The sequence below is a fragment of the Pseudophryne corroboree genome, chromosome 3 (assembly GCF_028390025.1).
Source record: "Pseudophryne corroboree isolate aPseCor3 chromosome 3, aPseCor3.hap2, whole genome shotgun sequence".
NCBI lineage: Eukaryota > Metazoa > Chordata > Amphibia > Anura > Myobatrachidae > Pseudophryne > Pseudophryne corroboree.
This window is the reverse complement of record NC_086446.1, coordinates 624,804,368-624,921,919: the sequence shown is the minus strand read 5'-3', so window position 1 is coordinate 624,921,919 and position 117,552 is coordinate 624,804,368. Positions and strand designations below refer to the sequence as shown.

General features: G+C 47.3%; 1 protein-coding gene across 4 annotated transcripts; it reads right to left on the bottom strand.

Moving 5' to 3' along the window:
• Positions 1–7,665: 7,665 nt before the first annotated feature.
• On the bottom strand, positions 7,666–96,892 carry PANK1 (pantothenate kinase 1). 4 transcript variants are annotated; one of them, XM_063961683.1, is made up of 7 exons: positions 96,427–96,892; positions 67,547–67,899; positions 57,799–58,052; positions 56,123–56,299; positions 51,986–52,109; positions 15,435–15,560; positions 7,666–11,205 (listed from the first exon to the last, which is right to left on the bottom strand). In XM_063961683.1, exons 1-7 carry the CDS (start codon positions 96,647–96,649, stop codon positions 11,149–11,151), a joined length of 1,314 nt encoding a protein of 437 aa, XP_063817753.1. In that variant the 5' UTR covers positions 96,650–96,892; the 3' UTR covers positions 7,666–11,148. The 4 variants fall into 4 exon arrangements, with proteins under 4 accessions (XP_063817753.1, XP_063817755.1, XP_063817754.1 ...); XM_063961685.1 differs by having other exon boundaries at positions 96,823–96,877; XM_063961684.1 differs by lacking the exon at positions 96,427–96,892 and adding an exon at positions 95,047–95,286.
• Between the last annotated feature and the right edge of the window lie 20,660 nt (positions 96,893–117,552).

Here is a 117,552-nt window from a genome sequence, read left to right as displayed (position 1 = left end):
TGTACTATGTATGCCTTGATGATGTCAGCAGCCTGAGCCCTGCTACACAGGAGAGAACAGAGAGCATTAACAATTAGGGGTGAGGCAGAGATTGCTAGGCAGCTTACTGCATACCTCCCAACTTATAACAGTACAAAGAGGGACCTTGGGACGCGCCATGCGCATCCGAAAATGGGGGGTGACCTATATGAAAGGGGCGTGGTCTAGTGGCAGAGCTGTGATCGCGAGTCACGCCTCTTTGTACCGCCACTGAGGGGGCATGCCCAGCACTCTCTGAGCAGCAGTGACAGGAGCCTCCCAACTGCGCCCCCCCCCCCCCCCCCACTGCGGGACACTGCGGCCCGTGGGTGGGACAGTCCCAAAAAAATGGGACTGTCCCGTGAAAAACGGGACAGTTGGGAGGTATGTTACTGGAACAGTTAAAGATGCAATTGTGTATAAAAACATAGCTCTGTCAGCCATGATTCCTGCAGTGCTGTGAGCTGTCCCCACCCTCTCCTTTTGTCCCCTTCTGACACCTCATCTTTCTGAGCCAAAAAAAGTCAATTTAAAATGACATCCATGGTGTTTTAATTGTTGACCCAGGTTGAGTTAAAAGGAGCCAACCCTGCAATAACCCGGGTTGAAAGTTTAGTGTGAAAGGGTCTGACCCGGATTCAAAATACCCTGAACCGGACCTGGGTTTGCGGTGTGAAAGGGCTATAAGAGACACAGGATTGGCTGGGAGTGTCTGCTGACACTCAGGCTGTATGGGATTGGTCAGAGACTGGGCATCTGATACTAAGCAAGATAGTGTTTTCCATGCTGCTGGGCTGGCAGGATCATCAAATACATAGGACCCAGCCCCAATTGCTGTGACTATTGCAGGCTTGCGAAGAGCACGCTGGACCCTCACAAGCGAACTGAGAGGTAGGAAACCTGGGCAGCATCGCCTAGGGCCGTGACACTGGAGAGGTAAGTCCAATGATATAGGTGCAGGGTGTGCATTGTGGGTGTTGGCACACTGCGATACTGAGGGGGTAGTCGGGTGGCTGGTAAACAAATTACTGCTCTGTCCGCATAGCCTGCACCCATTATAGGTACCCCAATAGGGCAAAATTAGTTACTGCTAAATCAGCCTAATTTAGCCACTATTCGTCTATAAATTCAATAGCACCAAAGTGTACTATTATTTATATGCAGGTACAGAGGCTCTGACAGTTGTCGTCAGTGGCGCCTTTGATACATAGCAGGGAGGATTACGGAAAGCGCAGCAGGGCATGTCATGTTGCTGGGGCACGCTGCCTTCCATTCCTGGTCATCTTGAGTTGAGAGAGAACTTGTTGACATACGTGTAACACAGGGCACTATGGGCTTACTTCAGACCTGATTGCTAGCACTGCTGCGATCAGATAGTCACCGCCTACACGGGGAGTGTATTGTAGCTGTGCAAGTGTGTGAACACATGTGTTGCAGAGCTGTACAAACAGATTTTGTGCAGTCACTGCACAGCCCAGGACTTACTCAGCCGCTGCGATCATATCAGCCTGTCTGGGACCGGAATAGACGTCAGGAACCCTCCCTGCAAACACATGGGCACTCCTGCATTTTTCCAGACACTCCCTGAAAACGGTCAGTTGACACCCACAAACGCCTTCTTCCTGCCAATCTCTTTGCGATCGCCCGTGCAAAAAGATCCGTCGCACAAGCCCATCGCTGAGCGGCGATCCGCTTTGTACCCATGCGATACACCTGCATACGTATACGCAGTTTGGACCTGATCGCCCGCTGTGCGAAAACACACAGCAACGATCAGGTCTGAATTACCCCCTAAATCCTCAACACTGCCTGCCGTACAGCTTATAACCCTCAGTTGGAGTCACATCACAGAACAGGGTCTGAAGGCATGCCATGCAGATGTGGTATCACAAGGATAAAATATGTAGCTGTGAGCAAAGTTTATCTGGTTATACGTAATGAAGGAAATCAGGTGAAACTTATACAAGGTAGCACACATTCACAGACAGTATTCCATACTGCATGCAGGTCCAATAGAGAGCAGACATCCTGCACTGGGAAGTGTTCAAGATTCTAATTGTTTCAAGATGCAGATATTCTCTACAACATAGGTCTTCACCTGTGGCCCTCCAGCTGCTTTGGAACTACACATCCCAGCACACCCTGCCTCAGCATGCCTTAATAGCAAAACTGTGACAGGGCATGCTGGGATGTGTAGTTCCAAAGCTGGAGGGCAGCAGTTTGAAGAGCCATGCTCTACATCGCATATCCAGTATTTCTCATAGGTTCTCAAACTCAGTCCTCCAAACAGTTCCTTTTTTCCAGGCCTCTTTACAGAATCACAAGCGAAATAATGAACGTGACCTGCTAGGTGACTGAGAAAACTGTTTGGGGTCCTGAGGACTGAGTTTGAGAACCTATGCTCTAAAAGGATATTTGAAAAACTGTTTTAGAGGTAGCACACAGCATTTACACAGGCTGCACTGCTTAGTGTGTGCCTGTGTTTCCTTCACTTGTCCTCCATTCTTCACCATCTCTTCTGTGTGGTTTTTCCTTACAGTCACAGGTTCCCTAGAGAACTTTAGTATAAGGTCCCCACTACTTCCCTGCCCACCCCTTCTCCCCATGTTTGTTCTATCCACTGTTTATCTGCCAACCCTCTGTGCCTGTCTCCATACTTGTGAGTGTCTCCAACCTGTATGTGTGCCAGTGTCTCTGTCCTCCCCTTTGTGTGTGTCTCCCATTGGCACCCACCCTCCAATCCCACCTGTCCTCCCTATCCTTTACTCCCATAACCCACTGTCCACTTGCACCACACCTTCTTATAGTTCACACGTACTAGAAATAGTTCATATGCGCTTAGGGGTCTGGTATGTAATACTGGTAGACAGGATGCCAGCTGTCAGTATACCAACAGCGGCATTCCGTCTGCTGGAATATTGGTAGCGAGTCTGCTTGCCACGCATCAGGCCCGATAGCGAGCTTTGTTCGCCACAGGTTCTATTCCCATTCGGTTGGTGTGTGGACCCACCGACCGAGTGGGAATTGCAACTGTCAGTATTTCACCCGCCTGTAAAATGCAGGCTGTCATGATTCCGGCGCCAGTCTTCTGAACGCTGGGATCCCGACAGCCGGCATTTTGACTGCATCTGGTGCTTACTACTGCTGTATTATAACCAGGGCCGCCATCAAGGGGGTGCCCTGTGCACAGTTGTCCTGGGCCCGGCCACTCTGACAGAGTGGAGGGCCCGGGCTGCTCAAACAGGCCAGCCGTGGATATTCGGGGACACTGACCGTGGCTGGCCGCCTGCTAGTGCTACTACCACATACTTACCTACCCTCCCGCATCCTGCGGGAGACTCACGGTTGCCTGCCAAGTCTCCTGCTGCCCCGAGGAAATTACACAAATCTACCGGATCCTGCACTGCCCCGTTGAAAATCCAGAGTCAGTCCAAGCCATCCGGATGTCCTGGATTCCCCACTGCTCCGGCGCTGATGTTACATCAGGAAACAAGGGGCCGGCCACTGCGGAGTTTAGAGTAGGAGTGGCCTTGCCCGGAAAACTGTACCCCTGCTCCTGTGCTGTGCCGTCACTATCTCCTCCACCATGCAACAACAGCGAGGGAAGGCCAGCTGGAGCCCGACACCAACAGCTGCCTTTCATCGGGGTGACGGAGCTGCGGCTGGGGTGACAGCGGGAGTGCAGCAGTGGATCTGGCACAGCATCAATGCATCCCAGCCGTGACAGGGGAAGTTAGCAAGAGAGAGGAGCAGTGTAACCTGGGCAGGAAGGAAACGGTAAGTGGCCAGTGTGTGTGTGTGTGTGTGTGTGTGTGCCCGGAGGCAGTCACCAGCATAACTCCTCTGCTGTCCTGACAGCCCGTCAGGCGCCAGTCACCCTCTGAAAGGTCCATAATAGCAAGTGTATATATGCCTGTACTACATGTCAAGTAACCTCTCTACCTGGCTACATGATTATTGCCAATCTACTGACTGTTATATATTTTCTCTGTAATAATGGCCTTTTGCCTCTCTGACTGCCCTATGCACTGACCACTGGCTACTGATAGGAGCAAAGTAATGGAATGGAGCAAAACAATTATGTTGAACTTGAAATATATTATAGTTTTCAACCTAAGTGTCGGTGAGCTCTGTAATTTATTTATGCACATAGCTGCGAACCTGAGCATAACAAAAAATGTGCACTTTTATGCCAGTCTGCTCATTACTTACATTGTAGTGCAATCACAATTGTAATGCTCTGATTGTGTAATACCCTGTGCACAACATCTATATAGCTTTAATGTTTCCATGTGTGTAAGTAATGTGTAGTAACAAGAGACACCCGTACACAAACAAACCTCCTCTGGCAGCATTCTGCGCATAAAACTTTGGGGCACACCCCTTTGTGGCATTAGACATGCCTGTAGGTGGAGCTAGGTGCACCCTTTGGGCAGAGCATGATCAGGGCCGGTTCTGGGGCTTTGCGCCCCCCGGGCGGCGTGGCTTCGTACAGGGGGCGTGGTCATTTACGCCCCCTGTACAGACTACTGTAGCGCTCTGAAATGTGCCCCCCACTGCCGCTGGCCGCTGTGAAGCCCTTCGTGGAGAGGTCCGTTAATGTGCGGTGCGCGATGATGTCACCGCACAATAAAGGACCTCTCCACGAAGGGAAACTCTAGTTTCCCTTCACAGCGGCCAGCGGCAGCGGGGGGCACAGCAGCAGCGGATCTTGCCCTGGTGCGGCGCCCTCTGGATGGCGCCGGCGCCCCGGGCAAAAGTCCTGCTTGCCCGTGGCAAGATCCGCTACTGAGCATGATACACCATCTCAGCGCAGCACGTTCTACTACAAAATCTCCCTGAAACTAGTTTTCAAAAGTAGGCAAGTATGTACTAGCATTTACACTGCTCTTCAGATCCCGGCGTCCGCTGTCACCGCTCCCCTTCTGCTGAGCTTGCACTGTCACTGTGCAGCTATCATCGCGGCGGGCTGCCTGCCTGCCCACCCACTGCCGCTGCCAGCCACCCGCGCTGCCAATTACAATCAGCAAGTAGCAGCGAGGAGGACGTGTGTGTGTGTGTGTGTGTGTGTGTGTGTGTGTGTGTGTGCGCCCTGCCTATTTTTTCAGTCCCGGGCCCCACAATTTCTGGTGGCAGCCCTGATTAGGACAAATGTAAAATTCATACTGTTGTGGTTTAAACTTCTTAAACATTAACTAAGGCCAGTGGGTGTTTCATGTGTGTTAAAAAATGAATTCACATTCACTAGTGAACAGACTTTTTACTGGTGTTCAGGAGGTCACTGGAGCTTAAGCACATGATATAAAGCCAGAAGGGTTAGGAAATGAATACTATGACAAAGCACCCAAAACACAAATCAGAATGCTAGCAAATGTATGTAATGTCATTTCAGTGGGTACAAGGCCTTGCACACCATATCAACTGAATATCATATATCAAATGCTCCAAAAAGGAAACAAAACAACAACATTCAACTGAGGCAGTTTTATTGGAAGCAGACACAATATTGGCAAGTATTAATAACCTCAAGGTAGAAATTATGATATGAAATATACAAGTACGTATGAACAAACGTCCAAAGAGTTTTTGACACAGTTTGACACACCAGTTAAGGAAAAATATGACGAAAATTCAGAAACAAATGTACTGTCAAGATAAACAAACTCAACACAATATGAAATATTACTCTTCTTCAGGCAACAGAAATATAATAAACTATGTTTATGAAACATTAGCAGTACATCTGTGATGAAAAACATTTAATTCCAGTTATTGGAAATCAATTTGGTTTCCAAACTATAAAAAAAATCTTTTATGACATTATTTATGTGATTTACAGAAATAAACTATACCAATTTCTGATTCACTTACATGAAAATAAAGAATTTAGTGACATTATACAACATATTTTTATACTTAAAATCTGCTGGTTTTAGAAAAAAAAGTCTATCATAGTAAAACAGTTTTTTTTCTCAGCAGTAACCCTACTTAGGGCCCGATTCAGACCTGATCGCTGCTGTGCATTTTCGCACAGGATTATCGATAGATTGCACATGCGTATGCACCGCAATGCGGACGCACGTCACCAAACAGGCATCGCCAAACAGTGACAGGCTGGTGCGAAAATTTAGATTGCACGGGCGTTCACAAGGTGATTGACAGGAAGAGGCCTTTTGTGGGTGGTAACTGACCGTTTACTGGGTGTGTACGGAAAAATGCAAGCGTTTTCGGGGAGGGTGTGTGATGTCAGCTCCAGTCCCGATCAGTCTGTTCTCATCGCACTGTAGGAGTAAGTCCTGGGCTGCGCACATACTGCACACACTGGTAAAATCATTCGATGGGGAGTGTGGTGCAAACGTATTTGCAGCTGTCCGCTGACTGAGGGACATTTGTAGCACGGCATACACATGCAAACGCACACTTGCACAGGCGAATTTACAATCTCCTTGGGCGATGATTATGTGAATGCAGGACAACAAATTAGCAGCCTCAGGTCTGAATCACCCCCTTAGTTAGTGTAGTAACTGACTTGGATATTGCTTTCCAGTCACTTTTCCATTACACATTATCACATTATCACATTGTTCATTTATATGTACCAAATTGTTAATATTTTTTCTTCTGCCTTCACCCTACAGCTAGAAAAGAATATCATACATCTCAATATTTACTGTAGCTCTCTGGATCAGGGAACACATGGGCAAGGCGACAAACCACACTGGGGAATGCTGGCATCACATGGGGTTGTGAAAGTGTTGGCTGTCCTTAAACTCTCCCCCTTCTCCCAAAATACTGCTCCATGCCACTGGTGCATCTTGCATATTAAGGACCCTTTATATTGCCATCCATGTGGGAGATATAGAATGTGAATAAAATGCACAACATAAAGTAATTAAACATCTGTTTACAAATGCTCCTTTACAAGGTGTTACATTGGCTTCATTAATATAGTGTAGTACAAACTGAATTAAAATCTAAAACTGGGCTTAGCTTTACAGTGGAACCCTCTTATTGTTAAAATGGTACTTAATGGCATATTTTAGAAATAAAGACACAGCACAGTTTCTTCATACCAAATGACTTTATCAGATGACCGTACAATAAAGAGGATTGCCACCTTCAGAACAACCCAAGTGCTAGGTGATGCACCCACTATGGTAAATGTGTATTTTGGGTGTGGGATTGAAAGTCGACAGTAACTAAGTCGACAATGTCTAGGTCGACCACTATTGGTCGACAGTAACTAGGTCGACAGGGTGTCTAGGTCGACAGGGTCTTTAGGTCGACATGTTCTAGGTCGACAGGTCAAAAGGTCGACATGAGTTTTTAATGTTATTTTGGTGTCGTTTTCTTCGTAGAGTGACCGGGAACCCCAATTAGTGCACCGCGTCCCCTCGCTTTGCTCGCCATGCTTCGGGCATGGTGCCTTCGCTCCGCTACCACTTCGCTCGGCACAGATTACCGTTCCAATCGTAGTCCACGTGGATCGTTAAGTATGAAAAGGTTAAAAAAAAGAAAAAATTTGTGAAAAACTCACGTCGACCTTTTGACCTGTCGACCTAGAACATGTCGACCTAAAGACCCTGTCGACCTAGACACCCTGTCGACCTAATTACTGTCGACCAATAGTGGTCGACCTAGACATTGTCGACCTAGTTACTGTCGACTTTCAGTCCGGATCCCGCCCATTTTAGCAATGGAGATGTTTAAGTCCTGGATGTAACACAATAAGGAGGTAAGTTCTAGGGCTGCCATGCCATCTGCTGGTGACACAAGGTTTTATAAAGGAACCTCTGCCTTACACAGACCACCTGGTGGGGCCAGGCACAGTAAATCTAAACACCAGTATATTAAACCATTCATACAGGTGGGCATGTCTCTGTAAGAGCTTCATCATACATGTTTGGAAATAGAATTAGAAATAAAATGTAGATGATACTGAAGAGACATCCAAAAAGCACACAAATAATTGATATGATATTGATATTTACAGGCATTTTGCACTGATACTTTTATGTAAATCTGGTATTTAAATAACAATAGATTTTATTTCATTTCATTGATTGCACTTATCTGACTGACAGACTGAACACACCTGTCCATAAGGACTAACTACAGTACTGTGTGACATATTGTAGCAAACATGCAGTTTGGCTGTTGGAGATATTGAGCATTGCTATTGCTACAAACACATGAATTAGAATGATACATCCTATATAACAATAATATCACTGCTCCTCACCTCTATGGGGGTAATTCAAGTGTTCTTCGCAGCGGAGGTCACTAGATGGCGCTTGACAGAGCAATTCAATTGTTGCTCCATTTGGGTGCGCATTGACATTACTGTTCTGTTGTTCTGTCATTTTGACGGGCTGGTAACTAGTGTCATACATTGTACGACAACAAATGTATTTAGGCAATAACAGAAGAAAAAAATTCTAGATTATTCAAAAGATATGTAAAAGCCAAGTCTCAGTGAACCACTGAACTTTACTCTTAACCAAGATGCAATATACACAATAGCCGACAATAAGGTGCAGTGAATTGAAGCAGCAGCAATATTATATTTTATCCTGTGGCTAATCCGCAGAAGTCCCCACTATTTGTAAGCCTAAAACGTGCTCCCTATAACAGACACATGCAACAAAAAACTTGGCTGAGAAAGAGAAGTTGCTACAATAAAGGAAGGTAGAAAAACACTTACTGTATGCTAATGAAACATCTGGTGCCACAACTGCATTTTAATACAGCGCCCTTTTGTAACTTTAACATGTGTTCCTGTATTCAATGCAACAAGAAGTGATTTGTCAACAATGTCAAATTAATGTGAAATCATTTTGTATCACTCTATGTGGGAATGAACAGTTTTTCTTATATAAAACATTTTTTATTGACAATTTTGCACAGAACAGAAAATTAGATTTTCTGCAATTAAATCTGCAGAGGTCACAGACAATGTGCAAAAGTACCATGGCACAATGCATAAGCATCTTCTGTGTGCAGGAATTCATGTTGAAAAGTGGCTGCTTTGCAGGTGGCAGCTGGACCGTGGGCAGATTGAATGCAGGATAGAGTCATTACTATTTGCGTGTTCTAAACTGGAGCTGCGAAAAATGAAGCCATCTCTGTAAGCAGTGTATTTCAATGAGCTATAGGGGTTATCAAAGTGTGCCCTCTGTTTGCAATTAACTAAACAACTTTCTTAGAGTTATAATTATAACAGGCTAGATCAGTGGTTCCCAAATGCAGTCCTCAAAACATCCCCACAGCACAGGTGACTTAGAGGGTCATTCAGATGGTAGCACAGCGGCTGCGCAGACACAGATATTGCGGTCGTATCCCCGATGGCATTTTTTTTGGGGGGGCAACACAGCGATGGGGAGACAGGGCGAAGGGGGGGGGGGGACCGTTTTCATGGTGGCTGAGTGATGTTACATGCAGCCACTCGGATACAAAAAAATGTCCGCTGACCGCCTGACAGCGCAGCTGGACTGCACTGCCAGGGGTCAACGTTAGATCCGATGCATTCGCAATTAGATTGCGGACGCATCGGGCGGCGGCCTCACACATACTGCCCAGCCCCCAGAATGTGCAGAGATGAACGCAGATCTGGCGTATGTTCATCTCTGAATAACCCCCTTAGTCAGTACCTCCGTCAGTTTTATCATCTGGGCACAAGCACACAAAACCTATTATGTTTGGGAACCACTGGGCTAGACACTTATTACTGCTCACAGGACATATAAACTCAGATTTTCACTACTTAAAGTGCAGGTAAATGGTACATAACAAAATGTAATCATAAATAGATGTCGCAGATCAGACAAACGTATAACACACAGCCCCCTTTACCATTGCTCCCTTCAGTTGTCTGAGTCCTGTAAGGGGGCTGCACCATTAGAACATAGGTAGTCAGTGCTATGCATGAGTCAGTACCTATTGTGCATGTGTCGCGTACATCTAACACAAGCAGAGCTTGGAGTTCCCAAAACTGAAAAGACAGTAAATTCTGGGCAAATTTAAGAATAACTACACCACAAATATAACATTTAGTTTTATGTGGGTGCTCCCAATCTGGTCCGAAGGCTCTAATGCTGCAGTTATTCTCTCTTCTATGTCACTAGGGTGGGCTTCTTATAAACACAAGTTGTCAATGCCCCTCCCCCATGAATTTATCATCTGTGGAAACAATCTATTAGCTTTAGTGATAAATAAAAAAACAAACAGAGTATGCAGGATATTGTGCGTTGTTGCAGTGTATTACTAAATTAGTTTATGGAGCCAAGTCCTTAACAGCCCATCCAAATGTATACACAGATTGCGTTTTGCTGGTTCTGTTTTTCATTTTCAGCAGCTATCTGCTTATTGTGGTGATGAGAAGCTGGGGGTAACTACCAGGATAGCCTGCATGGTAGCTGTGTACAATGTAATGAGGCTGTTCCACTGTTCTTTTTGCAGTGATAGCAATCAGAAACCAATGCCATGCCTCCAGGTGATGTGTAATTCTAGCTGGACTCCAAAGCACCTAATTCGGGAAAGAAGACCCAGTATTTCTCCACCAAAACTGGCTGCCACAAAAGGAAGGGGTGTGTCGGGTGTATAAATGATCTGAGGTGGGAAATAATATGTAAATGTCTTTTAGTACTAGGTTATAGGACTCCATGGGACATTATCCATAAAGCTTATGAAGCTGTATTTTCAAGCAAGAGGACATCTAAACCCTCCAACCCAAACCACGTTACTGAAGCTATCTTTTACAGATTAAACCCTCTTCAAACTATATTAAATGCCACAGAAGCATAAATCTGAGATCTCTATGTTTAAAACAGCAGCATCCCTGCACAATGACAGGCATAAAAGACTATATACATTAAACAAAAATTAAAATAAATACAAATAATTACTGCATTAAATTAGTTCTAAAATCACTACAGTACGTTTGGCCATGTTGCACAGTTTGTTTTTACAATAAAATATACATAGGTATATATACACTAACTCGGTGTCTTTACGAGACACAACATACAGGTGTGAAATGGCTTTGTATGCATCTCTTGGAACTTTGGAAGGGTCCTCTCTACAACAGATGTGAGGAGTGCAAATATATAGCGCTTCTTCTCTTAATGACTCTTATTCATCATGCATCTTCAGCAGCTCCAGGAAGGCTCCAACCGCTCCAAAGTAGCCCTAAAATATCAATTTCAAATAGATTAAAAGGAGATAGCAACATACTTTGTTAATAGGTTCCTTGTTTCCAAGCAAACTGTTGAAGTGATGATTCAATAGATACACATAACAGGAAGGCAACACCAGCTTCAGGGACTGATTGAGTTACACGGATCTCTGTGCACGGATGCCAATGGTGACATGCAAATATATGCATTTTTGCATATGTCTATCCTATTCTGAGCTGGATAGACATATGCTAGTGTTTCTAGGTGGGAACTGGGCAGTGACAAAGTGATTGCAAGGAACTACCCTAACCTGAGGGTGTGTCATGGGAGCGGTGGCTTAACTCCCAGAAACATTGGAGGACTGGCTGCCGGGCTCCAGCTGTCGGAGGGAGGAGAGGGGAGGGCTTGCAGGGGGAAAGACTGAGGGCACTGCTGAACTAGGACAGAGCTTTCTCTACTCATTTCATAGTGACTTGTTACAGTCACTGCTGACTGCTGTCCAGGTCACAACCCCCCTTTGCAGCTCCCTTCTGATGAAGAGTGTTGGAATGCGTATGACTGTGATAACAGATCAACACGCGTGTGTGTGTGTGTGTGTGTGTGTGTGTGTGTGTGTGTGTGTGTGTGTGTGTGTGTGTGTGTGTAGTGAGCTACAGCCCTGCTGTTGTGTCTTATATGAAGAAAGACAGGAGAGCAGGAGTTTTCAGGAAATGCACTAATTATTATAATAAAACTTTTAGGTGGCTATTTATCAGAGCTTGGAGAAAGATGAAATTGTAAGAGATAATGTACCAACCAATCGGCTCCTAACTGTCATGTTTCAAACACAGCCTGTAACATGGCAGACAGAAGCTGATTGGCTAGTACTTTATCTCACACAATTTTATCTCTCTTTGAGCTTTGATAAAACTTCCGCTCAGGGCTCTATTCATTAACATTTGTAGCCAGCACCTGAAAATTAAGATTTCTTATAGCCACAATTAGCGGCAATAAGGAATTTTTATTCTCCTAGATGTACTACTGACAAGTTGCTGGTACATCAACACGTGCAAGTTGTAGCCACTGGAGGGCACCACCTTCTATTTAATCTCCAGGCGCCTGGTATAAACTTACTTCCCTGACGGGAGTGCATCAAAAGCTCTGTACAATTCACAGCCTTGCGCACGGGGAAGAGAGGCCTGTTTCTGACAGATCTCTTGCACCTGGTGCAAGTGCAGATACTAATGGCGGTCAAAGTAAAGTCAATGGACGGCGTGGCTTTCCTCCTGTACACACAATCACCCGTATTAGTTGTACAGATACTTGCATTAGCATAAGGTAGTAAATCAAACTTCCGCGGCTGCCGACCACTAAATCACTTTGTGTGCGACTCACAATCTGCACCTTAATATTAAAGTATGAAAGAGTTTATTTTGGCTTTAATAAATCATTACTTTCAGAATTCCAGTCACATGTCCATATTAGAGCAAGCTGGACAAAGAGTGCAACTTTGGACTATGTCAAACTACAATGGAAGGCAAGTGCATGCTTACAAATTAAATTGGGTTTAAGGATGAGCCCTCACCTTCCTACAAAATATGTCTGGATTTTCAATATCTGTCTCCTGCCCTGGCAGTGCAAAATGGTTTTGTCATATTGCAAAATTGCACTTTCTACCTTATTTTCTCCTAACTCTAAATTAGGCTTTGTTGCTGCCTCTATTTTCTCACATCATCTTGTAAAAATAACATCAGAAGTAAGTGAATACACACTTGTGACCAGCCTGGATGGAGATTCTGCTTTCCCTGCTGCACTATAGTCACCTGGCTGTGTATGGTTAGACACCTCCCCCAGTCTATCATCTGGGAAAGTTTGATCACACTGGGTTGATGAAACGTATATGCGCACAAGTTGCTCAGCTCAGCCGTTCAGACCACTGAATCCCCCCCAATTTACCAATCTTCCCCATTCTCTTTCTCACAGCACTTCTTAAGAGGATCTAACATCATTTTTTCTAACCTTCTCTAGAGAATAAACTACACTCCCCAATTAACCCCTAGAGTTTTGTTGATTCCAGCATGCCCCTAGTCCATACTTGCCTACCTGACCCTCTCCATGAGGGAGAAAATGCTCTGTTCCTGGACTTTCCTGGTAATGTATGATTGCCATCACCTGTGGTGAAACACCTTTCTTATCAATAAACTAGCTCACCACAGGTGATGGCAATCATACATTACCAGGAAAGTCCAGGAGCAGAGCATTTTCTCCCTCATGGAGAGGGTCAGGTAGGCAAGTATGCCCTAGTCCCTTTTAAGTAGTATCAGATTCTTTTCAGTCATTACAGAACATCACAACTCCACTGGTCCTGTCTCCCAGCCTCTAAACAACACTGAAGTTGCTGTCAGAAAGGTCCTTACCATACAATGCAATTCTGTCAACTCACAAGGTCACACTATGGGAAACAAGATTTAGAACTGTATCACATGGTCACATAGTAAGGGAGCTCACGAAACAATGTCAACCTTGGGACACACTAAATAACTCTGTCATCAAATGCTTCTGACAGCAAGCTCCAGCCAATCAGATTTCCCTGCATGTGAAATGCACCCTTCTTACTGTACTGGTGTTCAGTAGTGGGCTGTGCACCTAAGCTGCAGCATGAGGATGTGGCAAGGGATTTTTCTGACTGCCATGAGACAGTATGTGGCGAGAATGAGGGTTCTGCACGGGCAGTACATGGCGGGCAACGCATAATATGATGGATAACTGTGTCTACTATGTGCCATATTTATTTTTAGGCCATGCCACACGTGCCTTTTGCTGCATTAAACATTAGTTTCATCTTACCACTCACTACGGATTTTGTGTGTTTCTCCATTCCATCAGCACAAGCCTTATATTTTGACCTATTTTTATTTTTGGAAACTTACAGGTATGCAGCAGTGGGGTTAATTAGATCAGCAGATCTGCAACAGAGCACAGGGTTGGAAATACTGGCAGAATGGAATTAGAAACACTTATGGGTCTATTTACTAAGCCTTGGATGGAGATAAAGTGGACGGAGATTTAGGGGTACATTTACTAAGCAGTGATAAGAGCGGAGAAGTGAGCCAGTGGAGAAATTTCCCCATCAACCAATCAGCAGCTCTGTATCATTTTATAGTATGCAAATTATAGATGTTACTTCAGTGCTGATTGGTTGCCATGGGCAACTTCTCCACTGGCTCATTTCTCTGCTCTTATCACTGCTTAGTAAATGTACCCCTAAGTACCGGCCAATCAGCTCCTAACTGCCATGTCACAGGCTGTGTTTGAAAAATAACAGTTAGGAGCTGATTGGCTGGTACTTTATCTCCATCCATGGCTTAGTCAATAGACCCCTTAAGGCCCGTATTCAAAGGCAGATGTGGGAGAGATGTGTGCTGAGCGAACTGCCCAGCACACATCTCTCCCACCACTCAGCACAGCGCAATGTGTGCTGAGCGTGCGGGGGGAGACAGGGGGGCGCTCATTTCACTCAGTGGGTGAAGGGAGCGACCTGCTAGATTGGCCTGCATGGCAGGCCAATCTAGCACCAGCAATAGCGATGCGCGGGGCTGCGCATCGCTATCGCTGTGAGGGGTAAAATCGAAGCAATCTAGTCAGATTGCTTAGATTATCGCTCCGTGAGTACTCCCCCTTTAGGTACTTATTTCCATATTGAGGTGTCTGAAGTTTTACAGTGACCCAGAGGTGCACAACTTATGGACCCCAGTTGGAATGTATTTATGGATTCCCCAGCTTGTACAATATGCAACATATTTATAACTCCGCAGATGCGTCCACCTCTGAATCAAACCCTGTGTCTGAGCTTAGCAGTGTAACCTAACTTGCTTGTGATCAGATTCCCAACCAGTACAAATTACTCTGTTACCATTGATAGGGCCCAAAAGTACTGTAAGTAACCAACTATGGCCCACCTTGGTCTGAAGGTGGCCTATTGACATTCAGTGTATGTGCACCACTGTAATGCCCACAACACTGTGCTAATGTTTACACATTACATTGGAAGCCACTTCTTCCTGGGCCCTAAAGCAATGACACTTAGGATCCTGAAACAATAACACACTAAAATCACGTTGTTATGTAGCTAAATGAATAATGTTGAGCACTACTTAGCTCAGCCTAGTGCTTGTACCCATATGGTATGGGAATTCTTTATTGTTTGCCTGGATAACAACAGACATTCACTACAAAACACTATATCGTTTTATCTCCCTTTACCTCATGTTCCAAAAAAAGGGCTTTTAGTTGTCCTTTTGACCAGTAATCCATGGCATAAGATAGCAGCTTCATTGAAACCATGTTGATTCGTAGAAAGTTCCCGACAAACAACACTCTGTCAATGTTCTAAAAGGAAAGTGACACACAAACAATGATGTACAGTGGTATTTCTTCACTACAGTCTTCAGCTCAATTAAAAAAAAGTCCAAGGAAAATGAACCGCTACAAAATACATTTAAAATACTCAAGCATTTGATTTTTAGTATAAAAGCAGTTGCATATATATATATATATATATATATATATATAAACGCTAACATTCTGGTATACTATGAGACTTTTCATAACCTATTGGAATGGCTTATTGAAGCACATCGGGCCAAATTCTGGGTATATCACAGCAACACGGCAGCTCCTGTGCAATACCGTACAACAAATCTCATAAATCTGTAGACAGCATCTGTGATCTGAGTGCTCATGATGGTCACTGACCCTGGCCAGTTTGTGTGAGCCAAGGCTTAATGAGAATAGCCGTCTGAACCCCTCTGCCGAGTTCCAGGGAGTTTGCATCAGACGTGTGTTGCCCCATTTTTGGAGAACAGTCCTGGTCATGGTATCCGGTCTCTAGGTCAACAAGACTTAGGTAAACAGTGTCTAGGTCGACCACTATTATTCAACAGTAGCTAGGTCGACAGGGTTTCTAGGTCGACAGATAAAAAGATCAACGAGTTTTTCAAATTTTTTTATTTTTTGGAACTTTTTCATACTTTACGATCCATGTGGACTACAATTGGGAGCGGTAACCTGTGAAGCATGGCGAGCGAAGCAAGCCATGCGAGGGGACACGGTGCACTAATTGGGGTTCCCGGTCACTGTACAGTGAAAACTACACAAATGTTTTTTTTAAAACTCATGTCGACCCAGACCATGTCAACCTAGAATCTCTGTCGACCTGGTTACTGTCGACCATTGGTGGTCGACCTTGCATACCACACCCCTGGTTGTAGCCCCGCTTCACCCCTTAAATGCTGCAGCATATCAATCATGCTGCAGATAAGGGTGGACTGTGAGAAATCTCACATGGCCCCAATCTGCACAGAAACAGAACAGGTCGTGAGTGGACCCTCAACAATTGGGTTTGTACTTCTAATTAAATATTATTAAAAGAAGACAACAAGCTGTAAGTACAAAATATAGTAAAACAAGTTTCTGAAATGTCCAGTGTTAATTCCAATGGGTGCTTTTTACAGTATTTAATAAAGTAGTGATAGGAAACCTGATACATTACCATTAATCCGTACTTGCCTACCTTTAAGGTCTCCTCTCTGGGAGAAGCCCAGAGAGGAGACGCTGCTTGCACCTCTGGGAGGTGGGGCCGGGCTGTCGGTTTCTAGGCCCTGCCACCAAAATTCTGTTATTTGTGGGTCTGCTAGGAGGGGCTAAATTATGTGAATTTGCCTGATTAAGCCACACCCACTGTAATGACAGGCGGCATAACACCAATCTCATTGGCTGCCAGTCTGCCTGTCCAGGAAAGGTGACTGCTGGGACTGTCCTCGATATGTGTGGAGAGCTCCAGCCTGCAGTGCTGGGTGCAAAAAGGTAGTAATAGGCTGGCATGGGCATATGCACTCTGGCATAGGCAGTGCAGCATTCAGGATCCGGGAGCTTCACCTACCATCCTTGGGGCAGCAGGAGATTTCCCATAGTTCCAGGAGTCTCCCGGACAATGTGGGAGGGTAGGCAACAATGCATAAATCTTAGTAATAAGTTATAGTGATACAATTATTCAAATAAAGATTCCTATCTGTAATACCGTTTCAGGAGGAAATTAAATAAGGCATAACAAACAAATCTGACAATACGAAAAGAAAAAGAAAAAGGCGCTAGTGGCAATAATACACTCCTCTATCATATGTATATATGATATCCCACTGTTTTAGAACTGCTGCTACCAGTCTGCATGCCATGATTCATTCCTGTTGGAACACTATAGTACTATAATGGGTCAATTTTGCCCGTCTTTCTGCAATAACAAAACAGTTGCTTTCAATGGGACCAACAAACTGGTTTTGCTTATTGTCATGACATTGTGGTGGACATACGGTATGTCTAAGGGGTTCATTTGGAAATGTTTTTGTAATAATATGCAGTGCAGATGATGAGTTGCTGTTATGTTATACTTATTTTTTATCATTACATTTTAATAAAATTTGATCTTGTATGTTCACTCCTTATTTTGAATTGCTAATTAAGGACCCGATTCAGTAAGGATCACAAATTCTGCTTCTTTTTAGCAGAATATGCAATCCTTTTGCTCGCATGCTGGTTGCCGCCCATCGCAGGGCAAGGCCGCCCAGCATGCTTCCCAACCGCCTCCCTCCTGCGACCACTCTGAAATTGCAGTCGCGCCGCAATTTCAGCGTGATCACAGAAAGTAGGGAAGCCTCCTGCAGACGCAGCCTGGCTGCGGCGGCAGAAGGCCCGTCGCCATCTTTTTGATCACAGCGGCTGCGTGTGGGGTCACGCAGCCGCCCCAATTACACCTATGCCACGCCCCCGTTCATCTGCCGCCGCCTCCGTTTCTTTGATGCCGCCCCTGCAATGCTCAGTCTCAGCCCAGGAAACGGAGCACTGCCTCCCCCCTCCCACCCAGCAAGCGCCTCTGCCTGAGTGACAGGCAGAGGCATTCTCATTTACTGCTGGGTGCCCGCAGAAAATGTGGATGCATGCGCAGGATGGGCGCTGCGCATGCACCCGCATAGTCTTTTTAATTTTTGCAGCTGGATCGCGTTTTGCGTTCCAGCCTGGATGAGGGCCTAAAATCTGATAATAAAGCAGACTGGAGCTTAGGGCCACAGTAGAAGGCAGGAGGCATGTTGTGTATAATGCTTAGAATATTCACTAGTAGGAAGCTTTGCCCTCACGCATTGTTTTTTTGTGTTTGTTTTTAAAACAAGATAAGGTCCTACAAAATATTTCAGGAAACTGAATCTATTCAATGACAGTACATCCGTTGGCGCATCAGGGTACATTTATAACGTGTAGTTCTGAAAATAAGCTCAAGGAGCCCATGGGCATTACATGTGAACTACATTTCAGTTGTAAATGATACAAATTAGCAGTAGTTCACATTGTTTGTATTCAAATATATTGCTATTTATTTATGATTGTGAGTCACAAAACAGGTTGGAAATGGCGGAACTACATGCACAATAAATGCAAGGGATTCTTAAGGATTTGGTAAACAACAACAAAAAACATAGCAGCATTATTGTTATTGTTCAAAATAAACAGAAACAGCATGCATAGCAGATAGTGCATAGAGAAAACAGGAGATGGGAGTTCTATTGCTCACAAGATTCTGCTGAAGTTCTCAATGCTTTGATAGCCCTGTACAATGCTGCTTGAACTCCATGCCACAAGGCAACACTGTAAAGAAGCTGAAAGCAGAAAGAGGAGGACACCAAGGTGCTTGCATTCGCATTTACGGGATTAGTACAGTATTCACCAGAACAGCTTTATAACGCAAACTGAAACTTATATATACAGCGGTACATATTAATATATCATATATACAAGTATCACAAACACATATATAGAAACATGATGCGCCTAATTGTAATATCTAATACTTCCTGTATTTTCACTAAATATGAGCCTATCTATATTAACTACCTAGAAGTATTTAGAGAGTTATCAGTAAATGCATTTTTTATGTGAAAAAATAAGATTTTACTCACCGGTAAATCTATTTCTCGTAGTCCGTAGTGGATGCTGGGGACTCCGTAAGGACCATGGGGAATAGCGGCTCCGCAGGAGACTGGGCACAGCTAAGAAAGAATTAGGACTACCTGGTGTGCACTGGCTCCTCCCACTATGACCCTCCTCCAGACTTCAGTAAGGATACTGTGCCCGGAAGAGCTGACACAATAAGGAAAGGATTTTGAATCCCGGGTAAGACTCATACCAGCCACACCAATCACACCGTATAACTCGTGATATTATACCCAGTTAACAGTATGAACATAACAGAGCCTCTCAACAGATGGCTCAACAATAACCCTTTTAGTTAACAATAACTATATACAAGTATTGCAGACAGTCCGCACTTGGGACGGGCGCCCAGCATCCACTACGGACTACGAGAAATAGATTTACCGGTGAGTAAAATCTTATTTTCTCTAACGTCCTAGTGGATGCTGGGGACTCCGTAAGGACCATGGGGATTATACCAAAGCTCCCAAACGGGCGGGAGAGTGCGGATGACTCTGCAGCACCGAATGAGAGAACTCAAGGTCCTCCTCAGCCAGGGTATCAAACTTGTAGAATTTTGCAAACGTGTTTGCCCCTGACCAAGTAGCAGCTCGGCAAAGTTGTAAAGCCGAGACCCCTCGGGCAGCCGCCCAAGAAGAGCCCACTTTCCTCGCGGAATGGGCTTTTACAGATTTAGGCTGCGGCAGGCCAGCCACAGAATGCGCAAGCTGAATTGTGCTACAAATCCAGCGAGCAATAGTCTGCTTTGAAGCAGAAGCACCCATCTTGTTTGGTGCATACAGGATAAATAGCGAGTCAGTCTTCCTGACTCCAGCCGTCCTGGAAACATACATTTTCAAGGCCCTGACTACGTCCAGTAACTTGGAGTCCTCCAAGTCCCTAGTAGCCGCAGGCACCACGATAGGTTGGTTCAAGTGAAAAGCTGATACCACCTTAGGAAGAAACTGGGGACTAGTCCTCAATTCTGCCCTATCCATATGGAAAATCAAATAGGGGCTTTTGCATGACAAAGCCGCCAATTCTACCACCCGCCTTGCCGAAGCCAAGGCCAAAAGCATGACCACTTTTCACGTGAGATATTTTAAATCCACGGTTTTGAGTGGCTCAAACCAATGTGACTTTAGGAAACCCAACACCACATTGAGGTCCCACGGTGCCCCTGGAGGCACAAAAGGAGGCTGAATATGCAGTACTCCCTTGACAAATGTCTGAACTTCAGGCAGTGAAGCCAGTTCCATTTTGGAAGAAAATCGATAGAGCCGAAATCTGGACCTTAATGGAACCCAATTGTAGGCCCATAGTCACCTCTGACTGTAGGAAGTGCAGAAATCGACCTAGCTGAAATTTCTCCTTTGGGGCCTTCCTGGCCTCACAGTACGCAACATATTTCCGCCATATGCGGTGATAATGGTTAGCGTTCACTTCTTTCCTAGCTTTAAATAGCGTAGGGATAACTTCCTCCGGAATTCCCTTTTCCTTCAGGATCCGGCGTTCAACTGCCATGCCGTCAACGCAGCCGTGGTACGTCTTGAAACAGACAGGCCTCCTGCTGCAGCAGGTCCTGTCTGAGCGGCAGAGGCCATATGTCCTCTGAGATCATTTCTTGGAGTTCTGGTTACCAAGCTCTTCTTGGCCAACCCGGAACAATGAGTATAGTTCTTACTCCTCTCCTTCTTATTATTCTCATTACCCTGGGTAAGAGAGGCAGAGAAGGGAACACATACACCGACTGGTACACCCACGATGTTACCAGAGCGTCCACAGCTATCGCCTGAGGGTCCTTGACCTGGCGCAATATCTTTGTAACTTTTAGTTGAGGCGGGACGCCATCATGTCCACCTGTGGCCTTTCCCAACGGTGTACAATCATTTGGAAGACTTCTGGATGAAGTCCCCACTCTCCCGGGTGGAGGTCGTGTCTTCTGAGAAAGTCTGCTTCTCAGTTGTCCACTCCGGGAATGAACACTGCTGACAGTGCTAACCCATGATTTTCCGCCCATCGGAGAATCCTTGTGGCTTCTGCCATCGCCATCCTGCTTCTTGTGCCGCCCTGTCGTGTACATGAGCGAGCGCCGTGATGTTGTCTGACTGGATCAGCACCGGCCGGTGTTGAAGCAGGGGTCTAGCCTGACTTAGGGCATTGTAAATGGCCCTTAGTTCCAGAATATTTATGTGTAAGGAAGTCTCCTGACTTTTCCATAGCCTTGGAAGTTTCTTCCCTGTGTGACTGCCCCCCAGCCTCGAAGGCTGGCATCCGTGGTCACCAGGACCCAGTCCTGTATGCCGAATCTGCGGCCCCCTAGAAGATGAGCACTCTGCAGCCACCACAACAACGACACCCTGGCCCTTGGAGACAGGGTTATCTGCCGATGCATCTGAAGATGCGACCCGGACCACCTGTCCAACAGATCCCACTGGAAAATCCTTGAATGGGACCTGGCGAATGGAATTTCTTCGTAAGAAGCTACCATCCTTCCCAGGGCTCGCGTGCATTGATGCACCGACACCTGTATACGTATTAGGAGGTCTCTGTCTAGAGACGACAACTCCTTGGACTTCTCCTCCGGGAGAAAACCTTTTTATCCTGTTCTGTGTCCAGAACCATACTCAGGAACAGTAGACGCGTCGTAGGAACCAGCTGCGACTTTGGAATATTCAGAATTCAGCCGTGCTGTTGTAGCACTTCCCGAGATAGTGCTACTCCGCCGAAAAACTGCTCCCTGGACCTCGCCTTTATAAGGAGATTGTCCAAGTACGGGATAATTATTTCGGCCATTACCTTGGTAAATACCTCGGTGCCGGGGACAGACCAGTGGCAACGTCTGGAATTGGTAATGACAATCCTGTACCACAATTTTGAGGTACTCCTGGTGAAAAGGGTAAATAGGGACATGCAGGTAAGCATCCTTGATGTCCAGTGATACCATCCAGGCTTGCAATAATCGCCCTGAGCGATTCCATTTCGAACTTGAACCTTCGTATATAAGTGTTCAAGGCTTTCAATTTTAGAATGGGTCTCACCGAACCGTCTGGTTTCGGTACCACAACATTTTGGAATAGTAACCCCGGCCTTGTTGAAGGAGGGGTACCTAGATTTCACCTGCTGGAAGTGCAGCTTGTGAATTGCCGCCAGTACTACCTTTCTCCGAGGGCAGCAGGCAAGGCTGAGGTGAGGTAACGGCGAGGGGGAGTCGCCTCGAACTCCAGCCTGTATCCCTGTGATACTATTGAAAATACGGTGCCTTCTTAGGCTGTGAGGAAACCTGAGGTAAAAAAAATTTTTTTTTCTTCCCAGCTGTTGCTGTGGATACGAGGTCCCAGAGACCATCCCCAACAATTCCTCACCTTTATAAGGCAGAATCTCCATGTGCCTTTTATAGGCAGCATCACCTGTCCACTGCCGGGTTTCTAATACCCTCCTGGCAGAATGGACATTGCATTAATTCTGGATGCCAGCCGGCACACATCCCTCTGTGCAGCCTTTATATATAAGAAAACGTCTTTAATATGCTCTATGTTAGCAAACTATTTTCCCTGTCTTAGAGTATTAATATTATCTGACAGGGTATCAGACCACGCTGCAGCAGCACTATTTATGCTGAGGTGATTGCAGGTCTCAGTATATAACCTGAGTGTGTATATACAGACTTCAGGATAGTCTCCTGCTTTTTATCAGCAGGCTCCTTAAAGGTGGCCGTATCCTAAGACGGCAGTGCCTTTTTTGACAAACGTGTGAGCGCCTTATCCACCCTAAGGGATATCTCCCAACGTGACCTATCCTCTGGCGGGAAAGGGTACGCCATCAGTAACTTTTTAGAAATTACCAGTTTCTTATTGGGGGAACCCACGCTACTTTACACACTTCATTCATTCATCTGATGGGGGAACAAAACACTGGCTGCTTTTTCTCCCCAAAAATAAAACCAATTTTATGTGGTACTTGGGTTCATGTCAGAAATGCGTAACACATTTTTTATTGCCGAGATCATGTAACGGATGTTCCTAGTGGATTGTGTATATGTCTCAATCTCGTCGACACTGGAGTCAGACTCCGTGTCGACATCTGTGTCTGCCATCTGAGGTAACGGGCGCTTTCTTGAGCCCCTGATGGCCTTTGAGACGCCTGGGCAGGCGCGGGCTGAGAAGCCGGCTGTCCCACAGCTGTTTTACGTCATCCAGCCTTGTAAGGAGTTGACATTGTCGTTTAATACCTTCCACCTATCCATCCACTCTGGTGTCGGCCCCACAGGGGACGACATCCCATTTATCGGCCTCTGCTCCACCTCCACGTAACCTTCCTCATCCCACATGTCGACACAGCCGTACCGACACACAGCACACACACAGGGAAGGCTCTGACTGAGGACAGGACCCCACAAAGTCCTTTGGGGAGACAGAGAGAGAGTATGCCAGCACACACCAGAGCGTTATATAATGCAGGGATTAACACTATAACTGAGCGATGATTTTTCCCCCAATAGCTGCTTGTATAAACAATATTGCACCTAAATTTTGTGCCCCCCCTCTCTTTTTAACCCTTTGAGCCTGAAAACTACAGGGGAGAGCCTGGGGAGCTGTCTTCCAGCTGCACTGTGAAGAGAAAATGGCGCCAGTGTGCTGAGAGAGATAGCTCCGCCCCTTTTTCGCGGACTTTTCTCCCGTTTTTTTTATGGATTCTGGCAGGGGTATTTATCACATATATAGCCTCTGGGGCTATATATTGTGATATATTTGCCAGCCAAGGTGTATTTATTGCTTCTCAGGGCACCCCCCCCCCCAGCGCCCTGCACCCTCAGTGACCGGAGTGTGAAGTGTGTATGAGGAGCAATGTGCGCTACCTTGGTGAAGACTGATGTCTTCTGCCGCCGATTTTCCGGATTTCTTCTTGCTTCTGGCTCTGTAAGGGGGCCGGTGGCGCGGCTCCGGGACCGAACACCAATGGCCGGTTCCATGCGGTCGATCCCTCTGGAGCTAATGGTGTCCAGTAGCCTAAGAAGCCCAAACTACCACCTGTTAGGTAGGTTCGCTTCTTCTCCCCTTAGTCCCTCGCTGCAGTGAGTCTGTTGCCAGCAGATCTCACTGTAAAATAAAAAACCTAACATATACTTTCTTTCTAGGAGCTCAGGAGAGCCCCTAGTGTGCATCCAGCTCGGCCGGGCACAGGATTCTAACTGAAGTCTGGAGGAGGGTCATAGTCAGAGCCGGCCCTAGCTATAGGCAGACTAGGCAATTGCCTAGGGCATCTGCCTTCACATAGTGGCCGGCTCTGTAACCATTGGTGGTCGTGGGGCACCCGAGGTTCGGCGCCCGCTGGCGGCCCTGCTCTTATGTGAGCAGAGCCGCCTGCGGTAGCTCCAGACAGTACCTGCAGTTACGGAGCTGTTGAAGGGCGCCCGCTGCCCCTAACAAAGATGGCCACCGCATCGGCAGGAGGGCTGCTGCGCATGCTCGGCAGCAGCAGCTCCTCCTCCCATGCTCCTTTGCGGAGTCAGGCTGACTCCGGGCACCGCTGCGCAACGAGTCAGCAACTGTGACTGAGCCACTGCTCTTCTAGACCACCAACGCAAAACAGAGCAGCAGCTTTAAAAGTGAAGGGGCGGCCAGTACTATATAAAAAAACAGTAAGGCAGTTTAATTAATTCGGTGTCAGTGTCTCTGTAATTTTGGTGGGCTGCGTAAGTGTGTGTATATATGTATGTGTATAGTGTGTATATATTATATATATATATATACATATATATATATATACCAGTGACGTGCGGTGGGGTGAGGCAGGTGAGGCAGAGCCTTTCCTGTCATACTTACGTTTAAACCAGAGTTTTGACTCAATAAAATATATGAAAAATGCTGATAATTTGTTTGAAATATCTTCTTTGCATTATTCTAATAATTTTTATAGCCCAAACTCTGGAGTAAAAAGTCTATGGCAGGTGAAGCAGTGCCTCGCCTGTGTATCCTTTCCACACATCTCTAATCAAAACTCACCAGATTTCCAGGAGTTTATACTGCTGCACCTGTGTATAATGCCCAAATGTACCCTATGGCTCATATATTGCATGTAAATCTGGTTCTGGGGTTAGCCAATGGCTCCTGAGCCATTTAGCTCACCGCACGTCCCTGATATATACACATACATACATACTCTCTCTCTCTGTATATATATATATCTATCTATTTATCTATCTATCTATCTATCTATATATATATATCAGTGACGTGCGGTGAAGTCTTTTTCAGGGGAGGCACATATATATATATATATATATATATATATATCTATCTGCCCCCCATCTCTCACCTGAGATGTCCCCAGAGTGTAGGCGCCGCTGCTGCTGACTGGGGGACAGAGGAGGAGGAACGAGAGGGGAGAGTGCTGGCCACCGCCGCCGCATACATTCCTGGTCTGGGCTTCCCGGGGCCGCTGCTGTAGTGACAGGAACTGCCGGGTCCTGCGCCGCTTCTCCCGCCGCGTATGTTTGATTGGGCCAGCGGATCCAGCACTGGATCCGCTGGCCCAATCACATGTGGCAGAAGCGTGCTTCCCCTGCCAGCGAGGCACTTGTATAAGTGCCGCATTCCCCTTTTTTCTAATGGGCTTTTACAGCCCAGCGCTTGGCCCCCCTGCTTTGTCCCCGTTCCTACCGTCTACGGGAGGCACTATCTATCAGTGCCTCCCAAACTAATTAAATGTTCTAAAAATGATTAGAATAATATAAAGAGTATACATATGACACTTAATATGTGTCTTATGTATCTTCTTTGTATTATTTTAATCATTAATGACAGGGGAGGCACTGCCTCCTACCTCCCCTGACTGCACGTCCCTGATATCCATGTAGTGAACTCGGCACTCACTTATAATAAAACTACAATCCTAACTAAAATCCTGCTGTGTGTGTAGTTTTCCTCTCTACCACTTCCCCTATGCTGTGGGTGCCCGCAGCATTATCTCCTCCATACCTCTATCCTGTCCCTGACCTCTCTGTCCTGTACCTGTCACCCCTCTCTCCTGTTCCCTCTGTCCTATCCCCCATATCTTGGTCCTATGACTTTTGTCCTGTCCCCTCTGTCCTGTCCTCACTGTATTGTCCCAGTCCCCACTGTCATATCCATGTCCCCTCTGTCCCAGCACTATCACTCCTCTCTCCTGTCCCTTCTGTCTTGTCCCTATTGTCAAAGTCAGAAAAATATCACGATGCACACTGCCATATTTGCACCTCATATGTGTCCCTGCTGCGCATGCGTGCGCTCTCCCGTGCGTGCGCATACTCGCTGTTGCGAGCACCCGCAGGCGCACGGTATGCGCATTTACGGTAGAGATTGTATGCGTCTAGCGGGCGACTCTTTTGTTACATATTTTCACCATATAATGTATTTTGTAGATTATGGTCCCTTTGATAGAATCTGAAAGTTTGGTTAATGTAGGATGTTCATGGACAGAGAAATCCCTCTTTGTTTGATACGAAGGGTCAGACAGGAGTAATACAGTGGTGTTTAGTATCCATCGGAAGAATATTTAATTAGCAATATTCCGGTGTTGGTTTGAAACAGATTAATCGCTCGTGCGAATAGTTATGGACATAAGAAGTTTATGTCCATTTACTATTATTTGCACTTACTTATCCATGCGGCGGGAAACCCAGTTTCCCACCCACCTGAGCAGTTGGAAATTGTCACAGCCCACCTGTATGAATCAACCTATGACCTTTTGTTATAATACGAAGAGGAATTCCTGTGTCCAATGAACAATGAGATTGTAGGGACCATTGAATTGTATTGTGTGTGAGGCATAAATAGACAAGCCGATCACATCCAGCTCACTCTTCAACGGTTCTCATTGCTGATAATCGGGAGCTGGATGTCCAGAGGCGCATGCGATCGTTCCCCTTTGTGCGTAAGTTTTTATCCGCAACCATATTGTCTTTGTTGTTATTGTGGGCCATATCTCTCTCTCTCTCTCTTCTCCTCTTTCTCTCGTACTCTCTTAAACGTAATAGTATTGTATTGTATTTCCTGTGTAGTTACCTGGTTAGTTAGTCTATGTTATATTGTAGTGTATGACTTGTACTGTATTATTCTTTTTGCAAGTATAACATATTCATAAGGCGTTAGACCCTAAGCCCGGTAGTTGTGTGTTCATTATAGTGTTAAGTATTCTCAGAGCGTCGGTGACGCTCGAACAGCTTTTAAGTTAATAAGGTTACACTGTGTTGCATCTACACCCTATCTCTACACTAAGGTTTTACTGCATATTACATTGTTTATGGTTTAGATATAAAGGTTTAACATTGTGAGCGTCTGCGCCGCTGGTGATCTCCTCGTGGTCCCGAGCGTCCGCTACGCTATAGCGAACCATTACGTTAGTCAGCAGCCAATAGCGTGCCTGCCTGTGATCTCTTGGCCGTGAGCGAACGTGACGCTTGAGCGTCTCGACCACGGCTAAGCGATTGTTACGCAACGTGCGTACCCTTACGGTACTCCATACGTCAATAGCGTACAGTGTTCTTAGGCCTCTTAAAGGGTTTTAAATAAGATAAATATTTAGCTTTATCACTATCTTCTCTGACCTTTCCCTGTCTCCTCTGTCCTGTTCCTGTCACTCCTCTCTCCTGTTCCCTCTGTTCTGTCTTGTCCTTGCTCAATCTGTCCTGGTCCTGACACTTGTGTTCTAGCCCGTTCATGCCAGCTCTATCCTGGCCCTATTACTTATGTACTGTCCCTGTCACTTCTGTCCTGCCTTGCCTTTTGTTCTGCCATCACTGTCCTGTCCCTGTCACCTGTCCTGGTCCTGTCCCCACTGTCATGTCCCTGTCACCACTTTCTCCTGTCCCTTCTATTCTGTCCAGTCCCTTTTCCCTCTGTTCTAACCCTCTCTCTGTCACCCAGTGTCTTCCTGCCACCCACTATCTCCCTGTCTCCCTTTCCCTCTCCAGTCACTCTTTATCTCCCTGCTACCCCTCCCTCCCCAGTCAATCACTATCTCTGTCACCCACTATCTCCCTGTCTTGGGGAAGAGGGGAGGGGGGGGGGGGCACCAGACATAATCTTGCCTAGGGCATCACATTGGCTAGGGCCGGCACTGGTCATAGTGGGAGGAGCCAGTGCACACCAGGTAGTCCTAATTCTTTCTTAGCTGTGCCCAGTCTCCTGCGGAGCCGCTATTCCCCATGGTCCTTACGGAGTCCCCAGCATCCACTAGGACGTTAGAGAAAAAATTATCTTTCTATATCTAGACCCAGAGGCGGATTTAGACCTCATGGGGCCCTAGGCCAGACACTAATTTGGGGCCCCCTTCCTCAAACAATCCATAGTACTATATCTTGTTATCACTGCTCCTGGCTGTTCCTGCTGTGTTTATACCCCTTCCCTCACCCTGTCCATGAGGCAGCAGCGCAGGTCCTACCTGCACACCTGCTGGCTTGGGGTGGGCACAACACGCTGGGCGGGTGGGTTGTCTGCCAGCCAGGCTAGGCTCATCAGGACCCGCTCTCCCTCTGGTACAATCTCTGGTCCTGCGATACGGAGGAGGAAGCAGCAGCAGGCTGCTCGGCCAAGATGCAGGCAACTAGAAACCAGCCTATGTTATGGTCAGGAATTTGTGGGGCTCGGCCACGGGCCCCTTGGGATCCGCCAGGTGCCTAGGTTGCCTTGTGGTAAATCCGGCCCTGATCCCAGACACTACACTACAGATACTTTACAAGGTAACACCAGGCACTACACTACAGATACTATACACCCCCATCTCTACAGTCACGTTACAGCTGCAGTACAAATGAGTTGGGGCTGAAATGCCGGCGGTCGGGATGCTGGCTGTCAGAATACCGACTGTGGCATTCCGATGGTTAGAACCTGACAAAGGCAGATAAGTATGCTAACCACCACCCTAACCCTCCATTCCTGTAGCCTAAACCTAACCCCCCCCCTCTCCCTCTTGGCAGCCTAGCCCTGACACTCCCCTGTGGTGCCTAAATCTAACCCCCCTTCAGGCACCCTAACCCACCCTGGGGGTGCCTAACCCTATCCCCTTTTCCCCGCAGCCTAACCCTCCCCTTCCCAGCCGCCTAACCTTAACCCACCATCTCCGCAGCCTACACCTAACTCCCCCTTCCCACAGCCTAACCCTAACCCTCAGCCTGCAGCCTAAACTTAACCTGTAACAAATCCGTTCACCTCACAGGCGCAGCAAGCTATCATTAGGTCAGATAACGTGTGTTTTTCATTTTGTATTTTATTTTTCAATAAAACTGTACTCTGTACATAATGAACCCTAGGACTCTACATAAAGGCCCTAATAATCATAATGTAGTAGTAATAAAGCAGTGCCCCCTCCCCACCACACTGTGCATGCGCGGTCTGGTGCTGCCTGTCGCTGGGCGCACGTACTCCCTACCCATCGGCGGCGGTGTGCTTTCTCCTTGTCCCCCGCTGTGGGATGGCTGTTGTTCGGGAGCAAGCAGCGTGGACCGGAACATCGTCATGATCCCCGGGGATCAGCGGAAAGATACAGGGGCAAACGCAGGATTTGCAAAGGGGAGTTACCAGGTATAATATACAGTGTATATATATATATATATATATATATATATATATAAAATAAGATTTTACTCACCGGTAAATCTATTTCTCGTAGTCCGTAGTGGATGCTGGGAACTCCGTAAGGACCATGGGGAATAGCGGCTCCGCAGGAGACTGGGCACAACTAAAGAAAGCTTTAGGACTACCTGGTGTGCACTGGCTCCTCCCTCTATGACCCTCCTCCAGACCTCAGTTAGGATACTGTGCCCGGAAGAGCTGACACAATAAGGAAAGGATTTTGAATCCCGGGTAAGACTCATACCAGCCACACCAATCACACCGTATAACTCGTGATACTATACCCAGTTAACAGTATGAAATATAACTGAGCCTCTCAACAGTTGTCTTAACAATAACCCTTTAGTTAAACAATAACTATATACAAGTATTGCAGACAATCCGCACTTGGGACGGGCGCCCAGCATCCACTACGGACTACGAGAAATAGATTTACCGGTGAGTAAAATCTTATTTTCTCTGACGTCCTAGTGGATGCTGAGAACTCCGTAAGGACCATGGGGATTATACCAAAGCTCCCAAACGGGCGGGAGAGTGCGGATGACTCTGCAGCACCGAATGAGCGAACTCTAGGTCCTCCTCAGCCAGGGTATCAAACTTGTAGAATTTAGCAAATGTGTTTGACCCCGACCAAGTAGCTGCTCGGCAAAGTTATAAAGCCGAGACCCCTCGGGCAGCCGCCCAAGAAGAGCCCATCTTCCTCGTGGAATGGGCCTCTACAGATTTAGGATGCGGCAGTCCCGCCGCAGAATGTGCAAGTTGAATCGTGCTACAGATCCAGCGAGCAATAGTCTGCTTTGAAGCAGGCGCACCCAACTTGTTGGGCGCATGCAGGATAAATAGCGAGTCAGTCTTCCTGACTCCAGCTGTCCTGGACACAGAGATTTTTAGGGCCCGGACTACGTCCAGCAACTTGGAGTCCTCCAAGTCACGAGTAGCCGCAGGCACCACAATAGGCTGGTTCAAATGAAACGCTGAAACCACCTTTGGGAGAAATTGGGGACGAGTCCTCAATTCCGCCCTATCCATATGGAAAATCAGATAAGGGCTTTTACAAGACAAAGCCGCCAATTCTGACACACGCCTGGCCGAAGCCAAGGCCAACAGCATGACCACTTTCCACGTGAGATATTTTAGTTCCACGGTTTTAAGTGGTTCACCAATGCGACTTTAGGAAATCCAACACCACGTTGAGATCCCAAGGTGCCACTGGGGGCACAAAAGGGGGCTGAATATGCAGCACTCCCTTAACAAATGTCTGAACTTCAGGTAGTGAAGCCAATTCTTTTTGGAAAAAAATCGATAGAGCCGAAATCTGGACCTTAATGGAACCCAATTTTAGGCCCATAGTCACCCCTGACTGTAGGAAGTGCAGACATCGACCTAGCTGAAATTCCTCCATTGGGGCCTTCCTGGCCTCACACCACGCAACATATTTCCGCCATATGCGGTGATAATGGTTTGCGGTCACTTCTTTCCTAGCTTTAATTAGCGTAGGGATAACTTCCTCCGGAATGCCCTTTTCCTTCAGGATCCGGCGTTCAACCGCCATGCCGTCAAACGCAGCCGCGGTAAGTCTTGGAACAGACAGGGCCCCTGCTGCAGCAGGTCCTGTCTGAGCGGCAGAGACCATGGGTCCTCTGAGATCATTTCTTGAAGTTCTGGGTACCAAGATCTTCTTGGCCAATCCGGAACCACGAGTATAGTTCTTACTCCTCTCCTTCTTATTATTCTCAGTACCTTGGGTATGAGAGCAGAGGAAGGAACACATACACCGACTGGTACACCCACGGTGTTACCAGAGCGTCCACAGCTATCGCCTGAGGGTCCCTTGACCTGGCGCAATAACATTTTAGCTTTTTGTTGAGGCGGGACGCCCTCATGTCCACCGGTGGCCTTTCCCACTGGTGTACAACCATTTGGAAGACTTCTGGATGAAGTCCCCACTCTCCCGTGAAGTCCCCACTCTCCTGAGAAAGTCTGCTTCCCAGTTGTCCACTCCGGGAATGAACACTGCTGACAGTGTTAACACATGATTTTCCGCCCATCGGAGAATCCTTGTGGCTTCTGCCATCGCCATCCTGCTTCTTGTGCCGCCCTGACGGTTTACATGGGCGACCGCCGTGATGTTGTCTGGCTGGATCAGCACCGGCTGGCGTTGAAGCAGGGGTCTTGCCTGACTTAGGGCATTGTAAATGGCCCTTAGTTCCAGAATATTTATGTGTAGGGAAGTCTCCTGACTTGTCCATAGTCCTTGGAAGTTTCTTCCCTGTGTGACTGTCCCCCAACCTCGAAGGCTGGCATCCGTGGTTACCAGGATCCAGTCCTGTATGCCGAATCTGCGGCCCTCTAGAAGATGAGCACTCTGCAGCCACCACAACAGCGACACCCTGGTTCTTGGAGACAGGGTTATCAGCCGATGCATCTGAAGATGCGATCTGGACCACTTGTCCAACAGATCCCACTGAAAGATCCTTGCATGGAACCTTCCGAATGGAATTGCTTCGTAAGAAGCCACCATCTTTCCCAGGACTCGCGTGCAGTGGTGCACCGACACCTGTTTTGGTTTTAGGAGGTCTCTGACTAGAGATGACAACTCCTTGGCCTTCTCCTCCGGGAGAAACACTTTTTACTGTTCTGTGTCCAGAACCATCCCCAGGAACAGTAGACGCGTTGTAGGAACCAGCTGTGACTTTGGAATATTCAGGATCCAGCCGTGCTGTTGTAGCACTTCCCGAGCTAGTGCTACACCGATCAACAACTGTTCCCTGGACCTCGCCTTTATAAGGAGATCGTCCAAGTACGGAATAATTAAAACTCCCTTTCTCCGAAGGAGTATCATCATTTCGGCCATTACCTTGGTAAATACCCGCGGTGCCGTGGACAGACCAAACGGCAACGTCTGGAATTGGTAATGACAAACCTGTACCACAAATCTGAGGTACTCCTGGTGAGGAGGGTAAATGGGGACATGCAGGTAAGCATCCTTGATGTCCAGTGATACCATGTAATCCCCCTTGTCCAGGCTTGCAATCACCGCCCTGAGCGATTCCATCTTGAACTTGAACCTACTTATATAAGTGTTCAAGGATTTTAAATTTAAAATGGGTCTCACCGATCCGTCCGGTTTCGGTACCACAAACATTGTGGAATAGTAACCCCGTCCTTGTTGAAGGAGGGGTACCTTGATTATCACCTGCTGAGAATACAGCTTGTGAATCGCCTCCAGCCCTGCCTCCCTGTCCGGGGGAGCTGTCGGCAAGGCAGATTTGAGGAAACGGCGAGGGGGAGACGTCTCGAATTCCAGCTTGTACCCCTGAGATACTACTTGTAGAATCCAGGGATCCACCCGTGAGCGAGCCCACTGGTCGCTGAAGTTCTTGAGACGGGCCCCCACCGTACCTGGCTCCGCCTGTGGAGCCCCAGCGTCATGCGGTGGACTTAGAGGAAGCGGGGGAGGACTTTTGTTCCTGGGAACTGGCTGTATGTTGTAGCTTTTTCCCTCTACCTCTGCCTCTGGGCAGAAAGGACGCGCCTCTAACCCGCTTGCCTTTCTGGGGCCGAAAGGACTGTACCTGATAATACGGTGCTTTCTTTGGCTGTGAGGGAACATGGGGTAAAAATGCTGACTTCCCAGCTGTCGCTGTGGAAACGAGGTCCGAGAGACCATCCCCAAACAACTCCTCACCCTTGTAAGGCAAAACCTCCATGTGCCTTTTAGAATCAGCATCACCTGTCCACTGCCGAGTTCCTGGCAGAAATGGACATTGCGTTTATTTTAGATGCCAGTCGGCAATTATCCCTCTGTGCATCTCTCATGTATAAGACTGCGTCTTTAATATGCTCTATGGTTAGCAATATAGTGTCCCTGTCTAAGGTACAGAGAATCTGACCACGCAGCTGCAGCACTGCACATTCATGCTGAAGCAATAGCTGGTCTCAGCATAATGCCTGAGTGTGTATATACAGACTTCAGGATAGCCTCCTGCATTCTATCTGCAGGCTGAGATGGTAGTGCCACCTTCTTTGACAGACGTGTAAGCGCTTTATCCACCCTAGGGGATGTCTCCCAACGTGACCTATCCTCTGGCGGGAAAGGGTACGCCATTAGTAACCTTTTAGAAATTACCAGTTTCTTATCGGGGGAAACTCACGCTTCTTCACACATTTAGTTCATCAGATGGGGGAAAAACCACTGGAAGCTTTTTTCTCCCCAAACATAATACCCTTTTTTGTGGTACCTGGGGTAATATCAGAAATGTGCAACACATTTTTTATTGCCGTAATCATGTAACGGGTGGCTCTATTGGAATGTACAGTAGTCTCATCGTCGTCGACACTGGAGTCAGTATCCGTGTCGACATCTGTGTCTGCCATCTGAGGTAGTGGGCGTTTTAGGGCCCCTGATGGCTTTTAAAACGCCTGGGCAGGCACGGGCTGAGAAGCCGGCTGTCCCACATCTGCTATGTCGTCAAACCTTTCATGTAAGGAGTTGACACTGTCACGTAATTCCTTCCACATGTCTATCCACTCAGGTGTCGACCCCGCAGGGGGTGACATCACATTTATCGGCATCTGCTCCGCCTCCACATAAGCCTCCTCATCAAACATGTCGACACAGCCTTCTGACACACCGCACACACACAGGGAATGCTCTGACTGAGGACAGGACCCCACAAAGTCCTTTGGGGAGACAGAGAGAGAGTATGCCAGCATACACCAGAGCGCTATATAATGCAGGGATTCACACTACCCACAGTGATTTTTCCCTTATAGTTGCTATAATACACAGATTTGCGCCTAAATTTAGTGCCCCCCCCCCTCTCTTTTTAACCCTTTGAGCCTGAAAACTACAGGGGAGAGCCTGGGGAGCTGTCTTCCAGCTGTACTGTGAAGAGAAAATGGCGCCAGTGTGCTGAGGGAGATAGCCCCGCCCCTTTTTCGGCGGACTTCTCCCGCTCTTATAATCATAATGTGGCAGGGGTATTTTACACATATATAGCTTATTAGGCTATATTATGTGTGATTTGCCACTCTTAAGGTACTCTAATTGCTGCCCAGGGCGCCCCCCCCCCCAGCGCCCTGCACCCATCAGTGACCGGAGTATGTGGTGTGCACAGGGAGCAATGGCGCACAGCTGCAGTGCTGTGCGCTACCTTAATGAAGACCGGAGTCTTCTGCCGCCGATTTCCTGGACGTTCTTCTTGCTTCTGGCTCTGCAAGGGGGACGGCGGCGCGGCTCCGGGACCGGACGACCGAGGCTGGGCCTGTGTTCGATCCCTCTGGAGCTAATGGTGTCCAGTAGCCTAAGAAGCCCAAGCTAGCTGCAAGCAGGTAGGTCCGCTTCTCTCCCCTAAGTCCCTCGTAGCAGTGAGTCTGTTGCCAGCAGATCTCACTGAAAATAAAAAACCTAAAATATACTTTCTTTTCTAGGAGCTCAGGAGAGCCCCTAGTGTGCATCCAGCTCAGCCGGGCATAAAATTCTAACTGAGGTCTGGAGGAGGGTCATAGAGGGAGGAGCCAGTGCACACCAGGTAGTCCTAAAGCTTTCTTTAGTTGTGCCCAGTCTCCTGCGGAGCCGCTATTCCCCATGGTCCTTACGGAGTTCCCAGCATCCACTAGGACGTCAGAGAAATATATATATATGTGTGGAAAACTGATCGTGGCTGAGTGCAGCTGTTAGCTCTAACAGAGCTGTGTCTGTCTCCCCCAAAAATAAATCTGACCGTCATGGGGGGTAGGTTTGGAGCTGAGAGCCAAGTGCAGTGGATCTCATGTCTGCAGCTGGTAGGCTCCCCCTGCTGGCGGGATTAGTATGAAATACCTACAATCAAAATCCCGATGATCAAAATAGCGACAACAATTGACCGATGGTCAAAATACCGACATTTAAAATGTCTTCAGGTCAAAAGTCGACTCAAGTTTTTCATAGTTTTTTTGGTGTGCATGTTGAAATAGGTCACATGGACACCGTATAAGCGTACCGCGTTCCCTCGCATGGCTCGCTGCGCTGACCATGCTGCGCTCGGCTTACTATTATATTCCCCCTCCAGGTCCACTGGGATGGTAAAGTATGAACAATTCAGTTTCAATAAAAAAATCATGCTTTGCCCCCCCTCCACTGTCGCTGCTCCCCTCTTTACACTTCCCCAAGGGCAGCATATATAAACATAGAATGTAATGGCATATAATAACCACTTGGCCCATTTAGTCTTTGGATTGTGGGAGGAAACCGGAGTACCCGGAGGAAACCCAAGCAAGCACATGGAGTACATACAAACGCCACAGTTACGGCCATAGTGGAAATCAAACCCATGACCTCTGTGCTGTGAGGCAGTAATGCTAACCATTACACCATCCGATCCTACAATAAACTAAATGGGGTGCAGATAGTGGCGTATCATTATAAAAACAGAATACTCAGGATTTACAGGTACATATTAAATAGAAAAACTGGCTTATCAGGGTGACACAGAGTCATGCAGGGCAAAGTGCTCTCACGTCTGGCTCCGTCGCTGGCCTAATCGTCGGGAGGTGGAGCCAGATGTGAGAGCACTATGCCCTGTATAACTGTGTCACCCTAATAAGCCAATGTTTGTAAATAGAAAAAGAGGGAGAGGAGCAGGGAAGGGAAGGGGGGGGGGGGGGGTGCTGGGGGTAGAAAGAGAGGGGGGAAGGAGAAGAGAGAGAAAGAAGGGGGAGGATTTATACAAAAGGCATCAGTGGAAGTTGAAATCTGCAAATAGCTACCACAAACCGTTCCAGGCCGCACAACACAACACACTGATACACAGTACCTGAGCCTTCCCAGTACTTCTGACTGGACCTCCAACCTTCTTCTGCCTCAGTGAAAGTTGGGCTGGGGTGCCTAGGTCATCCTGCTGCTCCCGACTGCTAAGTCCTGCAGCAGCCACCATGGTATCAACACCCCTATCCTCTTCTGCTTGACTTCTGCTATTCGTCCTCCTTGTTGATAATTAATGCCACTCCAGTCATATGTGGCTAGTCTGCCGTCCACCTTGCTGGTTGCTCCTCTTCTGGATGATACAGGGGGCGGGCACAAGGACAGTGCAAGGGTGTATGACGACCCCCTGCAAACGATACATTTGTGCCCTCCTACAAATATGGAGGCGAAACAGGGGTTGGTGCCCCCCACCTACACAAGCACACATTCATTACCAACACCCTAGCAGCACCCAGACACTCCCCTCATTCACCAACAAAGTACTAGAAGCAACCAAACAGGCTCTCGGGATCCCAGCAGCCGTAATACCGACACAGGGATCCCGACAGCCATCAGAACACAGCCGACGGTATCCTGAAAAGATCAGGATCCACACGACGGAATCCCGGCAGTCAGGATCCCGAAGGTAAGTATGAACAGCCAGGTTCATACTTACAGGTTAGGTTTAGGCTGCAGGACGGGGGTTAGGTTTAGGCACACACCGGGGTGGTGGGGGAGTTAGAGGTTAGTCTGCAGGGTGGGGGAGGTATGGGTTAGGCAACAGAGAGGGGGGTTTAGGGTTAGGCACCACCAGGGGGAGTGTTAGGTTAGGAACTAGGGGAGGGTTAGGTTCAGGCTGCAGGAAGGGGGAGGGGGTGGTTAGGTTTAGGCACCACCTGGGGGAGGTTAGGGTTAGGCTACGGACAGGGAGGGGGTATGGGAGGGAGGTTAGGGTACCTGATGCACTGCTGTCTGCATTGCCGCAATCCGGATTCTGGTGTCGGATACTGACCGCGGCATACAGACCACTGACTTTTCCTACTGAACCCACCCAAACACCCGGCCTTCATTCACTACCCTGCCCAGCCACACATTTACTAGTACCAACACCCCTGCAGTACTCCGGCAATCCCCCTTGGCAGCAACGACACCTCCCCCTCACACACTACAAAACCCAGACACCCCCCATACACTACAATATCCAGACATATGCGCAGATGCACTACAATGCCCAGATACACTGCAATCCTGTACAGTACAATGCCGACACCCCAACTCATACACTACAACACCCAGTCCCCCACCATACACTACAATGCTCAGTCACCCCCTCTCATACACTATAACAACCAACCCCCCCCATATTCCACAATACCCAGACACCCCCTCCCACACACTATAACACCCAGACCCCCCTCATATACCACAATACTCAGACACCCCCTCCCACACACACTATAACACCCAGACCCCCTCATATACCACAATACTCAGACACCCCCTCCCACACACTATAACACCCAGACCCCCCTCATATACCACAATACTCAGACACCCCCTCCCACACACTATAACACCCAGACCCTCCCTCTCATACACTATAACACCCAGACACCCTCCCTCATACACTACAATGCCCAGAACCCCCTTCATATATTATACCACCCAGACCCCCCCATACACTATAACTCCCAGACCACCCCTCTCATACACTACAATGCACAAACACCCCCTCCCACACACTATAACACCCAGACACCCTCCCTCATACACTACAATGCTCATACACCCCCTCTCATACACTATAACACCCAGACACCCTCCCTCATGTACTACAATGCCCAGACACCCCCTACCACACTATAACACCAAGACCCCCCCTCATACACTATAAAACCCAGACACCCTTCCTCATACACTACAATGCTCATACACCCCCTCTCATACACTATGACACTCAGACATCCCCCTTTATACAATACAATGCCCAGACCCCCCAATCATACAGTACATCACAACACCCGGCCATTCCCCTATACACTACAAAATTCAAACATCCCACTCCCCTCACAATCCACCAATTGAGACAGGCCTTCTGGTTGCAGTTTGCTGATCAGTGTAGTGGGTGCACACACAGCTTCCACCGTCCTCCAGTGCAGAGCGAGTAGCAGGTCCTCGTGTGTGAGAGGTTTGTGGCTGGGGGGGAGGAGCCAAGGAGAGAGCTGGGCTGTTCCAGTAACACAGGCAGCCTCAGAATTACATGTTTCACCAAGACTGGGGGGAGGAGGCTCTGTCCGGGACCCCGTCACTTCTGGAGCTAAACAACTGTGGCAGTGTGGCATGACTGTGGAAACTGGCGGCGAGCAAAGCGAGCCATGCGAGGGGACACGGTGCAATAATTGAGGTTCCCCATCACTTTACAAAGAAAATGACACCAAAAACAGTCAAAAAACTCATGGCGACCTTTTTCCAAGTCGATCTTGTACATGTCGACCTAATGAACCACACCCGTAGTATGTTATGCCGCCGGCATGCAGGCAGCGGGGTGAGCGCAAAAGAGCCCCTTGTGGGCTCGCTGCACTTGCCACGCGCCCCGCGCTATTTATTTCTCCCTCCAGGGGTGTCGTGGACACCTCAAGAGGGAGAATAGTTGTCGGTATGGCAGCTGTCGGAATTTCGGCGTCGGTATGGTGTGCACCGGGATCCGGAGAGCCGACATATCAAATGCCTCCCCCGAAAACACCACCTTCATTGGCCACTGGCTAGATCCACACCCAATCAGGGCTGCTGAGAGCAGCCATGGGCCCAGGTACTGGGAGGAGAAGTGTGACCATTGCATATGGGGACATTGTCTCCCTTAGCAGCTGCACAGGTTGGATTACGTTTGTTTCTTCAGCTGATGCTTAATAGATTCCCTACAATGTTTGTCTATGGTGCCTCAATACCAAAGGTGCACAACTACCGCCCTGCACTGCATAATGAAACCATACAGTAGCTTGCACCCAGAAGAAATAAGGGGATGCCTATTTGCAGCCTAGTGCTCGGAGCACTGCCATTTGTAGTCCATTTTTATGGCTGAAAAGTATGTGCTAAAATGACCTTTCTCTGACGTCCTAAGTGGATGCTGGGGACTCCGTCAGGACCATGGGGAATAGCGGCTCCGCAGCAGACAGGGCACAAAAGTAAAAGCTTTAGGATCAGGTGGTGTGCACTGGCTCCTCCCCCTATGACCCTCCTCCAAGCCTCAGTTAGTTAGATTTTTGTGCCCGGCCGAGAAGGGTGCAATCTAGGTGGCTCTCCTAAAGAGCTGCTTAGAGTAAAAGTTTTGTTAGGTTTTTTTATTTTCAGTGAGTCCTGCTGGCAACAGGCTCACTGCATCGAGGGACTTAAGGGAGAGGTGAACTCACCTGCGTGCAGGATGGATTGGCTTCTTAGGCTACTGGACACCATTAGCTCCAGAGGGAGTCGGAACACAGGTCTCACCCTGGGGTTCGTCCCGGAGCCGCGCCGCCGACCCCCTTGCAGATGCCGAAAAGTGAAGAGGTCCAGAAACCGGCGGCAGAAGACTTTTCAGTCTTCATAAGGTAGCGCACAGCACTGCAGCTGTGCGCCATTGTTGTCAGCACACTTCATAGCAGCGGTCACTGAGGGTGCAGGGCGCTGGGGGGGGCGCCCTGGGCAGCAATGATAGTACCTTATTCTGGCTAAAAATACATCACATATAGCCCCTGGGGGCTATATGGATGTATTTAACCCCTGCCAGGTCTCAGAAAAACGGGAGAAGAAGCCCGCCGAAAAGGGGGCGGGGCCTATTCTCCTCAGCACACAGCGCCATTTTCCCTCACAGAAATGCTGGTGGGAAGGCTCCCAGGCTCTCCCCTGCACTGCACTACAGAAACAGGGTTAAAACAGAGAGGGGGGGCACTTATTTGGCGATATGACTATATATATTAAAATGCTATAAGGGAAAAACACTTATATAAAGGTTGTCCCTGTATAATTATAGCGTTTTTGGTGTGTGCTGGCAAACTCTCCCTCTGTCTCCCCAAAGGGCTAGTGGGGTCCTGTCCTCTATCAGAGCATTCCCTGTGTGTGTGCTGTGTGTCGGTACGTGTGTGTCGACATGTATGAGGACGATGTTGGTGAGGAGGCGGAGCAATTGCCTGTAATGGTGATGTCACTCTCTAGAAAGTCGACACCGGAATGGATGGCTTATTTAAGGAATTACGTGATAATGTCAACACGCTGCAAGGTCGGTTGACGACATGAGACGGCCGGCAAACCAATTAGTACCTGTCCAGGCGTCTCAAACACCGTCAGGGGCGTTAAAACGTCCTTTTACCTCAGTCGGTCGACACAGACACGGACACTGACTCCAGTGTCGACGGTGAAGAAACAAACGTATTTTCCTTTAGGGCCACACGTTACTTGTTAAGGGCAATGAAGGAGATGTTACATATTTCTGATACTACAAGTACCACAAAAAAGGGTATTATGTGGAGTGTTAAAAAACTACATGTGGTTTTTCCTGAATCAGATAAATTAAATGAAGTGTGTGATGATACGTGGGTTTCCCCCGATAGAAAATTATTGGCGGTATACCCTTTCCCGCCAGAAGTTATGGCGCGTTGGGAAACACCCCTTAGGGTGGATAAGGCGCTCACACGCTTATCAAAACAAGTGGCGTTACCGTCTCCAGATACGGCCGCCCTCAAGGAGCCAACTGATAGGAGGCTGGAAAATATCCTAAAAAGTATATACACACATACTGGTGTTATACTGCGACCAGCGATCGCCTCAGCCTGGATGGGCAGCGCTGGGGTGGCTTGGTCGGATTCCCTGACTGGAAATATTGATACCCTTGACAGGGACAGTATTTTATTGACTATAGAGCATTTAAAGGATGCATTTCTATATATGCGAGATGCACAGAGGGATATTTGCACTCTGGCATCAAGAGTAAGTGCGATGTCCATATCTGCCAGAAGATGTTTATGGACACGACAGTCGTCAGGTGATGCAGATTCCAAACGGCACATGGAAGTATTGCCGTATAAAGGGGAGGAGTTATTTGGGGTCGGTCCATCGGACCTGGTGGCCACGGCAACAGCTGGAAAATCCACCTTTTTTACCCCAAGTCACATCTCAGCAGAAAAAGACATCGTCTTTTCAGCCTCAGTCCTTTCGTCCCCATAAGGGCAGGCGGGCAAAAGGCCAGTCATATCTGCCCAGGGATAGAGGTAAGGGAAGAAGACTGCAGCAGGCAGCCCATTCCCAGGAACAGAAGCCTTCCACCGCTTCTGCCAAGTCCTCAGCATGACGCTGGGGCCGTACAAACAGGTGCGGTGGGGGGTCGTCTCAAGAGTTTCAGCACGCAGTGGGCTCACTCGCAAGTGGACCCCTGGATCCTACAAGTAGTATCCCAGGGGTACAGATTGGAAATTCGAGACGTCTCCCCTCGCAGGTTCCTGAAGTTTGCTTTACCAACGTCTCCCTCCGACAGGGAGGCAGTATTGGAAACAATTCACAAGCTGTATTCCCAGCAGGTGATAATCAAAGTACCCCTCCTACAACAAGGAAAGGGGTATTATTCCACACTATATTGTGGTACTGAAGCCAGACGGCTCGGTGAGACCTATTCTAAATCTGAAATATTTGAACACTTACATACAAAGGTTCAAATCAAGATGGAGTCACTCAGAGCAGTGATAGCGAACCAGGAAGAAGGGGACTATATGGTGTCCCTGGACATCAAGGATGCTTACCTCCATGTCCCAATTTTCCCTTCTCACCAAGGGTACCTCAGGTTCGTGGTACAAAACTGTCACTATCAGTTTCAGACGCTGCCGTTTGGATTGTCCACGGCACCCCGGGTCTTTACCAAGGTAATGGCCGAAATGATGATTCTTCTTCAAAGAAAAGGCGTCTTAATTATCCCTTACTTGGACGATCTCCTGATAAGGGCAAGGTCCAGAGAACAGTTGGAGGTCGGAGTAGCACTATCTCAAGTAGTTCTACGACAGCACGGGTGGATTCTAAATATTCCAAAATCGCAGCTGTCTCCGACGACACGTCTGCTGTTCCTAGGGATGATTCTGGACACAGTCCAGAATAAGGTGTTTCTCCCGGAGGAGAAAGCCAGGGAGTTATCCGAGCTAGTCAGGAACCTCCTAAAACCAGGAAAAGTGTCAGTGCATCATTGCACAAGGGTCCTGGGAAAAATGGTGGCTTCTTACGAAGCGATTCCATTCGGCAGATTTCACGCAAGAACTTTTCAGTGGGATCTGCTGGAAATAACCCTGTCTCCAAGGACAAGGGTGTCTCTTCTGTGGTGGCTGCAGAGTGCTCATCTACTAAAGGGCCACAGATTCGGCATTCAGGACTGGGTCCTGGTGACCACGGATGCCAGCCTGAAAGGCTGGGGAGCAGTCACACAAGGAAAAAATTTCCAGGGAGTGTGATCAAGTCTGGAGACTTCTCTCCACATAAATATACTGGAGCTAAGAGCAATTTACAATGCTCTAAGCTTAGCAAGACCTCTGCTTCAAGGTCAGCCGGTATTGATCCAGTGGGACAACATCACGGCAGTCGCCCACGTAAACAGACAGGGCGGCACAAGAAGCAGGAGGACAATGGCAGAAACTGCAAGGATTCTTCGCTGGGCGGAAAATCATGTGATAGCACTGTCAGCAGTGTTCATTCCGGGAGTGGACAACTGGGAAGCAGACTTCCTCAGCACGACCTCCACCCGGGAGAGTGGGGACTTCATCGGGAAGTTTTCCACATGATTGTGAACCGTTGGGAAAGACCAAAGGTGGACATGATGGCGTCCCGCCTGAACAAAAAACTGGACAGGTATTGCGCCAGGTCAAGAGACCCTCAGGCAATAGCTGTGGACGTTCTGGTAACACCGTGGGTGTACTAGTCGGTGTATGTGTTCCCTCCTCTGCTTCTCATACCTAAGGTACTGAGAATTATAAGACGTAGAGGAGTAAGAACTATACTCGTGGCTCCGGATTGGCCAAGAAGGACTTGGTACCCGGAACTTCAAGAGATGCTCACAGAGGACTCATGGCCTCTGCCGCTAAGAAGGGACTTGCTTCAGCAAGTACCATGTCTGTTCCAAGACTTACCGCGGCTGCGTTTGACGGCATGGCGGTTGAACGCCGGATCCTAAGGGAAAAAGGCATTCCGGAAGAGGTCATTCCTACCCTGGTCAAAGCCAGGAAGGAGGTGACCGCACAACATTATCACCACATGTGGCGAAAATATGTTGCGTGGTGTGAGGCCAGGAAGGCCCCACGAAGAAATTTCAACTCGGTCGATTCCTGCATTTCCTGCAAACAGGAGTGTTTATGGGCCTCAAATTGGGGTCCATTAAGGTTCAAATTTCGGCCCTGTCGATTTTCTTCCAGAAAGAATTGGCTTCAGTTCCTGAAGTCCAGAAGTTTGTCAAGGGAGTACTGCATATACAACCCCCTTTTGTGCCTCCAGTGGCACTGTGGGAACTCAACGTAGTTCTGGGATTCCTCAAATCACATTGGTTTAAACCGCTCAAATCTGTGGATTTGAAATATCTCACATGGAAAGTGACCATGATGTTGGCCCTGGCCTCGGCCAGGCGAGTGTCAAAATTGGCGGCTTTGTCTCACAAAAGCCCATATCTGATTGTCCATTCGGACAGGGCAGAGCTGCGGACTCGTCCCCAGTTTCTCCCTAAGGTGGTGTCAGCGTTTCACCTGAACCAGCTTATTGTGGTACCTGCGGCTACTAGGGACTTGGAGGACTCCAAGTTGCTAGATGTTGTCAGGGCCCTGAAAATATAGGTTTCCAGGACGGCTGGAGTCAGGAAAACTGACTTGCTGTTATCCTGTATGCACCCAACAAACTGGGTGCTCTTGCTTCTAAGCAGACGATTGCTAGTTGGATGTGTAGTACAATTCAGCTTGCACATTCTGTGGCAGGCCTGCCACAGCCAAAATATGTAAATGCCCATTCCACAAGGAAGGTGGGCTCATCTTGGGCGGCTGCCCGAGGGGTCTCGGCTTTACAACTTTGCCGAGCTGCTACTTGGTCAGGGGCACACCCTGGCTGAGGAGGACCTGGAGTTCTCTCACTCGGTGCTGCAGAGTCATCCGCACTCTCCCGCCCGTTTGGGAGCTTTGGTATAATCCCCATGGTCCTGACGGAGTCCCCAGCATCCACTTAGGACGTCAGAGAAAATAAGAATTTACTTACCGATAATTCTATTTCTCGTAGTCCGTAGTGGATGCTGGGCGCCCATCCCAAGTGCGGATTGTCTGCAATACTTGTACATAGTTATTGTTACAAAAATCGGGTTATTATTGTTGTGAGCCATCTTTTCAGAGGCTCCGCTGTTATCATGCTGTTAACTGGGTTCAGATCACAGGTTGTACAGTGTGATTGGTGTGGCTGGTATGAGTCTTACCCGGGATTCAAAATCCTTCCTTATTGTGTACGCTCGTCCGGGCACAGTATCCTAACTGAGGCTTGGAGGAGGGTCATAGGGGGAGGAGCCAGTGCACACCACCTGATCCTAAAGCTTTTACTTTTGTGCCCTGTCTCCTGCGGAGCCGCTATTCCCCATGGTCCTGACGGAGTCCCCAGCATCCACTACGGACTACGAGAAATAGAATTATCGGTAAGTAAATTCTTATTTTCCCAACTAATAAAATGAAAACAGAAGGTCTAGATAAAGCGGATAACAGAAATCCATTCTCAGAGGTGTAAATTAAGGTCCTGTATATTTCTGCTGCAGAGGACTTGTAATCTTGGTGACCCATAAGGAAACGTCTGTGCTATGACTGATCACTGCACACTAGGTACATGAAAGGTAGAGGATAACTGGCGGCACAGATACTCATGTCAGGCACTTTTACCTAGTGCATCATGTGCCATGCTACAAGGAGGAGAAATGGAATGTTACTTTAGGATAATGGAATGGCATCCACAGGATGACTCCTTGGAAGTGTGTGTATAACTATGCCACTGGATAATGGGCCTAATTTAGCATGGGTTGTAGTTGTGCGAAAACTGAACAAATACAACCCTCTACACATTCATATGCGGGCGCTTCGCTAAGCAGCAAAGCGCTCGCATGATAAGGGTAGCCCTCTGCTACCCGCCATCTTTTGGATTGCAGCAGCCACGTGTGACGTCACGCAGCCACTGCGGCCCGCCCCGCAGACGGTCCGGACATGCCTGCGTTACCTGGATCGCGCCACCCAAACGGTATTTCCCCCCCCCCCCCCCCCGGTGCCAGCACTTAAACTGTGATCGCAGTTTGACACCTCGTGCAGAAGTGCAGTGATCGGCAGAGAGCGATTTCCGTACTTCTGCAGGGCTCACCGAATTAGCCCACTTATACGTGTTCCATGTAAATTCAGTTGTAAGTGGAGAAATTGCAATGCAAGTTTACTGCAAGCAATAAAGCTGCTGCTTACACGTGATGGGAGCCTGGCGATATGAACTAGAAATGCATGGGTCCAGCGGCGGACAGAGCAGGAAATCAGGATTTTGGTACTTACCGATAAATCCCTTTCTCCGATTCCACAGGGGCCACTGGAGCGTAGTTACAATGGGGAAATAGTAGGCAGTAATTGGGAGCTGGCACTTTAAAAATTCTCACACTGTGGCTAGCTCCTCCCCTACTATCTCCCCTCCAAGCCAGTCTACGTAAAACTGTGCCCGAGGAGAGCTGTAATAAACAAACCGTAAGGTAGAGGAGGTTAATGACGCCCTGTAACCCAGGATAACACAAACCCAACCTGGAACAGAACCTAACAAACAACCGGCTAGCCCGAACTCAACAAGCAGTCATATGGTGATCTGCAAACCGTTAAGCAAAAAACAAGGAGGAACAGCGCTGGGCGGGCGTCCAGTGGCCCCTGTGGAATCGGAGAAAGGGATTTATCGGTAAGTACCAAAATCCTGATTTCTCCTTCATCCACTAGGGGCCACTGGAGCGTAGTTACAATGGGGACGTCCCAGAGCTCCCAAAACGGGTGGGAGAGCGCTGAGAGTCCTGTAAAACCGCTCGGCCAAAGTGAGATGCAGAGGCCGCAAAAGTGTCAAACTTGTAGAATTTGACAAAACGAATGTCGGTCTGACCAAGTAGCCGCGCGACATAAAGTATTCATGGAGACCCCACGGGCAGCTGCCCACGAAGGTCCCACCACGCACGTAAAGTGCGCTGAAATGGAAAACGGAGGCTCCCGAGCAACCGCCAAGAAGACTGTATCCAACAGCCCAGCATATGCTGGGACCCTGGCTATTTAGTACGGGAGCATCGTACAGAATAAAGAAGAAAAAACCCTTCGTCGAATAGCCTAAGACCTCTGTAGAGAAAGTCAGCGAGCCCTGACAACAGTCAAAGAGGACTGAAAAACACTAGTGTCAGATTTATATGAAAAACGGACATGCCCTTTGGGAGAAACGACCGCTGAGGCCGAAGCTCAGCCGGGGGAGTTGCTAATAGAGTACTCCCTGAAAGAGAGCCCGAACTTACGGGCGCCAGGCTAATTTCTTTTGGAAGAAAACCGAAAAAGGCAGGGACCGAAAATTCAGGTCAATGTGGTTTGAAGCGCAGCGGAGCAAAACCTCCCAGAGAAACCAAAGATTACGGCTGAATGGTAACTGAAAGAAGGGGAAAACCCCCTTTTATCCTTATTATGTCCCATACAGCTTTCCAAAAGTGGCAAAAGCGAGAAGAGGTAACAGACTTCTGAAATCGGGGCCTAGTAGGCCTAACCGAACTAGGGAACTCCTCCCTTCTGAGGGCTCGTGAACAGTCACACGGTTAAATGAAACCAGTGTAAGATTGAACAAAGAAAAGGACCCTGTTGAAGTAGACAGTCCAGTCGAGGTAGGAGCCAAGGCTCCTCTACCGACAACAGTTGTAGCCGTATCTTCAAGCCATGGGTGGCCCAACCAGAGCCACCGAGAGGACTAGCACGCATATTATCCTCCTGTGTTACCGAAAGTGAGGTAGAAATAGAAAAGGAGGCAGGATAGAATAACCAGAAACTCCCAGGAGCCCTGAGGGCATCCTCGGCTACTGCCACCAGAGCTCACGTCGGTGAGTAGTAAAGGGTTAAAGAGTCAGTCAGAACGCCCTGAGGTCGATTCGAAATCTCCGCCCACAGCAGACCAGCTGACAAAACTCCGGGGAATGTTCCCTCACCCAGGAGTCTGACCTGGTGGCCTGATCTGGAAAGAAGATTGTTGTCCCCCGCTCAGAGGGGAATGTAGGCGACCACTCATTGCGTCGCAGCTTGACTGAAGAAATAGAGTACCTGGTACCGAGGAAGGAAAAATCCTCCGACGGACCCTGTTGAGAAAACGTTTATGAGGAGCATAAATCGGATCTTCAGAAGCCACGTAATGTACAGAGTGGGATAGTAGCAGTAGATTGTCCCATTAGGGAACCAACGTCAACCCCTTGAAAAAGAGTTATTCTGTGATCTTCCTGAACCCTGTGGGAGCGGAAGAGAGACCGAAAGAAAAGGACTTACAGTGAAAATGAGAATCCTGTAATGCGACTGAGTAAAGCCCGATGAGGAAACCCAACGGAAATCAGTAAACAGGCATCCCTGAAGACAAGGGACGCGTAAAACTCCCTTTCTTGTTCAACTAGCAATCACAGACTGAAAGGATTCTAAGGCCAGAATAGGCCTAGCCGAGCCAACTGGCTTCGGAACGTGAAAAGAAAACAAAGGCCTGAGAACTGTCCCGATTCAAATGATATGTAAAAAACAGGGATCAACACCCTTTGCGGTTAGAAGCATATGGAGCGCCGCCTGCATTATGACTCTCTTGTCATCGTAAATCGGTCGACCCCTGCCGAGGGACTCCCGAGACGGTTGTACTCCCAAATCTAGTCTGTAACCGCCCAAGCCTTCTTCCACCGACCTGCGCCTACCCTGGGACCCTCCAGGTGGTAGGAAATCTGACCATTAGTGTGTGTATAGGATGATGTAAAATCAGACAGGACCGAGGATGCTGAACCTCTGCTTTAGCTTTTTTTTTTTTTTTTTTTTTTTCTTCTTCTGAGATCCCCTGGCGACAGAGATATCGCCCGTGTGGAATCGGAAGCCTGAAAGGGCACGGTAAAAATCTAAAGGAAAGACCGGTAAAGGTCTGTCTTGGAGCTGGGGCAGAAGTAGGAGAAAGCAAAGTGGACTTACCTCCAATGGTTCAAGAAATCCTGCAGAAAGTTCCTTCCCCTGAACCATCTGCCCCGTAGGATTTCATGTTCACCTGTCACTGTCGCAGCCCCAGAGGTCGTCGGGTTAAGACAGCCCAAAGCGAAAATGCAGGTTCCGAGTCTGCAGACGTGGAGACCTCCAAAGAACATAAAGCAGAATCGTGATTCTGACCCGTACCAAAGTATCAATTGATCCGGATGCGAAACATCCTGTAACCTAGAGGACAATTGTTCCACAACCTACCTGCTCCGGACAAGGTAGAACCCTGCTGCTGTATATGTCTTCGATGGATCCCTGAGCAAGGTTGCCTCAGGAAAACGGCAGCTTGTTGGACCGGCGATACATCGAGGGGTATACCCTGGAGAGGTTCTGATACCCTTTCCTGCCGTCTGCGGGGAAAGGATAGGAAAACAAACATTGTTTGATACCTGAAATTGTGTATTCGGGTGTCTGCCGGCTGTCTACCGGAGCCTGGCCAGCTCATCCGAAACTGGACCAGTCGCTGTCATTTCGTCATCGGCGTCGAACCCTGATGGACTTGACGTGTCCGCCTCCTTTACCTGCAGTCTCAGACGAACTGCTGTATAATGCACCTGGATATTCTGAGACACAGGTTCAGACTCCACAGAAAACAGACATCATCAGTATTGTAAAATGGAAGGTTAGCAAGGTTCCTTTAGACACCTGGAGAGGTGAAATGACGTACAAGGTCTCTGGTTACCAGTGACATTACCTGCATAATCTGAGCTGTTCAAACAGGAGTGTCCTGCAGGTGCGTGGAGGGCTCTGCAGATGGCTCCACCGCATACTTCACACCTAAGAGGGAATTCTTTGACTATCCCAGGTGAGACAAACGAAAGGAGAAAAGGTGGGTTAAATAAACACAGCCCTATGTAAGGTCTGCACTATAATGTGTAGTGACCGACACGATTCAAATAAACTTTCTGGAGCAGCGGAGACCTGAACCAGTAGCGCTGCGCTGTGGGACAGGAGTCTTAGCCCTAGGCTATAGGAGCTCTCCTTAAAGTTTTGTTTGGATTCAAACCCCTGTTCAGATACCCGCTACTAGCGTCCTGAGCCACAGCGCTATTTGTCTGATGCCTTACACACATTCCCCAATTACAAATAGCATTAGTAACTAGTGACACCAAGGAATAATAAAGAGAAGGCAACACCCCGCCCTGTATGTAGTGTACCGCTAATTAAGGTGCACCCGATGTTTCTCGGAGGTTCCGCTGGCTTTTCAAAATGGTGACCAGCCTGTGAGAAAAGATGGGTGAAAATGTTATGTGGCAAGGTGGGGTATTCTGTTTCTAGAAAACATTGCGGAAGTGTTTGTTTTATCCCCTATATATGGTATTGTATGGATATATCTATATACATACCCACACACTTAAATATATATATACAAACATATCTATATATATCTATATACACACACCACAGTGAACCCATGCACCTAATAGGGCAGATAATTACTGTGCACCTAATAGGGTAGATAAATACTGTGTATTTGTAGGGTAAAGAAATACTGCACAGTAGATTTTTAATTATCAATGAGCTGAGTCCCAGCTCCTGTAATAGAGCAGATTCCCTGATCTAAATGTCTGAAATGGGGCAGAGGACTCCCCTGCAGGAGGAATGTAGCCAAAGCAAGATGTAACAATATTTCTGCAGCACACTGCACAGAAAAGCTACAAACTCCAGAGACAGGTGTGTTGCCTAGAGACAATGAGAGCTGGGAGCCTCCACCGGGGGGAATAAGCTTCACCCCCCTTCCCCCCTCATACCTTATACATGTAAAGAATCCTCCCTGCACAGCCAGGAGAGGAAAGGAGCTTTCAGTGGCCCGGGGAGCGGGGGACTGTGGAGCGGCGTATCGTCATGCTGCAGCGGCTGGGGAGCGGAGAAAGCCCGCCGTACAGAGCGGGAGTTAGCTCCGCCCCCTCCGCTTCGGCGCCAAATTCAAATCCGCTGTATAGTAAGCGGAAAGCGCCCATGCATCCCCCGGCCGCCTGTATGCTGCGGCCGGGGAGCGATGTGCGGCCGGGGAGCGGAAAGCCTGAGCCCGCCGAACGGAGCGGGAGTTAGCTCCGCCCCCCTGCTTCAAATTAAAACCGCACTATCATCCGGCTGCCTGTAAGTGTGTATGCTGCGGCCGGGGAGTGTGTGTCCTTTGCTGGAATCGAACCCTAGCTCGTGGGCATCGTAACCATAGGTGTTACCACTCTGCCATGAGAGCTATGCTAATTATTACACAGATATATGATATATGTAAATGTATCACCCGGCTGCCTGTATGCTGCAGCCAGGGAGTGAAGAGCACTGAGCCCGCTTACAGAGCGGGCTGAAGCTCCTCCCCCCACATAATGGCGCCAATTTCAAATTAGTAAGCCTTTTATGCACTCCAGCCTGTCTGACTGGAGAGTATAGGGGAGCCTGTCCATCCATGTATTAAAACACTGAAACTGAAAAATGTAAAAACATACATCAGTCTGGAGGGGGGGAGATTGTACTCACCGCTTCCTTCCGTCAGGCGTTTCGACCCAGCGGCCCCGACACGCGCCGCACGCAGCGGTGTCCGGCCATTTTTGATACTCACCGCTGCCATGCTGCCGGAATCTTCTGCTGGATGGAGTGGCCCCGACACGCGCCGCATGCAGCGGTGTCCGGCCAACTCAGGAGAGCTCAGTGTCTCCCTCAGCCGGGGCCCATCCCGAGCCGCACGCAGCTGCGATGGGACCCCGCCGGCAGCTCCCGCGGTGCAGAATGGCAGTGGCAGAGCTGCCAGTCTGTGAGTGTGTGAAAGAAAAATAAAATAATAAAGAAAAAAGAAAAAATTCTTCAGCTAAACCCAAGTGAACCAGCTACCTCGGGCACTAAACTAAGACTGGCTTGGAGGGGAGATAGTAGGGGAGGAGCTAGCCACAGTGTGAGAATTTTTAAAGTGCCAGCTCCCAATTACTGCCTACTATTTCCCCATTGTAACTACGCTCCAGTGGCCCCTAGTGGATGAAGGAGAAATGCTCTTAGACAGCAACTTAGTTTAAAAAAAAACAATACACATTTTTACTGGCAGGACCCCTGTATGTGATACACATGGTAATAATGGCATATTTTGAAAAAAAAAAGTTATATGTAAGTAAAATCCTGTTAATCCAGCTCCCTGTTTTTTTGCCAGACCAGACTCTAAATAACACTGTAACGTATGAATGAGAATGCAATTATTACCTCATTAAGAGCACACATCCGAGCAATTGATCCTATATTATTCGTAATGGTAACCAGTGTAGCTCTTGCCAGGTCCTCCTTACTGATGGTATCTCTTTTCTCCTTGCTCATCATGTGGCCAAAGCTTTTAAAAAATTATTAATAAGGGTTAATTTAAACAGGTTCACACACACAGTACAATCCATTATACGTATATACATTCTCTACATGTGCATTGTGTGACGGAACACTACATACAACACCTATTCTTCATTACACTCCAGGGCAGGATCTAGGTATATATTATCTGTCTATGGCAAAGAGCAGAAGAACAGTTCATGGTTTGGCCTAACGTCTCAGCCACATGAGTCTTCTCCTAAATTGCATTCCAGACAACACAAGAAATGTGCCAAGGAGATAGCACGGGAAAGAGATCCACTGATCTTTATAATGAGCTTCCTGTGCTGTTCGCATAGACATAAGTGACATGGAATTCAAACCATTTACCGGTGGACGGGATGCCGGCTGTCAAGATACCGACAGCGGCATCCACTCCATCAGAATGCTGGCAGCGGGGCGAGCGCTAGGAGTCCCCTTGCTGGCTCACTGAGCTCGCCACACTGCGCTTGCCACAGGTTCTATTCCCACTCTATGGGTGTCGTGGACACACACAAGTGGGAATAATCCTGTATTGCCGGGAATCCGGATGGTGGCATTGTCAGTTGTCGGGATTCCAGCGTTGGTATCCTGACCACTGGGATCCTGACAGCCGTCAAATTGAACAGATCCCAGTGATACAAGCAGTTACATTTAGCTATAAGAAAAACGTTTCCACATAATCTGCAGTCGTATCTGACCCGTGTAAATCACTTTTGTCTGTGTGGGCGGTATAGACAGCTTGCCATAAAGGGCAGTGGCATAAAACTGTTTCATATTTTTTGGAACGAAGGGCCTAATTCAGTAAGGATTGCAACTGCAAAGCTGCTTTTGGAAATGCAATATTTGCAAAGCAAATGCAGGAGAAGGTGCATACCATTGCACATGGGATGAACATCACGGCTCTCAGGCACGATGTGCACCTGCAACGGCAGGCTGAGTGAGCCTGAGCTGACTCAGGCTTGCCGTCACAGTGCGACTTGCAAAGCCAAAAAAAAAAAACTGAGTCTGGGACGCAGTCCTTGGTCTTGTCACTCCCAGAAAACAGAGGCGACACATCCAGGGCCGTCTTTTCGTATGGGCTCAATGGGAACTTGCACAAGGGCCCCAGGAGTATAAGGGCCCCCTCTTTCCAGGGGTACCAGATTCTTGAAAATCAGCCCTGGGGAACCGGAGATATCCGACTTCAAAGCAGTGGTCCCCATCCAAGCCTGTTAATTGCTTTTCCCCACCAGATATCTCAGGTTCTGTCTGACTTGAAGTTTTTTCTGAGGGGATAATCTAAAAGCTGGGACTCTCCCCTTTTGGTGCACACTGGCAGCTTGTCTCTACTATGCCCAGAACCAGAGATACAGATGGATTCACACTCATCTAGTGCAGCTCCATCGCCGACGTGAACTCCCGGCGATACTAGGTGATCCGGCGCCTAGCCCCGCTATGGGAGTGCACAGAGACACTCCCATTGTAGGGTCATAGACGCGCAAGCGGCCCAGACGCTGCGATGGGTGTGCCTAGGCGGGCGCACCCAGGCACATACGGAGCCACGATTAGCGTGGCTCCATCTATATCAGCCTTTAAGCAGCTGGTCTCTGCTCCAGGTCCACATGCCTAATACGCAGTTTTATATTTTTGTTGGTGGATTGCTCTGGCTCCTGAATTCTGATCCCCAGGTCCCCAGTACTTCCTGAAAGGTGGGACTCTCTAGTTTTTTATCCCATTAAAATCTAAGAAATCTATTATCAGGAACTTGAGATATCTGCAGTTAAGCAAGCTGCCCTCCCACCAGAAAACAATGAATACTAAGCCCACTCCACTATCCGCCCCTCCCCTGCATAACAAACACCCCCTACCACCCTGGAAGTCATGTACCAGGGCCAGGGGCTGGCTGGCAACTTTCAGCCTGTGAGGCAGACTCAAGCATGTGGCCAGCTTTTCACAGGGAATGCAATGCAACAGTGGCCCTGGAACCCTTAACTTGCACTGGCCCAGGGGGCAGATGGCACCCTGCCCAGCCCCCATTCATTCAGCCCAATGCCCCCTTCTACAGTTTAGTGTTCTCCCTCCCACCCCATCTATGCAGTAAAGAATAATTAGCAGAAATTACTGCTTCAGGTCCTACATGCTGAGCGGAAGATAGAACACCCCCCACCGCCTGCGGGACATCAAAGCTGCTGCTAATAGCACCCCCCACCCCTACCGTTGGAGGATGGGTAGGGGGCCCAGTGCACTGCTTGCCCAGGGGTCTACACAATGCGCAGTTTCCCGGCCTTTCGCAGGAACGATCCTTACTGAATTTGGCCCACAGTTTTTAAAAATGCTAATTTGAATGATCCCAAACAGACCTGCTCATAGTACTCAGAAGTGTATGTCCTGATAATAAAGTGGGCTTGAACATATGGACTTATCTTATCTCTTGGGGATTCCAGCATATACTGTCCTGTTAGAAAGTGTTAAACTTCAAATAGCATGACGTTGAACACTGTACATTTTATTCATTAAAAGTGAGTGGGGGATCAGGGACTAAAAAGCGTTAAGGATGTGCTAGACAAATATATGAATAGTGTTTGTTTTAAATTTAGAAGAGCCTGCCTCCTTACCTTAACCTAGAAATCTCACCAAGAGCTGACATAGAATTTGTCGGCAGAGAGAAACCACTTGGCCCATCTAGTCTGCCCTATTTGTACCATATTTTTACCTCAAACCTTATTTGATCCTTATTTCTTTGTAAGGATATCCTTATGTCTATTCCATGCATGTTTAAATTGCTTTAATGTCTTAGCCTCTACCCTTTCTGTGAAGACATTTTTCCTCAAATTTCCCCTGAACCTGCCTCCCTCTAGTTTCAGTGCATGACTTCAGATTTATTTTCTGGAATGAGACTGTTGCAGAACGGTGACATCATTAAGCAGAGGATGCATCTGTTTACCTCCATATTGATAGATGGACAGTTTACACTTTTCAGGGTGTCATTTACAGTCAGGGTCGGATAGCCCACAGGTGTACAGGGGAAATCCTCCTTGAGGGCTACATACTCTACTCTAAGGGTCAGTAACTTGGTGGAGCGGGATCAGAATGAACTTGGGTACTTGTTTTGTTTCTATGGAAACTACACAAAGATTTGCCCTCCTGCCAACCAAAATGGGTGGCCCTGACACTCCACTGTCTCCTCCTTTGTAAAGGGGCCCTGTTCTTTGCATGTCCTCTTAAACAGTTGGCCAAATGCCTCTATGTTGCCTGGCCTCACCCCCTCTGCTGCATGTCCACACCCCTTAAGCTTGGGTCCTTACCTTTGGATTGCCTGATGGGTCTTTTATGCGCCCGTCTGCGACAGTTTATAGTTAAGCATAAAAAATGACTAAGAGTAGAATAGGCTTTTCGTACTGCACATGAACACCATGTATACCTAAATGCTATACTGTTTTCTGTGTATCGCTGGCTGGCGCCTCCTTAAGGGGTCTATTCATGAAGCAGTGAAAAGATTGGAGAAGTGAACCTGTGGAGAAGTTGCCCATGGCAACCAATCAGCTGCTCCGCACAATTGTATAGTATGCAAATTATAAATGTTACTTCAATGCTGATTGGTTGCCATGGGCAACTTCTCCACTGGCTCACTTCTCCACACTTTTCACTGTTTCATGAATAGACACCTATGTATGAAGGAGGTAGAACAGGAGAAGTACTATAAGTGTCATTTCAAAATAGGGCAACAATAAAGGCATGTACACATACTTGCTGTGCCTTTGGGTGCTGAGATGGCCGCAGATACACCTATTAAGGCGTACCAGCTGCAAGTGCTCCGCCCCGTAGCAATATCCTTGCTGATGGGCACTGACTTTGCTGGTGTAAACAAAGGTATTACATTTTCCCTTTTTTATAAATTGCTTTCCCCATTTTCCCAAAAGTACAATCAGCACCAGAGCTAATACCTACAGCCCCTCACTCATTTGGCACTACATAAAAGAGACCTACGGTCTAAATAGAAAACAACAAACACAGAATTACCTAGACGCAACAGCAGAGCCCTGAAGACTGAAGCGCTCATAGTCCCCACCATAGATGTCTTTCACCAGTTTATCAACATTAGTGCTGTCCCCTTTGGCTGCCATTTCCAAAGCTTCTTCGAATGTTTCACAACCGGTCAGCAAACAACACAGACCAAGGAATGTTCCTCCTCCCAGGCTGTAAAGATTCACAAATATGTGTGAATAAAGGACCATAGACACACCGTATAACATTTTATATACTCATTTTATATACTTGTATATACATTTTATATACTCTATATACAGTAGGCAGTTTATTAGTATTGTATGTCAAAGCAGCAGTTCCACTCCATGAATTGCCACTAAACCACAGGAGAGACAGAAAGTTAAGGCAGCCATTTTGTTGCTGCCACTGCATCCTTGACATTGCATCATATCAATTCACTACTAACCTCACAATGCTGGCTCCAGGATCCCGACATGGGAGTAATGCTATTTACAGCACTTTAACCGTATTGGCGCCATCACTTTCAAATTGATAACACTCACATGGTTACAATGCCCTAAGTAGCATTACACCAGTAACAAAACAAAAAAACGGGGGGGGGGGGGGGGGGGGGGCTGACGACGACTGGATTGCATACGCTATTTCTAAGCATATTATGAGGTGCTGCCATGCAAAGGCTTTTAGTAGCACACTGGAGAAAGAAAAATGCTGATGCACACTCTAAGCACCAACAGTATTGGAGATGTTAGGGACCAATCTAATGAGGTCACCTGGTCGTGGTACATGGGCCCACATACTTCACTTCATTTCACTTATACTCAATGTTAATTTTGAGGGTTTATCAAAAGTATTTTTACAATCAGCGTTCTTAGTGATTAGAATGTGCACCTGCATTTCTTTTTCTCTAGCAGTAAACCAGTGCAGGATCCCAGTGTCGGCATTGGAAGGGTAACATACTCACTGTGGACATACTATCACTGGTACCGAGCCCAAATGGCAGCCTTTATTTATTTATTTTTTTGGTATTTCTGACATTATCTAAGTAAGGCAGCTAACCTCATGAGATTATAATTGTGATCCACACACATTATTGTTGACATTGTTTAAACATCTACAGATGTAATATACACAAATTTTGCCTTTTTCCACCATGTAAACTTTTATTATTCTGTAAGGGAGTGACTTTTGTCTCGGCCCATGCTCCATATTGTGCGATGTGGAGCACATATATTTCTAAATTGGCGTTTAGTACATGAAGTAAAATCACCAATGTGACAAGGAAGACACACCTGTCACAAGCTGACCAGTGGTGCTCAGAGGGTGATGGTGAACACATAACAGTATCACCATATACGTCATATGGCATGCACATATCAAACAGCTGTGCGGTAAGCCGGAGCTGTGGTGAGAGGAGGCAATCAGCAGACCGCCTGTCGGGATTCCGGCGGTCACAATGCCAACGCTGGAATCTCGACAGGCGGTGAAATGCTGCCGCCGGAATCCTGGCGCCACAGGCTTTTCTCCCTCTATGGGTATCCACGAGAATATAACCTGTAGTGAGCACAGCGAGCCACCGCTGCCGGCATACTGGTGGCCGAGATCATGACAGCCGGTAATTAGTATGTATTCCATGGTGAGCACCTATGATAGGGTTTATATAATCTTACACAAAGTAAACAGCAAGTTACCTGGTCCCAGTTACTCTTTTATAGTTGTCTTTAGAATATACTGCCAGGATGCTGACCCCTGATCCTATATTAACCAGCAACATAGGATAAGGGTTATCAAGGCAGTATGGCTTCTTCTGACATTGCTCCGGGCCTGTTGGGTTTTCAAAATAGTAACACTCCGGACAGCCATTAAACCCCACGGAATCCACATAGAGCAGGCCCTGGATCAAACAGTCCAGTTCATCCAGTTTATGGAGCTGGAGGTCAGCTATCTAAAAAAGTAGAAAACATAAGGTTAATGAATAAGCAGATGAAAGTAGAGCAGAGGATAAGAGGACACAAGTATTTCAAGTGCAAGGGCAAAGAGCTATCAGACAGAACTTTGGCCTCCTGTACAAGTTAGATATGGCACAGCAAAAAAATGAAAATCACATATAAACAAAGAACATAAAGTATGCCATATTCCCATACACTGCACTTTTTCTGAGCCAAATGCAACCCATAAACGGTTTAGTCAGGGGTCTTAAAGGCGAACTATCACTTCTGTGAAAGGACCTCTTTTTTGAGTAGAGGATTTTCAAAGTCCCAAAAAATTCAATTCACTCTTATTTCCCCACCTTTGTTTTACTGGTAGATGAACAGGGGAAAGCATGTTAGTATAATAACTGCATAATATGGAGAAGTGTCTGTATCACCCCCTGTCCTGCTCCACCACATTCCTTCCCACTGGTGTGGAGCTAGAAGGTAGCTGCGGCCGTGATTAGCATACTGGCTCAGCTCTTTAACATGCTTGTCAAGTTGATTAGCATGCTAAACTGCTGGATTACAATGCTAATAGTCCAAGCTGCAGAGCGGATTTATTTCATAGCAACCTATCAGTAAATAGCTTTGTTAAAACTGTGCAAGTGAAACAATGAAAACAAATGCCTGCATATTAGCTGCTGATGTGGGACAGGAACTCTTATGAGATATACTCAGAATGGTTATTTATGAACTGTACTGGGAAAACTATATGCATCATCTTCCAGGGAAAAGCATTGCTCTGCAGCCTAAGATAGTGGGATCTGCGAGGATGCAGAAGTTACATCAGCCATGGAGCAGAGACTGAGGGGAATGACCTGCAGGAACTTAAGTATGGAGAGAGGTTAAGAGGAGCACAGCAAAGGTGTGTACCCCCAAATGTAGCACACACCCTCAGGGCAGCTGCTCGGGGCCCCATGATTCTAGTAGCCTTTGAGCAAGGGTAGACTGGGCCAGGGGTCTTCTGTTCCCTAGTCTGATGCTGGAGCTTCTTCGGAGGCAGGTAGAGAATGCTGCCCAGTCGCTCTGATTGTGAGTTACAGTTTTCTCTACCTGCCTCCCAGCCTGCAACCAGACAGTGAATGGCTGTCAGCATGCTGACTGGTGAAATGACTGGAGTTGTCCACCAATCAGAGTGCTGACAATCATTCACTGTATGGAAGCATGACCGCAGAAGGGGTAAGTTATGATTTTCATTTATTCCAGTAGATGGGTGCATAGGGTACCCCAGTGTTTTGCTTTTCCCATGGCCTACAATGTTGTTAAAACGACCCTGTGCCCCCTGAAGTTACAGCTTTATTAGACTTTTGTTGCATCTCCAGTAACTGTTCTAAGAAAACATACCTTTTGCCAGGGCCGGTGCTAGGGTGTTCGGCTCCCCCCTGCAAACTATAAATTTGCGCCCTCCTATACTTTACAAAGGGACAGCGCACATAATACTCCCTGTAGTAGTGACGCTTACACACGTAACGCCCCCTGTACCAGTGCCGCTTACATACGTAACGCCCCCTGTACCAGTGCCGCTTACACACGTAATGCCCACTGCACCAGTGACACACACGTAACGCCCCCTGTACCAGTGACGCTTACACACATTATGCAGCAGTTACACATACACCACATACATATATACATACACACATACATACTGTACATACATTACACACATACACAGATACTGTATACACATACACAAACTCACTCTCTTTCCAGGCACTTACCTAATGAAGTCTGGCTGGCTGGAGCTGTAGCAGCTCATCCTCCTGCTGCAACCTGGTCCCATCTAGCTCTGCCCCTTATTCCCTTCGGATCCCGCCCAGCCACTGAACTGTCACATAGGGGAGGGGGAGAGGAGGCTTTGTGCTGCTGGCGCCGAGGGGGAGAGGAGGCCTTGTGCTGCCGGCGCTGCTGCATGTCATAGATGTGACAGCAGCCGGCAGCAGGGACAGCAGCAGTAGCTCAGCAGAGGGATGCAGAGCAGGGAGAACGCCTCTCCAGTCTGGCGCCTCCCTACACTGCATCCCTTTGCTGAGCGGCTAGCGCCGGGCCTGCCTTTTGCGGTACTGAAGGCCTGCTGTACTGTATGTGGAGAAGATGATGACATCAGTACATACTTGCCAACTTATTAGGACTCATCTATGGGAGAAACTTGGAGAGGAGATGCCACAGGCAATTTTGCGGGACAGGGCTGGGTTATCACATCCTTAGACCCCACCCCCTTAGTGGCAAAATGCAGGGCTAAATGGCACTATTTCACATCATTTAGCCCCATCACCTCAAAACAGAGATGCAATTCCCGGTGTTATATCCCCATACCGTCTGTTTCACTAGGAAGTGAGCAGGATGTGGGAGATCCGTCCACTCTTCCGGGGGTGCAAAGGACTACCCCAAAAAAATAAGGAGTCTCTCATAGTAGCTTACAGGAGAGTAGGTAAGTATGCATCAGCAACAATATTTAACTACTTCTGATTGGCTGTTGTACTGATCCCTGCAGCTGATCAAAGGAGATGATTATATTATTAGTAGTTGTGGCTCTCAATTTGGATTTCTTATTTGCCAATTCTGTTTTGACTACTTCACAAAAAAAAGCTTCCCACTGGATTTGTAAAGAAATGTAATACAATTTTATATGGCAAATTTAATGTTCACATTTATTAATATGACTATAGTCTCTCATGTATACAACTAATAATTACATTGTTTATGAATGGGGTAATGTTATCTTCATATTTATAACTAAGACTGTGAGCTTGCATGTATACTCTCTAGCTGAACGTAAGTATACACAATTGTACTGTAATTGTAAGTTTTGGCTGTATCTGAAAACACGTGCAACTCAAAAACATCCCCTCAAGACCTCAATAAGAAGATTTTGGTCACTTCCTGTACAGTTGAATCCTTTTTCTCTGAAGCAGGCTGGGGAACACTGGACCACGGACCTTCAGGTTGGGGCTGGAGCTGGTACTTAAATTAAACTGTAGCTTTAAAAGTAGGCTCCTCCCCCCCTGCAACCCCAGCATTCCAGTACGTCTTTTAAAGAGTCCGGAAAAGAGTAGCAGTAAACCAGTGAAAGTGTTATATCAAACAAACAAACAAACAAACAAACAAACAAACCAGTAGGAAAAAGAAAGTGAAGAAGCCAACCTCACACAATTGAGCATGAGGAAGTAAAGGAGTCACTGGTAAGTGACCAAAAATCTTCTTTTTTCTTTCAGCGAGGCTGGTGAACACTGGACCATGGAACGTTCAACAGCTGCCCCCAAGGGGGGAATGCTCAGGATGCCTGACCAGAGTTCCAAGTATGCCCAAAGTGACAGAGGAGCAGGAAGCTACAAGACAGGCTTCTGCTGCCGAAGCCCCTTGTCACACTGCCAAGGAGGTAGCCACCACCCTAGCGTAATACGCTAACCCTCTGTGTGGTGTTGGTTGCCCAACAATAGAATAGGCTTGAGTGATGACAGAGTGGAGAAACACGCAATGGCCTGCATAGCAGCCGTCCAACTGCCGTTATGCACGTTATAATAGAACAGCAGAGAATCTGTGCGGTGGACAGAAGTCTTGTGGAAATAAATCTGCAGAGCTCAGCTGTAAGTAGCAGAGCCAGTTTCGGCTAGAACATAAGAACTGCACAGAAAACCAGTTTGGTGCTTGGCAGACAAAACACCTGACTCTTAAACACACCAAGTTGAGGCAATGAGCCTACTTCTAAAGCTACAGTTTAAATTGAGAGTCAGCTCCACCCCCAACATGCAATCCCATGGTCCAGTGTCCCCCAGCCTGGTGTGTAGATGTTTGGCGCACAAAATGCATCAAAAATGTTATTCTTGTATTTTAATAGATTGTTTGATGAGGGCTGCTCCAAAACATTTCTTTGAGAGGTTTAGTAATTATACAATAAGCCAGATAGGCCGGTTCCACTGCCTCGTGATAATGTTGTTGCTATGCAACAGGCTGCAATGAGATGGCTGATTTTTAAATAAAGACAAAAGGATTATTTTAATGAATATACATTGAAAAATGCTTCAGTTTTATGCATATTTTCTCTTCCCCTTAATATTAATAAAAATGAACAAAACTGAACACTGTATCTCTCCTGTTGCAGGATCGATATTCAGAATGTCATGTGACAAGAATAACTCTTTCTACATACATACATTTATAGCTCCCTACTGTTGTGATTTCAGCAGCACATTACAAATTTGAGGGGACAGTCACATCATATGTATGCAATAAATGCAATGTAAGCAGTCTCATGATGTATGCAATAAAATGGCCTTTTTTTTACTAAGAAATAAGAAGTTGTGGCCCTGACAACCAGTGGTTAAAGTGGTCCTAGAGAAGTAGTGAAACTCAACCCCCCCTGCTCATTCAATAAAGGGACTGCGCATGCCAAAAAAAGGGGTGTGGTCAAAAAGGGGTGTGGTCTAAACCATAAAGGGGTGTGTTCACACACTAGTATACCTAATTCAAATTATGCCACACAGCAGCACAATCTCAATCACATTACACCGTACACAGTGCCCCTAATTCACATTATACCACATAGTAGCATCCCTTCATGTTCTGACACACTGTAGTGCCCCTTTTACACAATGCTCGCAATAGTAGTGCCCCATATAACATAATGTCCACAGCAGTAGTGCTCCTTGTACAATGCCCACAGTAGTAGTGTACTTTATGCAATGCCCACTCTAGTGGTAGTGCACCTTATGCAGAGCCCATAGTAGTGGTGCCCCTTATGCAGTGCCCCCAGGAGTGGTCTCCTTATGCAGTTCCCCCAGGAGTGGTGCTCCTTATGCAGTACCCCCAGTAAAATGCCCCCTGTAGCAGTGCCCCCAGAGGTAATGCCCCATGTAGTAGTGCCCCCAGTAGTAATGCTCCCTGCAGTAATGCCTCCAGTGGTAATGCCCCAATAGTAGTGACCCTTAGACAAAAATCCTGCTCTTGCTTCTGACCGTTACCATCCATCCATCTGGCTGCCTGCTCCTCAGAACTGGCTGCCTGCTCCCATCATGAACACTGCGGGAGCCAGAAGCCGGAGCTTAGGAGTGAACTCCTGCCTCCGGCTGCCGCTGTGGGGAAGAATCTGGGCACTCACTGGTAACAAAATCTCAGCGAGCACCTGGCATCTCCCTGTGGTGCCGGGCTGACATCCTGGGTTGGGTAGGCCGGAGGAAGCGGAACTGGTTCTGTCTCCAAATATAACTGATGGAATGCAGATCCGCCCCGTTATGGCTCACTTTGAACCCTGCTGACAACTATGGATGTTTCCACTCTCACAGTGTGCTGCGGTTACGCCTTCCCCAACTCCCAAATGTTGGGAAGTATGTATATGTCAAAGTTTACAACTGTCCCTAAATTCCACAGACAGTCAAGTTGAAAGATTTGTACCTAAAAATCTTCATCCCATATCAGTACTGACCACTGCACAGTATCACTGCTCTATTCCTGCATTAACTTACTTTTATTTACCTCTTAATGATGGAGGAAACTTGTGAGACCTTAAGTTTTGTCTAGAATTTCCAGCAAATGTACATGAATATTGCTGCTCAAACAATACTTTTAAACCTAACGTAGTACTAAAGTCTCTCTTAGGGCCGGATTCAGTTAGCTGTAGTTAATTACCTTGGGCTAATTGATCTGCCTGGGCTATTCAATTAGACCCCGCAATCATCCAGCAGTCTGAACTTAAAGTAGATCTACGGTAAGTGCCCTAGGCGTGGGTGCTACAAACGCGTTAACCCATGGCTCTGGGTACTTATCCTGAATTCTATTGAACGTGCATTAGCGGGCAATTTACCATGGAAGGAAAAGGAGCTGTAATTGAAAAGCCTGACGCAACCACTCGTTTCTCTGGACGGTAAAATAGAATAGGCCCATCATGGGGATACTTATTAAAAATTGTGATCTGCCCTTGAAATTCTTTAGCTGCTTATTGTGGCAATATCATCTGTGGTGTGTGTATCGCTTACATGGGAACACACATGCTAACACAGGAAAGCTTTTAACACCTTAATGTTGTGTCGATTGGAAACCATAGGGGACGGCTCCTGTGAGTGCTGGCTTTCTATCTACTTCCATAGTAGTGATACTTAATTGTGTTTCTAAACATGTGGAAACCATAGGGGACGGCTCCTGTGAGTGCTGGCTTTCTATCTACTTCCATAGTAGTGATACTTAATTGTGTTTCTAAACAAGTGGAAACAGCCATTTGCGCATATTTAAAAGGACAGAATTAGCTTGATAAATTTGCCACTTAAACTGAAATATGTTTCTAGTTTGGCATGTTTCTTACTTATGTAAATCAATATACTGCATTGGAAATAGTAAAATATTGTTTACCCACCTGAGGACTTGTGTGAAATTAACAGATGTAACTACACAGATTTCTCAGGCATGAATAAACTCCATTCTGCAGACTTTCAAGACCGTGTTGGTTTGCGTCCGAGCATATAGGTTATACTAATAGGGTTAAGCCTTGGGGTTAAAGAAAGGCAATACTAAGCTCACTACAGAGTAATGTAGAGATCAGTCTGTAGATTTCTCTGCCTTTACCTTTCTCCATGTCTGTGTCTGTTCCGTACATTTCATTTTCCTCTGTTACTACCCCTGCCTGTCCAGTTTGCTACTCATAGGGGGTAATTCTGAGTTGATTGCAGCAGGAACTTTGTTAGCAGTTGGGCAAAACCATGTGCACTGCAGGTGTGGCAGATATAACATTTGCAGAGAGAGTTAGATTTGGGTGGGTTATTTTGTTTCTGTGCAGGGTAAATACTGGCTGCTTTATTTTTACACTGCAATTTAGATTTCAGTTTGAACACACCACACCCAAATCTATCTCTCTCTGCACATGTTATATCTGCCTCCCCTGCAGTGCACATGGTTTTGCCCAACTGCTAACAAAGTTCCTGCTGTGATCAACTCAGAATTACCCCCATAGTCCCAAAGAAGAAGGGGTCTGAGCTAGACCTGCGTGGCGAGTCTGAATGTATGAGCAGGACAGTGGGCTAAAACAGAAGAAGCAATGCAGCTACATTTTTGCTGAATGTTCTTAAACAGAGCAGACAGTGGCAGCATGTATAGTACAGCTAGGATTTGTATTCTCCCTGCAGCTCTGAAGACACGTGATGTGTCTATATAGCATTGTGTTACATGCTGCAGGTAACAATCAGGGCTGGATTTAGCACAGGCACTAGGTGCAGCAGGGGCTGAAAATCAACACTTTCCGTCCAGAGTGGTGTACACATTAAATGATAAATTTACTGGTAGAGGGAGGTTTACCTTAAGAACATATGACTTAGGGAGCTCCTGTGACAGGACCATGATAGCCTATGAAATTATTTGGGTAACAGAGGGATGGGGGACAGCCTAAATTGGCAATTGTTTTATTGTGCATACAGGCATAGTGGGATCCAAGGGGGGCAGCCAGGCCCGTGCCCCAAAATCCTCCCCCATCTCCTCCGTTGTTTCTTGCACTTTTTTTGTTAAACAAAGAGCAGCAGCGATGCAGCAGCAGCGAAACTACCTGGGGCCTGCGGTGATGAAGGGGCCACAGCCAACATTACAAGCAATACTAAAAAGGAGTAACACGGACTCATTACAGAGGGCTGTCAGAAAGTATGAGGAGGCGGTCCAGCCTGAGGCCAGGAGGGGGTCCCCTCCCCTCCTTTCTGACATGATCTGAGTGAGCTGTGGCTACTCACCACCGCGTGCTGTGGATAATTCTCCACAGTGCTGCACAGCCGTCTTTGGTCAGGTGACCCCCTAGAAGCCTTCCTTCCCAGTCATCTCCAGACCCAGACCACTCTGATGGCCCCTGCAGCACCGACAGAGGTACTGTAAGTGATCTAAGATCCATCTTTTACAAATCACAGTTAACAAATAAATGCACAGTGCTATAGTGGGATACTCTGAGCACCAAGAAAATATATGTCCCACTACTTATATCCACCATTTATTCAGGGCAGTATGTGCCACTGGAATCTATCTACAAAACAGGTGGACTTTGCAAGATTATATAATACATTGTATGTTTATATATTTAATATTGCATGAGTATTTCAAGTATATGAAATACATTTCTCCTCCTGTCACCCACTGCCTCCCCCTGTCTCCCATTAACTGGTGTCACCCACTGCCTCACTATTTCGGCATCAACCTTTCTCACCTGTCACCCTCTGCCTCATACGCATACGGCATTCCCTTTGAGACCACACCCCTGTTGTGAGGCCATGCCAACTCTCCCAAGGGTGTGCATAAAATACCCCCCGCGCCTCTATCCATCTATCCGGGGTAATAATGTAATGCCTGATTTGGTCATGACTGCATCAGTGTCCCAGGACAAGACATATTGGGAGGTATTCAATTCTTTTCACCCCTTCCACATCCGTTCTGTTTCTGCTGACGGGTGTGGTATAATCATTTCAGTTCGCTACCCCTGGGGTAGCGAGGGTGCCCAACCCTTTATGCAGCTAAACCTAATTACTATGGGTGCAATATGCACGATAACAGGGATCACTTTAGAAAGGAGATTGGGCGTAATATATCATTTGAATACCACCCATAAAATGCTAATAAATGTTCAGGAATGTAATAGGTAATGATAGTGTAAACGGACGTGTGAGCAAAAGCACAATTGGAAGGAAAAACATGAAGGTACGTTTATACCTGTACCAGACAGTATTATCTGTATTCTGTTTCCACATCTCATCGTGTTATCTTATTAATAGGTTCTATGATAACCAATGCTCGCATGCCATTTACACAGACATGCATTGCATAAACAGGGATCAATGATACAATAAACTGTATGACATGTAAATTCTGTGCATGTTCCTACAAGGACTGATAATATGTACACTATCAACATATTGGTTAAATTATTCCATGGGGTATATTTACTAAAGGTCGATCTTCCATAGATTATTAATTTGTGAAAATTGATGTCAATCGATATAGAGTTTCAGGGGCTGTAACACATATTTACTAACAGATGATTTTTGATATATTTAAATGTTAACACATGTGTGTTTTAGCCCAGCAAACACAACTTTGATTTAAATTGATCAATAATATTTGTGTTAGATCAGAATGGACAACACAGGGCAAATACACTCCTATAAATGGGTAATCAGAAACTCAGAAATGCTAAGAGTTCTCCTTTCTCCAAGGGTCTGCTTGCTTTACTTGTCATAATGTGTGTGTCTTGTGTGGGATGTACTACTGTGCTGTACTTTATGTGATGTGTGAATTTTGTATGAGTTTTATGTACTCCTTGTATTGTCAAACAATATTTACATGTTATTTTTTTCAAATAACAATATTCTATTGTAATGCTTCTTTACCATATTTCTTCTTACTGTACTTTGGCGTGTAGGTGCTTTTATTTGGGTTGTTTTCTTTGTATTGGACTCTGAGACTTTCTTAAACAGACCACTTGTGAAATGGTGCCCTTTATCCTACATACCGTCCTGAAGTCCTCTTCAAATTTGTAGGCCCCACCTCCCGTGGCACATAGTGTAGTGTGCAAGCTGGAAAAGTTCTTCTCACTCCCCATCTGAATGAACCTATGCATAGCACATGTGGGGAAGCGGATGAAGTGCAAATTGCCTTTGCGGCCACAGATGGTCATGTTTTTCAGTTCCAGGTGGACATCTCGGATTCCAGTTTTACCATAGGCTGTATTTGATGTCAAGTATTTTCTTATACTCTTTAGGTTTTCAACCTCCTCTTGTTCTTCTTCTGCGGTGATGTCTTTCGGTTCAAAGTAAACCAATTTCACCAGGGTACCACCAATATCCATACCAAACCATGGGAATGCTGTAAAGAGAAAAAATATACATATTAGCCTTACAAGTGCGTTCTAGATAGGACACTAATTAATTAGTCTTAATAAACACTGGCAGAAATGCTGATTTCACCAAGGGCTGATTGCTAACTTGGGAAAAGTGGCGGTTCTCGTCAGGAAAAAAAAAAAAGCACATACGCACAAACTCAGCTTCTAAGGACGGCGTCGGCAGCAGCCCCAAGACGCCAAGTAAAGCTAGTGCACAGGCAGCTTCACAATGGCAGTGCTTCTGCTAATGGCCACCTGGACTGGCAGTCCCAGGAGGAGGAAACGCCTCACACTGGGACTGACAGTTTGGCTAGTGATTAGCAGAAGAAAGGGCTTCCAATATGAAGCAAGTGCATGGACTAGGGGCTTTCTGGAGGCGTTGGATTTTCCAGTGAAAGCAGCATTTCACTGTAGAGTGGCAAAAACCCATTGGTTACTCCATGCACCTGTATTCTTGGGGTTCCACGAGTGAGCTCACAGCTCCACACCACAATATAGGAGTTTTGTGAAGCTGCAGAGTAGCATGGGACAGCGACGGACCTGCATCACCCACTTGACAAGCTAGTCTCCGCTCTACTCCCAGATTATCCTAATCCACAGATTCTCAATCTCTGTCCTCAGGACCCTAAACAGTTCATGTTTTTTTTTCAGGCCACCTAGCTGGGCATAGGTGTATAACCAACTGTCACATTTCAAAGATCCACATGTGACCTGGAAAAACATGAAGTGTTTGGGGTTCTGAGGACCGAGTTTGAGAACCACTTTCCTAATCCATTTTTTTCATTACTGTATAATGAGACCCTCCCTTAGTGCAAGCAGGGCTTGGATTCTGGGATAGAGAAAGGGAACAGAGTATTCCAAGTCTACCACCAGTGTGTGAGACTGTGTTAAATCGTAGTAGAAAAGGTAACTAATGTTAAGGATGTGTATAGGGTAAGTAATGTATGCAAGGTGCTATGGTAGAAAGGTGTTGGGAAAACCATGGAAAATAGATTTTGGTATGGACAGTTCATTGGCTGGGACTCAATCCAGTAACTTGCCCAGGACCTAAAATGACTCTATCTGGCTCTGGAATGTGCAGACTAATAAAAAGCCATAAATCACATAGACTGCAACTTCCTACTGGTTCACACCTTCCTGTCGCCAGTGGTGAACTGAATAAATGTGCAAGTGCTATAGTGACCAAAATGGAGGAACCCTGGGTAAAACGTTCCAGCATGCGGTTTTGGGAATCCACTAGGGAGAAGAAATATAAAAAGTGAGAATGATGCTTTAAGTGGAATAAGAGAAGGTCCTTTAAGGGTATTCGGGTATAATTCTAGCAGAATTAAAATGTAAAAAAAAAATATTTTAGGTTCTGGGCCAAATACAAAAATCATATCCCACACTCTGTGGCACAGAGTGGGGGGATCCTCCCCCTCGCCACAAGGGAAGGCTATCCAACCACTTTAAGTTTGCTGTTTATAACCTGATCAGCTGCACAGTCTCGCTTTGCTTGTTCTGCTAATGTCAACACTATAAAAGTATTCATTTTAAAGATTAAAAAAATGGTTCACATCATGTGCTGTGGTCATGTCATATAGCTTTGTGTACGGCCGATATCTCCTTACAGTATTCATAGATACAAAGCCGGTATAATGATGCAATTTCACAATAAACAGGTAGACAAACTGAACATGCCATAATAATAATAATAATACTGTAACATACAATGACAAAAAAGGTGGGAAGTGGCTCCCATGTAATACGTGTTTTCTGCATGTGGTGGAAACTGATATTCTGCACTTTGAGGTAATTGGCAAAATACAGTAGCCAACATTTCCTTGCTGTTTATGTTTGGCATAGTGAAGGGTTAACTCCAAGGGGGAGATTCAAATGTTTGGAAGGTCAGTTGGGAGTCTATTTTTTCCTATCTATTAGACAGGAAAAAACAGACACCCAACTGACTTTTCAAACATTTGAATCTCCCCCCAAATGTTTCACTTACACAAGAGATCATAAGAAAACAATACAAAAAGTAAAATATTTCCCTAAAAATATATTCAATAAAAGTGACAGAGGGTATTAATGCGTTGGAGAGTTTTATTCTATTAGCTTTGTTACGATGTGAGAATTATCTGCTGCATTCGGAGAGGCGAGACGTGAATGCTTATTACGGCTTCTCAGCTTGTACAAGAGCCAACCAGGACAAAGAAATGCTGGACAACCCACCCTGCTCTTCAATACCCTGTTAACTTGGCAACTACAACAAAACAGCCAAGTGATGAGATTCTAAATATAGTGGTGACAGCATAATGAACGCATGTAACTTTCCTCTAATCACAGGGTGAAATCATGGACAAATTATCAGAGTAATGCGTTTCGTTTTAAAGGCACAGCTCAGCTGGTACTCCCACACCCAAAAAACATATAAGGGATATGACTTTGCTCTCAGCACACGGCAGAACTATTGTGCATATGACATTGCAGCCATATCCAGTAAAAGAGCATGCCTAAGCTCTATTTCACTGGGACCATCAAACATACAGAAAGTACACAGGTTTTAATACACATTCTCAACACAGCAGCAGAATGTCTGCTATGGATTTAGGGGATGCGGTCACCATGCCGACACGGGAATCCCGAGTGATCACAATGCTGCCCAACGGAATGCCAACCAATGCGGATTTAGAGCCCAATTAATAAATCCATGGGGCCATAGGCAACATACTGCTTTGGGACCTCCTACGCCCTTCTGTTTGTCACAAAAGTACCCACTGGGCCATAAGCAGAATCGTAATTGCTTAATGCATGATCCCACATGGATTGACCAACCAGCTGCATGTATAACATTCAACACCGCCAGTGTGCTCCAAACTTCTGCAGGCTTCTATGCCTTGTAAAGCACCATAGCTGACTCCGAACTGCTAGGGTGTTAGGTATTGAACCAATGGGGTGAAATTAGCAAGGCGAGGATGTCAAAGTGTTTACCTGGAGTATTTCCTGCTACTGGTAAGTAGTATCACAGCCACATGAAACAAGTATACTATGTCATTATTTGTTGTCAGTGTAAATAAATGATAAATTGTCACAATATGTACTTGGAAAAGTTGACCTTTACTTACAAAGTTTATTTTTCTGGAAACAAAACCTACTAAGTATAAAGCAGAAAGATCTACAAAAGTTTTAATAAACTGTTACAGTTAAATTCCATAAGCTCAACACTAAAATAAACCCTATTTTTCAAGAAGATGATACAAAAGAAAAAACAGCTGCAAACAGTGGCCAGAAATTAATTTTGTTCTGTGCACCTTACAGTATACGATCAGTCACGTGGCCAGTCGAGCAGGTGGCTTCTAAAAGGATGAAATCTGATCTAGGCTTCTGCTGATAGCTATCTGGGGGAAAGGTCTAACATGCATAATACAACACAGGTAACATGAAACCAAAAAAAAAAACATAACACATTAAACTGTTAATAGGGCTCATGCACACTATGTACAGATGCGTTTAATAAAAGCACACACACACACACACACACACACACACACACACACACACACACACACACACACACTTACTTACATGGCTTGTTGTGCATTTCTTATAAGTTTAAGACTTTAAAATGACAAAGAAAAAAAAACATGCAACAAAACCAATGCAGGGTTCCGCCGACAATTAAAAATGCATATGACGTTCTATAGAATACTCTATTACCTTGCATTAGATGGTGGTATACTGAGCACTGTCAAGAGTAGTCTAACCAAATGGCAGGCTAGTTAAGAAATGTATGTGCTTATAATATATGGAGAACAAACTGTACTGTTTCTCAGTATACCACCATCTCATGCAAGGTAATAATAGGATTTTAATACCTACCGGTAAATCCTTTTCTCTTAGTCCGTAGAGGATGCTGGGGACACTTCAAGAGCCACGGGGTATAGACGGGATCCGCAGGAGACATGGGCACTTTAAGACTTTGAAAGGGGTGTGAACTGGCTCCTCCCTCTATGCCCCTCCTCCAGACTCCAGTTACAGGAACTTTGCCTAGGGAGACGGACATTTCGAGGAAAGGATTTATTGTTAACTAAGGTGGGACATATACCAGCTCACACCTCAAACACGCCGTCCAACATGGCATTTAACAGAAAACTCCAGTCAACGGCATGAATAACTTCAGCAACAGGCTGACCATAACGTAACACAACCCGTGTGAAAACATAACTAACAACTGCAGATAGAGTCCGCACAGGGATGGGCGCCCAGCATCCTCTACGGACTAAGAGAAAAGGATTTACCGGTAGGTATTAAAATCCTATTTTCTCATACGTCCTAGAGGATGCTGTGGACACTTCATGGGGTTTATACCAAAGCTCTAGAACGGGCAGGAGAGTGCGGATGACTCTGCAGCACCGATTGACCAAACATGAGGTCCTCATCAGCCAGGGTATCAAACTTGTAAAATTTAGCAAAAGTGTTTGAACCCGACCAAGTAGCTGCTCGGCAGCCGCCCAGGATGAGCCCACCTTTCTGGTAGAGTGGGCCTTCACTGATTTCGGTAACGGCAATCCAGCCGTAGAATGAGCATGGTGAATCGTATTACAGATCCAGCGCGCAATAGTCTGCTTGGAAGCAGGCGTCCCAATCTTGTTGGCAGCATTCAGGACAAACAGAACTTCCGTTTTCCTAAGTTGAGCCGTTCTGGTGACATAAACCTTTAAGGCCCTGACAACATCGAGAGATTTTGACTCCGCGAAGGTGTCAGTAGCCACTGGTACCACAATAGGCTGGTTCATGTGGAACGATGAAACCACCTTCGGCAGAAATTGCTGACGAGTCCTCAACTCCGCTCTATCTTCATGGAAGATTAAATAAGGACTCTTGTGAGACAAAGACGCTAACTCAGACACCCGCCTTGCGGATGCTAAGGCCAATAGCATGACCACTTTCCAAGTGAGAAATTTCAACTCTACCGCCTGTAAAGGCTCAAACCAATGTGACTGAAGGAAATGCAATACCACGGTAATATCCCATGGTGCCACTGGGGGCACAATGGAGGTTGGATGTGCAAAACTCCTTTCACGAAAGTCTGAACTTCTGGAAGGGAGGCCAATTGCTTTTGAAAGAAAACCGATAAGGCCGAAATTTGTACTTTAATCGAGCCTAACTTTAGGCCCGCATCCACACCTGCTTGCAGGAAAACGCCCTAGCTGAAATTCTTCCGTAGGAGCCTTCTTGGATTCACACCAAGACACATTTTCTCCAAATACGGTGATAATGTTTAGACGTTACTCCTTTTCTAGCCTGAAGAAGTGTGGGAATGACTTCACTGGGAATACCCTTTCGGGCTAGGATCCGGTGTTCAACCGCCAAGCCGTCAAACGTAGCCGCGGTAAGTCGTGATATACGCACGGCCCCTGTTGTAACAGATCCTCTCTTAGAGGAAGAGGCCAGGGATCTCTTATGAGTAATTCCTGAAGATCTGGATACCAAGCCCTCCTTGGCCAGTCCGGAACAATGAGGATCGCCTGAACCTTTGTTCTTCTTATGATCTTTAGCACCTTTGTGAAGTTTCTTGTTGAGGCGAGACGCCATCATGTCTATTTGAGGAATTCCCCAAAGACTTGTCACTTCTGTGAAGACCCCTTGATGAAGACCCCACTCTCCTGGATGGAGATCATGTCTGCTAAGGAAGTCTGCTTCCCAGTTGTCCACTCCTGGAATGAAGATTGCTGACAGAGCGCTTGTATGTCTTTCCGCCCAGCGGAGAACTTTTGCGGCCTCTGCCATTGCCGCCCTGCTCTTTGTTCCAGCCTGGCGGATTATGTGCGCTACTGCTGTTATGTTGTCCGACTGTATTAGGACGGGCAGGTTGCGAAGAAGACGTTCCGCTTGAAGAAGGTCGTTGTAAATGGCCCGTAACTCCAGAACGTTTATGTGTAAACAAACTTCCTGGCTTGACCATTTTCCCTGGGAGGTTTCCCCCTGTGTGACTGCTCCCCAGCCTCGGAGACTCGCATCTGTGGTTACTAGGATCCAGTCCTGGATCCCGAACCTGCGTCCCTTTAGGAGGTGAGAGCTGTGCAGCCACCACAGGAGTGAGATTCTGGTCTTGGAGGACAGGATTATTTTCCGGTGTATGTGCAGATGGGATCCGGACCACTTGTCCAATAGGTCCCACTGAAACACTCTGGCATGGAAGCTGCCAAATTTAATGGCCTCGTAGGCCGCCACCCTCTTCTCCAGCAATCGAGTGCATTGATGGATTGATACTCTCGCTGGTTTCAGAATTTGTTTGACCAAACTCTGAATTTCCAGAGCCTTCCCTTCTGGAAGAAAAACTCTCTGTAATTCCGTGTCCAGAATCATTCCCAAAAACGACAGCCGTTTCGTCGGATTCAACTGTGACTTCGGCAAGATTAGGAGCCAACCATGTTGCTGCAGAACTGTCTGGGAGATCGCAATGTTCTGCTCTAGCTTGTCTTTGAATCTCGCCTTTATCAGGAGATCGTCCAAGTAAGGGATAATTGTGACTCCTTGTTTTTGAAGGAGAACCATCATTTCTGCCATTACTTTGGTGAAAATCCTCGGAGCCGTGGACAGACCAAACGGCAACGTCTGAAATTGGTAATGACAATCCTGAATAGCAAACCTCAGGTAAGCCTGATGCGGAGGATATATGGGGACGTGTATGTAGGCATCCTTTATGTCGACCGACACCATGAAATCCCCTTCCTCCAGACTGGAGATCACTGCTCGGAGAGATTCCATCTTTAATTTGAATTTTCTTAGGTTAAGATTGAGGGACTTTAGGTTCAGAATTGGTCTGACCGAGCCGTCCGGTTTCGGGACCACAAACAGGCTTGAATAGAAACCTTCTCCCTGTTGTGACGGGGGAACTCTGATAATGACTTGATTTAGACACAACTTTTGTATTGCATCGCATACAACCTTCCTGTCCGAAAGAGAAGCCGGTAAGGCCAATGTGAAAAATCGGTGAGGGGGAACTGTCTTGAAACTCCAGTTTGTACCCCTGGGACACTATTTCTAAGACCCATGGGTCCAGGGCCGAACGAGCGCAGAATTGACTGAAGAGCTTAAGACGTGCCCCACCAGTGCAGACTTCCGCAAAGGAGCCCCAGCGTCATGCGGTGGATTTGGCAGAAGCCGGATTTATTTGGCCGAAAGGACTGCATTTGAAAGTGGTGAATTTTCTTTTGTTGTGGAGGAACATAAGGCAAAAATGATGACTTACCTGCGGTAGCCGTAGATACCAAATCAGTGAGAACCTCACCAAACAATACACTACCTTTATATGGGAGAGACTCCATAGCTTTCTTAGAGTCAGCATCAGCATTTTATTGATGAATCCACAATGCCCTCCTAGCTGAAATCGCCATGGCATTGGCTTTTGATCCCTAAATGCCTCGCCGCCTCCTTTAGGTAGGCCGCAGCGTCCTTGATATAACCCAGAGTTAACAGGATGCTATCCCTATCTAGGGTATCTATATCAGATGACAAGTTCTCTGCCCACTTTTCGATAGCATTACTCACCCACGCAGATGCGATGGTTGGTCTGAGCAGTGTACCTGTTGTGACGTAAATGTATTTTAACGTATTTTCCTGTCTACGATCCGCAGGATCCTTAAGGGCTGCCGTGTCAGGAGACGGTAAAGCCACCTTTTTAAGACAACCGTGAGAGAGCCTTGTCCACAACTGGGGATGAATCCCACTTTTCTCTATCCCCAGAGGGGAACGGATACGCCACCTGAATCCTTTTGGGAATCAGAAACTTTTTGTCAGGATTTTCCCACATTTTCTCAAAGAGGGTATTCAGTTCATGAGAGGGAGTAAACGTTACCTCAGGTTTCTTCCCTTGTACATACAGACCCTAATATCAGGAACAGCAGGGTCCTCGGATATATGCAACACGTCTTTTATTGCCACAATCATGTACTGAATGCTCTTTGCCAATTTTGGATCTAATCTGGTATCACTATAGTCGACACTGGAGTCAGTGTCCGTGTCGGTATCTGTGTCTGCTAACTGAGCAAACAAACGTTTATGTGACCCCGAGGGGTCTGGACCTGTGATAACACATCCTCCACAGACTTTTTCCATACCTGGTTCTGAGACTCAGATTTATCTAATCCCTTATTAATAAGAGCCACATTAGCATTCAAAGCATTCAACACATTTACCCAGTCGGGAGTCGGCGGTGCTGACAGGGTCAATCCCACAGCTGTTTCTGCCCCTCACAGTCTCCTCCTGGGAAGAGCACTCCGCCTCAGACATGCCGACACACCTGTACCGACACCCACAGACACACTGGGCCAAAAGGGGGACAGACCCACAGTAAAGCCTGTCAGAGAAACACAGAAAGAGTTTGCCATCTCACAACCCAGCGCCTGTCCCGGTTCTGAAACTTTACTATATAATGCCTCAGACCCTGCAGCGCTTTTTAACACTTAATTTTGCACCAAACTTGCTGTGTCCCCCCCCCCCCCCCCGTTTTTCACCCTGTTACTTGTATATAGCAGTGGTGAGGAAGGACCAGCGTCTCTACAGCTGAGGAGAGCTGTGAGGGCTAAGCCCCGCCCCCTGGACGGCGCGCTTCAGCCCGCTATTTTTTAAAAAATAACACCGCTGGCGGTGGTACGAATTTAGTGCCAAGGCACACCAATATGACTTTGCCAGCCTATACAGAGGATTTTTATGCTGCCCAGGGCGCCCCCCCCCCCCCCCCCCCCCCGCGCCCTGCACCCTACAGTGCCGCTGTGTGTGGGAGCATGGCGTGCAGCGCAATCGCTGTGCGGTACCTCAAAAGCCGTCACTGAAGTCTTCTTTTCTTCTTCTACTCACCTGTCTTCTGACTTCTGGCTCTGCAAGGGGGGTGACGGCGGGCTCTGGGAGTGAACCCATAGGCGTACCTAGTGTTCCAAACCCTCAGGAGCTAATGGTGTCGTGTAGCCAAGAAGCAGAGCCTTTAAACTCACTAGAAGTATGTCTGACTTCTCTCCCTTAAGTCCCACAATGCAGGGAGACTGTTGCCAGCAGTTCTCCCTGAAAATAACAAACCTAACATAAGTCTTTTCAGAGAAACTCAGTGGAGCTCCTCAGTGTGCATCCAGTCTGCCTGGGCACAGATTCTAAACTTGAGTCTGGAGGAGGGGCATAGAGGGAGGAGCCAGTTCACACCCCTTTCTTAAAGTGCCCATGTCTCCTGCGGATCCCGTCTATACCCCATGGTTCTTGAAGTGTCCCCAGCATCCTCTAGGACGTATGAGAAAAGAGTATTCTATAGAATGCTACATGAATTTTTAATGGATCTTCAATAAAAATATGTTCTTACTTATTAGTTTCTTATTTTTTCTTAAATTTCTTCCATCCTAGTGTGACCCATTCAACACTGGGTGCGATAAGCCTGCTGCACCCCCAGCCTAAGCCACTTCCCTCAAGAGTCGCAGTGTATGCTCAGTACTGCCTACTAGTGTGGTGGGGGATCAAGGGTTAGTTCAATGCACTGTGATGCATTATTGCGCACAAATAACATTACTAAAGCAATCTGCACTAATATTGCTATATTGCTATTCTAGCAGGCCCTAAATGAACATGGAATTTGTGACCACTGAAAGCAGGGGATTGCTATGCGATCCCAGCGGATGGGATGTCGGCGGTTACGATACAGACGCCAGCATCCAGATAGTCATGTTCCCGACAGGAGTGAGGTAAGTATTCTACCTCCCCTAACCCTCTATAACCGCAGCCTAACCCTATTCTTCTTAGTGCCTAACCCTAACCTCCCACTTAGTGCCTAACTCTAATCTCAAGTGCTAAATTAATTATGCATCATTGCAAATGGGGTCCCTAGTTTGTACCTACAGTGAAGGGTGGTGCAAGCACCTGATCTATGAGCTGACAGTCATGTGACTGATCAAGCCCACCCTTCAAATGCTTACTTCCTCATCACAAAAGGATGGAGGACACAGTAGCGTTTTTCATCAAGGCATGCACCATCAATAGTAAACACACCAAAGGATTCCCTCTGCACATGCGTAGACTGCAGCCATGTATGTTCACTGGACCTCTATCACAGATGCCTGGCATCATGCACCCCCCTTCCCCTATCAATGTTAAAAAAATCAATCTTTGACAATAAACCATCAGTGGCTGCAAACTACTGATGATCGATGACCATCTGCAGGACAAAGGGGGTTATTCAGAGTTATTAGCAAACCAAAAAAGTTAGCAATTGGGCAAAACCATGTTGCACATGTTACATCTCTCTGATGTAACATGTGCAGAGAGAAAGAGTAAAAATACAGCAGCCAGTATTTGAAATGTGGAAAAATCTCACACAGGGATATGGATAAACATGTATACTTTACTGAAATTGCTTGAAGTAGGCAAAGGACCAGTGTTTGCAGTAGACACAATTCTCCTGCCCATAGCTGGCACTGCACCACTACAGGAAGCAGGTGCCTGAGCTATGACTACAAGGCTCCTCTTCAGTGGACTGGGAGTCAAAAGGGGCAACCAGGTTATCAGCCTCTTTAAAAAGAGGAAAATATAGCAACAAACAGATGGCTAGAGTGGCATTAGTGGGTAAGACCTTCCCACACCAAATTATATATCTAACATTGGGCGCTAAGAGAGAGGTTTGAGGAACACATGTTTTCCCAACTGGTCTTTAATGCAACCCAAGTCAAAGAGGATGAATGGGTTTTAAAGTTATACAGATGTTCCTGCACTCTCTGACCCTGGAGTTGACATTGTTTTATGTTAAATTGTGGGAAATAAGATTCAAAGCGAACACACGGACAAAACGTTAAGGGAAAATAGATAATGCTACTGGTCACTTACCTTTTGTTCTGGATAAGGCAGATAAATGGGGTTAAATAGTCTTTACATTAAAGTTACTAGACTCCCCCAAATATCACCTACTCTAGGCCATTAGTAGAGCCACCCTCATCATTGGCTAGATATTTAATTTTATTACTAATATTAGAAGGGCACACTAGCTGGCCAGAGCCAGACTAATGGTTTAACCTCAAGGCCACTTGACATGACCAATCTGGTAGACGCAGACTACTCTGGTCTAGATTTCACAGATGATTTTAAGGCTCACTCCAAGACCCACAACTTGAGTCTTGAGTCTTTGAGTCCTGGCTCCCAACGCAAAGAAGTATTTATAGTAAGAGGTCCAGACAGAGTAAAAATGTGTTCTCGGATCTCAGAGAGGAGAAATTACTGAAAGGGCATGAGAATCTAGAGGTGATGTGTCCTCCACCTGAACCTCATCCGGAAAGAGAAAAAAATTGGATTTTAAATACCTACCGGTAAATCCTTTTCTCGTAGTCCATAAGGGATATTGGGGACACATTAGTACGATGGGTATAGACGAGGTCCAAAGGAGCCAGTGCACTTTAAATTTATTTCACTGGGTGTGCTGGTTCCTCCCCTCTATGCCCCCTCCTACAGGCAGTTATAGGTAAAACAGTGCCCGAAGAAGAAATTACACACTTGAGAGAAGGAACATAACAACAAGAAGTGTGGTGAGATTCATAAACCAGCACACCATAACATAACTGAACCAGCAACATCTGCCAACATGAACAGCAACAGCTGAACAGGTAACAGAGAACCTGCAGAAAGTCACCGCACAGAGGTAGGCACCCAATATCCCTTATGGACTACGATTAAAGGATTTACCAGTAGGTATTTAAAATCCTATTTACTCTAGCATCCATAAGGGATATTGGGGACACATTAGTGCGATGGGGATGTCCCAAAGCTTCCAGAACGTGCGGGAACGTGCGGAGACTGCTGCAGCACCGCCTGCCCAAACTGGGTATCCTCTTTGGCAAGGGTATCAAACTTGTAGAACTTCACAAAGGTGTTCTTCCCCGACCAGGTAGCGGCTCGGCATAGTTGCAAGGCAGGACAGGAAGAGCCCACAGATCTAGTAGAGTGTGCCTTTAGAGACTTAGGAACAGGTAAGGCTGCCTACACATAGGCCTGTTGGATAGCAAGTTGAATCCAATGAGCAATGGACTGCTTCGAAGCAGGGCAACCCTTCTGCGCATCATACAGCACGAACAAGGAATCCGTCTTTCTGATCCGAGCTGTATGCATGACATAGATCTTCAAGGCACGCACAGAATCCAATGCATCCGGAGGAGCAGAAGCGTCAGAACAGGACGGAATCACAATAGGTTGATTCAGATGAAACACGGAAACAACCTTCGGCAGGAATTGCTGTCTAGTCCGGAGCTGCGCTCTGTCCTCGTAAAAGAATAAATATGGACTTTTACACGATAAGGCCCCCAATTCTGAGACCTGTCTAGCAGAAGCCAGGACCAGTAACATCACCGTCTTCCACGTGAGGTACTTGTCTTCTACCGTCATCAGAGGTACAAACCAGGATGACTGTAGAACTCGTAATACCACATCCAAATCCCAAGGAGCTGCAGGCGGCATAAACGGAGGTTGGATGTGAAGCACCCCTTGCAAGAAGGTCTGAACTTCAGGCAGTATAGCCAACTTCTTTTGGAAGAAGATTGAAAGAGCCAAAATTTGAATCTTAATGGATCCCAGACATAAGCCTCGATCCACTCCAGCCTGCAGGAAACTAAGGAACCTTCCCAAGTGAAAATCAGCAGATGGATATGTGCGTTCCTCGCACCAGGAGATGTATCTCCGGCAGATATTATGATAGTGTTTTGACGTCACAGGTTTTCTGGTTTGCACCATAGTGGCAATGAACTTTTTGAAAAGTCCCTTGTGAGCTAGGATGTTCCGCTCAACTTCCATGCTGTCAAACGAAGCTGCCGTAAGTCCGGGTAGATCAACGGGCCTTGTTGAAGAAGATCCCGTCTGAGTGGTAGAGGCGAAGGGTCTTCAATGGACATGTCCAGAAGATCCGTGTGCCACGCTCTCCGGGGCCAATCCGGGACAAGCAGAATTGCTTGTATTCCTTGATGCCGGATCCTCTTGAGTACCTTTGGGATCAATGGAATCGGAGGAAATATGTAGACCAGCTGGTAAAGCCAAGGCGACGTCAGTGCATCCACTGCGCATGCCTGTGGGTCTCTGGTTCGCGAGCAATAGGACCAAAGTTTCTTGTTGAGGCGAGACGCCATCATGTCGATCTGGGGGCAACCCCACTGGTCGATGATTTGTTGAAACACTTGAGGATGTAGGCCCCACTCCCCTGGGTGGAGATCGTGGCGACTCAGGAAGTCCGCTTCCCAGTTCTCCACTCCCAGAGTGAAGATTGCGGACAGTGCCAGTGCATTTCTTTCCGCCCAGAGGAGTATTCTTGATACTTCTTGCATGCAGGCCCTGCTTTTTGTCCCTCCTTGTCGATTGATGTACGCCATAACCCTGTACATGGATTGCTTGATCCTGGAGCAGAAGGGATGGCTGAATCAGGGCACTGTAGATAACCCGAAGTTCCAGGATGTTGATCGGAACTAGGACCTCTTGGGCAGACCACCTGCCCTGGAACTGCACCCCTTGGGTGACAGCCCCCCATCCTCTCAGACTCGCATCCGTCGTAAGGAGAATCAAATCCTGAATTCCAAAGCGTCGACCTTCCTGGAGATTGGAAGACCGCAGCCACCACAGGAGTGAAATTCTGTCCCGGGGTGACAGTTGAATCATCCGGTCCATCTGAAGATGGGAACCGGACCACTTGTACAAGATGTCCAGTTGAAAGGGTCTGGCATGGAACCGTCCATACTGAATGGCCTCAAACGAGGCTACCATCTTTCCCAACAATCTTATGCAAAGATGAATGGAAACTCAAGTCGGTCGGAGAACCATGCGAAACATTTCCTGGAGAGTTCTCACTTTATCCTCTGGGAGGAACACTTTCTGCGCTACAGTATCCAGTAGCATTCCCAGAAACAGGAGCCACTGAGATGGCTCCAGGTGGGACTTCTGTAAATTGGGGATCCACCCGTGGTGTGACAGAAGGTGTATAGTGCGATCTACATGGAGCAGTAAGAGCTCCCTGGAGCTTGCTTTTATCAGGAGATCGTTCAGGTAAGGGACCACGTTGACCCCCCTGGGCCCTGAGCTGGAACATCATTTCCCCCATCACCTTCGTGAATACCCTCGGAGCTGTAGATAGGCCAAAGGGTAACGCCTGGAACTGGTAGTGATCGTTCAGCAGGGCGAACCTCAGATAGGCCTGATGAGGAGGCCAAATTGGGATATGGAGGTAAGCGTCCTTGATATCCAGGGACACAAGGAATTCCTGTTGTTCCAGGCCTGCGCTCACTGCTCGCAATGATTCCATCTTGAATTTGAAAACCTTTAGGTAAGGATTCAAGGACTTCAGATTCAAAATCAGTCTCACAGACCGGTTTTGGCACAATGAACAGACTAGAATAATAGCCTTGTCCTTGCTGTTGCAGGGGTACTGGAACAATGACTTGGGACTGGACCAACTTTGTGATGGCCTGTAGTAGCGTAACACGCATATTTTCCAAAGCTGGGAAGCTTGATTTGAAAAATCGGTGGGGAGGAGCACCGTCGAACTCCAGCTTGTAACCCTGAGAAATAAGGTCCCTTACCCAGGCGTCCTGGCAGGAACTTTCCAAATGTGGCTGAAGTGACGTAATCGGGCTCCCACCTCGAGATCCTCCCGGGGTGGGCAGGCACAGTCATGCTGATGTTTTTGCGGAAGCTGAACTGGCGCTCTGTTCTTGAGAGCCGGCAACGGCTGGTTTCTTAGGTTTACCCCTGGTGCCTCTAGCTGCATTTGATGCACCTCTGGCCCTAGATCGAAATCTGGTGGACCGAAAAGGACTGAGTAGACGGTCCCGGGTAGGTACGTCTAGCGGGCGGAGCCCCCGAGGGAAGAAACGCAGATTTCCCAGTAGTAGCTATGGAGATCCATGCATCCAATTCGCCTCCGAAGAGCCATTCACCTGTAAAGGGAAGAGATTCCACATTATGTTTGGAGTCAGCGTCTGCAATCCGCTGATGCAACCATATGGCTCTGCGTGCTGACACAGCCATAGCAGTGGTTTTAGCATTAATATTGCCAATCTCTTTTAGGGAGTCACAGAGGACTCTTGCCGTGTCCGGAATGTGTTTTAGTAAAGTCACCGGATTAACTAGGGTCATGTCACCCGAGAGACCCTCCTGAATTCGAGTAGCCTAGGTGTGAATTGCATGTGTCATCCAGCAACCTGCAATGACCGGTCTTTGAGATACCCCGGCAACAATGTAGATAGATTTCAGTGTGTCCTCAATTTTCCTATCCCCCGGGTCCTTTACCGTAAAGGAGCACAGAGCCGGGAGTACCGTCTTCTTAGAGAGGCGAGAGACCAAGACGTCTACAGCCGGAGATTCTTCCCAGAACTTTCTACCCTCAGGGGCAAAGGGGAATGTATGCAAAAACCGTTTTGACACCAGATATTTTTATCTGGATTCTTCCAGACTAGCTTAAATAAATCATCTAATTCTTTAGAATCAGGAAATGTGACAGTTTGTCTTGAGGGAGGAAAACGACTGCTGATTTGCAGCGTCCGATAGGGGGAGCTTTAGCACATCCCTTATAGCTAAAATGAGGGGTTCAATACCCTGTGTAGGAGTGGAATCCCCACCTATGGTATCCACATCATCCTGTATGTCATCATCATCAGTATCTGACAGAAGTGCAGGTTAAGCACGTTTATGTGGACCTGCAGTAGAGAGGGGGGGATGGGGAACATCAGCCCTGGCAGCTAGATCTGCTACTGCTTTTTGCAGTTTTGTGTTTTGTTGACATTTGCAGTGAGCTGAGATGACATATCAGACATCATAGTTTTGATAGCCCCCAGCCATGTGGCCTCGTGACTCTCCCTCTCATTGTCCTCAGCATTTTGTGAGGACTGACTACACTGCTCACATGATATGGAACCAGATGAAAGAGGGGAGAATCTGGCATTACATACACTGCATAACTTTTGTTTTACCATAATGAAAACACAACCCACATACAACACAGACTGATTACAATGCAAGCCTGACCTATTGCATGTGAGAGGAGATGCAGAGGAAGAGAGGACCCAGCACACCCAACGCTGCAGAGCCCCAGTGAGGCTGTCAGTGTTTGTACATAACAGTGAGAACTGCTTATACAATGTAATTCCCTCAGAGGAATAATATCCGTGCCCAATTAGCGGCTCTCCTCCTAATTAACACCCTGTACCAGTGATCATAAAATTAAGAAAAACTCTGGAGCTAGGAGAGTGTGCAACCTCTCCTGAGGGCACTTTTTTCTGAACTGCCTGTAGGAGGGGGCATAGAGGGCAGGAGCCAGCACATAAAGTGGAAGAAATTTAAAGTGCACTGGCTCCTTTGGACCCTGTCTATACCCATCATACTAATCTGTCCCCAATATCCCTTATGGATGCTAGAGAAACACAGACAAGTGTTTCTCTGTTCAGACCTATAACACTCTAACAGATGCACTGGCCTCATAGAGGCAGTTTACCACAGAAATGTGACTACTAAAGGTAATTTCCAATGACTTCAGTCTTCCCCAGATTCACTTCCAGTTCCAAATATATCCTTGCTCAAGTAGTTGCAGACATTTGCTAGACAAGGTCTTCTCTATAGCTTGGCAGCAGAGAAAGATAAAGATACTAGATACTGCTTCCAAAGGCACTGGATGAGTCTTTTTCCCCGTAAAAAAAACAGACATTCCATTGCTTTGGGACAGAAGTTTTTTTTGAGGAACAATCATTCCTCAAAAATGAAGGCTTTCAATTCCGTTTCAGTCTGTCCCAAACATGTTTTGCATTTCTACTGGGGAGACCACCTTTATCAGTGGACTATAAAGGTGTCTGGGTTCTCAATAATACCCTACACCTTCACACATTTAATGAAAAGCAAAGGTGTCTCACCTCATCCAGCACAATTCCACTGCATAATCTACTTTGATGACAAGCTATTTACAAATTCTGACCAGGAAATATTAAGTCACTCATATCTGACCAATTCTACTTCATCATAAACAAAGCCAAAATCTGTTCTGACTGAACAGAACCTTCTGGGCAACAGAACTGTGAAATCTTACCTGAACAGGATTGGAGGCACTTGTCTTATCTACCAAAGTCCTAGGAATTTAGGAATGGGTTAAGAAAAAGCTTTTCGTCAACAGAGTATATTTCAGGAGAACAGAATGAACTACCCAACTGTCTCTTACGTGAGCATCTACACTTAAGACCTCGAAGAAATTAATATTTTACCAAATAGTTCAGGCTTCTGGGATTTCAGAAATAGATCTATATGCAACCATGTCCAGTACACAGGATCCACTTTTGAGTCCAGAGTGTGGACACAGGTAGCATTCAAACTGATGCCCAGAACATAAGCTCTAGTATTCTTTTACCCCACTAGCTCCTCTCTTTCCAACACTTTACACAAAATCAAAACAGAGCAGGTGCCTGCTCTGCTATTGTCTATTCTCATTGGTCATCTAGAGTTAGGTTAACAATTATCGGCCAATTACACAAAGGGAACGAGATTCCTCCTCAGCTATCCAAGAAGTGCTTCCAGGGATCTCCAGACCTCCAGAACAACTTTCCACAATGCATGTGGTGTCGACACTGAGAGGCTACAGCAAGATTTGAGATGCTCCTCTTCTAATGTAGCCTTCATAAATGCCTTGCTAAGACCACACCCAAGAACCAGATATTTTCAATAATCAAAGAATTGAATGCATGGCATTCTAGGGCTCATATATCTGGATAAACGTCTCTCTTTCATCTGGCTTTGAAAACTCTTGCAAGAAGGCTTAGCATCATCTGCTATTAGGTTATATGGCTCAGTGCTTGTCTTGTTGGCGCTAAATGAAGATCTATAGATTGTAAGCTTGCGAGCAGGGCCTTCCTACCTCTGTCTGTCTGTTTTTACCCAGTTTTGTTCTATTACTGTTCTAATTGTAAAGCGCAACGGCATATGCTGCGCTATATAAGAAACTGTTAATAAATAAATAAAATAAATAAGCTTCCCATTGCTTGCTCACAGTAGTTGTCCTCTTTCTACTGTAGGAACAAGCTAAGCAAAATCTTTTTCACATTACACTGTACCAGCAGTAAACGAGAGGCTTGCTCATCACCTACCAGCTGCTGCTAGGTTTCAATCCTATTCCCTAGAACAAATGAAGGGGCTCATTTATCAATCAGTGATGAAACTCGATGCAAATAATTAATGGTGAACTAAACAGCTCCTAAATCAAAGTACACATTAGATACATTTTTTAACAATTTGCCTAATTCTGACAGATCGGAACGCCAAAAAGTTGAAATCGTCCAACGTACACCCACTATGTCGCTGATGATGCACGCTCCTGTGGGTCGTCAGCGACACTGACCATCAGACCTGCATGCAGCTCAATCTAGTGATATTGCTAGTGAGGATAATGCTGCAGAATGCAGAATGGCTCTGCCCCCCCACCGTCACTACCGGCATCGTCAAGTGTGTATGCAATTGCCAATGCCGTCTCTCCCGCCAGGTCCCGTCGCCCGTGATGTTGTGCTGGGTACACATCTTCTAATGTCTACCCAGCGTTACAGTCATGTATTTGAAAAATGACAGTCAAAACCTTAATGGCTGAGGCAACATTTATCATACACAATGAGTTTTATCATTCACACCAAGTTTTATCACTTGTTGATAAATGGGCCCCAAAGTTTGCAGATCATAGATTCATAAAAAAATAGTGTATAAAGATACTGCTTACACTGCTGCATTCAACAGAATGTAAATGTAATAAGTAGGATATTTCAGGTTCTCTGGAAAAGTGAGAAACAGTGGCCCCATACAAGCCTTACAGGAATATTGTTAATAGTGAAATGTGGAGTATTGCAAGTCTGATGATTAACTCTTGTCCCTTTAAACACATAGCTAGGTATGTTTACAGTTCACGTGTCACAGCTTTATAAAGATGTACTAGCATTGTTTGCAAAGTACAATACGACTTATACACAAATTATCAGGTGACTCAGGTCACCTAGTACTTCCACAAGCAGAAAAGATAGGTCACACTTCACGTGTATTCTGAACTGTGTGCTACAATAGGAATCAACATCTTGAATTAATAATAGTCTTGGAGTGAATAAAAAAACTGCATTTATTTTAAAATATAAAAGCACCTCCAATGGAAAATAATATCAGAACAATTAAGCTATTCCCATAGTTTACAACTATATAAAAGGTCTGTGTAAGAAGTAGCGCTAAATAAATTGACATACACATGAAGACTTTGTTTACCTCATACAAGCACAAAATGGCCGCCCTACAGTCACTATTATATTACACTGGGGGCCAACTACAATGGAGTAGGCCATTGTGTATCTTGAGCCAATATTCATGTGAACATGGTCTACCAATTTAGAACGGGATTATAATTTTGCAGCACAAATCTACAGTACCGCCTACAAGTCTAGTTTCATACTACTACATAACTGCAAACATAAAAAAGTATACTTTAAACACAATGTTCTTCTGTTATTGTAGAAGTAGAGTGCCATGTTTAAACCCTAGCCTAATGGTGGGTACATACTAGAACAATATTGGGACAATTTGCCATATTGGTATGATAAATCGTCTAGTTTGTACACATGCCTCCCAACATCCTCAATGTTGAAGTAGGGCGTGGCTTCTGGAAAAGGGGTGTGGCTTTGTGGAGATGCCGCTATCACCAGCAACACCACCAGAATTTGTCACTATGGGCAGGGCCGGAGCAAGGTTTCTTAGCACCCTAAGCAAAACTTCAGCCTACTGCCCCCCCCCCCCCCCCCCATACTTATTTTTCAGACAGGCACTGCCAACAGTGCCGAGGCTGTGTAGTGCAGTCATCCTGGAATGCTGTGTGCGTGTGTCTGGTACCTGCAGTCACTACTGGTTTCCTGCATGGGAAGACAATGGCATGCAGTCCATAGCCCCATTAATATTAATAGTTTCTAGAGTCGGCAGTGCCCCCACCAGACCAGGCTCCAGCCACAGGGGAGGATGCACTAGGTGTGACCAGTACAGTCACAATCACACTAACCTGAGTCCATATGGTTCTGCTCAGGGACTCTCTGCTGTTAGTGGGTCTCCTGTTGGTTGCCCATGCTTCCACAATGAGTTGCAGGGATGGATAAGCTGGTGAAGCTGTGACACAGGATCTGGGCACATGAAGGGGGAGAGGGACACAAGACCTTGGGGCATGAGCGGGGTGGTGGGAAAGGGAGGAAGGACACAGGACCTGGGGACATGAGGGGAAAGACAAGGGACATGCGGACATGAGGGCAGTGCCGAAACTAGACATTTTAGCGCTGTATGCAAGATAGGGCATCAGCCCCGCCCATTTATGCAAAACAGCTGCAGTGCGCACCTTAGGCGCAGGCAAAAAATAAAGGGGCGTGTCTTAGTGGGGAAGGGGTGTGGCCACACAATAATACCAATTCATATTACATATTATAGTAGTCACCATCATTCAAATTACGACGCACAGTAGCGCCACTACCGCAGGTAGAGCCCCTTTTAAACATTACGGCAGACAGCGTCCTCTTATTACACATTACGGCAGACAGCGTCCCCTTTTTACACATTACGGCAGACAGCATCCCCCTTTTTACACATTACGGCAGACAGCGTCCCCCTTTTTACACATTACAGCAGACAGCGTCCCCTTTTTACACATTACGGCAGACTGCGTCCCCTTTTTACACATTACGGCAGACTGCATCCCCTTTTTTACACATTACGGCAGACAGCGTCCCCCTTTTTACACATTACGGCAGACTGCGTCCCCTTTTTACACATTACGGCAGACTGCGTCCCCTTTTTTACACATTACGGCAGGACCTGGGCACCAGAGGGGGGAAGGGGGTGTCACAGGACATGGGGACATGAGGGGGGGAAGGGGCGTGACACTAGACATAAGGGGGAGAAGGGACACAGGAGCTGGGCACATGAGGGGGGAGGGGGTGCCACGGGACATGAGGGGGAGTCTGGACACATGACCTGGATACATGAGGGGGGTTGAGCATCACAGATCATGGGGACATGATGGGGTGGCGAGGGGGAGTCGGAACACAAGTTGTCACACAACCTGGGGACATGAGGGGGGGGGGGCCCAGGACCTGGGGAGAAGGGGGGCCACAGTATACGAACCACTGCGGCGGTCTTGCGCTGTACGAGGGGGGGGGAGGCTGGGCGGCGGGCGGGCGGCAGCAACGGTATCTTCCCTCACCTTTGCTCGGATTCGTTTCTTCTCCTCCGCCCGGCGGCGAGAACTCAGCAAACATGCGCCTCTCCAGGAGCTGACGTCGATGGGCGGGTACAGATGCTCTCCCCTCCTTTCTCTTTGGTGCCTGTGACTGAGGCTGTCAGCGCTGCGCTCCCTCTCCCTGGTGCTGATTTGTAGGCTGGGAGTCACTTGTGCCTGACTCCCTGAAGAGCTGTGTGGACTGTGGTCACATACACTGCTCCTGCCGCCAATAAAAAGCTGCTTTTTCAGAGATTTTTTTCTTCTAGGCACCCGTAGCAGGCCGCCCTCAGGTACCGCCGCCCATAGGCAGCTGCCTAAAGCTGCCTAGTGGAAGCGCCGGCCCTGACTATGGGGGCATAACCAGCGCTCTGTGAGTTGCTGGCCATGCCCCCATCCTCTAGGCCTCCAGTGAAGCTGTGCGTACAGCTTACAGAGCACCATGTTGAAGGGGAACACGTGCCGCCCAACTCCCTCCCCCACCGAGGGACACTGCGGCCCGAAAATCGGGACGGTTCGGGAGTATATATACGCACTAATGCATGCTCCCATGGGTTGCATGCGACATATTCCAGACGGAATATGCACAGCCAACCGTACAATATCGCATGTGGCACTATAAATATTGAAGAAGGGGACCCAAAAAGGTGGGATTTTGAATTTTGGATAAGGGATACTCAACCTGTAGTATTATTATTATTATTTTTCTTTATATAGAACCACCATACCACTTAAAAAATATCTAAGCATTGCTATACAGCCAATTGTAGTTCATCTTGTGATGTTTTCTGTACAGAAAGTTTTTTTTTTTTTTTTTTTGCACCACCTGAGCTATAGATCACAACAGTCTGTGTTTTTGCGGAAAAATACTGTGTAGCTGTACAGTATGTGCCTTTAATTGTCACTGTAGAGAATAAACCATGCACCACATACAACTGAACTATGATCTACACTACCATACGAGAAAGTAGAGGGTTTAGTTAATGATAGTCACTTTTATTACCATGTCACCTTTAAACCTTTGTTTTTTGAGATGGGAGACTGTAGCTGGCATGATTTACCTATGGTGGCTCAGTCAAGTTCTGGCACTTCTGCTCCTCTGGAGGCATTGGATGCTGTGCGAGCCTGGAAGATCTATGTCAATAGAACGGCTCGGGTCAAGAAGACGGATTCCTTGTTTTTTACTGTCCGTTACTGCCCTTTCACATACAACAGCTGTGAGCCGTGTTTAATGATGTGCGCATGCGCAGCAGTAGCAGCTAGAAAAAAAAACGTGTGTGAAAACCCATTCAGACACATTACGTTTGAAACTGGAACTACAGGACGCATTATGTGTAACTGGCACTACAGGGGGCATTACGTGTAACTGGCACTACAGGATGCATTACGTGTAACTGGCACTATACTGGGGGCATTACGTTTATCTGGCACTATACTGGGGGCATTACGTGTAAGGAGCACTGCTGTGGGTATTATGTGTAAGGCTGCCAATTGAGTGAGTAGCGGAGTGATAATATGGTATATATTTATAATTTGATTTCATAATATATAATTGCGAGGCTACGTCCTCTTTCATAGTAGTGTGTGCACCGAAGGCTCAGCATGCTAGTAGACCTGGAGCCGACTCTGGCTGCTTTCTGGGTACTTTGGGGTCTGTCCTGTAATTAGAGTATATACACTATGGCTGCAGTACCAGCCCACACCCCCTATGTACTGTATTGTATCTGCTGTTCCTAAAAAGTGAGTTGAGGTTTGTGTTCTTGTGCTACTGGGGATGTACTGGAGAAGCCAGTGCCTCCCCAGCAATTGACCTCACCGCACGTCACTGCCGAGACCTCCATTCACACTTATCCAAATTCCTGGGTTGTATGCGTTGACACTGATCCCGGGTCTGACCTGGAATTTGGTGTGTATTTAAAGGGTACCCTTTTTGTTTTGGCTCATAGTAATGCTAATGCTGCTTAATGTGCACATTTATCTCAGCAGATGACAGCTGCAGCGAGGGGAGCTACAGGTGTCACCTCTTACCCTGGTGACCTTCTCTATGGATTACTCAAAATCCCTTTTGTCCAGAATTTGCTGCAGACAGGATCCCAAAGTGAGCCAATCATGTGCTGGGGACGTGTCCTCCTGGCTGCAGCTGTTTGAGGGTCTGAGCTATTTGTGAGGCAGCTCTTCCATGGGGAGGCCGTGTTCATTGCTGCTTCACCCTCTTGTCAGTGTGTCGGAGGACGCAGATGGAGATGGCTGTGGAGCACTGCTAGAGGTGGCACAATACTAAGGAATATAGCAGAACTCTGGACCTGCAATATACAGTAGCACACTGCTACACTGCCCCCCTACATTGGGAACCTGACAAAGACCCATTTAAGATGTGACGTGTAAGCTGTCTGCAGCTTTACCTCCTCTGTCAGATGGGTAACAGCTAATGAACCTGGGTCTAAAAGCCCGGGTGGGATTCTTTCACACTACAGGCGACCCGGGTCACATCTGGATCAACCCTGGTACAGAGCAGGGTCGTGGACAAGGGACTTCGATGCAGGTCATTTCTGTTCACACACAGCAAAAACGCGGGTCAGTGCACGTTCACAGCTAAAACCCGGGTCAATGTGTGAAAGGGGTATTATTTCCACCACAGTGAAACCTCTTTCGCATTGTGCCAGGGTTCAAGTACTCCTATTGTCTGAAGCGCAGCTGTGCATGTTCCATGCTGGCGGATAGTATGATGGGTGTCACAGGTTAGTTTAGTGCATAAATCACTGCGGAACTTTACATACATTTTTTACTATTAGGACTTACATTGCAAGCATACATGATACTTATTTCTTGTGAGCTTCGAGCAGGATAATACAAGTCAGACTGATGAAAACAAATCCCTTGTTGCTATGGGTAACTATGCTAGGTATTAGGTATTGATTACCATGTACTTAAATCAGCCTTTGATCAAATGACAAGTTACATATGGGGCAGACTTTATGGCACTGTCTAAGGTGCATTGTGGTCCATACGTACTATAGAATGTTAAATGAAATCCTATTGTCCAGATAATCAAAGGAATTACTGTAGTGTGCTAAAAGGATTAGATGTTACAATCAAGACCACCTCAGGAACTCCAAGATAACAGAGCTCCTCCTTTATAACATCTGCTTAATACTAACATATACGGAAGAACAGACACATTTAGAGTAGTATATAGTATAACGTTACGCCAAACACACAAGCTGTTTTCATGTGGACTCAAGTGATATTTAGTGGCCAATTTACAAAATATTTGCAGAGAAAACAACAGGTTTTCGAGGGATACCCGCAAAATTAAGTATCCCCTGAATGTATCGTAGACAGACCGCTGCTGATATCTCCTCCACTGCTGACAGCAGCGGCAGCCTCCATTTCAAGGCAGCTGCAAAGCTGTCAGATTTACCAAGCTTTGCCCTGATCCAGTAAGTAGCCATTATTAGCCTATGGGCTCCGAATTCAGAACTTTTTCCGGAACTGACCCTCAGTGACCCATGCGACGACCCAGCCGGGGATCCAAACCAGGAAGCAGTGTGATAGTCAGGATCGGAAAACACATCTCCTGGCAAGAAAAGCTTAGTAAATTTGCGTGAAAAAAATAAATTTTTACTTTGCGAGTTTATGCAAAAAAACATTTATCACATCCACATTAATAATGCAGATTGTGATAAATATGCCCCTTACACTTTAGTCTTTCTCATACTTACTTCATAAGGAGAATTCTATCTCACCCCACCCAATAGGTTTTAAGGGAGTGGATTTTTTGGGGTTTTGTTTACTGGTTGTATTAACCGAAAACACAGCCAATCCCTATTCTGTCACCAAACATTAAGTGTTACCTGTTGTGTATAATGAAAACAAATGAATGGACAGGAGTATAGTTACAGTTTCTGAATAACACAAGGCCGTCCATTACTTGCCATACACAAATGTTTCCATTTTTCCCACCACACACATTTTTGTTTTTTTACCAACTGCCAGTATTACTGATTGCAGCATATAGAGTAATGGCAGTTATCACACTGTCAGCAAAAACATAGTACTATTATTAGTCAGGGGCGTAAAAAGTCACGGCAGGCCAAGGTAAAGGGGTGTGACTTAAAAAAGGGGTTGTGATGACACCAGATACTATAAAAATATTTAATCTCTGCTCACTCCACAGGGGGGCGCAATTGTAACACAGGGGTGGCACGGGGGACGGCACCCGCTTCCTACCTTACTTGATCTGTAAGCAGGTCCCTTCTTCCCGGTCAGCGCTATTGTCCCAGTGATATTTGGGAAGATGACACTGACCACTAGAGAGTAAAGACTCTGGCACAGTGCCAGAGTCTTTGCTTTTTATGTATGGGGCCATCTTCCCAAAGAGATCACCGGGAATATGGCACTGTTGCTGCCAGCCACAGCACAGGGTAGATGTTATACTGGGGAGGGCTAGTGGACCTGGGCCCCACCAGCAGCCAGGGCCCAGGTAATTTGTACCCGCTCTACCCCCTCTCGGCGCCACTGCTTAGTCACACAGATGTTGATAAAAACTATGCTGAGCACTTGAAGTTATTGAAGGAAATTTAGAATTTTTAGATGTAAGAATCACTTGTAGCATTAAGTACAATACACTATTAACACTAATCCACGCTGCAACTGCTATTTGTACATTTTGTGTCTCGTTCCTAAGTTTTAGTTTATAATAAGTATTTTTACCTTACCCACATAAAAAACAGGTCAAAACACAATGTTGTAATTATGCACAAGTACTTTAATGGCGCATATGATGCATGAGCCCGTTTTGTACAATTAACATACGCCTTTAACCTGGGGGAAAAAAGTGAGAAACTGGATAAACAGGTACTGATTTTGAATTTTGGATAAGGGATACTCAACCTGTATTGCTTTAGTAACAATTTGAAGTAAACCAATTGTCCCATCAATAATCCCATTCCATGTATATCACCTCTGAATGTTTATAGGCTTTAGTGCACCAGGAAATGCAACATATTTAAATAATGGCATTTCCTTGGCATTTTTGCTATGGGCAATTTCTGCACTTTATCACTTTCTAAGGCTTTAGTACCTCTCCCTCATAGTATTTAAAAAACAAGGGGGGGGGGAAATCTGAATTTAATTTGATTGTCTGAAGTACCATTCAATGAAATGAGTTTAGTAAAATATATGACTGTAGATAACAATAAATGACTCTTAAGTAACGTTGACATTAACTGTAGCTAAAATAAAAATCTAAATTTGCAATTTAGGGGGGTATTCAATTGAAGTCGGAAATTGCCGTCTTGTTGGAAAGATGGCAGTTTCCGACTCTGTTTTTCCTACAAGTCGGGAATTCTGACTTGTCGGAAAGCACGCGGATTACGAGTTGTCTGAAACGCGGCTAAATCCGACAGGTTTTGGCCCTGTTTCCGACAATATCAATTTGGGTTGACATTGTCGGGAGTGGCCAAATCCGCGCTCATTGAATACTGTCGGATCCTTTATTGAATATACCCCTTAATAATGCATTGTGATATTTACAGTAAGTAATACAATAAAAAGAAGTTAAACATTTTACAAAGCAGATATTAATAATACAGATATGAGAAAAATGACAGGGAATTATTTATGTGAGGGGTGGACACACTTTGGCTGCTAGCCATCATATCACTACACCCAAATGTATGTGTTCAATGGAATGTTGAAATGCATGCAATGTCTCCTGTAGTATACACTCCAACATCAACATTCCCTACTGTAATCGTATTGTCACTTTGCACTGGAATGGCATGGACAACGTTATAGACAAACCTTAATACACTACAATGGAAGGCATGTCCCAAACCAGTGCAACAAAAGACTTATCAGCGTAGAGCAATGATTGCATTATGTTACTCACAGTGTTTCTTTCCGTCAATAATCTTCATTGTAATGTACAGCGGTGAGACCTCAGTGAGAAACGAACCCTTTCCACTAAACAACACAGGGTGATCAAAGATGTGACCTGCACCACTGCATTTCAGGACTGCCCTGTCTGAAACAACTTAGGAACAAGGTCACATTTTTTTTTGTCTGCATGTAAATTGCGAAATGCCCGGTGAACTTCGCTTTCTGCACAAGGTATTTACCATGTAACCACAAAGCCATGCTCCCGGGCTCCTTATTGGCTGTTCATCAGCCCGACCCACCGTGTTGTCAGTGGGTGTGTCCCCTCCTTCGCTCATTCCATTGGCTGAGCAGAGCTGGCATTTAACTCCGCATTCATTTTAAGCAAGTCTACTGATTGTATCGTCACCGCTGCAACTCTTCATACACAAGGGAGGGACTAGGGAGGCATGGCTGCCCAACCTCCGTCTTCATGGCATACACCAAATGGGTCCTTCCTGCACCCAGGAGCTGATAGGACACTTCCACTGGGCAGCAGAACGATATTGCTGCAGGTCGAATTCTAAATGGAACGTGGTGAATCAGCGCTGCATTCTAGACCTGTCGCTCTAAACTCCGGTCCTCAAGCACCCAGAGCAGGTCATGTTTTCTGGATTTCTTTTATAATGCACCAGTATGTTGATTTATTTGGCTGGGTCAGTAATTATCCCACCTGCTTCCAAACAGGAATCCTGAAAACATGACCTGCTGGGCATCTGGAGTTAAAAGCCACTGCTCCAGAACGTAAGGAGTAGATCAGTGGCCGGGATCGTGGAAGGATCTGCAGCTCACTTTTTAATGGCGTCTGCCTCAATAGGGAATTAAGAGAGCACTCGAGAAGCCTCTCTCCTTTACCTCTGCAGGGAAATAACTGGGGAGACAGCTGCATGGTATACCCGCTAAGTATGCATCCACTTTGGAGGTCTTTCCAAGAACCTAACTACCCAGATCACCTCACATACATAGTAATACATAGGTAATGTGTGTGCAAGTGCAAAGGAACACCATTTCCTAATCAGGGGCAATAACATGACGCGATACCTTGGTCACCCTGATCAGAGTGGTGTGCAATGGCTATTTCGCGAAAGCCATACAGTCTGCTGTCAAACACCATATTGAACAGTTGCTGATCGATATAGAAGATTACTGATTGGTGTAGGGCTGCCTGGGAGCACTGCAGAGGCTATGCAGCGGACAAGCTCTACTAGAGCACAGCTGTCACACACTGCATAGAATAATGTGACATTGTTATGACTTGGAAGAATCAGACCAGTGAGATGCTGGGGAACAGGGCTCCTGAATAAACTGGGGGTTGGGGGGACACTGGAACAATGAACACACGGGAGCCACTTACGGGGTCTGCTCCTCCTGCCCGAGTCTAGCCTCCTCCTGATCCTGCTCTTCTTGGCCGGGGAGCCATGATGCAGGGAGTCCGCGAGTGCTCGGTGGTGCACTGGTCCGTGATCGCCCAGGCCCCGGCTGCACTCCCCGTTGCTGAGTAGATGGGCACCCGGTGGATGGAATCCATTCTGGAAGTGCGAAGCAGAGGCCGCCTCGGGCTGCGCATGATCCCCCATCACTGCAAGGAGAAGCTCGAGGAGGGGGCGTCCCTCGTATCCGCCGACAACTGCCTCCCTCCTCCCGCAGGGCTGCGTCTATTGCTCGGCGGCAGCGGCGCTAATGGCTGGCTGGGGGTCTCCTGCACGGTGACAGCAGCAGCGAGGTCATGTCCCCTAACTCCAGTACCTACCCGAGCCCGAGAATGTGATCGGTGCAGCCGCACTCCGTGACGTCACGCTACGCCCACTGCCTGGCAGGGGGAGGCAAGAGCGGGACTCTGATTCTGCCAGCCAGGGACTGTAGGGTGATGGCACCCACTATAATAATAATAACAACCATTTAACGACTTTCTGTCTACTGACAATCCATGTTGTGTTCCTAGAATGGTAGGAAAGTGTGTGAAGGAATTTCTTCCATATAGCATCAAAGATCCCTACCCTGGCATTCAACATGGGATGCAGTTAATATACCGTCTGTCAGGATCCCGGCGTTCAGGATACCGTCGCCGGAATCCTGACAGCTGGTAACATGGTGTCGGTCACAATCCTAAACGCAGCCCTGTATTCCCACTCGGGTGGTGGGTCCACACCACCACCAGAGTGGGAATATAACCGCTCGCCTCCGGTCCCAAATTGTGGCGTGTGCTGGGATTCTGGATGGCGGGATGCCGCTGTCAGTACAGTGACAGCCGGCATCCTGTCTGCCGGTCTCCCTATATATTCATACACCATAGTAAACTCTATATTTAACAACGGTCAGGGGTGTAGTAATGGACATTATAAGGGATGGGGGCCTGCTAGGCTGCTACAGTCAGTAAGGGGTGGGGCACTCATAGGGGTACAGGGGAAACCCCCGGTGGGCCCTATTGCCTGGGCCCCCACCCCCTCCTCTAGAGATTAGGTTCCAGATTGTGAACATTATGCATACTGTTTGTTACATTATACTGCAAAGTTCTATGGTGTATTTATCATGCATGCATTAGCAGTATTTACTATATATATTTCTCTGACGTCCTAGTGGATGCTGGGAACTCCGTAAGGACCATGGGGAATAGACGGGCTCCGCAGGAGACTGGGCACTCTAAGAAAGATTTAGGACTACCTGGTGTGCACTGGCTCCTCCCCCTATGACCCTCCTCCAAGCCTCTGTTAGATTTCTGTGCCCGGCCGAGCTGGATGCACACTAGGGGCTCTCCTGAGCTCCTAGAAAGAAAGTATACTTTAGGTTTTTTATTTTCAGTGAGACCTGCTGGCAACAGGCTCACTGCATCGAGGGACTAAGGGGAGAAGAAGCGAACCTACCTAAGTGGTGGTAGCTTGGGCTTCTTAGGCTACTGGACACCATTAGCTCCAGAGGGATCGAACACAGGACCCGACCTCGTCGTCCGTTCCCGGAGCCGCGCCGCCGTCCCCCTTACAGAGCCAGAAGCAAGAAGGTGGTCCAGAAAATCGGCGGCTGAAGACGTCTGTCTTCTCCAAGGTAGCGCACAGCACTGCAGCTGTGCGCCATTGCTCCTCATGCACACCACACACTGCGGTCACTGATGGGTGCAGGGCGCTGGGGGGGGGGGGGCGCCCTGAGCAGCAATACTAACACCTTGGCTGGCAAACTGGCACCATATATAGCCCCAGGGGCTATATAGGTGCTTTTTAACCCCTGCCAGAACTTTTACATTAGCTGGAGAAAGCCCGCCGAAAAAGGGGCGGAGCCATCTCCCTCAGCACACTGGCGCCATTTTTCCCTCACAGCTTCGCTGGAAGGAAGCTCCCTGGGTCTCCCCTGCAGTCCTGCACTACAGAAAAGGGTAAAAAAGAGAGGGGGGGCACAAATTAGGCGCAGTATAACTATATTTATGCAGCTATAAAGGGAAAACACACTTCTATAGGTGATATCCCTGTGATATATAGCGCTCTGGTGTGTGCTAGCATACTTTCCCTCTGTCTCCCCAAAGGGCTTTGTGGGGTCCTGTCCTCTGTAAGAGCATTCCCTGTGTGTCTGCTGTGTGTCGGTACTGCTGTGTCGACATGTATGAGGAGGAAAATGATGTGGAGGCGGAGCAAATGCCTGTGAATGTGATGTGCAGCTGGGTGATGGGGTCAGCCTTGCGCTATCTAAATTAATTAGGCTCCAAGTTTCAGACACACAAAGTACATCCAACACTTTGAAAAAACTGACATATAGGAACAAAAAACAAATGGTCTGAAACTAGCGCTGTACAGAGGGTGAATCTGACACTCTGGATATAACTTGTACCACCAATGCAACAGAGGAGTGTATATGATCCTTCTCAGGAGAAACTAAGAGACACCGTGTTCTTTACTTCATTGGAAAGGAACTTACATTTAATTCCTTTCCCGTGTGCACGTAAAGGTATCTTTAAACACTATCCTCTCTTCTCTGGTGGGAGATATTGCTGTGCAGTATGGAAAGATAAGACGCTTACATGAAATTTCTGTCCCGCATACACGAAACAGGTTCTTTTAAAATCCTTCGATCCCCATAAAACTGAAGTCCTCCACGATCTTCACAAACAGATTTATTCCACAGTTCACATAAAACATAGACAGAAAGAAACAGGGATAGACAATCTTCCGGTGCACCTGGGAAGCAAGCAGGATGGAAAACGGACTGGCACCTCCGCAGTGGCGGAACAAGCAAGCGGTGGGCCCAGGTGCAACAAAATGCTTTGGGCCCCCCCCCCTCATCCCATCCAAGTCCACCCCATGGGCAGTGCGCGCCGTAGGCGCGCGCAAAAATACATAGTGGCGTGGCTTCGTGGGGAAGGGGTGTGTCCACAAAATAATACCAATTCATAAAACGGTGCACAGTAGTCTCCATTCTTCAAATTACGCCGCACAGTAGCACCACTACACCAGGTAGAGACCCTTTTACTCCTTACAGCGAACAGATTCCCCTTTTTACACATAACGGCAGACAGTGTGCACTTTTTACACATAACGGCAGACAGCGTGCCCTCGTTACACATAGCGGCAGACAGCATACACTTTTTACACAATGGCAGACAGCGTGCCCTCGTTACACATAGCGGCAGACAGCGTGCCCTCGTTACACATAGCGGCAGACAGCGTGCACTTTTTACACATTACGGCAGACAGCGTCCCCATTTTACACATTACGGCAGACAGCGTCCCCATTTTACACATTACGGCAGACACCATACACTTTTACACATAACGGCAGATAGCGTGCCCTTTTTACACATTACGGCAGGCAGATTCTACCTTTTTACACATAGCGGCAGGCAGATTCCCCATTTTTATACATAGCGGCAGGCAGATTCCCCATTTTTATACATTACGGCAGGCAGATTCCCCATTTTTACACATTGCGGCAGGCAGATTCCCCATTTTTACATTGCGGCAGGCAGATTCCCATTTTTACACATTGCGGCAGGCAGATTCCCCATTTTTACATTGCGGCAGGCAGATTCCCCATTTTTTACATTGCGGCAGGCAGATTCCCCATTTTTATACATAGCGGCAGGCAGTCCCCCCTTTTTACACATTGCGGCAGGCAGTCCCAACAAATAAAAAAAGAAAGAGACGAAAGAAAGAAAGAAAGAAAGAAAGAAGAATTATACTTACCCTCTCTGTTGGCTCAGGCTCCTCGGTGCAGCTTCCCGGGCAGTAGAGAAGAAGGAGGAGGGAGGTGAAGGAGGGAGCCGCAGCAGCGCTGTGTTACTGGTGGAGGCGCTGCTGCTGCTGCCCCTCTGCTTCCCTATAGGCTGTTCTCAGAGACAGCCTATAGTGAAGCAGAGGAGCAGCAGCAGCAGCGCCTCCACCAGTAACAAAGCGCTGCTGCGGCTCTCTCCTTCACTGAGAGACTGTGACCTGTTTGTATATGAGGGAGGGAGGGACGGACCCTCCTCCCTCCTTCGTGTGCGGGTGGCCAGAATCGTTCCTTATGACGGGCGGGTCACGGGAGCGCTGGTGTGCGGCTGCGGCATGACATACAATGAGTCATTGTGACTCATTCATGTAATGCCGGCCGGCGGCTGTGGGCCCTTGAGTGCGGCGGGGCCCCAGTGCAATGCACTGCCTGCCCCGCCAGTAGTTCCGCCCCTGCACCTCCGTCCCGTCTTCTTGACAAAGGTGAAAGTATTCACAGAAAAGCGTTAAAGCCTTTTGGTACAGGAGGACTGTCTTTTTACCGGAGAGACATTTGGGAGACACCGCTAGGACTGTATCCAGCTTTTGCACCACGATCCTGTAACTGCAGCCGGGACGGAGGTGCCAGTCCGTTTTCCATGCACACGGGAAAGGAATTAAATGCACACGGGAAAGGAATTAAATGTAAGTTCCTTTCCAATGAAGTAAAGAACACGGTGTCTCTTAGTTTCTCCTGAGAAGGATCATATACACTCCTCTGTTGCATTGGTGGTACAAGTTATATCCAGAGTGTCAGATTCACCCTCTGTACAGCGCTAGTTTCAGACCATTTGTTTTTTGTTCCTATATGTGAATGTGATGTCACCCCCTGCGGGGTCGACACCTGTGTGGCTGGACTTATGGAAGGAATTGCGTGAAAGTGTCAACTCCTTACACAAAAGGTTTGACGACATAGGACAGCCGGCTACACAGCTTGTGCCTGTTCCAGCGTCTCAAATGTCATCAGGGGCTTTAAAACGCCCGCTAACTCAGGTGACAGATACAGACGTCGACACGGATACCGACTCCAGTATCGACGATGATGAGACAAGTGTACCCTCCAATAGGTCCACCCGTTACATGATTGAGGCAATGAAAAATGTTTTACGCATTTCTGATAATACCCCAGGTACCACAAAAAAGGGTATTATGTTTGGTGAGAAAAAACTACCAGTAGTTTTTCCTGCATCTGAGGAATTAAATGAGGTGTGTGAGGAAGCGTGGACTTCCCCTGATAAGAAATTGATAATTTCAAAACGATTATTGGCAGCGTACCCTTTCTCGTTAGAGGATAGGTCACGTTGGGAAACACCCCCTAGGGTAGATAAGGCGCTGACACGCTTATCAAAGAAGGTGGCACTACCGTCTCCGGATACGGCCACCCTGAAGGAACCTGCTGATAGAAAGCAGGAGGCTACCCTAAAAGCTATTTACACACACACGGGCATTATATTACGACCAGCGATTGCATCAGCTTGGATGTGCAGTGCTGCTGCTGCGTGGTCAGATTCCCTGTCAGATAATATCGATACCATGGATAGGGACAATATTTTGCTGACGGTTGAGCATATAAAAGATGCAGTCTTATACATGCGTGATGCACAGAGGGATATTTGCCGGCTGGCATCAAGAATAAGTGCTATGTCCATTGCCGCCAGAAGGGGGTTATGGACTCTGCAATGGGCTGGCGATGCCGACTCAAAGCGGCACATGGAGGTTCTGCCCTATAAGGGGGTGGAACTGTTTGGGGATGGTCTTTCGGACCTCGTGTCCACAGCTACTGCTGGGAAATCGACCTTTTTGCCACAGGCTGCCCCACAGCAAAAGAAAGCACCGTATTATCAGGTACAGTCCTTTCGGCCCCAGAAAAGCAAGAGGGCTAGAGGCTCATCCTTTCTGCCGAGAGGCAAAGGTAGAGGAAAAAACCTGCAACACACAGCTAGTTCCCAAGAGCAGAAGTCCTCCCCTGCGTCCGGTAAGTCCACAGCATGACGCTGGGGCTGCTCCGGCGGACCCGGGTACGGTGGGGGCCCGTCTCAAAAATTTCAGCACACAGTGGGCTCTCTCACAGGTGGATCCCTGGGTCCTTCAAGTAGTACTTCAGGGGTGCAGACTGGAATTCGAGACGTCTCCCCCCCGCCGTTTCCTAAAATCTGCCTTACCGGCAACTCCCTCTGCCAGGGAGGCAGTGTTGGTGGCTATTCAAAAACTGTATTCACAGCAAGTGATTGTCAAGGTACCCCTCCTTCAGCAAGGAAAGGGTTACTATTCCACAATGTTTGTGGTACCGAAACCGGACGGTTCGGTGAGACCCATCTTAAATTTAAAATCCTTGAACACTTATATCAAAAGGTTCAAGTTCAAGATGGAATCGCTCAGGGCGGTTATTGCGAGCCTGGAGGAGGGGGACTACATGGTCTCCCTGGACATCAAGGATGCGTACCTACATGTCCCCATTTACCCTCCTCACCAGGAGTACCTCAGATTTGTGGTACAGGACTGTCACTATCAGTTCCAGACGCTGCCGTTTGGGTTATCCACGGCACCGAGGGTCTTTATCAAGGTAATGGCCGAAATGATGATACTCCTTCGCAAGAAAGGAGTTTCAATTATCCCGTACTTGGACGATCTCCTGATAAAGGCGAGGTCCAAGGAACAGTTGATAGTAGGGGTAGCAAAGTGCTACAACAGCACGGCTGGATTCTCAATATTCCAAAGTCACAGCTGGTCCCGACGACACGTCTTCTGTTCCTGGGAATGATTCTGGACACAGACCAGAAAAGAGTGTTTCTTCCAGTGGAAAAAGCCGAGGAGTTGTCATCTCTAGTCAGAGACATCCTAAAACCGGGACATGTGTCGGTACATCAATGCACACGAGTCCTGGGAAAAATGGTAGCTTCGTACGAGGCAATTCCATTCGGAAGGTTCCACGCAAGGACTTTCCAGTGGGACCTGTTGGACAAATGGTCCGGGTCCCATCTCCAGATGAAACAGCGGATAACCCTATCGGCAAGAACCAGGGTGTCGCTGCTGTGGTGGCTGCAGACGGCTCATCTACTAGAGGGCCGCAGATTCGGAATACAGGACTGGGTCCTAGTGACCACGGACGCCAGCCTTCGGGGCTGGGGGGCAGTCACACAGGGAAGAAATTTCCAAGGACTATGGTCAACTCAGGAGATTTCACTTCACATAAATATTCTGGAGCTAAGGGCCATTTACAATGCCCTAAGTCAAGCAAGACCCCTGCTTCAGAACCGGCCGGTGCTGATCCAGTCAGACAACATCACGGCGGTCGCCCATGTAAACAGACAGGGCGGCACAAGAAGCAGGAGGGCAATGGCAGAAGCCACAAGGATTCTCCGATGGGCAGAGAATCATGTGTTAGCACTGACAGCAGTATTCATTCCGGGAGTGGACAACTGGGAATCAGACTTCCTCAGCAGGCACGACCTCCACCCGGGAGAATGGGGACTTCATCCAGAAGTTTTCCGAATGCTGGTCAACCGTTGGGAAAAACCACAGGTGGACATGATGGCGTCCCGCCTAAACAAAAAGCTAAAAAGGTATTGCGCCAGGTCAAGGGACCCTCAGGCGATCGCTGTGGACGCTCTAGTGACACCGTGGGTGTACCAGTCGGTTTATGTGTTTCCTCCTCTGCCCCTCATACCCAAGGTACTGAGAATAATAAGAAGGCGAGGAGTGAGAACTATTCTCGTGGCTCTGGATTGGCCAAGAAGGACTTGGTACCCGGAACTTCGAGAGATGCTTGCAGAGGACCCTTGGCCTCTGCCGCTCAGACAAGACCTGCTGCAGCAGGGACCCTGTCTGTTCCAAGACTTACCGCGGCTGCGTTTGACGGCATGGCGGTTGAACGCCGGATCCTGAAGGAAAAAGGTATTCCGGAGGAAGTCATCCCTACCCTGATCAAAGCCAGGAAGGATGTCACCGCAAAGCATTATCACCGCATTTGGCGGAAATATGTTGCTTGGTGTGAGGCCAAGAAGGCCCCAACGGAGGAATTTCAACTGGGTCGTTTCTTACACTTCCTGCAAGCAGGTGTGACTTTGGGCCTCAAATTGGGGTCCATTAAGGTCCAGATCTCGGCCCTGTCGATTTTCTTCCAGAAAGAACTGGCTTCACTGCCTGAAGTTCAGACTTTTGTCAAGGGAGTCCTGCATATTCAGCCTCCTTTTGTGCCCCCAGTGGCACCTTGGGATCTCAATGTGGTCTTGGAATTTCTAAAATCACATTGGTTTGAGCCACTTAAGACTGTGGATTTAAAATATCTCACGTGGAAAGTGGTTATGTTGTTGGCTCTGGCTTCAGCTAGACGGGTGTCAGAATTGGCGGCTTTGTCCTGTAAAAGCCCCTATCTGATTTTCCATATGGATAGGGCAGAATTGAGGACTCGTCCTCAGTTTCTCTCGAAGGTGGTGTCAGCTTTTCACTTGAACCAACCTATTGTGGTGCCTGCGGCTACTGGGAACTTGGAGGATTCCAAGTTACTGGACGTAGTCAGGGCCCTGAAAATTTATGTTTCCAGGACGGCTGGAGTCAGGAAAACTGACTCGCTGTTTATCCTGTATGCACCCAACAAACTGGGTGCTCCTGCTTCTAAGCAGACTATTGCGCGCTGGATTTGTAGCACTATTCAGCTGGCGCATTCTGCGGTAGGACTACCGCAGCCTAAATCTGTAAAAGCCCATTCCACAAGGAAGGTGGGCTCATCTTGGGCGGCTGCCCGAGGGGTCTCGGCTTTACAACTTTGCCGAGCTGCTACTTGGTCAGGGGCAAACACGTTTGCAAAATTCTACAAATTTGATACCCTGGCTGAGGAGGACCTTGAGTTCTCTCATTCGGTGCTGCAGAGTCATCCGCACTCTCCCGCCCGTTTGGGAGCTTTGGTATAATCCCCATGGTCCTTACGGAGTTCCCAGCATCCACTAGGACGTCAGAGAAAATAAGAATTTACTCACCGGTAATTCTATTTCTCGTAGTCCGTAGTGGATGCTGGGCGCCCATCCCAAGTGCGGATTGTCTGCAATACTTGTAAATAGTTATTGTTACACAAATCGGGTTATTATTGCGAGCCATCTGTTCAGAGGCTCCTTTTGTTATCATACTGTTAACCGGGGTTCCTATCACGAGTTATACGGTGTGATTGGTGTGGCTGGTATGAGTCTTACCCGGGATTCAAAATCCTTCCTTATTGTGTCAGCTCTTCCGGGCACAGTGTCCTAACTGAGGCTTGGAGGAGGGTCATAGAGGGAGGAGCCAGTGCACACCAGGTAGTCCTAAATCTTTCTTAGAGTGCCCAGTCTCTTGCGGAGCCCGTCTATTCCCCATGGTCCTTACGGAGTTCCCAGCATCCACTACGGACTACGAGAAATAGAATTACCGGTGAGTAAATTCTTATTTTATCTATCAAGGGGCCCAGACCCTGCACTCACTAATGGTTAGCCTAGCCTCTAAGCAGGGACCCTACCACCGCATTTGCCTGGTGGGACCCTCATGCCCCCGTCCGACACTGCACTCATATATAATGCAGTCAACACTAATGTGATTCAGTATAATAATAAGTATTATAAGGTATGGGTGCCTGCTTTATATATCAGTCTCTCCCCCTCCTCACTGATTGTGTAGCAGGCACTACAATCAGTGAGGGGTGCACTGATATAATGAATGCAGTCACTGACGAAGGGTGTAATAATGGGTATTATCAGTGGTTAAAGTGTGTGTGGGGGGGGGGGGGGGAGGTGGAACTGAGTAATGGTGGGGGCTCCAGCAGCTTCGCCTCTTCTATTGCTCTGAACAGTAATTCCAACAGAAATGGCCTTGCCATCACCTATGTCAATAAATGAAGCAGGCGGCACTAGTGTCACTGATGAGCTGCAGCCTCCTCCCCCTTCCTCACGTCCTGGTGGCTCCATGGTCCTCCTCCATCTACAGCCCACCCCTCTGGTACTCACACATGCTGTGTCTGTTGGACAGCATTCCTCCCCTCCTCAGGTCCCAGTGGCTTCCTTTTCCAGCACGGCGTATGTTATGCTATGCTGTCACCGCTGCTGAAGTGAAGAAGTGCCATGAAGAGGAGCAGGCTCTGTACATCTTGAATACAAGATGAGAGGGGGCTGTAGGGACAAGAGAGGTGGGGAAGCTGCTGGAGAGATACAGGGCATGGAGCTGCTGGACGGACACAGGCGGTGAGCTGCTGGAGTGACAGGCAGAGATGTCTATAAGGGCCACTACTGTTGTGGGCATTATGTGTATGGGGCACTACTACTGTGGGCATTCTGTATATAAGCGGCACTACTACTGTGGGCATTTTGTGTATAAGCAGTACTTCTGTGGGCATTATGTGTATAAGTAGCACTACTGTGGTTATTCTGTGTAAGGGGCACTACAACTGTGGGCATTATGTGTAAAGGGCACTACTTTGTGGCATAGCGTTTATAAAGGGTACCATTGTGTAGCACAATAGGGGTCATTCCGACCCGATCGCACGCTGCAGTTCGCAGCGGTGCGATTTGGTCTGAACTGCGTATGCGCCACGACCACAATGTGTAGCGACGAGAATACAGAAGATTGCGTTCGTAGCAATGAACGCAAGAATATTGACAAGAAAAGGCCAGCCGGGGGTGTCAACTGACCGTTTTCTAGGAGTGCCAAAGAAAACGCAGGCGTGTCCGGCTGTCAGCAAGGAGGGATCCTGACGTCAGCTTCAAGAAGATCCATCGCAGTGGCTGAGTAAGTTTTGAGCTGTGCAGAGACTGCACAAACGTTTTGTTTGTGCAGCTCTCTGCACAAGCGATCGCTCCCCTGCACATCCCTAATACCCTCTCCTTTAGGCGGCGATTACCTGGTCGCAGCAGTGCTAAAAATAGCCTGCATGTGACCAGGTTGGAATGACCCCCAATGTGAATAAAGAGCACTACTGACTGACGTAACCTGAATAAGGAACATTACTGTGTGGTGTAATAGGAATCAGGGGCACTACATGCAGTGTTATGTGAATAAGATTCTGCTACTGCGTGGAGTAATTTGAATTGGGGTTACAATTGTGTGACCAATGTCCCTTTATAAAGTATGGGAAGTAGGGCACTAATTTATAGTTTGCAGTGGAGTGCTGGAAACACTAGTACTGGCCCTGGCTCCGCTTAATGTGATTGTGATGGGGGTTGTAGGTGGCGTGGTAAATGAGTTCCACAACCTCTCCAGGACCACTTTAAGCCCTGGGCATTATACATTTCTGTTATAAAATACTGTTATAAAACGTGGCCAGTGAGTGAGGGGCATAATAATGAGTATTTTAGGCAGTGATGCTTTCTACAATCAGTAAGCCCGGGTCACTCATATACTGCGTACTGGTGGTCTTCAGTATGCCACTGGCCGGGATCCCGGCGACCAGCATACCGGCGCTGGAATCCCAACCGCCGGCATGCCGACACATATTCTCCCTCTTGGGGGTCCACGACCCCCCTGGAGGGAGAATAAATAGCGTGGCACGTGTAGCGCACCACCGTGCCCGCAGCGTGGTAAGCGCGAGCCTGCAAGGGGCTCATTAGCGCTCGCCCAGCTGTCGGTATGCCGGCGGTTGGGATCCCGGCGCCGGTATGCTGGCCCCTGGGATCCCGGCCGCCGGCCACTCACACTACACCCCAGTGTACAATGCGGTCAGGAAGTGAGGGTGTAATAATAGGGTATGGGGACCTGCTACATTCAGTGAGGGGAGCACTGATCTAAACTGCAGTAACTGAGACAGAGGTGGATTTAGACCTCATGGGGCCCTAAGCAAGTTATCGGGTTGGGGCCCCCTCCCTCAACTTCATGAAATTTCATTCTGCATCTTTCTGCGTTTACCATAGGAATTAGGAAAGCATGCACAGTATGTCCCAGGCATTTGGCATCCAATGCCACTGCAGCATACACCTCAGGCCCTATATATATCATTATGCTATCTACCCACACTACATCCCAGCAGTTATCACTGCACAACCTCCTCACACTACATACTGTAACTGTTCTACATCCCCACACTATAGCAGTATGCTACTTCCACATACTACATACAATTCAGACCTGATTGCTGTTGTGAGAATTCGCAAGGTGGCAGATTATCGATCGACTGCACATGTGTACGGATCGTAATGCACACTGCAAAAGAAATCGGCATCTTTTTTGATTGCTAGGCGAAAGCAGGTTGATTGACAGGAAGCGGACTGTAGGAGTAGGTCATGGGCTACACACAGACTGGAAATGTCATTAGACGGTGAGTGAGTTGCGAACAGATTTGCAGCTGGCCTGCGTTTGCAAAACCTTTAGCACGGTGTACGCAGACTTGCACAGGGCGGGTTTTCACTGTCTAGACGGCGACTATCCAATCGCAAATCTTCAAATTCGCAGAGAAGCGATCAGGTCTGAATTAGGCCCTTTATAACTGCACAATCTCCCCACACTATATCTCAATGCTATTTCCCTACATTACATCCCGATCATACTACAGTATATCACTGCAATACATACTTGCACTACGTCACTGCACTCCCCCATTATACTACATCACCACACTACATTACTAAAATACCTACCCACACTACATAACTGCACTGCCTCCCATGGCCACACTACATCACTACACTATATATATATATATATATATATATATATATATATATATAATATATACATATATATATAATTTCTCTAACGTCCTAGTGGATGCTGGGGACTCCGTAAGGACCATGGGAATAGACGGGCTCCGCAGGAGACAGGGCACTTTAAGAAATAATTTGGATTCTGGTGTGTTCTGGCTCCTCCCTCTATGTCCCTCCTCCAGACCTCAGTTTGAATCTGTGCCCGGACGAGCTGGGTGCTACTTAGTGAGCTCTCCTGAGCTTGCTATAAGAAAGTATTTTGTTAGGTTTTTTTATTTTCAGGGAGATCTGCTGGCAACAGACTCCCTGCATCGTGGGACTGAGGGGAGAGAAGCAGCCCTACTCTCTGAAGATAGGTCCTGCTTCTTAGGCTACTGGACACCATTAGCTCCAGAGGGATCGTACACAGGATCTCACCCTTTGTCGTCCGATCCCGGAGCCGCGCCGCCGCCCCCCTCGCAGAGCCGGAAGACAGAAGCCAGGTGAAAGAAGCAAGAAGACTTCGAAATCGGCGGCAGAAGACTCCAGTCTTCAAACTTAGGTAGCGCACAGCACTGCAGCTGTGCGCCATTGCTCCCACACTACACCCACATACTCCGGTCACTGTAGGGTGCAGGGCACGGGCGGGGCGCTCTGGGCAGCAATTAGGACCTCTTGGCAAAAGTGGGCATATATACAGTTGGGCACTGTATATATGCATGAGCCCCCGCCAAAAAATTGTACATGAAAGCGGGACAGAAGCCCGCCATCGAGGGGGCAGGGCTTCTTCCTCAGCACTCACCAGCGCCATGTTTTTTCTCCACAGCACCGCTGAGAGGAAGCTCCCCAGCCTCTCCCCTGCAGTTACACGGTAGAAGAGGGTAAAAAGAGAGGGGGGGGGGCACATAGCTAGGCGCAAAAATCAATATAAACAGCAGCTACTGGGTTAACATTAAGTTACTGTGTTATTCCTGGGTTAATAGCGCTGGGGTGTGTGCTGGCATACTCTCTCTCTGTCTCTCCAAAGGGCCTTATGGGGGAATTGTCTTCAGATGAGCATTCCCTGAGTGTGTGGTGTGTCGGTACGTGTGTGTCGACATGTCTGAGGTAAAAGGCTCCCCTAAGGAGGAGATGGAGCAAATATGTGTGAGAGAGGGTGTCTCCGTCGACAACGCTGAGACCTGTTTGGATATGTGTAATTAAGTGCTAAGGTAAATTTATTGCACAAAAGATTAGAGAACAGACAGGGAATCTACCCATGTCTGTCCCTATGTCGCAGAGACCTTCAGAGTCTCTCAATGCTCACTATCCAAAATAATAGACACTGATATCGACACGGAGTCTGACTCCAGTGTCGACTACGATAATGCAAAGTTACAGCCAAAATGGCATAAAAGTATTCAATATATGACTATTGTAATAAAAGATGATTTGCATATCACTGATGACTCATCTGTCCCTGACACAAGGGTACACATGTTTAAGGGGATGAAAGCTGAGGTAAATTTCCCTCCTCTTATGATGAAAAAGAGCGGGAATCTCCAGACAAGAGACTGCAGTTTCCCACAAAGAATTCTCAGGCAGTATCCTTTCCCCACTAGGGCCAGGATACGATGGGAATCTTCCCGTAGGGTGTCACAAAAGGTAGCCCTGACGTAACAGCTATTCTTAGGGATCCTGCAGATAGCGTGCGCATTCTGGTACACTACTCAGACCGGCGATTGTGTCGGCATGGGTTTATAGCGCTGTGGCAGCGTGGACAGGTACCTTATCAGCAGAGATTGAGACCCTAGTATGTATATATATATATATATGTATATATAGAGATATATATATTGAAGATGCTGTCTTAAGCTATATATATATATATATATATATATTTGATGAAGCATGTACAGGTGCGCTGGTGACTCTTTAGTATACAATCCACAGACCAACAATCCGGGCTTGAAGCACAGGTAAAATTAATTACTGCAGCACGTCTCTCCTATATTCACTCCGAACTCCGGGAGAAATGTTTTCTAGAAATAAAGATGAGGAGAAGGTGCGCTCATAGTGCAAATCAGTACTTTAATGAATAAAACACCGGTATGTACAATCCAGCACAGGTAGTTAAAAACTCGTACCCTGAATACCCACACTGTGGGCTGATTACCACATGGTGAGTAGATATTCCACAAAGCTGTAGCTGTGATCGCCTACCGCAGTCCGGGACAAAGCACTGTATCCGGCCGTTGAATTAGCCAGGACCCGTCAAGCCACCGTGCCGAGGAATCGAGCAGATCATCCAGCACACTTGCAGGGAAAGATCGTCTGACAGACCACGCCCCAACGCGTTTCGTGTATCACTTCGTGGGCCTCCTGACGGCACAGTGGCTTGACGGGTCCTGGCTAATTCAACGGCCGGATACGGTGCTTTGACCCGGACTGCGGTAGGCGATCACAGCTACAGCTTTGTGGAATATCTACTCACCATGTGGTAATCAGCCCACAGTGTGGGTATTCAGGGTACGAGTTTTTAACTACCTGTGCTGGATTGTACATACCGGTGTTTTATTCATTAAAGTACTGATTTGCACTATGAGCGCACCTTCTCCTCATCTTTATTTCTAGAAAAAAAAAAAAATATATATATATATATATATATATATATATATATAAAACATGCCCAAAGAGACATGAGTCTACTGGGTTCTAGAGACAAAGCTATGTCGATTTCTGCTTGACGTGTCCTGTAGAATATGCAATGGACAGATGATGCCGACTTAAGAGGCATATGGAAGGCTGAGGATTGTGTGGAGAAGGGTTCTCGGACCTGGTCTCCACAGCTATAGCTGGTAATTCTGATATTTTGCCTTATATTCCTGCACAGCCTAGGAAACCACGACATTATCAAATGCAGCCTTTCGAACAAAGAAACAAGAAAGTCTGAGGTGCGTCCTTTCTTGCCAGAGGGGGGGGCAGAGGAAAGAAGCTGCACAACACAGCTAGTTCTCGGGAACAGAAGTCCTCCCCGGCCTCTACAAAATCCACTGCATGTCGCTGGGGCTCCACAGGCGGAGCTAGGCCCGGTGGGGGCACGCCTTCGTAAGTTCAGCCACAAGTGGGTTCACTCCCTGTTAGATCCCTGGGCAATAGAAATTGTTTCTCAGGGATACAAGCTGGACTTTGAGGAGATGCCCCCTCACCGACGGCCCTGCCGGCTTCCCCCCACGAGAGGGAAACAGTGTTAACTGCAATTCATAAATTGTATCTTCAACAGGTGGTGGTCAAGGTTCCCCTCCTTCAACAAGAAGGGGGTTATTATTCGACCATGTTGTAGTCCCGAAACCAGACGGTTCAGTCAGACCCATATTGAATTTAAAATCCCTGAACATATACCTGAAAAGGTTCAAGTTCAAGATGGAATCGCTAAGAGCGGTCATTGCAAGCCTGGACGGGGGAGATTTTATGGTGACTCTGGACATAAAGGATGCATACCTTCATGTCCCCATTTATCCACCTCATCAGGCGTACCTCAGAATTGCGGTACGGGATTGTCATTACCAATTTCAGACGTTGCCGTTTGGTCTCTCCACGGCCCCGAGAATATTCACCAAGGTAATGGCGGAAATGATGGTGATCCTGCGGAAGCAAGGTTTCACTATTATCACGTACTTGGACGATCTCCTCATAAAAGCGAGATCAAGAGAGCAGTTGCTGAACAGCGTATCACTTTCTCTGGAAGTGTAACGGAAACACGGCTGGAGTCTATATATTCCAAAGTCGCAGTTGGTTCCTACAGCTCATCTGCCTCTCCTAGGCATGATCCTAGACACAGACCAGAAAAGGGTTTATCTCCCGATAGAGAGAGCTCAGGTGCTAGTGACACTGGTCAGGAATCTATTAAAACCAAAACAGGTGTCAGTGCATCACTGCACTCGAGTCCTGGGAAGGATGGTGGCATCATACGAGGCCATTCCCTTCGGCAGGTTCCATGCGAGGACCTTCCAATGGGACTTACTGGACAAGTGGTCCGGATCACATCTTCAGATGCATCGGTTAATCACCCTATCCCCCAGGGCCAGGGTGTCTCTCCTGTGGTGGCTGCAGAGTGCTCACCTTCTCGAAGGTCGCAGATTTGGCATTCAGGACTGGGTCCTGGTGACCACGGATGCAAGCCTCCGAGGGTGGGGGGCAGTCACACAGGGAAGAAATTTCCAAGGGCTGTGGTCAAGTCAGGAGACTTGCCTTCACATCAACATCCTGGAACTAAGGGCCATATACAACGCCCTACGTCAAGCGGAGTCCCTGCTTCGCGACCAACCGGTTCTGATTCAGTCAGACAACATCAACGCAGTGGCTCATGTAAACCGCCAAGGCGGCACAAGGAGCAGGGTGGCGATGGTAGAAGCCACCAGAATTCTTCGCTGGGCGGAGAATCACGTAAGCGCACTGTCAGCAGTGTGCATTCCGGGAGTGGACAACTGGGAAGCAGACTTCCTCAGTAGGCACGACCTCCACCCGGGAGAGTGGGGACTTCATCAAGAAGTCTTCACGCAGATTGCAAGTCGGTGGGAACTGCCACAGGTGGACATGATGGCATCGCCTCAACAAAAAGCTGCAGAGATATTGCGCCAGGTCAAGAGACCCTCAGGCGATAACTGTGGACGCACTGGTGACACCGTGGGTGTTCCCGTCGGTCTATGTATTTCCTCCTCTTCCTCTCATACCCAAGGTGCTGAGAATGATAAGGAAACGAGGAGTGAGAACAATACTCATTGTTCCGGATTGGCCAAGAAGGACTTGGTATCCAGATCTGCAAAAAATGCTCACAGAGGACCCGTGGCCTCTGCCTCTAGGACAGGACTTGTGCAACAGGGGCCCTGTCTGTTCCAAGACTTACCGCGGCTGTGTTTGACGGCATGGCGGTTGAACACCGGATCCTAGCAGAAAAAGGCATTCCGGATAAGGTAATTCCTACGCTGATAGAGGCTAGGAAGGATGTGACGGCTCAACATTATCACCGTATATGGCGAAAATTTGTGGCATGGTGTGAGGCCAGGAATGCCCCTATGGAGGAATTCCAGCTGGGCCTTTTCCTTCACTTCCTACAGTCGGGAGTGACTTTGGGCCTTAAATTGGGTTCCATTAAGGTTCAGATTTTGGCCTTATCCATTTTCTTTCAAAAAGAACTGGCTTCTCTGCCTGAAGTTCAGACGTTTGTAAAGGGAGTGCTGCGTATTCAGCCCCCTTTTGTGCCTCCAGTGGCACCTTGGGATCTTAACGTGGTGTTGAGTTTCCTGAAATCACACTGGTTTGAACCACTCAAAACGATGGAAGTAAAATATCTCACGTGGAAGGTGGTCATGCTATTAGCCTTGGCTTCGGCTAGGCGTGTGTCAGAATTGGCGGCTTTGTCACATAAAAGCCCTTATCTGGTTTTCCATGCGGATAGAGCAGAATTGCGGACCGCCCACAATTTCTGCCGAAAGTGGTTTCATCCTTTCATATAAACCAACCTATTGTGGTGCCTGTGGCTACTACTGACTTGGAGGATTCCGAGTCACTGGATGTAGTCGGGGCTTTGACGGTTTATGTAGCCAGAATGGCTAAGGTCAGGAAAACAGAATCTTTGTTTATCCTGTATGCTTCCAACAAGCTTGGGGCGCCTGCTTCAAAGCTAACTATTGCTCGCTGGATCTGTAACACGATTCAGCAGGCTCATTCTGCGGCTGGGTTGCCGCTGCCTAAATCAGTTAAGGCCCATTCCACAAGGAAGGTGGGCTCTTCTTGGGCGGCTGCCCGAGGGGTCTCGGCATTACAGCTTTGCCGAGCAGCTACTTGGTCAGGTTCAAACACCTTTGCAAAGTTCTACAAGTTTGATACCCTGGCTGAGGAGGACCTTGTGTTTGCTCATTCGATGCTGCAGAGTCATCCGCACTCTCCCGCCCGTTTGGGAGCTTTGGTATAATCCCCATGGTCCTTACGGAGTCCCCAGCATCCACTAGGACGTTAGAGAAAATAAGATTTTACTTACCGGTAAATCTATTTCTCGTAGTCCGTAGTGGATGCTGGGCGCCCGTCCCAAGTGCGGACTTCTTCTGCAATACTTGTATATAGTTATTGCTTAAATAAGGGTTATGTTATGGTTGCATCAGGGTTGATCTGATGCTCAGTTGTTGTTCATACTGTTAACTGGGTATGTTTATCACAAGTTATACGGTGTGATTGGTGTGACTGGTATGAGTCTTGCCCTGGATTCCAAAATCCTTTCCTTGTACTGTCAGCTCTTCCGGGCACAGTTTCTCTAACTGAGGTCTGGAGGAGGGACATAGAGGGAGGAGCCAGAACACACCAGAATCCAAATTCTTTCTTAACGTGCCCTGTCTCCTGCGGGGCCCGTCTATTCCCATGGTCCTTACGGAGTCCCCAGCATCCACTACGGACTACGAGAAATAGATTTACCGGTAAGTAAAATCTAATTTTATATATATATATATATACAGGTTGAGTATCCCTTATCCGAAATGCTTGGGACCAGAGGTATTTTGGATATCGGATTTTTCCGTATTTTGGAATAATTGCATACCATAATGAGATATCATGGTGATGGGGCCTAAATCTAAGCACAGAATGCATTTATGTTTCATATACACCTTATACACACAGCCTGAAGGTCATTATAGCCAATATTTTTTATAACTTTGTGCATTAAACAAAGTGTGTCTACATTCACACAATTCATTTATGTTTCATATACACCTTATACACACAGCCTGAAGCTCATTTAATACAATATTTTTAATAACTTTGTGTATTAAACAAAGGTTGTGTACATTGAGCCATCAAAACACAAAGGTTTCACTATCTCACTCTCACTCAAAAAAGTCCGTATTTCGGAATATTCCGTATTTCGGAATATTTGGATAAGGGATATTCAACCTGTATATATACATATATATATATATATATATATATATATATAAAGGCAGCCTGTCAGGTTATTAGATATAACTAACGTCACAGAGGTATTACATGAGTCACTATTTTTATATGCGCATTCGAATAGGAGGCGTGGCCTCAGCAAAAGGGGGCATGGCTTCACGGGAATGCCGCAACCGCCTTCCACGCCCCAGTTTTCTGTCTCTGTGAGCTGCTGGCATGCCCCCTCTGTCTCATGTGAATAGACCTGCTCTGCTCATCTATTCAGCGCTGCTCTGCTAAGCAGAGCAGTGACTACAGAAGCCTCCAAACTGACCCCCCCCACGGCTCGCGGGTGGGACAGCGGGACATTCCCCCCAAAAAACGGGACTGTCCCGCAAAAATCGGGCCAGTTGGGAGGTATGTATATATGTATGTGATTGGAAAAGTACTCACCACAGCCAGGGAGTTGCACAGCGGCTACAGGAGGCTGCTGTGCTTCTCTGACACAGACTTCAGTGTTCCCAGTGTGCGGCAGTTTTCCTGCTGGGCTACAGCTGCCCGGTTCTTCAGCGGAGGTGGAAGGAACATGCAGGGAAGGGCCAGCGAGTGTCATGCTTAATTACAAAGCAGAGACTGCCAAGACCAGACCAAGTGATGGGTTAACAAGGGGGGAGGGGGGTTGGTGCAGCCTGCCAATTGTTTTTTACTTAATTTGTGGGCAACTTGAGTGTAGAGATTAACAAGCATTATTAGGCGCTGCTGCCCATTTTCTTGTGCCCATGAACCTCGGGACCCCCCTAAAACTCAGGGCCTGTGTGGGTGTCCCCCATTTTGCCGGGCCTGTAGCCATCTGAGTAATACCCCTTTCAGACCGCCTGAGACGGGTCGTGCACGGGAGTTCCCAGTGTGCGACTGCTGTTTTATGGCTGGGTTGGTGACGTCAGCGGTGACGTGGTGGGGGCGGCGCTTGGAGATCACATGAATAACTCTACTGTTCTACCTTTTAAGTGTATGTAAGATGCTGACAATGTGTATGGAGACTATGTGTGAATTTTGCACTATATGAATAGAACATTGAATATGTCTTTGTGGCTTTTCTGTGCGAATGCGTATGCTACCGTATATACTCATACCACGCGCCAATACGCAAGGCTCGTGAACCTGTGTACGTAACGTGTGTGTTTGCGTACGCACAGCGGCATCGCGCCCAAACAGAGGCCACTCTGTTTGGGGTTTGCATGTTGTGTGCATGTACTATTTTTGACTTTGACACCGTGTTATGGCGTTCTGAAAGGGGTATTATAGACCACTGTTCTGGCGGACTATTAATGTCCATGGGGGAAAAAATGCAGGTAGACGAAAAATGTGTGTGGGGGGTGATATTGTTTATGTCACTACAGCTGCAGCAGCTCATGCTGCTGTATTGTGCTCCACTGTGCCCGCGACCCGCTCCAGAACCCCCTCCCCGCATCCTCTTCGGCCTGCAGCCACAACCTACCTGGAGAGGGTGGAAGGGTCCTATCGTTCACAGCAGCATCCAGCTGGGGAAGGGGAAGTTGCTGTCGCGGGGGCGTCACCGTCATCGTATTAATCCGGCAGGGGGAAGTGGGAAAGGAGACACCATCCGGCATCCGCGGCTGGGGAAGGGCCCAGGGGTCAGGCGCATGCGTAATGGAGGCAGGCACCGGTGCTCAGCCACAGCATCGGTTCTAA

Bases quoted from the DNA above. Each gene is read 5' to 3' on its own strand.
- PANK1 (XM_063961683.1), bottom strand. From the start codon at position 96,649: ATGGGGGATCATGCGCAGCCCGAGGCGGCCTCTGCTTCGCACTTCCAG. The intron at 67,900-96,426 runs GTAAGTGGCTCC...TTCTCTTTACAG, and splicing joins GGGCAGGAGGAGCAGACCCC to CATTCCCATGGTTTGGTATG. The intron at 11,206-15,434 runs GTAAAGGGAGAT...TTGATATTTTAG, and splicing joins CCCTTTTTTTGGAACATGAG to GGCTACTTTGGAGCGGTTGG.